The sequence below is a fragment of the Scleropages formosus genome, chromosome 3 (assembly GCF_900964775.1).
Source record: "Scleropages formosus chromosome 3, fSclFor1.1, whole genome shotgun sequence".
Lineage (NCBI taxonomy): Eukaryota > Metazoa > Chordata > Actinopteri > Osteoglossiformes > Osteoglossidae > Scleropages > Scleropages formosus.
In genome coordinates, this window is record NC_041808.1 from 33294391 (window position 1) to 33438569 (window position 144179).

A 144179-nucleotide genomic window follows, 5' to 3' on the forward strand; every position below is an offset into this window, starting at 1 on the left:
CCTTGCGACGGACTGGCGTCCCCTCCTGGGTGTGTCCCCTTCCCCCTCCGGCCTTACGCCCTGTGTTGCCGGGTAGGCTCCGGTTCCCCGTGACCCCGTAAGGGACAAGCGGTTCTGAAAATGTGTGTGTGTGTGTGTGTGTGTGTGTGTGTGTGTGTGTGTTATTGATGTAGTGTTGTTATGCTACGTAAACCCTGTCTCTGGGACATGGCAGTCTAACCTTGACCTGTGGTTACTGATGACAAAAGGATGGAAGTGTTGGTGTGTAACTATTTCTCCTAGTATTTTATACATTGGTTTAACTTTGATTTCATAGTGATTTTTGTTTTACTTTTAGGTTTACATTTCTTTTATTATTCACAACATGGTTTCTATGTCTATGCATTTCATCTGTGTCTGTGAAATCGCCTGCTGCAGAAGTTTCTGGAAGAGAGGGTTTCTGCTACTGGTAAAATTCCACTTGACAGAAATTGGGGAAGGAATGCCTTGGAGGTCTTTGTGTCTCATACAAGGATATAGACAAGCTGAACAGCATGAAAGACACAGGAAAAGACCTGCAGCCACTCCTGCCTATGATGGAGAAAATCTGGTGAAAACTGCAACAAACCAACTTTAAATTTTAAGGTCGTTGTACCTTGTTCTTGGAGAAAAAATGTTTTTGCAGATCCCTTCCTGTATAGGGCCTTGGCGTGGCAGAAGGGCTTGCGTGATCTAGGGGTCTCCAGAGCTATATCGTCGGGAGCAGTATGCTCCTGGTAGGGTCTCCCAAAGCAAACAGGTCTGGAGTGAAGATCCAGACTAACACGATCCAAAAACCTCCATGAAAAAAATTAAACAGAATGCTTAAGGAACTGGTGCGGGAAGTTGAAAGATACCAACTAGATATAGTTGAGCTCACCTCCACTCACAGTGTTGGCTCTGGAACCAAACTCCTCGATAGGGGGTGGTCTCTCTTCTACTCAGGATTTGCACGGGGCGAGAGGCGCTGGGCGGGGGCTGCCATACAGCTGGAGCTTATGCACCAAACAGCAGTTCAGAGTATTCGACCTTCGTGGAGAGGGTTGGTTGGGTTCTGGACAGGGCCCCACCTACGGACTGCATGGTCCTGCTGGGGGACTTCAACGCTCACGTTGGCAACGCCTGAGAAATCTGGAATGGGGTGATTGGGAAAAACGGCTTGCCCTATCTGAACCCGAATGGTGAAATGTTATTGGACTTCCGTGCTAGTCATGGTTTGACCATAAACACCATGTTGAAACACAAGGATGCTCATAAGTATACTTGCTACCAGAGCTCCTTGGGCCAAAGTTGCTTCATCTGACTTGAGGCCACATGTTCTGGACTCTCAGGTGAAGAGAGGTGCTGAGCTGTCAAACGATCACCATCTGGTGGTGAGTTGGATCCACAGATGGCGGGGAAAACTGATGGACAGACTCGGTAGACCCAAGCATTTAGTGAGGGTGTGCTAGGAACGACTGTCGGAGGACCTTGTCCACAGTGATTTTAAGTCGCACCTCTGGGAGAGCTTCTCCCATGTCCTGGAGGAGGTAGGGGACATGGAGTCTGAATGGACCCTGTTCAAAACCTCCACCGTGGAAGCAGCCAGGCACAGCTGTGGCCAAAAGCCCGTTGATGCCAGTCATGGCAGGAACCCAAGAACCTGCTGGTGGACACCGGTGGTGAGGGAAACCGTCAAGCTGAAGGAGGAGGCCTTTAGAGCCTGGTTCGCTCTCGGGACTCCTGACTCAGCTGACAGGTACCAGCAGGCAAAAAAGGTAGCAGTGGCTACGGTTGCAGAAGAAAAATCCAGACCACGGGAGGAGATTGGAAAGGCTATGGAAAATGACTATCGGTCGGCTTCAAAGAGAAGAGGTTCTAGAGAACCATCCGGCGGCTCAGGAGGGGTTGGAGGAGCTTCGCTCAAACTGCGCTCAGCAAGAGTGGAGCAACTGACCTTTAATGAGGACATTGTCAGGAGGTGGAAGGAGCAATTTGAGGAACTCAGACCCGAGAGATATGCCTCCCTTACGGGAGCCAGGGCCAGAGGTTTCTGGGCTTTCGGAATCCATTTCCCTGGTGGAAGTCACTGAGGTAGTTGGTAAGCTCCACGGTGGCAAGGCACCGAGAGTGGATGAGATTCGCCCCAAACTGCTTAAGGCCCTGGATGTTGTGGAATGTTGCAATGTTGCACGGACCTCAGGGACAGTGCCTTTGGATTGGCAAACTGGGGTAGTGGTCCCTATCTGTAAGAAAGGGGACCGGAGAGTGCGTGCCAACTATCGGGGTATCACACTTCTCAGCCTCCCTGGCAAAGTCTATGCCGGAGTGCTGGAAAAGACTTGGCTCTGGCCGATAGCTGAACCTCAGATTGAAGAGGAACAATGCGGATTCCGTCCTGGCCATAGAACAGCGGACCAGCTTTTTTCCCTCTCACAGATAATTGAGGGGGGATGGGAGTTTGCCAATCCAGTCTACATGTTTTGTGGACTTGGAGAAGGCCTTTGACCGTGTTCCCCGAGAAATTCTGTGGGAGGTGCTTAGGGAGTATGGGGTGCCGGGGCCACTACTACTGCGGGCCATTTGGTCTCTGCACATGCGGAGCAAGAGCTGTCCCCGCATACTCTGCATTAAGTCAAGCCCGTTCAATGTGGGTGTTGGACTCCGCCAAGGTTGCACCTTGTCTCCCCTCCTGTTTGTTGTTTTCATGGACTACGTGGGAGTCGGAAGGTGATGTCTCTGCTTTTTGCAGATGATGTCGTCCTTTCGGCACCATCACACGGTTGCCTCCAACCCGCACTGGAATGGTTTGCAGCCGAGTGCGAAGCGGTGGGGATGAGCATCAGCATTTCAAAGTCTGAGTCCATGGTTCTCTCACAGAAAAGAAATTTGCCCTAGGTGGAGGAGTTTAAGTATCTTGGGGTCTTATTCACGAGTGAGGGGAGAAAGGAGCATGAGACTGACTGCAGACTGGGAGCAGCAGCAGCAATGTGATCGCTGTACTGGACTGTAGCAGTGAGCGGGGAGCTGAGCCATAAAGCAAAGCTCTCCATTTACCGGTCATCTGGGAGGAACTCAGAGTAAAGCCGCTACTCCTCCGCATTGAGAGGAGCCAGTTGAGGTGGTTCGGGCATCAGATAAGGATGCCCCCTGGGTGCCTCCCATTGGAGGTATACCAGGCACGGCCAACTGGGACGAGGCCTCGAGGTCGGCCCAGAACCCACTGGAGGGATTATATCTCACAATTGGCCTGGGAACGACTGGGGATCCCCTGGGCTGAACTGGAGGAAGTTGCAGGGGACAGGGGCAGCCGGGCCCCTCTGCTCTCCCTGTTGCCATCGTGACCCTAGTAGGACAAGCAGGAAAGAAAATGAATGGATGTTTTTGCAAAACCCAACCTGTGCGTTTATTTTTAATTTTTCACTGACTGTAGTTTAACGGGAAGAGTGACTTTAAAATTACCAACACTTCTGGTCTCAGTGGTTTGCAAACTGAGGACACAATATAAAAAGCTTTAAAGTAGTTTTACTATTGATTAGCGTGCATTCCGTACTGTGAAATCCAGTTACCATTGTAATGTGAATATAAATATTATTTACATCAATTTGTGTAATTCACATAAAATGTAAACGTACCATTGTTCAGCGGGCAACTCGGGAGAGTTTTAAAAGGTTTCTGTGACTAGAGGGTGGCAAGGCGCTTTTTTGGAGTACGAGAAAACAGAATTTTCTTCCTTTGAGCACGGAAAAGGGAACAAAACAGGTAAATATTGGTAAAATTTAGCTGCTTTGGTCAGTATAAAGAAATAGCGAGCATCAAACGGCTGTTGTTCAGAACTGATATTATTATATAAAGTTTTCATGTCCGCCATTTTCTGTGACGCATCTTAAATAAAACAATATATAAGGCCTCTTTAAAAACGACACATTTAATTGTTATACTGTTTATTTTTTTAAAACATTCTGGTTATTGACTTGTACAAAATACTTCTCTGTTAAGGCAGAATTGTTAAGTTTTAAGTGGTGATGCCTCGTGGCACTAGGCCTAGGGTGTACAGTGGGGGGGTTCAAGGATGGAAAGGTTTCATCTGAGTTCATGAAATAACATCTAATGTTTTTAGCAGTAGAACTCGAGTGGATTATGAATAACCTTGGTTATCAACCTGTAGTTAATGTTATTTCAGAAAACTGGTTGAATGGTTAAAAAATTTATAGTATAATATAGACATGCGTTGCTTAACGACGGGGATACGTTCTGAGAAATGCGTTCGGCGATTTCGTCGAGTGTACTTATACGAACCTCGATGGTATAGCCTCAACGCAGTCAAGAGACACGTAGATGCTGCTGCTGGCATAACCCAGCATACTGTTTTACAGTAAACTCTTTTTATAAGTAGAAAGCGTACACCAAAATAACAATTTAAAAAGTACAGTACTGTAAATAAATCAGTAACATGTTTATCATCAAGTATGTACTGTACATAATTGTGTTTGCTATACTTTGATATGACTGGCAGCACAGTAGGTTTATTTACAGCAGCAGCAGCACAAACATGTAGCGCTACAGCGGCACTGGTTGATAAGAATTTTTCCATTTACATTTATTTAGCAGACGTTTTTGTCAAAAGCAACTTCCAGTGATCTGTATGTAGTGTTAAATTTGTTTTTATAGAGCGCTCTTCTCACACAGTGACACAGAGCGCTTTAACACAGGCATAAGGCAAGAAAAACAAATACATCAGATAGAGAAACAAAGAAGACAGCTGACTAGAAACTATCATAATAGAATGCTTTTATAGAGCTATAAGTATGCCCACTGACCACAGGAAAGGAACAAAAATTACCAACTGAAAATCGAGGTAGAAAAAACGTCTGGGGGTCAAAGGGCCAGTGGTTGCCTACACCTCCTCAGCATTCTAGATTAAATAAGACTTCTCAGCTAGTTAACAAGTAATAACGATGTTGCTGCTATATGGTATCTTGAATCCCCAACTCAGCATGGTACGTCTTTGTCCATCATGGCAGTTGGTCATCATCTTCAGTCAGCATGGGATGTGTTTGTCACCACTGGCCAGCCTCCTCAAGTCTTGCGTAGTGAGACAATGCTCAACAAAAAGACAGAACAGAGTTAGTAATTTGTTAGTAATACATATACAAAGAGGGTAGTATCTATCTCTAAATATTTTTCTGTAAAGCAGTATATGCATGAAGCTCCATGAAGCTGGCCCCGCTGCAAACAGAACAAATGAAGAAGCCTGATGATTCGTTAGTGCTACATTTGTGCCATAAAATTAGAATTTGTGCCGTTGCAGTTTTTGAGATTTTAACGCTCATTTTTTTCCGGAAATGACATCACACAAGCCCCCCTACAACGCTGCAGAAACTTGGATTCGGGCTCATTTGTTTGTGCTACATTTGTGCCGTTTAAACCACGGTTCTGTCTCTTACTTTTGGAGATGATGGGGTTGTTTACATGGCACGTGACGTCACCAGCCCGCCTACAATGCCGCAGACACTCGAATTTGGGCTCATTCATTAATGCTAGATTTGTGCCATTCGAATCGCACTTGTATCTCCTCTGGTTCTGGAGATATACGTGATTGTTTACATGACACGTGACCTCACTCCAGTCCCCCTACAATGCAGGAGCTGCTTCTCTGAGTCCCGTGTTCTATGCTACCATTTAAATGTAGTACCAGGCTCAAATCTCGAAACATGTTACTGTATAACTGTTCCAAAAGAACTTGTGACCTGTTTCAACCATAGCAGACCATTTAACATTGTCATTTTGACAAGTGACAGTGTAGCAAGTCCTTATATGGTGACCTTTCAGTGAGTAGCAGTGCTGCCTCACAACGCCTGGGTGGTGCAAGAGGACATGGGTTTGATCCCCGCTCAGTCTGTGTGGAGTTTGCATGTTCCCCCCCCGTGTCTGTGTGGGTTTCCTCCCAGTCTAAAGACATGCTGTTCAGATTCACCCATAGTGTGCGAGTGAAAAAGAGAAAGTGTTCCACTGATGTGTGGATGAGTGACCCATTGTAAGTAGTGTATCTAGCAGTATAAGTCACCTGCTAATGTAATGTACATGTATTTCAGGTGTTGATTTAGAAGAGTTTGAAGGATTTCTCACCTGAGTAGTCACATTGGTAATCTTAAATCAGGATGAATGTAAAACCGGTCACCAGGATGTGTGTGCATACTATACAGTGTCGGGGACAGCTGGTAGTGTAGTGGTTAGATAGACTGCCTTTGGACCCAAAGGTTGCAGGTTTGAGCCTCACTTCCAGCTGCAGTAACCCTTGAGCAAGTAAAATTACCATGCTGTATAAATGGGTAAGTGTAACCTTAACATTGTAAGTTGCTTTAGAGAAAAGCATCAGCTAAATGAATAAATGTGTCCCAGCAGGAATGTCTTTTGTTCAAGGTTATTTTAAACAAAATATTGCTCTTACATTAAAATTTAAGGGAATTTGATGTCTGCAAACAGACTGTTAATGCAGTGTGATTTAGCCTTCCTGGCTGTAGATGGAAATGTATATGGAACTGCACAAAAAGAACAGACCCTGGTGAAGAGCAGCAAAATTTTCACAGAAAAATCTTGTCCTGTCATTCATGAAAAATAAGCTGCTGACATCTCAACAGGGAGAAAGCTACATAGAAGAGGTTTGTCTCATTTATGACCAAAATCTTAGCCCTTACAGAAGATCGGGCAAAGACAAAATATCACTCACTCTCACACACACACACACTTTCAGAACCGCTTGTCCCATACAGGGTCACGGGGAACCGGAGCCTACCCGGTAACACAGGGCGTAAGGCCGGAGGGGAAGGGAACACACCCAGGACGGGACACCAGTCCATCGCAAGGCACCCCAAGCGGGACTCAAACCCCAGACCCACCAGAGAGCAGGACTGCGGTCCAACCCACTGCGCCACCGCGGACGATGTGGTCCTGTTGGCTTCATCAAGTCAAGACTTGCAGCGTGCACTGGGGAGGTTTGCAGCCGAGTGCGAAGCGGCGGGGATGAGAATCAGCACCTCCAAATCCGAGGCCATGGTTCTCAGTCGGAAAAAGGTGGATTGCCCCCTCCGGGTTAGGGGGGAGTTGCTCCCTCAAGTGGAGGAGTTTAAGTATCTCGGGGTCTTGTTCACGAGTGAGGGAAAAATGGAGCGGCAGGTTCACAGACGGATCGGTGCGGCGTCCGCAGTAAATGCGGTCATTGTACCGGTCTGTTGTGGTGAAGATGGAGCTGAGTCGTAAGGCGAAGCTCTCAATTTACCGGTCGATCTACGTTCCTACCCTCACCTATGGTCATGAACTCTGGATCATGACCGAAAGAATGAGATCGCGGATACAAGCGGCAGAAATGAGTTTCCTCCGCAGAGTGGCTGGGCGCACCCTTAGGGATAGGGTGAGGAGCTCAGTCACCCGGGAGGAGCTCGGAGTAGAGCCGCTGCTCCTCCGCATCGAGAGGAGCCAGTTGAGGTGGCTCGGGCATCTGTTCCGGATGCCTCCTGGATGCCTCCCTGGGGAGGTGTTCCGGGCTTGTCCCACTGGGAGGAGGCCTCGGGGCAGACCCAGGACACGTTGGAGAGACTATGTCTCCCGGCTGGCCTGGGAACGCCTTGGGGTTCCCCCAGAGGAACTGGAGGAGGTGTGCGGGGAGAGGGAAGTCTGGAGGACTCTGCTCGGACTGCTGCCCCCGCGACCCGGCCCCGGATAAAAGCGGAGGAAGATGGATGGATGGATGGATGGATGAAATGTCACATGTTTCCTTTTATGAGCAGATTCTACACATCATTTTCTTCCTTGGCTTAATTAACAAACCAAGGATAGACCCTAAAGATGTTCTGAAAAGAACTTGCCTTAGAGAAGTTAAGGCAAATTTCCAGATGCATTTCAGACTATCCTCACGAGCACCATACTAGAGGTGGCACAGACTAGTCAATTTATCAACTTTACTGCTCTGCAATGATACTTTAAGCTTGACGTCGACTAGTCGCTGATGACGTGATTGACACTAACAACATGGACGCCTCCAAGAAGACAACAGGTGAGGAGCCTGGCGAGTCATGCCTGCAAACCAGCAGCTGTTCTTCGTGTGTGGAAATACTTCAGTAAAGATGAAGCGTGTGCTACTGTGACTTGCAAAATATGCAAGTCTGTCCTGAAGTACAACAAAAGTACAAGTGCAAGAATTGAAGTACAAGAATTTCACTGTCAAATATTAGACCTTTGGCTGCAGTACAGAGATCGTGCGCGAGTTTTGTTTTCCTCCCCAAGTCGGTCCGTGTACGAAGCCTTCATTCTTTAATATGGAAGGCAGAAAAATTAGAAAAATGACTTCTTTTCCTGTGTGCGCTCAGAAACAGACTTGGTTATTTTCTCTTTTTGTTTTATCATACGAAGTGTAGAAGACAAAATCTCACAATACCAAATGATGAAAGTTCTAAAGTGCACACTATTTCTAATCTAAGTAGTAGTCTAAGAGGTATGGTGGCACAGCAAGTAGCACTGTTGTCTCACAGCGCTTGGGTGGTGACATGCTGTTCAGGTGCACCCATAGTGTGCAAGTGAGAGAAAGCGTGTTCCACTGATGCATGCATAAGTGACCCACTGTAAGTAGGGTATCAGTGTAAGTCACCTTGGGGAATAAGGTATGGGGGCTGAAAACACTACACAGAGTTCACTGGAAGTTGGTTTGGACAAAAGCATCTGCTTAAATACATGTAAACTAGCAATTCACAGTGCTTTTAACGCCTGCATTTAATTACTAGTAAGATTCTTTAGTACCTGAAAAATACTGCCGATTTTTGTAGTGGCCATGTGATTGTCCCTTACTGTCACTCTTGCTGCTTTTGAAAAGCACCTAGCAATCCTTATTAACTTATGAATAACTTGGAGCGAGGGCAACATGTTCGATGAAGCCACTGATGGATTATGCGCAATTAGCTTACGTGCGGGTCTCGTTCAAAAATACCACAGAATGAAATAACTCAAAGAAAAAAAAAAAGATGGTAAGAAACTGAGGCATAAATATTTTACATTGAGAAAAAAATTGTGTTTAAACAGATAAATGACAATTTGTTTTTCATTTTTAGAACAAAAACGAACAAAGGCGTCGGAATACGCATTTTGTTTTTCAATTTTGCATCAAAAATGAATGAATGCAATGTACACGGACCCAAGTTTTATACAATTATTTTTTTTTCTTTTTTACATCAGTCATTTTTCTTTTGCATTTAAATGAGTATGCTTATACTACAGCAAGTGTTATGGTTACTGCCGAGTTGCAACCTGTTTGTCGGTTCTAGCAAAGCATTCCCTTCTCCTGTGTTTTTATTCATGTCGTCATCAGCAATTAGTCAATGTCGACTACTTTCACATACAGTAACCGTCAACTAAAAATCTGAAGTTGTGCAACACCTGGCAAAACAAAAAATGAAATCACCATATAACTTTACACTAAATCACATATGTAGTATATACTGTATTTAGTATTTTCTGGTCATCTCTAAACATTGACTAACTGTGTAATCTAAGAATTCATTTTGTAATGTTTACAAAACCATTTATCCCTTTTAAGGTGACTGAAAAAACAGGGGACCAAGATGCGCCTGCTGTCTGAAGCCAGCTCTTGGACTCAAATGCAAAAAAGCACGTGCCTCAATTACGGGAAGATGGAACAGTGTGTGGAAATCATTTCACTTTAGCATCAACCGTTGCGAGCTACTGCTACTTGGACTCACAGCAAACGACCATGAACTATTAGTGTGTCTGTAGCCATTTATTTGATTCTGGAATGGGTTACTTTTAGTCCACTGTACATTGCTTGGGACAAAGGAATAAATAATTCCACAGCTACTGTGCTGTCTCTTAAAGAGAGTCGTTTAGAGTTGATCGAGTTGCGCTGTTTGTTCACGTAGACTTATCGTAGTTGTGCACTGAAGAAAGTTTAGAAGCAGAGCTGTTGTTTTCCACTCCTCGTTCACCTTTTCTTTCCCTGTTGAACTCGAGGGAACATACCTCTGTAAGTAATACTTACTCTTAAAGTTATGTGTCGTGGTTATTTTTAACGATTGCTAAGTGTGTAATAAAGAAAACAGGTGAGGCTAACGGCGCTAGCCTGTCTATGGCATTTTCAATGTTAAGTTAGCATTAAAGTTAATCGCTAATTTGCAGCAGTGGCTAGCGGAAATGTTGGCAGCACATGACATGTTATGTGTTTTTGTGTTGTATAAGATAATTAATGACCGAGTGTTTGTTAATGTAAAAGAAAGAGTTAAATATGTTGTAGGTTGTAACATTTTATTTTTGTTTCTGTGTAGTTTTACACTTTTTAATTTAAATTACAGTGCTTGACAGTAAACATCTTCAACATACTTCTGTCTCTCAGATGAGGAACCTGTTTAGCTATCCGCCAAGCTAGAAATCATCACTACATCCTAGTGAGAGCAGAATAGCTACTGTTTAAATTCTGTATTTTATATGCAACGCCACCCTCTGTTAACCTACGAGGGTGGTGCACCCTGGGTTGTGTTCTAAAGACTGAAATGTTATAACCCAAAACCCAAACAGCGTTGTAACAGAATGAACATCGAATTATCCCAAACTTTGTAAACAGATAGAACAAAATAAGTATTCACCCTGAAGGATTGTGTTGTTCAATACACAAATGTTTACCCAAAGTCCCTTCAGCAGATTACTGAAATAAATGCAAACTAAATCATTAACAAAATAAAAGCCTCCACAACAAGCATTACAAACGGCAAGTAACACCAGTTATACCCTCACATAAAACAGTCTACAAGCTTCTTAGAAAACCATCCCACTCTCAAACACAACAACACTAGTATCTGGAATACTCCGGAGTATTTGAACTTTATGTAAAACACCCTTATACGTTGCAGGCCTGATCGCAGCTTGAGCACGTTGAGACCAAAAATAATGGTCGCTTCACTCTCAAGAGCGGGGGGGGGGGGACCTGAAATTTACTTCATCTGCTGTCCGTGCAAAAATCAAGAATTCAGGATTGTTCATTCGTGTTTCAGGAGCAAATATAAACTCCAAAGAGGCCCGAGGAACTTGGTGCGTTGCCGGTAGCACGAAGCGCTATCGGGTTCTCCTTCTCCGTGGCCGCTCCATGCGACAGGCTGAAAACCCTCAGTTTTCTAAAACAATTGGACTCGTTGGTCACAAAAGAGTACAAAACGGAAACGTATCTTCAGAACACACTACTTGTCTTTACACAATTTAAATAAATATTTTCTTTGGTTGCTTTTGGAGCAACCAGAAAGTATGAACTCCCCAGCGTTCTTCCACGAATCTCTCTCTCGTTTGTGCTGAACTTTGCAGTCCCAAATTGGGTTGTAAGGGTTTTTTTTTTTTTTTTTTTTTTGCACTGCAAACCACATGCAGGCTGCGCACAAAACTCACTCACTCCCTTCACCTCACATCTCGGACACTACGAGAACACTCTTCTTGAGGAAGCATCTCGAAGAGTGCATTCCATCCCTCCTATCTCTAACTGGTTTCCCTGAAACCAAAACCCAAACAGCTTGCAATAAATACAAGACTGACAATTACACAGATTACAGCACATGTTGGCACATCTTAAAAGTGCTGAAATTGTGGAGGGAAAGGGGGAGAAAAGGGAAAAAAAAAAAAAAAAAACTGTAGCACTACAGGACTACTCTCCCCCTTCTAATAGTTTGATGCCCTCATTAAACATATGGTGGCTTTATACAGATTTAACTGTCATCACAAGTTAAATGCGCCACGAAAAGAGCACACTGCCATAGGGCGAGACCACACAGTACGGCCGGAACAGCGCCTGTGATCTCCGTAAACTCCACAACCAACAAGTATTCTCCTCAAAATATCTAGGGGTCAATCAGAAAATTTTTCCAAACTCATCATATGTAAAACGTATCCGCTGGTCTTCTCTCTCTTTTTGACCATTCAGGTTACAAACTCTCCTGTAGCACCTCAAACATCCCAGTTGCCTGCTCCCCCCTTCTAGATCAGTTTCAACTACACAGTCTGAAGCGGGAGACACGTCAATTTCAACAGCGTTCTCTGGACTGGCAGCATCAACCCCTCCCAGCTTCACTTTGCCTGCGACCCCTGCAAATCAAGAATCGCGACCTCCCTTTCCACGGGGGGCCTGGCTCATCCCGGACATACCAGCTAACGGTAACGCATTCTCCCAGTTCTGTCCATCGAATGTAAAAGACTGAGAAACAACCTCAGAATCTGAGTGAGAAAAGGATGACATAGCTGTCCTTGTCATGAGATCGCTTTTTTGCTTGCAAGCCAACTGTGTCTTTGGGAGACTTTGCAGCCTAGTATCTTGTCTCTGCAGAGGATCTGATTCATCCATGTTCCCTGGCAGTCTCACTAAGCACCCAATGGGAAGTCGATGATTACGATGAACTGTCCCAATTTGCCCTGGAACCACACAGGTTTAATTTGGTACACTAGCAGGTTTCCCCTTTTTCCCCACCACAGTATAAGGTAAGAATCTCCACTTATTCTGCAACTAGTGCTTACCCATGACACCAAAACTCCTCTATAGTACACGGTCTCCTTTCTTCAGAATCTGTTCGACTAATTTGTCATGTGCTCTTGTTCCATCCATGACTCTTCTCAGCACCTTCTTTAGCTAACTAAAGAAGCCCTGCTTAGGTGTCCTCTCAATTTTGTGAGGAACCGTTGATACTGCACTTCCTCACCCCAAAACACAGATCTATAGACAGACGAGCTTCCCTGTCAGACATCAGCAAAACAAGGGGAGTAGCCAGTCGCCTCATTTCACATGCAGTTATAGGCATGTACGAGTTGACTGATCTTCTGACTGTTTCTGCTTCTGCCCAGGATCCAATGCTCCCAATGTGGACAGCAGAGTCCTGTTGAATTTCTCTGGTTGGAAATCCCCCTGGGGGTGGCAGGGTGTCGTGGGAGACTTTCTGATCCCCCAACATTCTTAGGAGATTGTGGGTCAGCTTTGACTCACAGTCATGTCGCTGATCAGAGTGAATGTGAGCAGGGAGTCCATAGTGTACAAAGTTCTTCTCAAACAGTACTATGAGGACGGCAGAGGCCTTCTGATCCTTTGTCGGAAAAGCCCGAGCGTAGTGAGCGAAATGGTCAGTCACAACAAGCATGTTCTCAAATCCCTGTGAATCTTGCTCAAGTGATAGGAAGTCAATGCATACCAAATCAAGTGGGCCTTCACTCAATTCTGTTCGACGGAGCAACTCTCTGAGGACGAGTCTTGCGAGTGTAGCCCTGTAAATATATTGCACAATATATTGCACGATTGGCGGATTTGGCATAAATTGGGGGAGGTGATTTTGTGATAGAGAGAAATTATTTTTTCCTGGTTTCTTGGAGTTGATTGACTGGGTCGATCATCCAGTGGGATGAGAGCACAACTGGAAGTCCCGCCTTCCCACGTGGCAGTTTTGTGAGGAGCGCCACTAATTCAGTCTTGTAACTGAACGTCGTGAATAGAGCGCACACGCGAAACTTTTTGACTGAGTGGGATAAAATTTAAGAAATTGAGAAAATCACTCCACTGCTGTTTCCGTTGCACACGGATTTGGTCAGTTTTAATTTTTTTTGGAGCAACAACGAATTTCTACGCGAAGGCGTAGATGGCGAGCCACCCAAAGAACTGAGCCTTGGATTCGGCAGACTAAGGACTCGATTTCCAACCTTCAAGTGAGGAGTTTGGCAAGTTTTGTGTTATAACGAACACTATCACTACTTGATGGACACGATTCCCCCTGTTGGAACTAATTTAAACTTCGGTGACTGAACTGCTGTGTTGAAACTGGAAGCACTGAGAAATTAATATTTCAACTGTAAATACTGATTGTTTTACTAGTGTGTTAAATTTTAATTGTTAAACAAGTGTTAGCTTGGGTATGCCTAATAGTTATAATATTGGGGTGCACCCTTAGTTGCTACAATTTGTATGGTGTGTATTGTGTGTAAGCAAATTATTATTATTTTTTTTTCCCCTTGTTGCTTTAAGTTATCAGAGTTCAGTTTTATGTTATTTAAGGTAATGTTTTACTGAAAATAATGTACATGAGGAATAAGAAAAATATAGTTTTTGGTAAAATTTAATAGTTAATTTTAATAATTGCCAAATCGAGTGGTCCTTTATTTACACCTCCACGGACGAACCTACTGGCCTTAGAACAAAACATTACACCACGTGTTGCACGTGTGTTACACGAGCAATGCATCTGCCACAATTCCCGACATACTCCTCAATATCTGCACCCATCTTCGGCCAATAAAACCGGTCCTCGATGAGTTTTGATGACTTCTCCGATCCTAAATGGCCACAATCATCACGAAGTGACCGGCGTACCATTCGAACATGTATTCTGGGCAAAATAAGCCGCTGTACCCGAGTGCTACCTGGCCTCTACGCTACTCTATAAAGGACCGAATGGCTCACTTTGGAATATTCTTTCTTCTTGATAACGCAGTTGTGGTAACGCACAAACTATTTCCTATGAGATGTATGTCGCTTTGGAGAGAAACATCTGCTAAATAAATAAATGTAATGTAACGCCAGCCGCCTCCTGTCCCTTTTTAGCATGGAGGACAGCCCTTCAGCTTCAGTGAAAACAAATTAGCTCATTCAGCTAATGGACTGCAAGGTCTCCTCAATAAGAGTAATCTCTGTATCTTCAGGGACAATATCAGTCACCAACACAGCGTACTCAGGGTTAATAGCTTCTCCTGTAACCAATTACGGAGTGCAGTCATGTTTCAGTTGTGGTCACTGTGCCTTGCTTGCTATTAAACTTGGTTTAACTGCCAAATTCCAGGAGTTCTAATGGGCCTGTATCAATTATAATTAAGAAACTGTAACAATTTTTCCTTTCTTAACCTCACACTGCAAAGGTTATACATATCCAGCACAAAGGTGAACTGTAGAGTCAATCTAGAAATTACCTAGTTATCCAAAATTAAATTTTATCCCAGCAGTGCCTCCATTTTATGTAGCACCACCACCTGTTAACCTGACCGTGAGGGAAGTGGCCAGGGTTCTGTTCTGAACACTGAAATATAACCCAAAACAAAAAGCTTTGTGCTAGTTTAATCTGTGTGAAATGTTCTCCTCTCTGTACGTGGAAATACTGTATATGGAATTGCACAAGAACACAGACCCTAGTGAAGAGCTGCAAAATTTTCACTGAGAAGTCTTTTGTCTTCATTATATCATTTATGAAAAATGAAAAGCTGACATATCAGCAGGAACAAAGCTACATAGAAGATGTCTGTCTGTCATTTATGACCAAAACCTTATTCCTTAAGGAAGACCAGGTACACAAAGTATCAACCATCATGAAATGTGACATGTCTCCTTTTATGAGCAGATCTGCACAGCATTTTCTTCCTTGGCTTAATTAACAAACCAAGGATAGACCCTAAAGATGTTCTGAATAAAGAACTTGCCTTAAAGACAGAAGTTTCCAGATGCACTTCAGACATACAGAACTAGACTACACTCAAGACCACCATACTCAATCCTGCTAGATGTAGTAAAAGAATGCTCATCTTCAACATGTTGAACTATTTTAAAAACAAATACAAAACATGCAAAACAAAAATAATGAAATGTAAATCACATATACGTATGTATTATATACTGTTTTTAGTATGTTCTGGTCATTTCCGCAGTGTGTGGAAATGATTTCACTTTAGCATCAACTGTTGTGAGCTACTGCTACTTCTCAGACTCACAGCAAACAACCATGAACTATTTTCGTGTGTCTCTACTCTAGCCTGCCAGGGGAGCGTTCAACAACAGACCTTTATTGATCAGGTTTGTATTATGACGTGGAATCGGAACGTGGCGTTCGCTGTGTGTTTGGCCAACAGCAAAAATAAGTAAATGCAACTTCCAAAGTCTGTATTCTGAAGCATTTCATATGCTCAATAACCTACCACAAGGATTGTTCCAATAGACCCACTCAGCAATACTACTCAAAACCTCCTTGTTTCAAAATGCTTAAAAATATTTCTTGCGTTATGCATGTGCTAAAGCGCTGTGTCACTGTGCGAGAAGAGCGCTCTATAAAAATAAATTGAACTGAACTGAATTTCCAAATGTAGTATCCTCACCTCCACCCCAAAATACTGTTGACCCTTGAACAACATGGGTTTGAACGGCACCGAAAAAGGGAAAGCAGCTTTACTGAGAACACTAAAATGATACATTTACAATGAACTTAATACGTTTTTTTATGAAAGTGAATAACCGTGAGAATTACATCACTATTCCATCCACAGTTGCTATGGCGTTTCCAGGGTGTGCAGAGAGGATGCCTCACTAAATGCATGTTTTCATGGGGTATTCCTTAATTTTTTCCGGATCCTGTCTGGCAGTGACGTAGTGGACAATGACCACTACCTCCTCAGCCATTCAACCTTCTTGTTGAATGCTTGCGGCACCTTTGAAAAACTTGCTCCAATTCAGCCAACGACACTCCTCAGACGACCCCATATAACTTCTTGAAAGGTATACTTTAAGCTTTATTTATGTGTTGAAAACATGTTTGTAAAGTTTCATGAAAAACAACCTTGTCCTCTAGATTAAGGCCCCGAAAATTCCAGGCATAAAAGCGTCCTTCTATCATGGCGGCAACAAAAGGTAAGATGGCCGGTCTTTTATAATCCCATTCCTCTGGTTCAGAAGCGGAACCTTCTGAATCTCACGTAGATGAAACTTCCTCAACATGTAGATAATACATGTAGAAAAAATAGACTTGCTATGAAACCTACCGGACTTGCTGTTCCTCAGATTTGTACGTAATCATTGTTTTATTGTAACCATGGTATCTATGGTTTCCATGGCACCGAAAAGCACATGGTGGATTGTTCTTCATTGATGTAAGCACGGTAACCATGAAACAATGACGACGCTCCAATTCTGATAAGCAGTAATTTATTTTGGTTTAACAACAACAACAACAACTCTGTCCTCAATGTATTTCAATTATTTTGCGTATGGTCAACCTGATAGTACAGTCTGATCTGACAATTCTCTAGGAATTCACCTAACTGACTAACATTTATCTCTGCAGCACATGGCTCCTAAGAAAAGACAAAGGGTTGTCATTCCACAGTCACCATCGGGAATGGGAAGACAGCACCTGAATGAGAAGTTCAACACTTCCTTCCACAAGCATTGAGTTGAAAGAAAAAAAAAAACATGTATTGCAGCTGTACATATCTGAAGCTGCGAATAGTCCAACTGAGACAGAGAAGCAAATGAAAACATGTTTTTTGCCTAAGGGCTTCTCCTTCAAGAAATCCTTGATTGGAGATGTAAACAAGCTGATGACAGCAACACTGAAGAAGTTCAGACAACTCACAGACCCAGGACAATTTGCAAAATTTTCTGCAATATGTGGTTTCACCTCTTCCAGTCCGTTGATCCTGAGTTGCCATTTCCTGAAGATCCTGTTTTACCCAGTACGTCACATGAGGAATTACTGTTAAACAGATTTTGCCACAATGATCACAGCACTCCACAGTCACCTTCAAGTTCATTCTGAGCCAGGGACCTCTGCCAGTTCAAGGAGTTGAGGTGACCCACTCACTCCGCGAAAAGCACAGATGAAACGGCAATTGGACTTTGTGCCAACATCCGAGAGAAGACTGAAGAGACAGCAAGAACAGCTGAGGGAATTGAAAGGAAAACTTCAGACCCCAAGGTTAGTATAAACCAAGCTATTCAGAAGCTACAGGTTAGAGTTGAGAAAAAACAGATTTGAAAGCTGAAGAACATGTTGTACGGGAATGCCCTCCACGTTGAATTACAGAAAGAAAAAAGTCTAAACAAAAAACTCACGGACACACGCAGCAAACTTGTTCAGAAGAGGAAGAGCACTGAGACTATCTTTGGAAAAGTATAATGAAGTCATAACAAAGACGAATGAGAAAGACGAGATGATATCGGAACTACAACATGAAAACCTGATTCTCAAGGAAAGAGTTGAAGCCCTTACTTCAAGTGCGGAACACCAAAAGGGGACAAAGGCTGAGGGGAAGACATACTCATCATCAGCCAGGAGACTGAAAGCGTATGACTGCATAGTCAAAGTGCCCACAGCTAATATACCTGTTATATTACAGAGAACAGCTAAACATGACAGCATTGAAGTGAAAAATGTACCCCACAGGAACACTGGGGAGTTGGTGGGCCACAAATTAGGAGTGATTTCTCAACTACAAACAGCTGACATCATACTGTCCAGCAATAATGCGACTTCAGGTTTTGACACTACAACCCAGGAAGGTACTCATATCAACAAAGCCCACTTCACAACTGAAAATCAAAGCGTATCGGCCGCAGTGGATGAGCTGGCAGGAGGAAGAGCAGAAGACTACAGCAATCACATTTGCCACAGTTGACAATTTGGTCCACACTTACTTTTTATTCAATGAAGGAACAAACTTTCAAGAAATTTCAACTGATTAATTGATAAAAGATGTAATACTATGACCAACTGATGTGCAGCCAATCGTGCGGCCATTCGTCTCGTCAGTAGGCAGTAGGGAAAAACACTCAATGAGATGAACTGCCATCTACACCCTCTTGATTCCACAGCAACAGCATGCAAGTTAGTATTCAAGGAAGTGGAAGGCACTGGCGGAAGCATGTACGGTAAGGACTGTATTGCAGCAAATGTCATAGTCGCATTCAACAAGCCTCGTTACAAAGACGGAAAAGGAGACCCGCGTGGTTTCGTGACTTTTTTTTGGACAAGAAGAAACTCCCGAGGGGCATTCTGCCTCTTTACAGAGGCAATAGACTGCACATACTCTTTCATAACGCAGTTGTTCTTGTGGAGCACTATGAGGCATTCACGGAGTTGCTGAAACAGGGCATATCCTTAGGTGGCTTCAGAGGTCGTCCTCAGAAAGATTTCTCAAGTGACACAACAAAAGTAGAACTTCAGGTACTAGGAATACTTGGGAAACACCTAACTGGTCCCTGGATGACAGAATTCTACACTTCAGTTGAGTCAAGACATAAATCATGTTGATGCAATCGAACTGGTCAAGCAGGTCATCGAGAGAGTGAAGAGCATGTTGCAGGATCTACTTCAGATTCTATCATCTATGGAGGACTTTTTTGGTTAAGATACTGTGCTGGACAAGTACATTAGGGAATCTGAGGGCTATGCCTCATCTGTTTGTTCTTATAATGATGTCTTGTCTGGAGGCAACTGTTGAAGTACTTGAGCGCCAGTATGCAAAGTACTTCATGCAAATAACAGAAAGGCTTCAGGAGGAAACCGTTTTATAACATGGACTCGGAGGAGTTAATTGGGATGTTCAGTGCTGCACAGAAGTAGTCACCACATGCCACAGTCACTTTTCTCTTAGCTCAGATGAGAGCCTACAAAAACAAGACAATGGATTACCTGGATAGACTGGACGAAGAAAGGAGGGAACATATGCTGGACAAGGTAGCAAGATTTGGACAAATCTGTAGAGACCAGAAAAGAGTGAGTGAAAAAGAACAGACTGGAATTGATTAGGTGACAGTAGGACAAAGAGCAGGGGAAAAAAAAAATGACACAGAGAGAAAGAAAGCTGAAAAGCTCCTCAAAGAGCAGGGACTAGAGGCAACCAAGAAAGAGTATCCTACCTTGAATTATACACAGCTGGATAGGATTGTGGACATACTGGAAGGACGGGCTGTAGGGAAGCCCATTTGCCACATGTGGGTTGTAGGAAATGAAATCATGCCATACAGTGACATTATTTAAAAAAGTAACACAACGACAAAAGTACAAGACAGCATACTGGACAGAAGAGCAAGGACAGGACAATGCAACAGACTTCCAGATGTCTATATATGCACTGGAAGTGGACTTATATGAAGACCTTGTGTTTTCGGATTAGAAACCGACCTCTACAAACGTCACGAGTATCAGACAGCAGATATGATCTTTTCAGGTAACGGTTTATCGTAAAAGGAATTACACTCAAAAAAATGAATCATGGCATAGTTTATAATTAACTATTTGCATCCTTTTGATTTTATTTAAATAATCATTTTTTCAAAATTTATGTCGTCAGATTGCATGGAATCAATTTAAATCTGATAATTGTGAAAACTATTCAGTTTAATCAGTTAAATAGTATGATTATGGTTTATATATAGCTTAGCTGGAACAAGACAGATCCAGTTAGTTAAATTGTATGAGTTTTTTTGCATACGATTTTCGGGAAATGGAATCGTTTATAAGAGGAAATGATGCCGATCCATACTCCAGTCGTTAGGTGACGATATTGCACATGTTACGTGGATGATATTCACCTGCAAAAAAGCAGCAGCAGAAGAAACAGTGTTCTCCTCGCCACCTTGCTTTGGAGCGGCCTGGATCGTGACTAGTTTGCAAGGTAAATTTGTACTCATCCTATAAAATTTGACAATTTCCAGCATATGTAAATGTGTTATTAATGCTGTTTTTTGTATTACACTAATACAAACCAAATTTTCCTTCAGTCCACTAGCTAGTTAACGTGCACACGGTGGTAATAAATAAAAGCTGACTTTAACTGCTTAGCATTTTTTTCTCGTTGGCCAGTATTATACATATTACTAATTAAAACAAACAGGGATGTGATTTTTCTGTATTTATATAAATTTACAAATTTCCGAACTGCGAAAGACTCCATGAAGTATGACCCACGTGCATTACGTAAACCCGACAGAAAAAAAAAATGGTGTTGGGGTGGGGTAACTGTTTAAAGAGTAACATCGCTAAGGCTACTAAACGAACCACGATTTTAAATACATTTATCTCGTACATGGATCGCTTCTAACAGCACTGCATGAGATCATCTTGTGGCTGTCTGCAGGACAGCCTTAATATTTCAGCCATGGTCCAAAATTTGCAGTCGACAAGCGTCAAATGTGAGTAAAGTTTACGAGTATATGAAACGATGTTACACGTTAATTGGTGTGATTATTAAATTGCAACATCTGTGACGCAGTTTGTCGGGTGTTGCTGTGATGTGTGACCCCCGTCGGTGTTTATTGCCACTGGTCGGCTTTTGTTTTAATGTTTAAAGGCAAAGGAACAAAGACAGTTATGAAGTACTGCGGTCAGTATATAAGAGTACTATCCTTAACAGTTCTCTAAAAATTAATGCTGGCTTTGAGATTTCATCAAAAGTATGCATTTTGTTTCTAATTAGAAACATTTATCTTTTACAGATACTTCAAGCATCCTTTCTTACATTTGTATGGTGGGACAACCTCCTAGACCTTGTATGTATGCTAGAAAGATACTGATTTAAAAAACAAATTCAATACATCAGATTATGAACAATGAATCTCACTTTGAATTTTGGATGATTCAGCATAAAAGGCATAACATTCCTAATACATAGTTAAATACATATCTGCAGTGTTTGATTTATAGGCTATGTCTTCATGCTCTTTTAGCAGGTCAAGAAATAACCCACTAAAATTCATTGTAGTGTCTTGGCTAACAACTGCTTAACACCATAGAAACAACCTTGAATACTCAAGTGACCCCACATGAACAGCCCAATATCATCTTGCAATCAACCATATTTTCTTCAGAAATCCACTTATGTCGTTATTTAAAAGGAAAGTTCATCGAAAAATAATACAATGTTTCCCATACATTGATTTATTTGTGGCGGCCCACCACAACATCAGCGTTGACCGCCACAAATAAAGTGTTAGTCTGTGGGAAACACCAAAATAATCTGTATTTTACTCACTCCCGTGTTGTTCCAAACATGTATGAGATTATTTCTTCTGCTGAACACAAAAGAATATATTCTGAAGAATGTTTGTAACCAAATAGTTTTGGGACCCCATTGACTTCAGTAGTATGAAAAAATAACATGAAAGTCAGTGGGGACGCACAAACATTCTTTTGTGTTCAGCAGAAGAAACTCATACATGTTTGGAACAACACGGGGGTGAGTAAATGGAAAATTTTCATTTTTTGGGTGAACTAGCCTTTAAATAGGTATATAAAATTGAGTTAATATAATTATTATTAGCACTAGTACCAGCAGCAGCTGTATTTTGACTTGCTGTTACAGTAAAAACAAGTATAAATTATATTTTTGTTTATTCTCTAATATTTAGCAGTAACTGGTATTTTTTCTTTTGTCTTTGTTCACAGATATGTGAATGTGGCCATGTAAAGTGCGTGACATCTCAGTATCTTCCCGACAAGTTGCTAAAACATTTTAGGCTGAAACATTTCCACTATGGTCGCAATTGCCGGTATGCCTGTCTATATGCAGATTGCCCCTGCGCATTCACAAGTTGGAAAAACCTTTTGAGCCACACATATCAAACACACAGGAAGTTAACAGCAGCACATGTTCAGTTAACTACATTCTTTTGTCAGTCGTGTGGATGTAAGGAACTGTCAACTGAGAAGGAATACCTTGCTCATGTAAATCAACATCTTAGACAGTATGAAACCATAACTTGTATGTTTGAAGGATGTATGTATGAGACAAACGTATATGGAACATTTAACTCGCATAGAAATCGTAACCATAATCCCCACACTCTAAACAATTTTAAGGCAGGTGTTGTTAAACTCGCTGCTCAGTCTGATAAATATGCTATTCCTGTAGAGGAAAGCCCCTTGTCTGCTCCTCTAAAAGGCTGATAATCTTCCTTTGACCGCCTACTACTTGGGTGTGAAAATAAATTATAACTAAAATCGTAAGAGAAGAACATTTTTAAATGTTAGTTACACTTACTCACACCATCTGAACCACTTGTCCCATACAGGGTCGCGGGGAACTGGAGCCTACCCGGCAACTCAGGGCGTAAGGCCGGAGGGGGAGGGGACACACCCAGGACAGGCAGACAGTATTTGAAATTTACACTGGAGTTGTTGAAATTAATAAAAACAAAAACACTCTTCACTTCTTCATTTGGCGATTTTTTTCAACACTTCCGCTGTCAGAATCCAAAGCCATTATTATTTTTTGGTGAAGATGATGAAAAGCTCCTTGGCGTACAATGGTCTGAACAACAATGACAGATGTCAGCATAACAGTATACTGGGACTGTGTGTTAAAAATTCGATTATGAAAAGATTGTCAGAGCTGTCTCACAGCACGCAGCCGGTGGACTTTCGTACCTTTTTAATGTAGAAAATCATGAGCAGCTTGACGATTTGGGCTGCAGGAAGTAATGGTGAGAACAGAAGACCCAGCCTGAAAGCGGGAGAGGTTCTGCAAGTTGTTATTTTCTCTTATTTATGATCCCAACCTCAGATGCAATCGATGACATTTCAATAACTACCTTGGTTTTAAATTCAAAGGGGTGCGGTGGCGCAGTGGGTTGGACCGCAGTCCTGCTCTCCGGTGGGTCTGGGGTTCGAGTCCCGCTTGGGGTGCCTTGCGACGGACTGGCGTCCCGTCCTGGGTGTGTCCCTTACGCCCTGTGTTGCTGGGTAGGCTCCGGTTCCCCGTGACCCCGTAAGGGACAAGCGGTTCTGAAAATGTGTGTGTGTGTGTGTGTTTTAAATTCAAATAATTTACTGAAATAAATCTGTTCAATGAGTAATTTGTCTTTAAAATATGCATATTTATTTGTTCTACACTGCAGGTAGGGTAGTGGTTAGAGCCACCGACATACATGTCAGTTATAAATAATAAATGAATTTTAATATCATGCTAAAGTCTCACACCATTACACACATATCACTACAGCGTTTGCCTAGGCGATTTATAATACTTAGACAGCTGACGAGGAACAGACTCACAGTCCTTTTGTGATTTTTTTCAAACTTCAATGAACAGACACAAATTCAAAAAAATGTGAAATTTGCATCAGTGAAAAGGCACATGCTTTGTTTGATAAGCTTAACTTTTCTTTAAGCACAGCAACTGAATGAAAGTAGACCACATTTCACACATTTTTATGAAAAGCACAAACAAAAGTGCAATATTCTGTCCGGTTAAAGTGCAAACAAAAAAAGTTCCTTCTCGTTCCTTCTTTTTAGGTCCTCCTCATTTTTTCACTGAGTACTTCCCACTTCTCGTAAGACTGATCAAAAAGGAGCTGAGAGCAGTCAGTTCAGTTCTGCATCAGGCGAGTGATTGAACAACGTAGCAACGCCCAATCACAGTCGGACTCAGGCGGGCGGGGCGGGGCGGGGCTGGGCGGGGCGCAAGCTTCGAGATACTTCTGGAAGAAGGGTGTGGTCTCGTAGCGTCTGAAAGTGTGAGGGGAAGGGAGTTAGTCAGTGAGTTTTGTGCGGTCTGTACGTGGTTCGCGGCAAAAGAAAACCGTTAGTATGCAATTCGGGGCTGTGTAAAGTTCAGTAGAAGGAGAGCGGGAAACTCCGTGACGAAAAGAAAAAAAAAAAAAAAAACGTTGGAAGAAGGCTGGGGTCGTTCATACTTTTTGGTTGCTCGAAAGCAACCAAAGAAAGAGAAAGAAAATATCGTTTTATTTTGATTAAAGACAGGTAGTAGTAGTAGTAGTAGTGTGTTCTGGTGTTTGGAGAGTTGATCTGAAGGTACTGTAGTCGTTTCTGTCCAACGAAGAAGGAGAACCCGAGAGCGCTTCGTGCTACCCGGCAACGCACAAGTTCCCCGGACCTCGCTGGACTTCTCATGATGATGCGCTCCCGAAACGCGAGTGAGACGATCCCGACTCTTCCTGGTTGTTGCATGGACAGCAGACGAGGTAAACTGTGGGTTTTTTTTTCCCCCCCCCCCTTGCTCCTGAGAGTGAAGCGGCTATTATTTTTGGCCTCAACGTGCTCAAGCTCCGATCAGGCCTGCAACGACGTAGGGTTTTAAGTTCAAATTAAATACTCCTATCACAATTGCGTTTAGGTTTAAGAAACTTCCAGACTGTTTTGTGTGAGGTCTTGTGGTGTTACGTTGTGAAGCCGTTTTATTTTGTTACTGTTTTCTTTTTGCATTTATTTCAGTAATCTGTTATTGAAGGGGTTTGGTTTGGGTTAACTTCAGTTTAAACGATATGTCTATTGAACAACAACACAGGGTGAATTAATACTTTTTTTGTTTTTTTTCTATTCTGAAGTTGGTGGTGATTGTTCATTCTCTGTACAAGTTGTACCAAAGCTATGATTTCCATGGGCCTCTCAACATAACAGCCATGGAATTTCTAGCAGGGGAGTGTGAAAACAGGCTGTTCTCATGCAGACAATAGGACAAAAGGAGAAGATGATCTGAGGCTGTGACTGAACAATGCATCCAGATAAGAACAAAGGACAGGATCATGTTAAAGAATGAGAAGCCCCCAGTTTGATCAAGCCTTGGCATTGAAAAGCATAAGTGGATGAAAATGTCTCAACAATGTAGTTTACACATTAGTCAAGTCAAGCTTTATTGTCATTCCACTACATGTGTGGACATACAGTGGGACGAAATGTCGTGTCTCGCAGGACCACGGTGCTGTGTAAAATAAGCATAAATATAAACATGCAATACTAGACCTAAGGACAGCTTTTAGACCTACATAACTAATTTACTAAGTCGATAATCTGAAATTAGTGCAAATATACATATACTATAAACAGTTAACTATACAATACAAGTACTTACATAATAACTGCAGTAGAGGTATTTAAGAAGGAATAGTGCAATATGATTTGTAGTGCATTCACAGTAAACATTTGTTATCTTGTTAAGTCCTTGTAACATCGGAGGTTTTATAAGAAAGTGTCTGGTGCATATAGAGAAAAGAAAAAACAGTTGGTTTGCTTATGGAAAGGAAAAGAGTGTGTTTCCACAGGAGGTATCCAACAGTTTACATGTGGTGCGTGTGATGTGGTGGTTTGGGGGGGGGGGGGGGGGAGAGTGGATCCTGGTTTCAGGAGCTAAGGTTGTGGATGAGGTTTCAGAGGGTGGCAAGGTGATTGCAATTGAGGGCTCTCACAGCCTGGGGGAAAAAGCTGTTGAGCAGTCTGGCAGAGCGGGCTCTGATGCTCCGATACCGTCTTCCTGATGGCAAGAGCTGGAAGAGACTGTGAGAGGGATGTGTGGGGTCTTTCACGATACTGGTGGCCTTTCTGGAGCATCGTGCAAGGAAAATGTCCAGAATGGAGGGGAGAGGGGCACTGATGATCTTTGCAGCTGTGTTCACTGACCGCAATGCAGTTCCCGTACCAGACAGTGATGCAGCTGGTTAGCACACTCTCAATTGTTCCCCTATAGAATGTGGTGAGGATTGGAGGAGGGAGACTTGCTCTTTTAAGTCGGCGCAGGAAGTGGAGCCGCTGTTGCGCCTTCTTGGAGAGTGATGTAGTGTTGGTGGTCCAGGTGAGGTCTTCTGTAATGTGCACTCCCAGAAATTTAGTGCTGCTGACTCTCTCCACAGTCGAGCTGTCGATGGTCAGTGGGGGGTGGTCAACAGAGTACTTCCTGAAGTCCATCACAACCTCCTTTGTCTTACTCACATTGAGGGACAGGTTGTTTGCACCACACCATTCAACTAGTTGTACCACTTCCTCTCTGTAGGGTGTTTCATCATTGTTGCTGATGAGACCTACCACCGTTGTGTCATCAGCAAACTTGATGATGTGGTTGGAGCTGAACTTGGCAGTGCAGTCGTGGGTCAGCAGCGTAAAGAGCAGCGGGCTGAGCACACAGCCTTGTGGGGCACCTGTGCTCATTGTGGTAGTGCTGGAGGTGTTGTGGCCGACACGGACTGACTGAGGTCTTCCGGTTAGAAAGTCCAGGATCCAATTACAGAGGGAGGCATTTAGGCCCAGCAGGTTTAGTTTGCTGATGAGCTGTTGTGGGATTATTGTGTTGAATGCTGAGCTGAAGTCGATGAACAGCAATCTAACATAAGTCTTTGTTTTCCAAATGGGTAAGAGCCAGGTGGAGAGTGGAGGAGATGGCATCGTCCGTAGAGCGGTTTGGACGGTATGCAAATTGGAGCGGGTTAAGTGTGTTGGGGAGGTTGGATTTGATATGGTGCATGACTAACCTCTCAAAGCACTTCATCATGATTGGGGTCAGTGCTATGGGACGATAGTCATTCAGGCAGGACACAGGTGACTTCTTTGGTACTGGGATGATGGTGGTGGACTTGAGACATGTGGGGACAACTGCTTGGCTTAATGAGATGTTAAAGATGTCTGTTAAGACATCAGTCAGCTGTTCAGCACAGTCCCTCAGTACTCGGCCTGGTATGTTGTCAGGACCTGCAGCCTTGCGTGGGTTAACCCTAGATAGGGTCTTCCTAACATCGACTGGAGACAGATGGAGCACCTGGTCATTGGGAGGTGTGGGTAGTTTGTGTGCAGACTTGTCATTCTGCATTTCAAACCGTGCATAGAACTCATTAAGTGCATCTGGGAGGGATGTGTCGTCATCACAGGCCTGTGGCAGGGGCTTGTAGTCTGTGATGGTCTGAATAGCTTGCCACAGACTCCGTGTGTCTTTGCTGTCACTGAAGTGGTTATTGATTTTTAGTGCATATAACCGTTTTGCTTTCTTGATGCCACGGGACAGGTTAGCTCTTGCTGTTTTGAGGACTGCTTTGTCTCCCGATCTGAAAGCGTCATCACGGGTCTTTAGCAGCCCACGGACCTCTGCTGTCATCCATGGCTTCTGGTTGGCACGTGTGGTGATGGTCTTGGTGACTGTCACATCATCAGTGCACTTTTTGATGTAAGCAGTCACTGTTTCAGTGTATTCTTGCAGGTCTGTGTGGTCATGGTAGGTGGCTGCCTCTTTAAACATGTTCCAGTCTGTGTCCTGGAAGCAGTCCTGTAGTGCTGAGGTAGCATCGTCTGGCCATACTGTGATAAGCTTTTGGACTGGTTTGGCAAGTTTGAGAAGTGGTTTGTATGCTGGAATTAGCATAACAGAGATGTGGTCTGAGTACCCGAAATGGGGGCAGGGTGCAGCTTTGTACGCATTTTTTTACTGTTGTATAAACCAAGTCCAATGTGTTGTTTTCTCTTGTTGCAAAGTTCACGTGTTGGTAGAACTTTGGCAAGACTGTCTAAGTTTGCGTGATTAAAGTCACCGGATATTATGAAAAAACCGTCAGGGTTATTTGTCTGTTGCTCGCTGATAGCGCTGTAAAGTTCGCGAAGCGCGTCCTTAGCGTTTGCACAAGGGGGTATGTACACAGCAACGATGACAATGGCTGTGAACTCCCTCGGCAGATAGAAGGGTCGGCACTTGACAATTATAAACTCCACCAGCGACGAGCAGTGTTTTGACACTAACACAGCATTGTTACACCATTCCTTGTTAATATATACACACAAGCCGCCACCGCGAGTCTTACCAGACAGTGCTGTATCTCTGTCCGCTCGGTAGCATGTTAGCCCGTGCAGCTGAATGGCGGAGTCTGGGATGTTGTTGTTTAGCCACGTTTCGGTAAGAACGAACACGCAGCACTCCCTTGTCTCACGCTGTGTAGTCCGGCAGAGTCGAATTAGGTCCAGTTTATTTTCTAGTGAGCGTACATTTGACAGCAAGATTGTTGGAAGAGCTGGTCTTGTGGGGTTAGCCTTTAGCCTAGCTCGTATGCCTCCGCGCTTGCCGCGTTTGCGTCCCCTCTCACACCGCTTGCGGCACCTCCTTGTGCGGGTAGCAGCCTTAGGTGAGTCCGCGGTCTCGGGGTCTGGCTTCCGCAGTAAACAAAGGCCTCTTAGCTTCTCAGTAGTCGTTGGTGATGGATGATGGTTATCTGCATTGCCGATTTCCAAAAGACGCTGGCGATCGTAGACATATTGCAGTATAGCTTTCTGATGTTTCTGTTGTATTTCCTCTGGTTTTGAAGACGAGGGGACAAGACTAACTGACATTAAAACACCGTTTTTAGGACCCGGAGCAGCCGCTGCGTCTGACCGCGCCGCCATCTTGTTTTTCCAACAGTGCAGACCTCAGAACAAGTCCTGTATGCTCATCATCATTTCAATGGTTGTTGTTCAGCAACTAAGAAATTACTTCAGTTATTCATGCGCAGGGCAACATCGCCATTTTGCTGTTTTCTCCCTGCAAAATCCAAAGACACGGATGGAGACAAACTGAATGAACACCAAGAGGCTCAGTACGGTAGAAGTCGTTTTATGAAATTTTAAGTTAACAAAGCTAGAAAAACAAAAACAATGCAAAACACTTCCACAAGTTTAAAGCTAAGCTAAGCCAAGTAAGCCAACTGGCCAGTGTGGAAAGGAACGAAAACTCCTGAGAAAGTCAAAGGAGAAAAAACCTCTGGGGGCCCAAGTGCCAATGGCTGCCCACCCCTCCTGGGCATTCTACATGTAATAACACATCTAAACTACTTGACAACTCTAATTAACACATTGCTGCAGTATGGTCTTCATTTCCCTGTTCAGCACGTCTCGTCCATCATGCCATGGGAGGTGGTCGTCATCTGCATGGGCTGCGTCTGACTGCCGGCCATCCTCCTCAGCTCTTACTCTAGGGACAAAGTGCTCAACAGGAACAAAGTGTTAGTGAATTAAGACTGGAACAAACAAATGCTTTTGTAAAGAGGAAAACGTACTCACACCAAATCCGAAGAACTTTCCATGGTGAAAATCCACACAAACTGGGCTTAATCTGCTGGTCCTTCCTGCCTAGTCAGAGAATTTTAGGTCCTCATACAAAAAGTCGACTGCTACGGCATACGCTGACATTAGAAAGTCCGTTCCATCATCTTGCTCTTGTTCTTCCGTCCAGTAAGTTATTTTGTATTTCTTCGTGCTTCCATATAGTTTTATCATGCCACAGTATGGTACTATTTCGTCGTTGAGCAGCTATAGGTGGCAAATTGTTTTCCCAACCACTCTTCCTTCCAGGATCTCCGAGACGCGGTCCAGGTGGCTATAATTTAATGCGGGGAATACCTTTCTTGTTGCTTCCAGTCCTTGCTGCTTTAGGGTCTTCTCAACTTTCTTCCTCTCTGCGTCGTTTCTCTTTTGTTCTTTATCCCTTTGCCGCTTCATCAGCTCCTGCCTAAGTTCCTTCTCTGTCGCCCTCTTACTGTCCCTCTGCAGTCGTCCCAGTCTTATTGCTTTTTCCAACACATGTTCTCTTCTTTCGTCATCCAGTTCCTCCAAATAATCCACGGTCTTGTTTTTGGATGCTCTCATTCTAGCTGAGAGGAAACTGACCGTGGCATTAAGCGTTTTGCTCTGTAGAGGACTAAACATTCCTATCAACTCCTCGGCATCCATGTTGTGGCATTTCACCGAAGCAGTTTCCTCACGAAGCTTTTCAGTAATATCCATTGAGAAATACCTCTCATATTGCCGCTCAAGGACAGCAACGGTCGCTTGCAAACAGGACGACATCATGGGGACAAACGAATGATGAGAAGGAACAGCCCTCAACTTTTCTGAAGTTCTGTCCAATTGAATCGCCTGGCCAACGAAATCTTCCGTACTGGATAAGATAGTAGTCGGGTCCTTCGAAGTATTCTTCAGTCTGCCAATGACCTGCTTCACAATGTCAATGGCATCGATGTGACTAATGTCTGAATCATGCGCTGTGTAGAATTTAGCCATCCATGGTCCTGTGAGGTGTTTTCCTATGAGCCCTAGTACCTGTAGTTCAATTATAAGTCTATCGCTGGAGAAATCCGTCTGAAGGCTTGCTCTCAGGCCACCAAGCGATGGGCCGTCTTTCAGAAACTCTGAGAAGATGTCATGGTGCTCTATTAGTATTGCCGCATTGTGGAAAAGGATGTGTAGCCTGTTGCCTCGATAGCGAGGTAGAATTCCCCGAGGGAGTTTCTTCCTCTCCAGAAAAGTAACGAAACCCCGTGGATCTCCTTTTCCGTCCTTGTATCTCAGCTTGTTGAAGCTAAGTATTACATTTGCTGCCATGCAGTCCCTCCCATACACATGACCGCCAGTTTCCTCCAGTTTTTTCAGTTCAGACCTGCATGCTGTTGCAACTGTATCGAGAGGGTGTAGGTGACAGGTCATTTCATTTAGGGTTTTTCCCCAACGGCTGCTTAGTAGGCGAATGGTGGCATGATTTGCTGCACACCGGTCTGTCATTGTGTTACTGATGTTTCCGATCAATTTCGCCCTCGTCTCTTGGAAATCCGTGCCCTGTGTGAAGTAAACATAGGTGTGGGCCAAGCTGTCTACAACTTGGCAAATATGATTGCAGTAATCCTCTGCTGTCCCACCTGGCAACTCATCCACTGCAGCAGATACACTTTTGCTTTCAGTGGTGAAATGTATTTCGTTAATGTGGGCCCCTTCCCGTGTGGTAGCATCAAAGCCGAGTGTGACGCTTTTACTGGCCAATATGATTTCTGATGTTTGTAGCTGAGAAATTACTCCTAGTTCCTGTGCCATTAACTCCACAGTACTCCTCTGGGGCACATCGCTGAGGTCGATTCCATCACGTTGAGCTAGTCTCTTTATTACGGTTGGCACATTCATGGTGGGGACTTTATTACTGATGCAATCAAAAACTTTCATCCTCATCGATGAGGAGTATTTCTTACCTGCTTTTGCCTCCTTGGGACCCGCGGTGGCAGAAGTGAGTTCCTCAATTCTTTCCTTAAGTAGTAGGTTCTCGTGTTGAAGTTGCGAAATCCAGTTGTCTCGATCTTTCAATTTGCTAAGGACTTCCTCATGAGTTGCTGCTGAAACAGTCTCCGTGCTTCTAATCTTCCTCAGAAGTTTCCCATGAGAATGCTTCAATTTCCTGTTGCGACTTCATTGTAGAGAGCACTGCCATGTAGCATAGTCTTCAGCTTTTTGATTTCCGTTTTTCTTTTTTCAACTCGTAACTTTTTGCCGCTGGACAGCTTGAGTAAGGCACCTTTTTGGGGTCCGTAGTTGTCCTTTCAATTCGCTCACCTTTTCTTCGTATCTCTGTTTCATCGTCTTGTAGTTTGTAGTGATAACATGTAACCGTTGCTTCATCTTGGCCTTCCGTGGGGTGAGTGGGTCCCCTCGATGACTCCTTGTGCTGGTGGAGGACCCTGGCTCTGATTGAATTTCAGGCTGGCTGACTGGAGTGGTGGGAATTGTGGCAGGCTCTGCTTGAACTGTTATTCCCTTTGATGTGCTGGGTAAAACTGGAGAACCTGGCATCTGGGCCACAGGAGCTGTCAACTCCGGCTCAACAGCCTGAAAGAGGTGGAACTGCTCAGCACATATGGTTGTGAACCTACCAAATTCTTCTGGGTCCGTAAGCTTCCTGAACTTCACCCAGCCATTTGCCACCAGCCTTTTAATATCTGCATTTAAGGAACTGCAGAAAGACGATCCCTCCGATGAGAAATGTGTCTTCAACTGCCTCTCTGTCTCTGTTACACTGCTTCTTGCTTCAGACACGTACAGCCTTAGTACATGTCCGTTTAGCAAGTCGCCACCGACAGAAGGAAGTGTGGAGAAGTTTTCATTCAGGTGTTTTCTTCCTACACCCAGTTGGGCATGTGGACTCTCAACCCTGGCTCTCTTCTTTTGGAGGCATGTTGAGTGCTATAAAAATGAAAAGGTTTGGTATATTAGGAGATTTTCAAGAGAACTATCAGGTTAGAAATCTTGCAGTCCTTACTCTTTTTCCGGTATCATTGCAAGCCTCTGATATTACAGTTACACATGACTAGAAGGAGCTTTTAAACTGTGCAACTTGAATAAATTTGTGGCCGCCCATTGTTCCTTGGCGCTGTCCAAGGTACCAATCTGAATAGCGATTCATTGCCTAAGGCTAGCGCTCCTCCCCATTTGTACAGTCCCGGTCCGAACTAGTGTGTGACGGTGTACATAATGATTGATATGATGAAACTGTTATTCCTTTGTGAGACAGGGTGATTAGTTATAAGCATTGATTCGATTGCTTTTTTTATATTTTTTTAGAAAAATTAACACAAACGAATCAAAGCAAATTTGCATTGATTCGATTGTGTTTTTATAATATTATATCAAATTGTGTTTATAATCTAATGCATTGATTCGATTGTGTCTCTTCTAATACTATTTTTCATTTTTTTATATTTTATTCTTTTTAATATTTTCTTGATATAATATTTTCCTATAAAAATATTTCTTGTAATATTATATCAAATTATAAACACAATCGAATCAATGCAAATTGATCCGATTGTGTTCCTAATATATTTTTTAATTTTATTTCTTATTTTTTAATACAATATTAATTTCTATAAAATTCTTTCTTATAATATTACTATATAAAATTATAAACATAAACGAATCAATGCAAATTGATTCGATTTTCTTTTTAATTTTTAATTAAAAATTATACATTGATTCGATTGTGTCTATTAAATTTTTTTATTCGTCTTTTTATATTAATCTTTTTTCTTTAATTTTTTTAGAGAAAATTATTCCTTTTAATATTTTTATATAAAATTATAAACAGTCAACTCACTGCAAATAATCACCCTGTCTCACAAAGGAATAACACTGTTTCATCATATTCAGATTGATTTGGTACCTTGGACAGCGCCAAGGAACAATGGGCGGCCACGTGCTTGTCGCCGGCATGAATTTTTTTCAAGTTTCACAGTTCAAAAGCTACTTACTAAAACGAAACTTCATCAACATGTAGTTACCACATAAAAATAGTTATATGAACCTCCTAGTATTAACAGAAAGACAGATCACAGTGTTTTGTAAGCATAAACCAGTTTTCGATTGCGCCGGCCGGCCGCGACGCTAGAAGAACAAGAAGCAACTTTCTGCATCTCACAGATATCAAACTTCATCAACATGCATCTAACACATTATTCCACATTCCCACTTAGCTCAGAATAAAGTAGTAAGATCGATCTCACAGTGACAGTGAGTGTCTTCACGTAGTAGAAAATCTCTGACCAAGTTTTTCCGAATGCGCCGCACACGTGGTGAGGTTCTCCCGGAGAAAGTTTGACCAAAATGGATGAACGGACGGAGCGCAGGCAAAGTCATTGGAAGACATCCGGGACATGGTTGTTCTTAACACCTTCGTGAAAAGATTTTCGCACCTTGAGCGTACAGTGAGCCAATCACACGCAGTTGCCATGGTTTCGTCAACAACGGCAGTCGGCCATTTTGGTTCTCGCCGCCATGATGGAAAGGACGCTTTTCGCACCTCATCTCCCGGTGCTAAAAAAAGTACCTCCGGAAATAATGGCTTTCATGAAACTTCACCAGAATGTTCTTGAGACATTAAAGAATACCGCTATCCCTGCCTGTAGAACCGCTATAGCCTCTGAGGAGATCGTCAGCGCGGCAAAATCGAACATGTTTTTATAACGCGTCGTATCCAAGATCAGGAAGGCGACATCTTGAATGGCCGGGACGGGGGGGAGGGGGTATCTGTGCAGAACGTCACTGCCGCCTTGGTTTTACGTTGAGCACACGGAAGTACCATGAAAAACAGTTTTAGTGAGGTAGGGCCTGCACACCCGAAAAAACGCGATGATAACTCCGCGTTCTGGGGGCGTCGTGACGTCACGTGGTTTGTCGCAAGCCTAGCGCCGGCCCGTGTGTTCCGTTCCAGTTTACTGATAGCCTCACATTCCCCACAACTGCCATACCCCCCAGAATGCAGGTTTGCCCTTCGAGTTGACCCTTGAACAACGTGGCGTGGGATAGGGGCGCAGTCGAAAAGCCGTGTATAACTTTTGACTCTCTGAGTGAAAACTTTATTATAGGTTTTCAGTTGCTAAGAGTGTTCACCTGGAATGAGACAGAAGATTAGTAAGATTAAGTAGTACTTTCCCCAGCACATGTTCCCTCTGCTGTTCATCCATGCTCTCATCCTGGCTGAAAGAAAGCCAACAGTGGCATGTGGAAGGTCTGTGGCTGAACTGAGCTCCTCCAGTTTCTCCTCAAGCAGCAGATTCTTGTGCTGAAGTTCTGCAATCAGGGTGTCCTTCTCCTTCAGTTTCCTAACAACCTCTTCATACATCTCTGATGAAACTTTCCCAGGGCTTTGACTTCTCTGTCGAAGTTTCCTGTGTGTGTCCTTTAGCTTACGGTTACGCCTTCTCTCTTTCTGTAACTCGTTGTAAAGGGCATTTTCCTGTAGCATGTCCTTGAGCTTCTTTATCTCTTTATTTTTCCTCTCTGCCTCCGAATAGCTTGATTAATGACACGTCTTGGGGTCCGAAGCTGTCCTTTCAACGCTACCACTTTTCCAACGTATTGCTCCCTCAGTGTTCTGTACCTCGAAGACATGAATTCCAGTCATCGCTTCATCTTTGCCTTTCGAGGAGTGAGTGGGTCACCTCGATGCCCCCTCGAACTGCCAGAGGACCCTGGCTCTGAGTGGACTTCATGGTGGCTGACAGGGGTACTGGTCATCGTGGCAGAATGTAGAAGTGCTAATGTCTCCTTCGATGTGCTGGGTAACACGTCGTCAGGATCTTCAGGAGCTGGTAACTGGGCCACAGGAGCTGTGACCTCAGGATCAACAGCCTGCTGTAAGAGTTGAAACTGCTCCTCACATATTGCTGTGAATTTCGCAAATTCCTGTGGGTTTGTGAGTTGCTGGAACTTTTCCAATGAATTTCTCAATCCTTTTAATATCAGCTGCTAGGGAATTACAGAAAGGCGAGCCCTCGGATGAGAAATGTGCTTTCAGTTGTCTCTGTTTCAGCCCCGCTACTTCTTGCTGCACAGACGTACAATTGCAGAACATGACCATTTTTGAGGTCACTGCTGGTCAAAGGAATTGTTGAGAGATTCTCAATTAGGTACTTCCTCCCCACACCAGGTTCAGCCTGTGGATTCATGACCCTTGCTCTTTTCTTAAGAGGCATGATGATGATGCTGTGTTGTGTTCAAACCGAGTAATCAGCCTAAGGAAATGAGAAGATTGTATTAGCTGACTTCTCCACCATGAATTAAGTTCTAAAGCAATGCACCAACGAGAAACTTCACAACATGCACTAACCACATAACACAGCATTTACAGAGGTTTACACCTGTAGTACATGTCTGTTTTTCAAGTCGCTGCTGGTAGAAGGAAGTGTGGAGAATTGCTTGTTCAGATGCTTTCTTCCCACACCCGGTTGGGCATGTGGATTGACAACCCTGGCTCTTTTTCTGGGAGGCATGATGTGTTATATGAAAGAAGGAAAAGGGTTTGGTGATTTTCAAGAAAACTGTCAGGTTAAAAATGTGGGATCTGGTTGACCTTCAAAATAATGTCCAGATATTGGGGACAGGATTTGAAGCATGATCATTGTTTCATGGTAACCATGGATACATTGTCAAGGAACAGTGACCGGCCATTTGCTTGTCGCTGTCATGAATTGCCGAAGTTCCCAAGTGCGAAAGCTACTGACCAATACAAAACTTCATTAGCATGTAGTTACCACATAAGAATACATTTATATGAACCTTCAAATAAAAAGACCGATCACCGTGTTCTGGTTAGCAGGAGAAGTGGACCAACCAGTTTTCAGATTGCGCCGGCGATGCATTGTCGTGTAACGCCCAAAAGCAACTTTCTGAATCTATGATATCAAACTTGATAAACATCTATTGAACACCATACTACATTCTTTCTTACCCCAGAATAAGTAAGATGACCGATCAGTGTTTTGGTTAGCAGAAGTTGCGCAAGGGACGCATTTTCATGCATAATGCTTGGCTAAAAGGAACTTTCTGAATCTCCCTGATATGAAACTTCATCAACCTGTATTGAACACATAATACTACACGTGTAGAAACCTCACAATGAAGTCCCTGCTTAAAATCCAAGGACATGGATGGAGAAGAACTGAGTGAAAATCAAGAGGTGCAGTATAGTAGTGTTTAATGCAAATCTGAGTCACCAAAGCCAGCAATTAAATAATTTATCAAGTAACGAATAATCAGTTAACAGAGTTTACTGCAAAAAACACAAACTCTGTACAATACTTCAACTTCAAAGCTCAGGTAAGTGCGCCAACTGGCCACAGAGGAGAAGAACGAAAAACTCGTGAAAGTCGATGGGGGGGACCTCTGGGGTTCCGAGTGCCAGTGGCTGCCCACCCCTCCTGGGCATTCTACACGTAACGAGACTTCTAAACTACTTTACAACTGTAGTAATGATATTGGTGCTACATGGTTGCTTCATTTCTCAGTTCGACACATCTCCTCCATCATGATAGTTGGTCATTATCGGCATGGAATGCGCCTGTGACCGCTGGCCATCCTCCTCAGGTCTTACTGTAGGGTGACAATGCTCAGTCAGAAGACAGTGTTAGTAATTCATAACTTTAACAGATAGAGAAACAGGCTGGGAAACATATAGGTGGGGAAAAACAGAAACACTGATCGAGATGAAATATCTGAGTAGTATGCAATTCCTTTTACGATAATCCGTTACCTGAAAAGACCTCATCTGCTGTCTGATACTCATGACATTTGTAAAGGTTGGTTTCTAATCCAAAAACACGTGGTCTTCATATAGTCTACTGCTAGTGCATATATAGACATCCGGAAATCTGTTGCATCATCCTGTCCTTGCTCTTCTGTCCAATATGCTATCTTGTACTTTTGTTGTTGTATTTCTTTTAATAATGCTACTGTATGGCACAATTTCATTTCCTACGATCCACATGTGGCAAATGGGCTTCCCTACAGCCCGTCCTTCCAGTATGTCCACAACCCTATCCAGCTGTGTATAATTCAAGGTAGGATACTCCTTCCTGGTTGTCTCTAGTCCCTGCTCTTTGAGGAGCTTTTTATGTTTCTTTCTCTGTCCCCCCCCCCCCCTTCTCTGCTCTTTGTCCTGCTGTTGCCAAATCAACTCCAATCTCAGTTCCATTTCACTCACCCTTTTCTGGTCTCTACATATTCGTCCAAATCTTGCTACCTTGTCCAGCACAGGTTCCCTCCTTTCTTCGCCCAGTCTATTCAGGTAATTCAGTGTCTTGTTTTTGTAGGCTCTCATCCGAGCTAAGAGAAAAGTGACTGTGGCATGTGGTGACTACTTCTGTGCAGCACTGAACATCCCAATTAACTCCTCCGAGCCCATGTTATGACATCTCATGAAAACGGTTTCCTCCCGAAGCCTTTGTTGTTTGTGCGAAGTACTTTGCATACTGGTGCTCAAGTACTTCAACAGTTGCCTCCAGACGAGATATCATCATAGGAACCAACAGATGATGAGGCATAGCCCTCAGATTCCGTAATGTACTGTGCTGGACAGTACCTTAACCAAAGAAGTTCTCCATGGATGATAGAATCTGAAGTGGATCCTGCAATATGTTCTTCACTCTCTCGATGACCTGCTTCACCAGTTCGATTGCATCAACATGACTTATGTCTTGACTCAACTGAAGTGTAGAATTTTGTCATCCAGGGACCAGTCAGGTGTTTCCCAAATATTTCTAGTACCAGTCTATTGCCTCTGTAGTGAGGCAGAATGCCCCTCGGGAGTTTCTTCTTGTTTAAAAAAAAGTCACGAAACCACGCGGGTCTCCTTTTCTGTCTTTGTAACGAGGCTTGTTGAATGCGACTATGACATTTGCTGCAATACAGTCCTTACCGTACATGCTTCCGCCAGTGCCTTCCACTTTCTTGAATACTAACCTGCATGCTGCTGCTATGGAATCAAGAGGGTGTAGGTGGCAGTTCATCTCATTGAGTGTTTTCCCCCACTGCCTACTGACGAGACGAATGGCCGCATGATTGGCTGCATATCGGTTCGTCATAGTATTACGTATTTTATTAGTTAACCCGTTATGTTTTATTCAATGAAAGATTAAGTGTGGGCCAAATTGTCAACTGTCTGGCAAATGTGATTGCCGTAGTCTTCTGCTCTTCCTCTTGCCAGGTCATCCACTGCGGCCGATACGCTTTCATTTTCAGTTGTGAAGTGGACTTTGATATGAGTACCTTCCTGGGTCGTAGCATCAAAACCTAAAGTGGCATTATTGCTGGACAGTATGATGTCAGCTGTTTGTAGTTGAAAAATCCTAATTTGTGGCCCAACAACTCCCCAGTGCTCTTGTGGGGTACATTTTTCACTTCAATGCTGTCATGTTTAGCTGTTCTCTAATATCCATCCATCCATCCATCTTCCTCCGCTTTATCCGGGGCCGGGTCGCGGGGGCAGCAGTCCGAGCAGAGTCCTCCAGACTTCCCTCTCCCCGCACACCGGCCGGGCACTCGGCCCCGACCACCGCCCAAATCACAATGCACCGGCCCCTTACGGTTTCTCCGGCAGGTGGTGAGCCCACCGAAGAGCGGCTCCACGTCATGGCTTCGGGCTGAGCCCGGCCAGGCCCCGTGGGCGTAGACCTGGCCACCAGGCGCTCGCATGCGAGCCCCGCCCCCCCCCCCAGGCCTGGCTCCTGGGTGGGGCCCCGGTGACCCCATACCGGGCGGGGTAAACGAAAGCCTTGATTTTTCCTTCATAAGGGGTTTTTAGGGGTTTTTGAAAAACCCCCTATGTTCTCTAATATAGCAGGTATATTAGCTGTGGGCACTTTGACTATGCAGTCATACCTTTTCAGTCTCATGGCTGATGAGTATGTCTTCCCCTCAGCCTTTGTCCCCTTTTGGTGTTCCTCACTTGAAGTAAGGGCTTCAACTCTTTCCTAGAGAATCAGGTTTTCATGTTGTAGTTCCAATATCATCTTGTCTTTCTCATTCATCTTTGTTATGACTTCATTATACTTTTCCAAAGAGTCTCAGTGCCCTTCCTCTTCTGAACAAGTTTCAGAATCAGAACAAGCTTTATTGCTATGTTCACACATACAAGGAATTTGTCTTGGTGACAGAAACTTCCACAGCACAGACAGAATGACAGTGATAAGACAGATGAGAAGGTAGAATATGTGGATGAAGGATAAAAAATATATATCAAGATATAAAGTACCCAATGTACAAAAATAGTCACTGGACATTGTATGTATGTACAGGTATGTTCTATACAAATGCAAGGGAGTGTGAGTAAGAGATATGATGTGATAAATAGTTATAAATAGCATTGTGTATTGCACTGGTTTACTCTCTTAAGGGGGATTTAACTGTTCATGAGATAGATGGCCTGAGGAAAGAAACTTTTCTTGTGTCTGGCTGTCCTGGTGCTTAGTGCTCTGTAGTGCCGGTCAGATGGCAATGGTTCGAAGAGGAAGTGGCCTGAATGTGAGGGGTCTAGAATGATTTTGCTAGCCCCTTTACCGACTCTGGACGAGTGCAGTTCTTGGAGAGCTGGGGGAATGTGCCGATGATTCTTCCAGCAGTCCGAACTCTCTGCTGTAATCTTCTGATGTCTGATGTTGTAGCTGAGCCAAACCAGACAGTTATAGAGGTGTAGAGGACAGACTGGATGACTGCAGAGTAGAATTGCATCAGTAGCTCCTGTGGCAGGTTGAACTACTTCAGCTGGCGAAGGAAGTAGAACCTCTGCTGGGCCTTCTTCACAATGGAGTCTATGTGGGGCTCCCACTTCAGGTCCTGTGAGATGGTGGTGCCCAGGAACCTGAATGACTCCACTGTTGCCACAGTGCTGTTCATGATGGTGAGTGGGGATAATGCTGAGGTGTTTCTCCTAAAGTCCACAATCATCTCCACTGTTTTGAGCATGTTCAGCTCCAGGTTGTTATGACTGCACCAGACAGCCAGCTCTTGGACCTCCTGTCTGTAAGCAGACTTGTCACCATCCCGGACGAGGCCAACGAGTGTGGTGTCATCTGCAAACTTCAGGAGTTTGTTGTTGGTGTACAGGGAGAAGAGCAGTGGGGAGAGTACACATCTGGGGGGCGCCAGTACTGATCGTGCGAGTATTGAATGAACATTTTCCCAACCTCACTAGCTGCTGCCTGTCTGTCAGGAAGTTGGTGGTCCACCGACAGATGGAGGTGGACACAGAGAGTTGGGTTAATTTGGACAGGAGGAGATGTGGGATGATGGTGTTGAAGGCCGAGCTGAAGTCCACGAACAGGATCCTCACATAAGTTCCTGGTTTGTCCAGATGTTGCAGGATGTAATGCAGTCCCATGTTGACTGCATCATCCACATTCCTGTGTGTCTCCCTGAGTTTTTTTAAGAGTTTTTTTTTTTTTTTTTTTTCTCTCCCCCCCCCCTTCCCTCCACAATTTTAACCCTTTTAAGATGTGCCAACATGTGCTGTAATCTGAAATTGTCAGTCTTCTATTTATTGCAAGCTGTTTGGGTTTTGGTTTCAGGGAAACCAATTGGAGATAGGAGAGATGGAATGCATGCTCTGAGATGCTTCTGCAAGAGAAATGTGTTCTTGTAGTGCCCAAGGTGTGAGGTGAAGGGAGTGAGTTTTGTGTGCAGCCTGCATGTGGTTTGTGGCACAAAAAAAAAATACCCGTTATGACCCAATTTGGGACTGCAAAGTTCAGCACAAACGAGAGAGAGATTTGTGGAAGAACGCTGGGGAGTTCATACTTTCTGGTTGCTCCGAAAGCAACCAAAGAGAATATTTCTTTAAATTGTGTAAAGACAAGTAGTGTGTTCTGTTTGGAGAGTTGAAAATGTTTCCGTTTTGTACTCTTTTGTGTCCGAGTCCAATTGTTTTTGAAAACCCTCAGTTTTCAATCTGTCACATGGGGAGCGGCCACGGAGAAGGAGAACCCGATAGCGCTTCGTGCTACCGGCAACGCACCAAGTTCCTCGGGCCTCGCTGGAGTTCTCATTCGCTCCTGAAATGCGAATGGACGAGCCTGACTTCTTGATTTTTGCATGGACAGCGGACGAGGTAAACTGCAGGTCCCCCCCCTTGCTCTTGAGAGTGAAGCGGCCATTATAGTTTTGGTCTCAACGTGCTCAAGCTGCGATCAGGCCTGCAACGTATAAGGGTGTTTTGCATAAAGTTCAAATACTCCGGACTATTCCAGATACTAGTTGTTGTTGTTGTTGTTGTTTGAGAGTGGGATGGTTTTCTAAGAAGCTTGTAGACTGTTTTACGTGAGGGTAAAACTGTGGTGTTACTTGTTGTTTGTGATACTTGTTGTGGAGGTTTTTTTGTTAATGTTTTAGTTTGCATTTATTTCCGTAATCTGCTGAAGGGACTTTAGGTACACATTTGTGTATTGAACAACACAATCCTTCAGGGTGAATACTTATTTTGTTCCATCTGTTTACAGAGTTTGGGATAATTGGATGTTCATTCTGTTGCAACGCTGTTTTGGGTTATAACATTTAAGTCTTTAGAACACAACCCAGGGCACCGCCCTCAATGGTTAACAGAGGGTGGCGTTACATATAAAATGCACAATTTAAATGGTAGTTTTGGAATTATTTATTCCTCTGTCCCAAGCAATGTATAGTGGACTAAAAGTAACCTATTCCAGATTCAAATAAACGACAATTGAAAGTTCCTTGTAGATTGAGCTGTTTGTTTTGCATTACAGTACCAGTACACAGTTAAAATAATGTAGTAAAGATGAATGAAATGCTAAAATGCTCAGTACATCATTAAGAATGAAACTGCTGTTGAAATATACCTGTCAAAAATCACATGGGGTTTTCTGCAGATTTCGATTTTTATGTAGTAATTCCTTAGAAGTAGGTACAGTGGGGTCAAACTCTACTCTTGTCATTGACCCAGCTCTCTGCATTCAACAGTTTCCAGATTGCCTCACATTCTGCACAATTGCCATATTCCCGGAATGCAGGTTTACGATTCTTTTGGGGCAGAGGTGAGAATACTACATTTGGGAATATTTTTAACAAGTAGGTTTTGGAATAGTACTGCTGAATGGGTCTATTGGAGCAATCAGTGGTCACCTGTGGTAGGTTATTGAGCATATGAAATGCTTCAGAATATACAGACTTTGGAAGTTGCATTGAATTTTTTTTTCTTTGCTGACGGCGGAACGCACAGCAAACTACCACGTTCCCATTCCATGTCATAATACAAGGCTCATGAATAAAGATCTGTCGAACTCTCCCCTTGCAGGCTACAGACGCACTGAAATAATTTGTGGCTGTTTACTGAGAGTCGAAGTAGCAGTAGGTCGCAACGGTTCACGCTGAAGTGTTCCATCTTCCCGTAATTGAAGCATGTGTGGTTTTGGGCAGCAGGTGCATCTTGGTCCCCCTGTTTTTTTTTTTTTTTTTTTTTTCCTCCCCCCTCTAGTCACCTTAAAAGGGATAAATGGGTTTGTAAATATTACAAAATGAATTCTTAGATTACATAATTAGTCAGTGTTTAGAGATGACCAGGAAATACTGAATACGGTATATACTACATATATGTGATTTACAGTATAGACAGTTATAGGGTGATTTCCATTTTCTTTTTTTGTTTTGCATGTTTTGTATTTGTTTCAAATAGTTTAACATGTTGAAGATGAGAATTCTTTCACCACATCCAGCACAATTGGGCATGGTGTAGGGGTTGCCCGACTTCATATTTTTTAGTCGACGGTTACGTGAACAAAGTCGAGTCGGTTGACTAATTGCTGATGACATGAATAAAAACACAGAAGGGAATGCTTTGCAAGAACCGACATTCTATATTCTCAAACTGAATGCATATGCTGACAAGTCAGCTCACGTAGGCATGTACTGTATATACCTATATATAATTTAAAAAACGGGTTGCATTTCAGCAGCATCAATAACACTTGTATGCAACCATAACGAAATTGCTGAGCAGCACATTTCTCAGCACGTATCCCTGTTAACGCATGTCTGTATTATGAATTTTTGAACCATTCAACCAATTTTCTGAAATAACATTAACTACAGGTTAATAACCAAGCTTGTTGTTCAAAATCCACTCATTCTACTGCTAAAAACATTACACGTTATTTCATGAACTCGAATGCAATCTTTGCATCCTTGAACCCCCCCCCCACTGTACACCCTAGGCCTAGTGCCACGAGGCGTCACCGTTTAAAACTTTATTACAATTCTGCCTTAACAGAAGTATTTTGTGGAAGTCAATAATCAGAATGTTCAAAAAATAAGCAGTAAAACAATTAAATATGAAGTTAACAGGCCTTTATATACTGTCTTGCTTAAAATGCATCGCACAAAACAGCAGACATCAAAACTTTAATATCAGTTCTGAACAACAGCAGTTTGATACTCACCATTTCTTTATATTGACCAAAGCAGCTAAAATTGACACGTTTATCTGTTGCTCCCTTTTCCGTACTCAACGGATGCCAATTCTCTATTTTCTGGGACTCCGAAAAAGTGCCCCGCCCTCCTCTAGTCACGGAAGCCTTTCAGAACTCTCCTGAGTTGCCTGCTGAACAATGATACATTTACATTGTATGCAAATTGACATTCACATTACAACGGTAACTCAATTTTACAGTACATGCTAACCACACTAATCAATCATAAAACTACTTTAGTAGTCTTCATCTACAATTTCTCAATCTTAAGCGGTGATGCATAAGGTGAGACATGATTTCCGCCTAACTTGATGTAACATATTTCCATCATCTTCACATTTGCGTGTTTTTGAGTCCCAGGATGACTATTTGCCAAAGGAGTGGGCCACTTTGGTTGTGCCCATCGCTGTGTCTGTCGTGAGCGTGCTGCTGCCCAGCTTCAGCATTCTGGCCTGTTTGGAGTGGTCCGACTCTCCCAGTTGGCATACCTGTGTCACCATCTTTAGGTGAGTTCCAGAAATCCCTCCTCCCCACTGATCGTCAACACTTGCGCTCCACAGGGAAGCGTCCTGAGCCCAGTGCTGTATTCCTTGTTCACACGTGACTGTGTAGCCAGTCACAGCTCAAACACCATCATAAAGTTTGCTGACGATACCACCGTTGTGGGTTTGATCACCAATGATGAGAAGGTGAGGCTCCTGGCAGAGTGGTGCCAGGACAGCAACCTATCTCTCAATGTCAGTAAAACTTAAGGAGCTGGTGATTGACTTCAGGAAACAGGATATGGTTCATGCACCCATCTACATAAGAGAGGACATTGTAAAGAGGGTCAACAGCTTCAGATGCCTAGGGGTCACCCTCACTACTAAACTCACATGGACTGAGCACACATCAACCATCGAAAAGGCCCATCAATGTCTCCACTTCCTCAGGTGTCTGAAGGAAGCCAGGGTGTCAACTACAGTCCTCACCACTTTCTACAGGTGTGCTGTGGAGTTCGCCCTCACAGGGTGTATTACATCCTGGTGTGGCAGCTGCTCCATACAGGACAAGAAAGCCCTGCAGAGGGTGGTCAAAACAGCTCAGGAAATCATTGGCACACAACTACCAGCAGTCCAGGACATCTACACTGCACATTGCCTCAGAAAGACAGTGCACATCATGGAAGATCAGTCACCCCGCACGGGCACTTTCCTCTTTTCTGCAGTCTGGAAAGCGACTCAGGTCTATTCGAACCCGCACTGCTAGGTACAGGAACAGCTCATTGCTGTAAGAGTATACAACACTCAGCAATGTGCCATCTTTTTCAACTAGAGTTGGAACTGGTTAATCTAGAACGGAGTAATCCACCTTCCATAATCACACCCATTAGTGGAATGCCCAACGGTAAGCAAACCTATGCACACCCATTACCAGCAGCATCCTAGAAACAATACGCTTACAAAAATTTGATTCGAATGAGGAAGTTACAGCTTCACTTCCTGTAAACAAAAAAGATGGACTGTCAGCAACATGTATGCTTTAAATAAAATTATCTGTTAATGTTAGTATGTCAAACCAAATAGTTAGCAAAAATAGCTGTGCAAACTGGTACCACGCATGGTGCTGCATACATCTGGTCTCACTGGGAACCAGTGTTGTTTTTCTAGTTTTCACTTCTGATGTAGCCTAAATGGCAACTTATGGAGGATGAATAGCTGGAGGACTGTAATCAGCTGTGCCCTAATGCCAGGACAGTTTCCTCCATGCACAATGGTAGCTCATGAGCCCATGAAGAGCAGCTTTATATAAAGGCTGATGGAAAGGGGCATGGTGGATTCTCACAGCCAGTACTGTGGTGATTCAGGTATTGTCTGGTTTCTACCCCATCCTTCTATGTTCTGATAGATGCGCTGTTTGCCTGGGTTATGAACATTTCAGTTAATTTTCAAAGACGTTAATGTTTTTGTTCATTTTTAAACAAATTTGATTCACCCTTCCATCTTTAATTTGTTGCAGTATGAAAATTATGTGCATTTCCGAATGCTACTCTTAGCTGGTGGCCAAACACACCCAGACAGAATATAAACAATAGGAGTATGGGGGCCATCTTCATTCCACATGCATCTGCAATTTTTACATGGTATACAGTAGCTGAGTGTCACTGATTAGTAAAGTGAAAGAATCAGTTAATACTTGGCATTTAATAAGGATCTGTGGAGAATATGTATTTTTATTTTCAGATTTTTAAATTAGTTCTAATTTTAAAGCAGCACAAAGTTAATTCAACTTTTAAATAGTGTTACAAAGCATTTTTAATTCACCTAAATTTAACAGACCCTAACGCTTAAATAAATCAATAGGCTTCTGTTAAGAGTTTGTAAAATATACTCATGAAGGAATTGACAGTGACCTGAAACAGACAAATGTCAGTGTGGCCATAGAGAGGTTTGGGAGTTTTGCCAGTGGGCTGCTGAGGTACACAGTACTGACAAAGCAGATTGCAAGGTACTGGCTGCTATGGGTGGGGGTGGGGGAAACTTAATGAAAATGTGCAAAAGTGCCCCAAAATAACTGATATGTTATGAGTTAGACACAGGAGGTGAGCACCATAGCCTTATCTAAAATAATTCTGCAAATATTGTTACCTCGTGGTCATTTATGCAACGTCTTACATTCAGCTTCATTTTTCTTGCTGGGACGGCAACGGAAGTGATCTACAATAAAAATAACCTTAAGTAAGAACGGAAAACCCAACTGTGCCACCTCTGGACAGACATGAACATGTGATTAAGGACACAGACATGAGACTTAAGGTACATGTTGGAGAAAGGGTCCTGCTGCTGAATGTGGTGCTTCACCTTAAAGCTACTGCAGTGTGCGCACACATGGGCAGAACTGAAAATAAATAGCAATGCTAAATATAACACTCTTCCTAAATAGTTCTAGATATTAAAACAGCCACTAAAGAGTTTGTTTTTTTTTTTTTTTTTTTTTAAATGAAGGCTGAAAGCTCTGAATACCATTGTTTTACCACAGTATTGCAATTTTGTTCAATACACTTTTTCCTCTCACTTATTCTCTCCATTATTTATATACTTTCTCCTCTCACTTCTTCTCTCCATTATTTATTCCCTCCCAAATGAACCCGTGTATATATGTATGTTTATATGTGTGTATACGTATGTTGTGTTTTGTTTTTAATCTATGCCGCACTATGAGCCATTGAGAACGGAAGCCATATTCCTTGTTTGTGTGTGCATACTTGGCCAAATAAATCGGATTCTGAGTCTGATCCTTTATTCTACAGCAGGGTTTTTACATACCGGTTTTTGCATATTGTAACTAAATGTTGCTCAAACTGCAATAATATCAAATAAAAAATTGTGACTGTGGAAGAAGAGATTATAATAATATGTATATGTACATAGCTGTTTGGTATGAAAAATAACAGAAGAGCGAAAATTATGTCTGTAAAGAGACCACTTGTCTCATGTTGGGGCTCAAAAATATTGGCAATTTAAGGCAGGAGTTATAAAAATATTGGAGGGACACAACCCTCTGGCCCACCATGGCGCGGATAAGTTGTAAAAAGATGTAGTGAAGGCTAAAGTTGGGCTACAGTTAAGCTATAATGCACTACGATGCATTAACAAATTAATTCGTGGTCAATTTTTTGAAAACAAAAACCGTGGTCACTTATTCATAGTATGACTATAAACAATATTGCAGTGACTCCTACTAGCACAGAACCGCTCTATGGATGACTCCCAAAGGTCTGGGGTTTATTAACGTACTAAACAGTGAGACGGTCTGTTGCCTCCTCCGCAACCGGTGACATGAACGCTTTTAAGAACAACTCTAACAGATCACGTGCACAATTCCAACCTCCACACAGCTCCTCTCCAGTCTCCTCACACTCTCCCATACATGCTCACTTCCACACCTCTCACGTCACACGCATTCTCTGAACCGCGCCCTAAGAACAGAATAAAACACAAACATGACAACTATTTACAATGAAATAAATACCGCAAGTTCTTACAATATTTTATCGTTATCTACAATAAAGATGAAGACGAATACTAATACATCGCACGATAAAAAATCAGGTACAATGCCTCTCTATTAAATCGACAGCAAAAACAGCTCAGGATTTTTTTTGTTCACGAAAGAGTAAAGGAAAAGGGAGATCGGTCCACCACATCCATACCGTGTCTCCTCAGTGGTTTATGAAGTGTGAAGTTTCCCCTCCAAACTGGAGATTAATCCCACTGAGAATGATCCATAACATGTTTGATCTCATCCTTTAAATGTCATCTTACTAACTAAATTAGTATTAGCATTCCCCATGGAGCTACTTACTGTAGACAGGCTCAGGAGTCAGTGTTTCAGGGAAATGGTCTTTATTGATCGTGTACATGTCTTTTCATTAGCAGTCAGACAGTACAAAATAATCTACGAACACTGGAGAGTTCCCCCAGGTCACTCGAAGCCCTCCAACTACACGCAATGGTTACGAGGTCACTCCTTGAACCCCCCAGAATTCCCCCGTGGCTAACTAAGAATAAGCGACATAACAGCCAATCGAAACATGAAACACAGAACTATGTACAAGAATAGACATAAACTATTTACATAATCTACATCGGCCCTCCTCAGCGCCATTACATTGTCCATCCTGGTGTCTGTTGATCCCATCAGCACAAAGTCCCTAAGGCACTGAGACAACTTGCGCTCCCTGCTGGGTCTGCGTGCAGGCAGTGAGCCTGCTGGACCTGGCAGACTCGCGATGGGAGGCTACAGTAAGGGCTCCTTGGGGCGGAGCTGGAGACGATGTCTGACAGCCAGTCCAGGATGATGCGGGGTGCCTCCCAGCTGTCAAAGAGCTTGGGGCAGAGCCTGCATTTCCGCCAGGGGCTGTAGACCCACACTCGATCCGCGGGAGCCAGGGGACGCCCGCGACACTTGTGTGTCATATGCGTGTTTCTGCCGCCCCTGCCTTCGTCAGATGGTGCCTGGCGAAACATTTTGCGGAATCCAGGCACTGCCGCATCTGCTGAAAGTATTCCAGCCCCGGTTCCCCACCTGCTTTGGGCTCTGGCAGGCTGCCGAAAGCCAAGTCCACCGGTGTTCCCAGCTCGCGCCCAAGCATAAACAGGGTGGGGGCGCAGCCAGTGGACTCCTGGATGGCGAAATGGCACGCCCACAGGACCAGAGGTAGGTGTCTGTCCCAGTCGTGCTGGTGTTGGGAAGTGAGGTCGAAGAGTTGTGTGGTGAGCGTGCAATTAAAACGCTCGACAAGACCGTCACTCTGCAGGTAGAGCGGCATGGTGTGCATCTTCCACACCCCCAGCCGGTCGCACACTTCTCTCATGACCTGCGACTCGAAGTTCCTGCCACGGTGACTGTGCAGCTCCTCCGGTACCCCGAAGCAGCAAAACATATCCTACACTAACCACTCCACCATAGCAGCGGTGCTCTGGTCCGGTACTGCACCGCACATGCCTCGGGCCACTGGGTGAAGTAGTCCATCATCACCACAAGGTTTCTCTGATCAGTTCTGGGGAAGGGTCCCAGGATGTCCACGCCCACGCACTCCATCGGGGAGCCCAACTGAAGCCGTTGTAAGTGACTTGGGCCCTTACGTGCTGTGCAGGTGTCGCAGCGGTACACAAACAACTCCACATCTTTACGGCATCCCACCTAGTGGAACTGCTGGCGTAACCGGTGCAGCGTCGTCGCCGTGCTGAAGTTCCCAAATGCGGTCGGTGCACACACCGCAACACATCTTCTCTAAGGCTGCAGGAGACGAGGAGCTGCAACCTTCCCACCACCAATAAGTTAGCCACCCTCATTGGGTGAGGCTATCCTTCTGCGAGCGGTACGACTTGATGGTGGGTCCGTGGGTCCCTCTGGGTCGGCCTCCTGGGCCTGGCGAAACAATTCTGCGTCGTCAGCGGACAAGCCAGCGCTCGCTGTCTCCACCGCAGCGCAGGTCTTGGCCATGATCCCCCGCCGCTCCTCCAGCCGGTTGCAGTGCCTGCACGAGTCTGCACGGCAGGGGCACCTGAGGAGTGCATCAATGTTGGCATGCAGGTGTCCCAGCTGGTGTTGGACCTCGAAGTCGTACTCCTGCAGCAGTTCCAACCACCAAGTTATCTGTCGCTCCTGCTCCTTGAAGTTCAGGAGCTACGTGAGCGAGGCGTGGTCAGTCTGCGGCAGAAACCTGGTCAAATAGAGGTAGGGGCAAAGATGTTTAATACAAATGACCACAGCTAGGAACTCCCACCAGGTGATGGAGTAATTCCATTCCAGGCAGCTCAGCCAGCACACTCAGAGATCCACTTGAACAGGGTCCCCTTAGTGGTGAGGAGGTGCAACATACATACATACATACATACATACATACATAGTCAGAACCACATGTCCCATACGGGGTCAGAAGGAACCGGAGCCTACCCGGTAACACAAGGCATAAGGCCGGAGGGGGAGGGGACACACCCAGGACGGGACGCCAGTCCGTCGCAAGGCACCCGAAGCGGGACTCGGAACCCCAGACCCACCGCAGAGCAGGACCCGGGCCAACCCACTGTGCCACCGCACCCCCCTGGAGGTGCAACAATGTCAGCAAAACCACATACAAAGTGACGGTAGTAGGATGCCAGCCCCAGAAAGCTCTGCAAGTCCGACACGTCCTGTGGGGTGGGCCAGCCACGCACCTGCTGTATTTGGTCGGGGTCTGTGGACACTCCATTCATGTCTATGACATGAACCAGGAACTTCACCTGCTACTGGAAGAAGTTGCACTTTGCAGGGTGCAGCCTCAGTCCGGCTGCACAGATATTAGCAGCAAACACCACCTTTACGTTTGCCAGGGCGGACTCGAAGGAGGAGGCAGGGACCAGCAGGTCGTTCAGATAAACAATGCACCGACTCTTGGGCACATCTGACAGGACCCACTCCGTCGGAGGAGGCAGGGACCAGCAGGTCGTTCACGTAAACAATGCACCGACTCTTGGGCACATCTGACAGGACCCACTCCGTCAGCCTCTCGAAGGTGGTGGCCACATTACAGACACCGAAAGGCATGACCGTAAGCTGCCAGAGGCCCCGCCCCAAGGGGAACGCCGCCTTCTTGTGGGCCTCCGCTGCCAAAGCAACCTGCCAGTAGCCGCTCCACAGATCCAGGGAGCTGAACCACTGTGATCCTGCGATGCAGCCCAGCACGTCATCAATGCACAGCGGTGGATACTGCTTGGTCACGGCATTTAGGTGACAACAGTCTGCACAAAAGCGCCAGCTGCCATCCTTTTTTCGTACCAGGACCACCGGTGCTGACCAGAAGGTTCGATGATGCCTGCTGCAATCATCTCCTTAACTTTTTCCTCCGCAATCTGCCTTTTTTTGCCAGCGCCAGGCGATGCGGTCATAAATGGATGGCGGTCACGTCGCCTGTTTCGATGTGGTGCTGCACCAGATCTGTTTCGGTGCAGTCCTCATCCCTGGCCACAAAGATTTCCGTGAAAGGCTCCAGGAATTCCCTTAATTGCTTTCATTGACCCTCCTCCAATCCTGCTGCGCTGCCACAGCATCTGCACCGCTTTGCGAATTTCTGCAGTGGGCTCTGGGTCCCGTGCTACGCCTGCGGTGTCCTCGCTGCGCCGTCCAAGTTTTGCCTCACCTGTATGCCCGAGTCTCTCCTTCCACCGCCTCACCGCGCGCAGCCCCAGTCTCTTTCCACTCACGAATCAGAGATGAGCAGTTGTGGGGGGGGGGGAGAGGGGTGTGAGGCTGATGCATGCTCCTGGTCTGCCTACATGAACCCTGTTCCTTCCCGCTTCTGACACCAATGAAGCGTCCCCCCATGGAGCTTCTGGCGACAGGCTCAGGCGTCAAGGTTTCAGGGAAATGCTCTTCACTGACCGCGTACATGTGGGTTGGTTAACCCCTCCCTAGATGACCTTTCGCTTTGGGGTGTAGGGTGCTCTGGATAGGGATCACACCTTTGTTCTTCGACAGTTGCATCCTGACTAACTCTGCATCGTTGGGCACATGAACTTCCACGATGAAGTCACCGGCCAGGGCGGAAAGGACCCATAGAGGTCTCAATGGTCAAGTGATTCCAACCAGGGCGTGCCACCAGTTAACTGTGGATTGCAACTGTGGCCTATCAGCTATGGTTGAAATAGCGAGGGAGGCAGACCTTTTTAGCTTTGGTCAGAAGTCTGCCTAGGAGAAGGAAACTCCCGACATAAAACCTACTGCCTGAGGACCTTGTTCGTAATCACCGTCCCAGTTAGCTAGGCCATGGCAGACGAACCTCGGGTTTAAAGGGTGGGATCAGTTCTGCGCACACTGCATTCCACCAAAAAGCTCCCTTGCGCAGGCTTTGGGATATGTCCACAACCTCCATTCAAGTCCTCAAAGTCCATTCAAGTCCTGCAAGTCCTGTAGCGATGGAAAAAGGGGCACCAGCTGGCTTACTCTGGTCAACGGGCATATTAAACTGCAGTCGAAATACAACAAAGAAAAATCATATCCTACTCAGAGGAGGAAAGGGCCTCAAGCTCGCCTGTTGGAACATCAGAACCATGGTGGACTCGAAAGACGGCAATTGCCCCGAACGTTGTTCCGCCTTAGTTGCACTCAAACTTGCCAGGCTGGATGTAGACATAGCTGCTCTCAGTGAAGTCCGCCTCTCCAAGAAAGGTCGTGTACAAGAGCACGGCACAGGCTACTGGTCAGGAAAACTGGAAGCGGAAAAATGTCTGTCTGGTGTTGGCTTAATGATCAGGAACTACATTATTATTATTATTTTATTTTTTATAGAGCGCTCTTCTCACGCAGTGACACAGAGCACTTTAACACAGACATAAGGGAAGAAAAACAGATACAAACAAAGAAGACGGTCAACTAATGGCTACCATAATGAAGAACTTATTATAGAGCTATAAGTATACCTACTGGCCACCGGGGAAAGGAACAAAAACTCCCAACTGTAAGTTGAGGGAGAAAAAAACCTCTGGGGGTCCACGGGCCAGTGGTAGCCCACCCCTCCTGGGCATTCTAAAAAATAACAGGTTTGTAAGCTAGTGTTTAACAAGTAATTATAATGTTGGTGAATGGCATCTTGGATCCCCGACTCGGCATGGAATGTCTCGATTGTCACGGCAGATGGACATCATCCTCCGTCAGCATGGGATTCGTCTGTTACCACTGGCCAGCCTCCTCAGGTCTTATGTAGCGAGGTAGTGCTCAACGAGAAGATAGGACAGAGTTAGTAATTTGTTACTTAAGTAAATTTAAAATGCATTTTTGTAAAGGTGATAAAATAAATAACCAAGGCAGGTTGAATTACATTACGAGGTGGAATGCCTGAGTGAACATATAAGTCTTAAGTCGGGATTTGAAAACAGAAATAGACGGGGCATTTCTGACAGTAACTAAAGGCGCGACCTCCTACTGAGGTCTTATTGATCACAGGTACTTTAAGGTAACCTGCATCTAATGAACGGAGATATCGTCCTGGGATATAAAGATTAATGATCTCACAAAGGTAAGCCGGAGCAATGCCATGTATTGCCTTATAGGTCAAAAGTAGGATTTTATAATCAACTCTATAAGAGACCGGAAGCCAATGCAAGGATTTAAGTACCGGTGTTATATGGTCATACTTCCTAGTTCTAGTAACAATTCTCGCAGCAGCATTTTGTACCAACTGTAGCCTGGATACAGTCTGGCACGGACAACCTGACAATAAAGCATTACAGTAATCCAGCCTGCAGGAAACCAAAAGCATGAACCAGTTTCTCAGAATCCCGTCTACAAAGGAATCGCCGCATTTTAGCTATGCTTCTTAACTGAAGGAAGCACGACTTAGTCAAAGCATTTACATGCGATACAAATGACAGCTTTCCATCCAGCAGGACACCCAAATCCTTGACACAATCGGTACGCTTGAAGATAATACCATTAGTTGTAAAGATTGACGTGATTGTGTCGAGAGTTTTAGCATCACCACCCACCACAAGTACCTCTGTTTTACTGGCATTTAGAGATAAAAAAATTATTACTCATCCATAATTTTATACTGGTAAAACAATTAGTTAACGACACCACATGTGATGGATCATCAGGCTTGAACGATACATAAAGCTGTGTGTCATCAGCATACGAATGGAAATTAACATTGTGGTTGCCAATAATATCACCCAGTGGTAACATATAAAGTGAGAAAAGTAATGGACCCAACACGGAGCCCTGCGGCACACCATACTGAACCGTAGTAGAGATGGACGGGGTGCTGTCGTCGGATTTCAATACAAATTGTTCACGGTTTGCTAAATACGATTCAAACCACTTCAGAACAGTACCTCTTAGTCCAACCAGGTTTCCAAGTCTACTCAGTAAGATACTATGGTCAACGGTATCAAACGCAGCACTCAAGTTAAGTAACATAAGGATAGAGATCTGACCAGCATCAGAAGAAATGAGAATATCATTAACAACACGTGTAAGTGCCGTTTCAGTGCTGTGACCAGTGCGGAAACCAGACTGAAATTTTTTAAATATATTATGGTGATTAAGATATTTTACAATTTGAGACGCTAGGATTTTTTCTAGAATTTTGGATAAAAACGGTAAATTGGAGATCGGTCTATAATTACATGGGTTATTACAGTCTAGATCCGATTTCTTTAGTAGGGGTCTAATAACGGTGATTTTAAGAGCTTTTGGAACACTGCCATTTAGTAACGACGTATTAATAATATTAGCAATAGGTTCTGCAAACACAGAAACTGCAGCTTTCAGTAATTTAGTGGGGATTGGGTCTAAAGGACAGGTAGTACTTTTCATGGAGCGAATTAGCACGGTAATTTCTTCTAGTTATTACGTCGAAGTTACTGAGATACATCACCACAAAGCTTACAAACCTGCCATCTGGTCACTCAAAACATCTCATCTCCATGTGACTTCCACTCGGAAACCAGTAGCACGTCACCATCTTCAGTGTATATGCACTAACTCTTCAGGCATTCTGTGCAGAAAAAGACAGGTTCTATGACTACTTGCACAGTATGCTACGGAAAGTCCCTGCCAGTGACAAAGTCGTCATCCTTGGTGACTTCAATGGCAGAGTGGGCCGCGACTCTGAAGCCTGGAAAGGCGTGCTTGCTAAACGTGTTGTAGGTAACTGTAATGATGATGGGCACCTACTTCCTGAATTCTGTGCTGAACAACAGCTCACCATCACTAACACCATTTTCCAGCAGCTGGACAGACTGAAGACCACATTGATTGATTCTCGGTCAAAACACTGGCACTTGATAGACTATATCCTAGTGCGCCAACGCGACCTGAAAGATGTCCGACACGCCAGAGTGATGCCCAGTGCAGAGCGTCATACAGACCACCGACTTGTCCGCTGCAAGCTTGGGTTTCATTTTAAGCCGAAGCCAAGGAAAGGCAGCATTCAAAGGAAAAAACAAAGTAAACTGCCTCAAGACTGCTGAAGTCAAGGCACAGTTTCAGGAGAGCCTGCAATTCAGACTCAAAGACTCAAGCTGCGCAGACTCCTCCTCTCCGGAAACTTTTTGGAACCACATCAAGTCTGCCATTTTGCAGACTTCCGAGGAAGTACTTGGCTACCGCACGAACAAAAGCAGAGACTTGTTTGACGAAAATCACCAAGAGGTTCAAGCACTGTTGGCAAAGAACAGGTCGGCACATCAGGCCCATCTTTCGAATCCATCCTGCTCGGAGAAAAAGATGGCCTTCTCTCTTGCATGCGGCACCCTTCAGCAGAACCTTAGCGACATTCAAAGCGTGCAGTGGACAAACTTCGCAGCCAAAACCGAGCTTTGCACTGAGACTGGTGACTGGCTTCTACGAGGCCTTGAAAGTGGTCTACAGACCATCCTATCAGATACAGAGTCTGCTGCGAAGTGTTGAAGAGAAAGAGCTGCTGACAAGAAATCTATACTCAAATCTTTCACACCCGCTTGAGCACCAATCGCATAGTGCAAGATTCAGCTGATGGAAATATGCAATTGGCTGCATCAAGTTACGGAAACCATGTCTCACCTTATGCATCGCCATCGTAGACTCTGAGAAATTGTGGACAAAGACTAAGCAGGCCACCGCACTGCCCATGGACATAACCCACACCAGCATATGCAGTCCTGTCCGTAGCAATGTTTCCAGCACACCTGCACCAGTGTTATTGCAGGTGTCTTTGGGCTGAAGCTCCTGCAGGCACTATTACGGTTATTCTCAGACTATTCCTCAAAACATCAGGAGATGAATCAATTTATGAGAGCAAGTCATACTCAGACATAGCATTATTTTGTATATACAGGTAGTTCTTTTAAAATGCATTTCGCAGCTCACGTGTGATTAGTAAATGGGAATGATGTCAGTAAGACATGGAAGTCACGCTAGCTCGTGCACAATTTCTCCCAGTGTGTTCAGAAAGAACAAAACCAAAGCAAGTTGCGTTGCTCTTGAAAAGGAGGTGAGATTTAAAAAAGCTAAGAGGATGCTGAGAAGCTGCTGCAGCCATGTGCAGAGGACCTTTCTACAGAAGATTCGAGAGAACTTCTTGCTGAGAGGCAAGTTGAAGGTGGAGAAAATACCCAACAAGCTTCCCTCACTTGTTAGCAGCTGCAGTGGGTGGAAGGTAACGCTTAAGATGCAGAACGCAGCAGGATTGCAATTCGTGCCGTAAGGTCCTACTTGGCACCACACCAGCAAGAAGGAATGAAAGAAGAAAGATGCACCTGCAATTTGAGATGATGACGTCTCTCTGCCCTTGTTTCCGTAACTCCTACACAACAGCCTCAACCCTTCTTTACACCCACTTCCATCAAGTTACCTTCACTATTTAGTGCCCTTTAGTATTTTTGCCATTTGCTAGGAATTGAACTATTTTTTTAAAAAAAAAAAAAACTGTGCTAGTAGTTTTAGCTTTTCAGAGGTCTGCTCCTAATTCCATTTTCCCCAATTTCTTTGTGTTACAAACACTTGAGTTCTTTTTAGCATCTTTTTCAGCAAATATAGAAACATTTCCCCATTTTTTACTTGAATTCTATGTTCTAAAATTGAGGGGGCGCAGTGGGTTGGACCAGGTCCTGCTCTCTGGTGGGCCTGGGGTTCGAGTCCCACTTGGGGTGCCTTGCGACAGACTGGCGTCCCGTCCTGGGTGTGTCCCCTCCCATCCGGCCTTATGCCCCGTGTTGCCGGGTTAGGCTCCGGCTCCCCGCGACCCCGTATGGGACAAGTGGTTCAGACTGTGTGTGTGTGTTCTAAAATTCTGTCAATGAAAATTAAAGGTTTCCATACACAGCTTTCGTATGGCAGCAAAATGTGCTCAGACAAATTAGAAACAAAAAACTGGAACTGCCTTTATTCCACATGCTTCTGCAGTACTTAAGTATTTTACAGCTGGTGTCTGGTGTTCCTGAGTGTAGCTGATCAATAAAAAGATGAGAGACATTGAATGTACCTGTGAAATGTATCAATGAGCAGTTGTTACTCCATAGAGGTTTGTGAGGAGTCTGTATTTTTACATACTGCTACATACAGCTCTTTAAATTAGTTTTTAATGTAACTTGAAGTTAGTGTTTACAAGAAAACTATTGGAAAGTGTTCTTATTTAATATAAAAATATGAAAGATTACCTATTCTTGGCCATACATAAATTATAGGATAATGTGTTTCATTTAACTTTTATTTATTCTGTAGATTAAGCTGAAAGTGGCCTAAAGATGATAAACTTCAGAAGTGTTTATAGGATTAAGTAGTTGTGGAGATTGTTTTTTTCAATGTTCAGTAATTGTATGTGAATGTTTAATTTTAAGAAGGGGGTGCGGTGGCGCAGTGGGTTGGACCGCAGTCCTGCTCTCTGGTGGGTCTGGGGTTTGAGTCCTGCTTGGGGTGCCTTGCGACGGACTGGCGTCCCCTCCTGGGTGTGTCCCCTTCCCCCTCCGGCCTTACGCCCTGTGTTGCCGGGTAGGCTCCGGTTCCCCGTGATCCCGTAAGGGACAAGCGGTTCTGAAAATGTGTGTGTGTGTGTGTGTGTGTGTGTGTGTGTGTGTGTGTGTGTTATTGATGTAGTGTTGTTATGCTACGTAAACCCTGTCTCTGGGACATGGCAGTCTAACCTTGACCTGTGGTTACTGATGACAAAAGGATGGAAGTGTTGGTGTGTAACTATTTCTCCTAGTATTTTATACATTGGTTTAACTTTGATTTCATAGTGATTTTTGTTTTACTTTTAGGTTTACATTTCTTTTATTATTCACAACATGGTTTCTATGTCTATGCATTTCATCTGTGTCTGTGAAATCGCCTGCTGCAGAAGTTTCTGGAAGAGAGGGTTTCTGCTACTGGTAAAATTCCACTTGACAGAAATTGGAGGAGGAATGCCTTGGAGGTCTTTGTGTCTCATACAAGGATATAGACAAGCTGAACAGCATGAAAGACACAGGAAAAGACCTGCAGCCACTCCTGCCTATGATGGAGAAAATCTGGTGAAAACTGCAACAAACCAACTTTAAATTTTAAGGTCGTTGTACCTTGTTCTTGGAGAAAAAATGTTTTTGCAGATCCCTTCCTGTATAGGGCCTTGGCGTGGCAGAAGGGCTTGCGTGATCTAGGGATCTCCAGAGCTATATCGTCGGGAGCAGTATGCTCCTGGTAGGGTCTCCCAAAGCAAACAGGTCTGGAGTGAAGATCCAGACTAACACGATCCAAAAACCTCCATGAAAAAAATTAAACAGAATGCTTAAGGAACTGGTGCGGGAAGTTGAAAGATACCAACTAGATATAGTTGAGCTCACCTCCACTCACAGTGTTGGCTCTGGAACCAAACTCCTCGATAGGGGGTGGTCTCTCTTCTACTCAGGATTTGCACGGGGTGAGAGGCGCTGGGCGGGGGCTGCCATACAGCTGGAGCTTATGCACCAAACAGCAGTTCAGAGTATTCGACCTTCGTGGAGAGGGTTGGTTGGGTTCTGGACAGGGCCCCACCTACGGACTGCATGGTCCTGCTGGGGGACTTCAACGCTCACGTTGGCAACGCCTGAGAAATCTGGAATGGGGTGATTGGGAAAAACGGCTTGCCTTATCTGAACCTGAATGGTGAAATGTTATTGGACTTCCGTGCTAGTCATGGTTTGACCATAAACACCATGTTGAAACACAAGGATGCTCATAAGTATACTTGCTACCAGAGCTCCTTGGGCCAAAGTTGCTTCATCTGACTTGAGGCCACATGTTCTGGACTCTCAGGTGAAGAGAGGTGCTGAGCTGTCAAACGATCACCATCTGGTGGTGAGTTGGATCCACAGATGGCGGGGAAAACTGATGGACAGACTCGGTAGACCCAAGCATTTAGTGAGGGTGTGCTAGGAACGACTGTCGGAGGACCCTGTCCACAGTGATTTTAAGTCGCACCTCTGGGAGAGCTTCTCCCATGTTCTGGAGGAGGTAGGGGACATGGAGTCTGAATGGACCCTGTTCAAAACCTCCACTGTGGAAGCAGCCAGGCACAGCTGTGGCCAAAAGCCCGTTGATGCCAGTCATGGCAGGAACCCAAGAACCTGCTGGTGGACACCGGTGGTGAGGGAAACCGTCAAGCTGAAGGAGGAGGCCTTTAGAGCCTGGTTCGCTCTCGGGACTCCTGACTCAGCTGACAGATACCAGCAGGCAAAAAAGGTAGCAGTGGCTACGGTTGCAGAAGAAAAATCCAGACCACGGGAGGAGATTGGAAAGGCTATGGAAAATGACTATCGGTCGGCTTCAAAGAGAAGAGGTTCTAGAGAACCATCCGGCGGCTCAGGAGGGGTTGGAGGAGCTTCGCTCAAACTGCGCTCAGCAAGAGTGGAGCGACTGACCTTTAATGAGGACATTGTCAGGAGGTGGAAGGAGCAATTTGAGGAACTCAGACCCGAGAGATATGCCTCCCTTACGGGAGCCAGGGCCAGAGGTTTCTGGGCTTTCGGAGTCCATTTCCCTGGTGGAAGTCACTGAGGCAGTTGGTAAGCGCCACGGTGGCAAGGCACTGAGGGTGGATGAGGTTCTCCCCGAACTGCTTAAGGCCCTGGATGTTGTGGAATGTTGCAATGTTGCATGGACCTCGGGGACAGTGCCTTCGGATTGGCAAACTGGGGTAGTGGTCCCTATCTGTAAGAAAGGGGACCGGAGAGTGCGTGCCAACTATCGGGGTATCACACTTCTCAGCCTCCCTGGGAAAGTCTATGCCGGGGTGCTGGAAAAGAGGCTCTGGCCGATAGCTGAACTTCAGATTGAAGAGGAACAATGCGGATTCCGTCCTGGCCATAGAACGGCGGACCAGCTTTTTTCCCTCTCACATATAATTGAGGGGGAATAGGAGTTTGCCAATCCAGTCTACATGTTTTGTGGACTTGGAGAAGGCCTATGACCGTGTTCCCCGAGAAATTCTGTGGGAGGTGCTTAGGGAGTATGGGGTGCCGGGGCCACTACTACTGCGGGCCATTTGGTCTCTGCACATGCGGAGCAAGAGCTGTCCCCGCATACTCTGCATTAAGTCAAGCCCGTTCAATGTGGGTGTTGGACTCCGCCAAGGTTGCACCTTGTCTCCCCTCCTGTTTGTTGTTTTCATGGACAGGATATCAAGGCGCAGCCGAGGACAGGAGGGCATTCTACGTGGGAGTTGGAAGGTGATGTCTCTGCTTTTTGCAGATGATGTTGTCCTTTCGGCACCATCACACGGTTGCCTCCAACCCGCACTGGAATGGTTTGCAGCCGAGTGCGAAGCGGTGGGGATGAGCATCAGCATCTCAAAGTCTGAGTCCATGGTTCTCTCACAGAAAAGAAATTTGCCCTAGGTGGAGGAGTTTAAGTATCTTGGGGTCTTATTCACGAGTGAGGGGAGAAAGGAGCATGAGACTGACTGCAGACTGGGAGCAGCAGCAGCAATGCGATCGCTGTACTGGACTGTAGCAGTGAGCGGGGAGCTGAGCCATAAAGCAAAGCTCTCCATTTACCGGTCATCTGGGAGGAACTCAAGAGTAAAGCCGCTACTCCTCCGCATTGAGAGGAGCCAGTTGAGGTGGTTCGGGCATCAGATAAGGATGCCCCCTGGGTGCCTCCCATTGGAGGTATACCAGGCACGGCCAACTGGGACGAGGCCTCGAGGTCGGCCCAGAACCCACTGGAGGGATTATATCTCACAATTGGCCTGGGAACGACTGGGGATCCCCTGGGCTGAACTGGAGGAAGTTGCAGGGGACAGGGGCAGCCGGGCCCCTCTGCTCTCCCTGTTGCCATCGTGACCCTAGTAGGACAAGCAGGAAAGAAAATGAATGGATGTTTTTGCAAAACCCAACCTGTGCGTTTATTTTTAATTTTTCACTGACTGTAGTTTAACGGGAAGAGTGACTAAAATTACCAACGCTTCTGGTCTCAGTGGTTTGCAAACTGAGGACACAATATAAAAAGCTTTAAAGTAGTTTTACTATTGATTAGCGTGCATTCTGTACTGTGAAATCGAGTTACCATTGTAATGTGAATATAAATATTATTTACATCAATTTGTGTAATTTACATAAAATGTAAACGTGCCATTGTTCAGCGGGCAACTCGGGAGAGTTTTGAAAGGTTTCTGTGACTAGAGGGTGGCAAGGCGCTTTTTTGGAGTACGAGAAAACAGAATTTTCTTCCTTTGAGCACGGAAAAGGGAACAAAACAGGTAAATACTGGTAAAATTTAGCTGCTTTGGTCAGTATAAAGAAATAGCGAGCATCAAACGGCTGTTGTTCAGAACTGATATTATTATATAAAGTTTTCATGTCCGCCATTTTCTGTGACGCATCTTAAATAAAACAATATATAAGGCCTCTTTAAAAACGACACATTTAATTGTTATACTGTTTATTTTTTTAAAACATTCTGGTTATTGACTTGTACAAAATACTTCTCTGTTAAGGCAGAATTGTTAAGTTTTAAGTGGTGATGCCTCGTGGCACTAGGCCTAGGGTGTACAGTGGGGGAGTTCAAGGATGGAAAGGTTTCATCTGAGTTCATGAAATAACATCTAATGTTTTTAGCAGTAGAACTCGAGTGGATTATGAATAACCTTGGTTATCAACCTGTAGTTAATGTTATTTCAGAAAACTGGTTGAATGGTTAAAAAATTTATAGTATAATATAGACATGCGTTGCTTAACGACGGGGATACGTTCTGAGAAATGCGTTCGGCGATTTCGTCGAGTGTACTTATACGAACCTCGATGGTATAGCCTCAACGCAGTCAAGAGACACGTAGATGCTGCTGCTGGCATAACCCAGCATACTGTTTTACAGTAAACTCTTTTTATAAGTAGAAAGCGTACACCAAAATAACAATTTAAAAAGTACAGTACTGTAAATAAATCAGTAACATGTTTATCATCAAGTATGTACTGTACATAACTGTGTTTGCTATACTTTGATATGACTGGCAGCACAGTAGGTTTATTTACAGCAGCAGCAGCACAAACATGTAGCGCTACAGCGGCACTGGTTGATAAGAATTTTTCCATTTACATTTATTTAGCAGACGTTTTTGTCAAAAGCAACTTCCAGTGATCTGTATGTAGTGTTAAATTTGTTTTTATAGAGCGCTCTTCCCACACAGTGACACAGAGCGCTTTAACACAGGCATAAGGCAAGAAAAACAAATACATCAGATAGAGAAACAAAGAAGACAGCTGACTAGAAACTATCATAATAGAATGCTTTTATAGAGCTATAAGTATGCCCACTGACCACAGGAAAGGAACAAAAATTACCAACTGAAAATCGAGGTAGAAAAAACGTCTGGGGGTCAAAGGGCCAGTGGTTGCCTACACCTCCTCAGCATTCTAGATTAAATAAGACTTCTCAGCTAGTTAACAAGTAATAACGATGTTGCTGCTATATGGTATCTTGAATCCCCAACTCAGCATGGTACGTCTTTGTCCATCATGGCAGTTGGTCATCATCTTCAGTCAGCATGGGATGTGTTTGTCACCACTGGCCAGCCTCCTCAAGTCTTACGTAGTGAGACAATGCTCAACAAAAAGACAGAACAGAGTTAGTAATTTGTTAGTAATACATATACAAAGAGGGTAGTATCTATCTCTAAATATTTTTCTGTAAAGCAGTATATGCATGAAGCTCCATGAAGCTGGCCCCGCTGCAAACAGAACAAATGAAGAAGCCTGATGATTCGTTAGTGCTACATTTGTGCCGTAAAATTAGAATTTGTGCCGTTGCAGTTTTTGAGATTTTAACGCTCATTTTTTTCCGGAAATGACATCACACAAGCCCCCCTACAACGCTGCAGAAACTTGGATTCGGGCTCATTTGTTTGTGCTACATTTGTGCCGTTTAAACCACGGTTCTGTCTCTTACTTTTGGAGATGATGGGGTTGTTTACATGGCACGTGACGTCACCAGCCCGCCTACAATGCTGCAGACACTCGAATTTGGGCTCATTCATTAATGCTGGATTTGTGCCATTCGAATCGCACTTGTATCTCCTCTGGTTCTGGAGATATACGTGATTGTTTACATGACACGTGACCTCACTCCAGTCCCCCTACAATGCAGGAGCTGCTTCTCTGAGTCCCGTGTTCTATGCTACCATTTAAATGTAGTACCAGGCTCAAATCTCGAAACATGTTACTGTATAACTGTTCCAAAAGAACTTGTGACCTGTTTCAACCATAGCAGACCATTTAACATTGTCATTTTGACAAGTGACAGTGTAGCAAGTCCTTATATGGTGACCTTTCAGTGAGTAGCAGTGCTGCCTCACAACGCCTGGGTGGTGCAAGAGGACATGGGTTTGATCCCCGCTCAGTCTGTGTGGAGTTTGCATGTTCCCCCCCATGTCTGTGTGGGTTTCCTCCCAGTCTAAAGACATGCTGTTCAGATTCACCCATAGTGTGCGAGTGAAAAAGAGAAAGTGTTCCACTGATGTGTGGATGAGTGACCCATTGTAAGTAGTGTATCTAGCAGTATAAGTCACCTGCTAATGTAATGTACATGTATTTCAGGTCTTGATTTAGAAGAGTTTGAAGGATTTCTCACCTGAGTAGTCACATTGGTAATCTTAAATCAGGATGAATGTAAAACCGGTCACCAGGATGTGTGTGCATACTATACAGTGTCGGGGACAGCTGGTAGTGTAGTGGTTAGAGAGACTGCCTTTAGACCCAAAGGTTGCAGGTTTGAGCCTCACTTCCAGCTGCAGTAACCCTTGAGCAAGTAAAATTACCATGCTGTATAAATGGGTAAGTGTAACCTTAACATTGTAAGTTGCTTTAGAGAAAAGCATCAGCTAAATGAATAAATGTGTCCCAGCAGGAATGTCTTTTGTTCAAGGTTATTTTAAACAAAATATTGCTCTTACATTAAAATTTAAGGGAATTTGATGTCTGCAAACAGACTGTTAATGCAGTGTGATTTAGCCTTCCTGGCTGTAGATGGAAATGTATATGGAACTGCACAAAAAAAACAGACCCTGGTGAAGAGCAGCAAAATTTTCACAGAAAAATCTTGTCCTGTCATTCATGAAAAATAAGCTGCTGACATCTCAACAGGGAGAAAGCTACATAGAAGAGGTTTGTCTCATTTATGACCAAAATCTTAGCCCTTACAGAAGATCGGGCAAAGACAAAATATCACTCACTCTCACACACACACACACACACTTTCAGAACCGCTTGTCCCATACAGGGTCACGGGGAACCGGAGCCTACCCGGTAACACAGGGCGTAAGGCCGGAGGGGAAGGGAACACACCCAGGACGGGACACCAGTCCGTCGCAAGGCACCCCAAGCGGGACTCAAACCCCAGACCCACCAGAGAGCAGGACTGCGGTCCAACCCACTGCGCCACCGCGGACGATGTGGTCCTGTTGGCTTCATCAAGTCAAGACTTGCAGCGTGCACTGGGGAGGTTTGCAGCCGAGTGCGAAGCGGCGGGGATGAGAATCAGCACCTCCAAATCCGAGGCCATGGTTCTCAGTCGGAAAAAGGTGGATTGCCCCCTCCGGGTTAGGGGGGAGTTGCTCCCTCAAGTGGAGGAGTTTAAGTATCTCGGGGTCTTGTTCACGAGTGAGGGAAAAACGGAGCGGCAGGTTCACAGACGGATCGGTGCGGCGTCCGCAGTAAATGCGGTCATTGTACCGGTCTGTTGTGGTGAAGAGGGAGCTGAGTCGTAAGGCGAAGCTCTCAATTTACCGGTCGATCTACGTTCCTACCCTCACCTATGGTCATGAACTCTGGATCATGACCGAAAGAATGAGATCGCGGATACAAGCGGCAGAAATGAGTTTCCTCCGCAGAGTGGCTGGGCGCACCCTTAGGGATAGGGTGAGGAGCTCAGTCACCCGGGAGGAGCTCGGAGTAGAGCCGCTGCTCCTCCGCATCGAGAGGAGCCAGTTGAGGTGGCTCGGGCATCTGTTCCGGATGCCTCCTGGATGCCTCCCTGGGGAGGTGTTCCGGGCTTGTCCCACTGGGAGGAGGCCTCGGGGCAGACCCAGGACACGTTGGAGAGACTATGTCTCCCGGCTGGCCTGGGAACGCCTTGGGGTTCCCCCAGAGGAACTGGAGGAGGTGTGCGGGGAGAGGGAAGTCTGGAGGACTCTGCTCGGACTGCTGCCCCCGCGACCCGGCCCCGGATAAAAGCGGAGGAAGATGGATGGATGGATGGATGGATGAAATGTCACATGTTTCCTTTTATGAGCAGATTCTACACATCATTTTCTTCCTTGGCTTAATTAACAAACCAAGGATAGACCCTAAAGATGTTCTGAAAAGAACTTGCCTTAGAGAAGTTAAGGCAAATTTCCAGATGCATTTCAGACTATCCTCACGAGCACCATACTAGAGGTGGCACAGACTAGTCAATTTATCAACTTTACTGCTCTGCAATGATACTTTAAGCTTGACGTCGACTAGTCGCTGATGACGTGATTGACACTAACAACATGGACGCCTCCAAGAAGACAACAGGTGAGGAGCCTGGCGAGTCATGCCTGCAAACCAGCAGCTGTTCTTCGTGTGTGGAAATACTTCAGTAAAGATGAAGCGTGTGCTACTGTGACTTGCAAAATATGCAAGTCTGTCCTGAAGTACAACAAAAGTACAAGTGCAAGAATTGAAGTACAAGAATTTCACTGTCAAATATTAGACCTTTGGCTGCAGTACAGAGATCGTGCGCGAGTTTTGTTTTCCTCCCCAAGTCGGTCCGTGTACGAAGCCTTCATTCTTTAATATGGAAGGCAGAAAAATTAGAAAAATGACTTCTTTTCCTGTGTGCGCTCAGAAACAGACTTGGTTATGTTCTCTTTTTGTTTTATCATACGAAGTGTAGAAGACAAAATCTCACAATACCAAATGATGAAAGTTCTAAAGTGCACACTATTTCTAATCTAAGTAGTAGTCTAAGAGGTATGGTGGCACAGCAAGTAGCACTGTTGTCTCACAGCGCTTGGGTGGTGACATGCTGTTCAGGTGCACCCATAGTGTGCAAGTGAGAGAAAGCGTGTTCCACTGATGCATGCATAAGTGACCCATTGTAAGTAGGGTATCAGTGTAAGTCACCTTGGGGAATAAGGTATGGGGGCTGAAAACACTACATAGAGTTCACTGGAAGTTGGTTTGGACAAAAGCATCTGCTTAAATACATGTAAACTAGCAATTCACAGTGCTTTTAACGCCTGCATTTAATTACTAGTAAGATTCTTTAGTACCTGAAAAATACTGCCGATTTTTGTAGTGGCCATGTGATTGTCCCTTACTGTCACTCTTGCTGCTTTTGAAAAGCACCTAGCAATCCTTATTAACTTATGAATAACTTGGAGCGAGGGCAGCATGTTCGATGAAGCCACTGATGGATTATGCGCAATTAGCTTACGTGCGGGTCTCGTTCAAAAATACCACAGAACGAAATAACTCAAAGAAAAAAAAAAAGATGGTAAGAAACTGAGGCATAAATATTTTACATTGAGAAAAAAATTGTGTTTAAACAGATAAATGACAATTTGTTTTTCATTTTTAAAACAAAAACGAACAAAGGCGTCGGAATTCGCATTTTGTTTTTCAATTTTGCATCAAAAATGAATGAATGCAATGTACACGGACCCAAGTTTTATACCATTATTTTTTTTTCTTTTTACATCAGTCATTTTTCTTTTGCATTTAAATGAGTATGCTTATACTACAGCAAGTGTTATGGTTACTGCCGAGTTGCAACCTGTTTGTCGGTTCTAGCAAAGCATTCCCTTCTCCTGTGTTTTTATTCATGTCGTCATCAGCAATTAGTCAATGTCGACTACTTTCACATACAGTAACCGTCAACTAAAAATCTGAAGTTGTGCAACACCTGGCAAAACAAAAAATGAAATCACAATATAACTTTACACTAAATCACATATGTAGTATATACTGTATTTAGTATTTTCTGGTCATCTCTAAACATTGACTAACTGTGTAATCTAAGAATTCATTTTGTAATGTTTACAAAACCATTTATCCCTTTTAAGGTGACTGAAAAAACAGGGGACCAAGATGCGCCTGCTGTCTGAAGCCAGCTCTTGGACTCAAATGCAAAAAAGCACGTGCCTCAATTACGGGAAGATGGAACAGTGTGTGGAAATCATTTCACTTTAGCATCAACCGTTGCGAGCTACTGCTACTTGGACTCACAGCAAACGACCATGAACTATTAGTGTGTCTGTAGCCATTTATTTGATTCTGGAATGGGTTACTTTTAGTCCACTGTACATTGCTTGGGACAAAGGAATAAATAATTCCACAGCTACTGTGCTGTCTCTTAAAGAGAGTCGTTTAGAGTTGATCGAGTTGCGCTGTTTGTTCACGTAGACTTACCGTAGTTGTGCACTGAAGAAAGTTTAGAAGCAGAGCTGTTGTTTTCCACTCCTCGTTCACCTTTTCTTTCCCTGTTGAACTCGAGGGAACATACCTCTGTAAGTAATACTTACTCTTAAAGTTATGTGTCGTGGTTATTTTTAACGATTGCTAAGTGTGTAATAAAGAAAACAGGTGAGGCTAACGGCGCTAGCCTGTCTATGGCATTTTCAATGTTAAGTTAGCATTAAAGTTAATCGCTAATTTGCAGCAGTGGCTAGCGGAAATGTTGGCAGCACATGACATGTTATGTGTTTTTGTGTTGTATAAGATAATTAATGACCGAGTGTTTGTTAATGTAAAAGAAAGAGTTAAATATGTTGTAGGTTGTAACATTTTATTTTTGTTTCTGTGTAGTTTTACACTTTTTAATTTAAATTACAGTGCTTGACAGTAAACATCTTCAACATACTTCTGTCTCTCAGATGAGGAACCTGTTTAGCTATCCGCCAAGCTAGAAATCATCACTACATCCTAGTGAGAGCAGAATAGCTACTGTTTAAATTCTGTATTTTATATGCAACGCCACCCTCTGTTAACCTACGAGGGTGGTGCACCCTGGGTTGTGTTCTAAAGACTGAAATGTTATAACCCAAAACCCAAACAGCGTTGTAACAGAATGAACATCGAATTATCCCAAACTTTGTAAACAGATAGAACAAAATAAGTATTCACCCTGAAGGATTGTGCTGTTCAATACACAAATGTTTACCCAAAGTCCCTTCAGCAGATTACTGAAATAAATGCAAACTAAATCATTAACAAAATAAAAGCCTCCACAACAAGCATTACAAACGGCAAGTAACACCAGTTATACCCTCACATAAAACAGTCTACAAGCTTCTTAGAAAACCATCCCACTCTCAAACACAACAACACTAGTATCTGGAATACTCCGGAGTATTTGAACTTTATGTAAAACACCCTTATACGTTGCAGGCCTGATCGCAGCTTGAGCACGTTGAGACCAAAAATAATGGTCGCTTCACTCTCAAGAGCGGGGGGGGGGGGACCTGAAATTTACTTCATCTGCTGTCCGTGCAAAAATCAAGAATTCAGGATTGTTCATTCGTGTTTCAGGAGCAAATATAAACTCCAAAGAGGCCCGAGGAACTTGGTGCGTTGCCGGTAGCACGAAGCGCTATCGGGTTCTCCTTCTCCGTGGCCGCTCCATGCGACAGGCTGAAAACCCTCAGTTTTCTAAAACAATTGGACTCGTTGGTCACAAAAGAGTACAAAACGGAAACGTATCTTCAGAACACACTACTTGTCTTTACACAATTTAAATAAATATTTTCTTTGGTTGCTTTTGGAGCAACCAGAAAGTATGAACTCCCCAGCGTTCTTCCACAAATCTCTCTCTCGTTTGTGCTGAACTTTGCAGTCCCAAATTGGGTTCTAAGGGTTTTTTTTTTTTTTGCACTACAAACCACATGCAGGCTGCGCACAAAACTCACTCACTCCCTTCACCTCACATCTCGGACACTACGAGAACACTCTTCTTGAGGAAGCATCTCGAAGAGTGCATTCCATCCCTCCTATCTCTAACTGGTTTCCCTAAAACCAAAACCCAAACAGCTTGCAATAAATACAAGACTGACAATTACACAGATTACAGCACATGTTGGCACATCTTAAAAGTGCTGAAATTGTGGAGGGAAGGGTGGAGAAAAGAAAAAAAAAAAAAAAAAAAACTGTAGCACTACAGGACTACTCTCCCCCTTCTAATAGTTTGATGCCCTCATTAAACATATGGTGGCTTTATACAGATTTAACTGTCATCACAAGTTAAATGCGCCACGAAAAGAGCACGCTGCCATAGGGCGAGACCACACAGTACGGCCGGAACAGCGCCTGTGATCTCTGTAAACTCCACAACCAACAAGTATTCTCCTCAAAATATCTAGGGGTCAATCAGAAAATTTTTCCAAGCTCATCATATGTAAAACGTATCCGCTGGTCTTCTCTCTCTTTTTGACCATTCAGGTTACACACTCTCCTGTAGCACCACACAAACATCCTGGCTGCCTGCTCCCCCTTCTAGATCAGTTTCAACCACAGAGTCTGAAGCGGGGGACACGTCAATTTCAACAGCGTTCTCTGGACTGGCAGCATCAACCCCTCCCAGCTTCACTTTGCCTGCGACCCCTACAAATCAAGAATCGCGACCTCCCTTTCCACAGGGGGCCTGGCTCATCCCGGACATACCAGCTAACGGTAACGCATTCTCCCAGTTCTGTCCATCGAATGTAAAAGACTGAGAAACAACCTCAGAATCTGAGTGAGAAAAGGATGACATAGCTGTCCTTGTCATGAGATCGCTCTTTTGCCTGCAAGCTAACTGTGTCTTTGGGAGACGTTGCAGCCTAGTATCTTGTCTCTGCAGAGGATCTGATTCATCCATGTTCCCTGGCAGTCTCACTAAGCACCCAATGGGAAGTCGATGATTACGATGAACTGTTCCAATTTGCCCTGGAACCACTCATGCTTAATTTGGTATACTAGCAGGTTTTCCATTTTTCCCACCACAATATAAGGTAAGAATCTCCACTTATTCTGCAACTAGTGCTTACCCATGACACCAAAACTCCTCTATAGTACACGGTCTCCTTTCTTCAGAATCTGTTCGACTAATTTCTCATGTGCTCTCTTGTTCCATCCATGACTCTTCTCAGCACCTTCTTTAGCTAACTAAAGAAGCCCTGCTTAGGTGTCCTCTCAATTTTGTGAGGAACCGTTGATACTGCACTTCCTCACCCCAAAACACAGATCTATAGGCAGACGAGCTTCCCTGCCAGACATCAGCAAAACAAGGGGAGTAGCCAGTCGCCTCATTTCACATGCAGTTATAGACATGTACGAGTTGACTGATCTTCTGACTGTTTCTGCTTCTGCCCAGGATCCAATGCTCCCAATGTGGACAGCAGAGTCCTGTTGAATTTCTCTGGTTGGAAATCCCCCTGGGGGGTGGCAGGGTGTCGTGGGAGACTTTCTGATCCCCCAACATTCTTAGGAGATTGTGGATCAGCTTTGACTCACAGTCATATCGCTGATCAGAGTGAATGTGAGCAGGGGAGTCCATAGTGTACAAAGTTCTTCTCAAACAGTACTATGAGGACGGCAGAGGCCTTCTTATCCTTTGTCGGAAAAGCCCGAGCGTAGTGAGCGAAATGGTCAGTCACAACAAGCATGTTCTCAAATCCCTGTGAATCTTGCTCGAGTGATAGGAAGTCAATGCATACCAAATCAAGTGGGCCTTCACTCAATTCTGTTCGACGGAGCAGCTCTCTGAGGACGAGTCTTGCGAGTGTAGCCCTGTAAATATATTGCACAATATATTGCACGATTGGCGGATTTGGCATAAATTGGGGGAGGTGATTTTGTGATAGAGAGAAATTATTTTTATTTTTTCCTGGTTTCTTGGAGTTGATTGACTGGGTCGATCATCCAGTGGGATGAGAGCACAACTGGAAGTCCCGCCTTCCCACGTGGCAGTTCTGTGAGGAGCGCCACTGATTCAGTCTTGTAACTGAACGTCGTGAAAAGAGCGCACACGCAAAACTTTTTGACTGAGTGGGATAAAATTTAAGAAATTGAGAAAATCACTCCACTGCTGTTTCCGTTGCACACGGATTTGGTCAGTTTTAATTTTTTTTTGGAGCAACAACGAATTTCTACGCGAAGGCGTAGATGGCGAGCCACCCAAAGAACTGAGCCTTGGATTCGGAAGACTAAGGACTCGATTTCCAACCTTCAAGTGAGGAGTTTGGCAAGTTTTGTTGTATAACGAACACTATCACTACTTGATGGACACGATTCCCCCTGTTGGAACTAATTTAAACTTCGGTGACTGAACTGCTGTGTTGAAACTGGAAGCACTGAGAAATTAATATTTCAACTGTAAATACTGATTGTTTTACTAGTGTGTTAAATTTTAATTGTTAAACAAGTGTTAGCTTGGGTATGCCTAATAGTTATAATATTGGGGTGCACCCTTAGTTGCTACAATTTGTATGGTGTGTATTGTGTGTAAGCAAATTATTATTATTTTTTTTTCCCCTTGTTGCTTTAAGTTATCAGAGTTCAGTTTTATGTTATTTAAGGTAATGTTTTACTGAAAATAATGTACATGAGGAATAAGAAAAATATAGTTTTTGGTAAAGTTTAATAGTTAATTTTAATAATTGCCAAATCGAGTGGTCCTTTATTTACACCTCCACGGACGAACCTACTGGCCTTAGAACAAAACATTACACCACGTGTTGCACGTGTGTTACACGAGCAATGCATCTGCCACAATTCCCGACATACTCCTCAATATCTGCACCCATCTTCGGCCAATAAAACCGGTCCTCGATGAGTTTTGATGACTTCTCCGATCCTAAATGGCCACAATCATCACGAAGTGACCGGCGTACCATTCGAACATGTATTCTGGGCAAAATAAGCCGCTGTACCCGAGTGCTACCTGGCCTCTACGCTACTCTACAAAGGACCGAATGGCTCACTTTGGAATATTCTTTCTTCTTGATAACGCAGTTGTGGTAACGCACAAACTATTTCCTATGAGATGTATGTCGCTTTGGAGAGAAACAGCTGCTAAATAAATAAATGTAATGTAACGCCAGCCGCCTCCTGTCCCTTTTTAGCATGGAGGACAGCCCTTCAGCTTCAGTGAAAACAAATTAGCTCATTCAGCTAATGGACTGCAAGGTCTCCTCAATAAGAGTAATCTCTGTATCTTCAGGGACAATATCAGTCACCAACACAGCGTACTCAGGGTTAATAGCTTCTCCTGTAACCAATTACGGAGTGCAGTCATGTTTCAGTTGTGGTCACTGTGCCTTGCTTGCTATTAAACTTGGTTTAACTGCCAAATTCCAGGAGTTCTAATGGGCCTGTATCAATTATAATTAAGAAACTGTAACAATTTTTCCTTTCTTAACCTCACACTGCAAAGGTTATACATATCCAGCACAAAGGTGAACTGTAGAGTCAATCTAGAAATTACCTAGTTATCCAAAATTAAATTTTATCCCAGCAGTGCCTCCATTTTATGTAGCACCACCACCTGTTAACCTGACCGTGAGGGAAGTGGCCAGGGTTCTGTTCTGAACACTGAAATATAACCCAAAACAAAAAGCTTTGTGCTAGTTTAATCTGTGTGAAATGTTCTCCTCTCTGTACGTGGAAATACTGTATATGGAATTGCACAAGAACACAGACCCTAGTGAAGAGCTGCAAAATTTTCACTGAGAAGTCTTTTGTCTTCATTATATCATTTATGAAAAATGAAAAGCTGACATATCAGCAGGAACAAAGCTACATAGAAGAGGTCTGTCTGTCATTTATGACCAAAACCTTATTCCTTAAGGAAGACCAGGTACATGAAGACAAAGTATCAACCATCATGAAATGTGACGTGTTTCCTTTTATGAGCAGATCTGCACAGCATTTTCTTCCTTGGCTTAATTAACAAACCAAGGATAGACCCTAAAGATGTTCTGAATAAAGAACTTGCCTTAAAGACAGAAGTTTCCAGATGCAGTTCAGACATACAGAACTAGACTACACTCAAGACCACCATACTCAATCCTGCTAGATGTAGTAAAAGAATGCTCATCTTCAACATGTTGAACTATTTTAAAAACAAATACAAAACATGCAAAACAAAAATGATGAAATGTAAATCACATATACGTATGTATTATATACTGTTTTTAGTATGTTCTGGTCATTTCCGCAGTGTGTGGAAATGATTTCACTTTAGCATCAACTGTTGTGAGCTACTGCTACTTCTCAGACTCACAGCAAACAACCATGAACTATTTTCGTGTGTCTCTACTCTAGCCTGCCAGGGGAGCGTTCAACAACAGACCTTTATTGATCAGGTTTGTATTATGACGTGGAATCGGAACGTGGCGTTCGCTGTGTGTTTGGCCAACAGCAAAAATAAGTAAATGCAACTTCCAAAGTCTGTATTCTGAAGCATTTCATATGCTCAATAACCTACCACAAGGATTGTTCCAATAGACCCACTCAGCAATACTACTCAAAACCTCCTTGTTTCAAAATGCTTAAAAATATTTCTTGCGTTATGCATGTGCTAAAGCGCTGTGTCACTGTGCGAGAAGAGCGCTCTATAAAAATAAATTGAACTGAACTGAATTTCCAAATGTAGTATCCTCACCTCCACCCCAAAATACTGTTGACCCTTGAACAACATGGGTTTGAACGGCACCGAAAAAGGGAAAGCAGCTTTACTGAGAACACTAAAATGATACATTTACAATGAACTTAATACGTTTTTTTATGAAAGTGAATAACCGTGAGAATTACATCACTATTCCATCCACAGTTGCTATGGCGTTTCCAGGGTGTGCAGAGAGGATGCCTCACTAAATGCATGTTTTCACGGGGTATTCCTTAATTTTTTCCGGATCCTGTCTGGCAGTGACGTAGTGGACAATGACCACTACCTCCTCAGCCATTCAACCTTCTTGTTGAATGCTTGCGGCACCTTTGAAAAACTTGCTCCAATTCAGCCAACGACACTCCTCAGACGACCCCATATAACTTCTTGAAAGGTATACTTTAAGCTTTATTTATGTGTTGAAAACATGTTTGTAAAGTTTCATGAAAAACAACCTTGTCCTCTAGATTAAGGCCCCGAAAATTCCAGGCGTAAAAGCGTCCTTCTATCATGGCGGCAACAAAAGGTAAGATGGCCGGTCTTTTATAATCCCATTCCTCTGGTTCAGAAGCGGAACCTTCTGAATCTCACGTAGATGAAACTTCCTCAACATGTAGATAATACATGTAGAAAAAATAGACTTGCTATGAAACCTACCGGACTTGCTGTTCCTCAGATTTGTACGTAATCATTGTTTTATTGTAACCATGCTATCTATGGTTTCCATGGCACCGAAAAGCACATGGTGGATTGTTCTTCACTGATGTAAGCATGGTAACCATGAAACAATGACGACGCTCCAATTCTGATAAGCAGTAATTTATTTTGGTTTAACAACAACAACTCTGTCCTCAATGTATTTCAATTATTTTGCGTATGGTCAACCTGATAGTACAGTCTGATCTGACAATTCTCTAGGAATTCACCTAACTGACTAACATTTATCTCTGCAGCATATGGCTCCTAAGAAAAGACAAAGGGTTGTCATTCCACAGTCACCATCGGGAATGGGAAGACAGCACCTGAATGAGAAGTTCAACACTTCCTTCCACAAGCATTGAGTTGAAAGAAAAAAAAAAAACATGTATTGCAGCTGTACATATCTGAAGCTGCGAATAGTCCAACTGAGACAGACAAGCAAATGAAAACACGTTTTTCGCCTAAGGGCTTCTCCTTCAAGAAATCCTTGATTGGAGATGTAAACAAGCTGATGACAGCAACACTGAAGAAGTTCAGACAACTCACAGACCCAGGACAATTTGCAAAATTTTCTGCAATATGTGGTTTCACCTCTTCCAGTCCGTTGATCCTGAGTTGCCATTTCCTGAAGATCCTGTTTTACCCAGTACGTCACATGAGGAATTACTGTTAAACAGATTTTGCCACAATGATCACAGCACTCCACAGTCACCTTCAAGTTCATTCTGAGCCAGGGACCTCTGCCAGTTCAAGGAGTTGAGGTGACCCACTCACTCCGCGAAAAGCACAGATGAAACGGCAATTGGACTTTGTGCCAACATCCGAGAGAAGACTGAAGAGACAGCAAGAACAGCTGACGGAATTGAAAGGAAAACTTCAGACCCCAAGGTTAGTATAAACCAAGCTATTCAGAAGCTACAGGTTAGAGTTGAGAAAAAACAGATTTGAAAGCTGAAGAACATGTTGTACGGGAATGCCCTCCACGTTGAATTACAGAAAGAAAAAAGTCTAAACAAAAAACTCACGGACACACGCAGCAAACTTGTTCAGAAGAGGAAGAGCACTGAGACTATCTTTGGAAATGTATAATGAAGTCATAACAAAGACGAATGAGAAAGACGAGATGATATCGGAACTACAACATGAAAACCTGATTCTCAAGGAAAGAGTTGAAGCCCTTACTTCAAGTGCGGAACACCAAAAGGGGACAAAGGCTGAGGGGAAGACATACTCATCATCAGCCACGAGACTGAAAGCGTATGACTGCATAGTCAAAGTGCCCACAGCTAATATACCTGTTATATTACAGAGAACAGCTAAACATGACAGCATTGAAGTGAAAAATGTACCCCACAGGAACACTGGGGAGTTGGTGGGCCACAAATTAGGAGTGATTTCTCAACTACAAACAGCTGACATCATACTGTCCAGCAATAATGCGACTTCAGGTTTTGACACTACAACCCAGGAAGGTACTCATATCAACAAAGCCCACTTCACAACTGAAAATCAAAGCGTATCGGCCGCAGTGGATGAGCTGGCAGGAGGAAGAGCAGAAGACTACAGCAATCACATTTGCCACAGTTGACAATTTGGTCCACACTTACTTTTTATTCAATGAAGGAACAAACTTTCAAGAAATTTCAACTGATTAATTGATAAAAGATGTAATACTATGACCAACTGATGTGCAGCCAATCGTGCGGCCATTCGTCTCGTCAGTAGGGAAAAACATTCAATGAGATGAACTGCCATCTACACCCTCTTGATTCCACAGCAACAGCATGCAGGTTAGTATTCAAGGAAGTGGAAGGCACTGGCGGAAGCATGTACGGTAAGGACTGTATTGCAGCAAATGTCATAGTCGCATTCAACAAGCCTCGTTACAAAGACAGAAAAGGAGACCCACGTGGTTTCGTGACTTTTTTTGGACAAGAAGAAACTCCCCAGGGGCATTCTGCCTCGCTACAGAGGCAAGAGACTGCACATACTCTTTCATAAGGCAGTTGTTCTTGTTGAGCACTATGAGGCATTCACAGAGTTGCTGAAACAGGGCACATCCTTAGGTGGCTTCAGAGATAGTCTTCAGAAAGATTTCTCAAGTGACACAACAAAAGTAGAACGTTCAGGTACTAGGAATACTTGGGAAACACCTAACTGGTCCCTGGATGACAAAATTCAACACTTCAGTTGAGTCAAGACATAAATCATGTTGATGCAATCGAACTGGTCAAGCAGGTCATCGAGAGAGCGAAGTGCATGTTGCAGGATCCACTTCAGATTCTATCATCCATGGAGGACTTTTTTGGTTAAGATACTGTGCTGGACAAGTACGTTAAGGAATCTGAGGGCTATGCCTCATCATCCGTTTGTTCCTATGATGATGTCTTGTCTGGAGGCAACTGCTGAAGTACTTGAGCGCCAGTATGCAAAGTACTTCACGCAAATAACAGAAAGGCTTCAGGAGGAAACCGTTTTATAACATGGACTCGGAGGAGTTAATTGGGATGTTCAGTGCTGCACAGAAGTAGTCACCACATGCCACAGTCACTTTTCTCTCAGCCCAGATGAGAGCCTACAAAAACAAGACAATGGATTACCTGGATAGACTAGACCAGGGGTGTCCAAAGTTTTTTGGTGAGGGCCAAATACAGAAAAATAAGCAAAGGCCCGGGCCACACACAAGAGGTGACATATTGACACATGATTACTGTGTGTATTTCTAACTCACCTATAATGTGAAGAACATTGCTCTCAGTGGGAGCAGTGATGCTGTCCTTTGGATTGAAGGATGGCTGGGATGTCAGGAGAAAGTTTGGTGGTTGAGACACGAAGGACTTCACAGAGATGGCTATCAGTCATTATACTCTCGTCTCATAGTGCCGACGGACATTATACTCTTTCATCACGGCAACATCTTCATTGCAAATCAAACAGACACACTTTCCGTTGATTTCTTTAAAGAAATATTCATTTTCCCACCGTGTTTGAAATCTTCTACACTCACTTGCTATCTTGCGTTTCTTCGGTGCTGCCATTTCTGGTGACTCGTGGTAAATATTTTTCTTTGCTTAATTTTGTTTAGTGGAGAAGCACCTTTTCTGTGACTGGCTCCATCTAGTGTTGAAACTGAGAAGTGCAACAGAGTTGAGCTCAAGCGCCATGTGCGGGCCATATTCAATTATATTTTCAGAATTTGCTGCGGGCCAATAAAAACTGACCCGTGGGCCGCAGTTGGCCCGCGGGCCGTAGTTTGGACACCCCTGGACTAGACGAAGAAAGGAGGGAACATATGCTGGACAAGGTAGCAAGATTTGGACAAATCTGTAGAGACCAGAAAAGAGTGAGTGAAAAAGAACATACTGGAATTGATTAGGCGACAGTAGGACAAAGAGCAGGGGAAAAAAAAAATGACACCGAGAGAAAGAAACCTGAAAAGCTCCTCAAAGAGCAGGGACTAGAGGCAACCAAGAAAGAGTATCCTACCTTGAATTATACACAGCTGGATAGGATTGTGGACATACTGGAAGGACGGGCTGTAGGGAAGCCCATTTGCCACATGTGGGTTGTAGGAAATGAAATCATGCCATACAGTGACATTATTTAAAAAAGTAACACAACGACAAAAGTACAAGACAGCATACTGGACAGAAGAGCAAGGACAGGACAATGTAACAGACTTCCAGATGTCTATATATGCACTGGCAGTGGACTTATATGAAGACCTTGTGTTTTCGGATTAGAAACCGACCTCTACAAACGTCACGAGTATCAGACAGCAGATATGATCTTTTCAGGTAACGGTTTATCGTAAAAGGAATTACACTCAAAAAAATGAATCATGGCATAGTTTATAATTAACTATTTGCATCCTTTTGATTTTATTTAAAAAATCATTTTTTCAAAATTTATTGTAGTCAGATTGCATGGAATCAATTTAAATCTGATAATTGTGAAAACTATTCAATTTAATCAGTTAAATAGTATGATTATGGTTTATATATAGCTTAGCTGGAACAAGACAGATCCAGTTAGTTAAATTGTACGAGTTTTTTTGCATACGATTTTCGGGAAATGGAATCGTTTATAAGAGGAAATGATGCCGATCCATACTCCAGTCGTTAGGTGACGATATTGCACATGTTACGTGGATGATATTCACCTGCAAAAAAGCAGCAGCAGAAGAAACAGTGTTCTCCTCGCCACCTTGCTTTGGAGCGGCCTGGATCGTGACTAGTTTGCAAGGTAAATTTGTACTCATCCTATAAAATTTGACAATTTCCAGCATATGTAAATGTGTTATTAATGCTGTTTTTTGTATTACACTAATACAAACCAAATTTTCCTTCAGTCCACTAGCTAGTTAACGTGCACACGGTGGTAATAAATAAAAGCTGACTAACTGCTTAGCATTTTTTTCTCGTTGGCCAGTATTATACATATTACTAATTAAAACAAACAGGGATGTGATTTTTCTGTATTTATATAAATTTACAAATTTCCGAACTGCGAAAGACTCCATGAAGTATGACCCACGTGCATTACGTAAACCCGACAGAAAAAAAAAATGGTGTTGGGGTGGGGTAACTGTTTAAAGAGTAACATCGCTAAGGCTACTAAACGAACCACGATTTTAAATACATTTATCTCGTACATGGATCGCTTCTAACAGCACTGCATGAGATCATCTTGTGGCTGTCTGCAGGACAGCCTTAATATTTCAGCCATGGTCCAAAATTTGCAGTCGACAAGCGTCAAATGTGAGTAAAGTTTACGAGTATATGAAACGATGTTACACGTTAGTTGGTGTGATTATTAAATTGCAACATCTGTGACGCAGTTCGTCGGGTGTTGCTGTGATGTGTGACCCCGTCGGTGTTTATTGCCATTGGTCGGCTTTTGTTTTAATGTTTAAAGGCAAAGGAACAAAGACAGTTATGAAGTACTGCGGTCAGTATATAAGAGTACTATCCTTAACAGTTCTCTAAAAATTAATGCTGACTTTGAGATTTCATCAAAAGTATGCATTTTGTTTCTAACTAGAAACATTTATCTTTTACAGATACTTCAAGCATCCTTTCTTACATGTGTATGGTGGGACAACCTCCTAGACCTTGTATGTATGCTAGAAAGATACTGATTTAAAAAACAAATTCAATACATCAGATTATGAACAATGAATCTCACTTTGAATTTTGGATGATTCAGCATAAAAGGCATAACATTCCTAATACATAGTTAAATACATATCTGCAGTGTTTGATTTATAGGCTATTTCTTCATGCTCTTTTAGCAGGTCAAGAAATAACCCACTAAAATTCATTGTAGTGTCTTGGCTAACAACTGCTTAACACCATAGAAACAACCTTGAATACTCAAGTGACCACACATGAACAGCCCAATATCATCTTGCAATCAACCATATTTTCTTCAGAAATGCACTTATGTCATTATTTAAAAGGAAATGACATCGAAAAATAATACAGTGTTTCCCATACATTGATTTATTTGTGGCGGCCCACCACAATATCAGCATTGACCGCCACAAATAAAGTGTTAGTCTGTGGGAAACACCAAAATAATCTGTATTTTACTCACTCCCGTGTTGTTCCAAACATGTATGAGATTATTTCTTCTGCTGAACACAAAAGAAGATATTCTGAAGAATGTTTGTAACCAAATAGTTTTGGGACCCCATTGACTTCAGTAGTATGAAAAAATAACATGGAAGTCAGTGGGGACGCACAAACATTCTTTTGTGTTCAGCAGAAGAAATAATCTCATACATGTTTGGAACAACACGGGGGTGAGTAAATGGAAAATTTTCATTTTTTGGGTGAACTAGCCTTTTAATAGTAATATAAAATTGAGTTAATATAATTATTATTAGCACTAGTACCAGCAGCAGCTGTATTTTGACTTGCTGTTACAGTAAAAACAAGTATAAATTATATTTTTGTTTATTCTCTAATATTTAGCAGTAACTGGTATTTTTTCTTTTGTCTTTGTTCACAGATATGTGAATGTGGCCATGTAAAGTGTGTGACATCTCAGTATCTTCCCGACAAGTTGCTAAAACATTTTAGGCTGAAACATTTCTACTATGGTCGCAATTGCTGGTATGCCTGTCTATATGCAGATTGCCCCTGCGCATTCACAAGTTGGAAAAACCTTTTGAGCCACACATATCAAACACACAGGAAGTTAACAGCAGCACATGTTCAGTTAACTACATTCTTTTGTCAGTCGTGTGGATGTAAGGAACTGTCAACTGAGAAGGAATACTTTGCTCATGTAAATCAACATCTTAGACAATATGAAAGCATAACTTGTATGTTTGAAGGATGTATGTATGAGACAAACGTATATGGAACATTTAACCCGCATGAAAATCGTAACCCCCCTCCGTGAAACGCCACCTTACCGTGGTGGAGGGGTTTCAGTGCCTGAGTGACTCCAGGAGCTATGTTGCCTGGGGCTATATGCCCCTGGTAGGGTCTCCCATGGCAAACAGGTCCTGAATGACAGACGAGAAAGTGCGGTTCAAAACCCCCTTATGAAGAAACTAAAACCAAGGGTTTCGTTTACCCCACCCGGTATGGGGTCACCAGGACCCCAGCCTGGAGCCAGGCCTGGGGGGGGGGGGCTCCCATGCGAGCGCCTGGTGGCCAGGTCTATGCCCACAGGGCCTGGCCAGGCTCAGCCCGAAGCCATGACATGGAGCCGCTCTTCGGTGGGCTCACCACCTGCCGGAGAGACCGTAAGGGGCCGGTGCATTGCGATTTGGGCGGTGGTTGGGGCCGAGTGCCTGGCCGACCCAAACCTCGGGCGCCAACTCTGGTTTTTGGGACTTGGAATGTCACCTCACTGGCAGGGAAGGAGCCTGAGCTGGTGCGGGAGGTTGAGAGATACAGTCTAGATATAGTCGGGCTCACTTCCACTCACAGCTTGGGTTCTGGAACCACTCTTCTCGACCAAGGGTGGACTCTCCACTATTCTGGCGTTGCCCAGGGTGAGAGGCGGTGGGCGAGTGTACGCTTATTAATAGCCCTCCAGTTCAGCCGCCATGTATTGGAGTCTACCCCGGTGAATGAGAAGGTCATCTCCCTGCGCCTTCGGGTCAGGGAACGGTCTCTCACTGTCGTTTGTGCTTATGCGCCTAGCTGCAATGTAGAGTACCCGGCCTTCTTGGAGTCCCTGGAGAGCGTGCTGGAGGAGCGTGATTGGGAGGAACGGCCTCCCTGATCTGAACCCGAGCGGTGAGTTGTTATTGGATTTCTGCGCTAGTCACGGTTTGTCCATGACAAACACCATGTTCATGCATAAGGGTGTCCATCAGTGAACTTGTCACCAGGACACCCTAGGTCGGAGGTCGATGATCGACTTTGTAGTCGTTTCTTCTGATCTTTGGCCATATGTCTTGGACACTCGGTTGAAGAGAGGGGCTGAGCTGTCAACTGATCACCACCTGGTGGCGAGTTGGATTCGATGGCGGGGGAAAAAGCTAGACAGACCTGGCAGGCTCAAACGCATAGTGAGGGTCTGTTGCGAACATATGGCGGAGGCCCCTGTCAGAGAGGTCTTCAACTCCCACCTCCGACAGAGCTTCAACCAGGTCCCGAGGGAGACTGGGGATATTAAGTCCGAATGGACTATTTTCCACACCTCCATTGTCGGAGCAGCGGTTCGGAGCTGCGGCCATAAAGTCTCCAGCGCCTGTCGCGGCGGCAATCCCCGAACACGGTGGTGGACACCGGAGATAAGGGATGCCGTCAAGCTGAAAAAGGAGTTCTATCGGGCCTGGCTGGCTCATGGGACTCTCCTGAAGCAGCTGACGGGTACCGGCGGGCCCGACGGAATGCGGCTCTGGCACTCGCCGTGACAAAAACTCAGGCCTGGGGGGAGTTCGGTGAAGCCATGGAGGAAGACTTTCGGTCAGCCTCAAAGAGATTCTGGCAAACCGTCCGGCGACTCAGAAGGTGGAAGCGGTGTTCCGCCAACACTGTTTACACTGGAAGTGGCGCGCTGCTGACCTCAACTGAGGATGTCCTCGGGCTGTGGAAGGAGTACTTTGAGGATCTCTCAATCCCTCCGACACGCCTTCCGTAGAGGAAGCTGAGGCTGGGAACTTGGGGGGGGGACTCGTCCATTACTCTGGCTGAAGTTGCTGAGGTAGTCAAAAAAAACTCCTCGGTGGCAAGGCTCTGGGGGTGAATGAGATCTGCCCCGAGTTTCTTTCTCAAGTCTCTGGATGTTGTGGGGCTGTCTTGATTGACACGTCTCTGCAGAATTGCGTGGAGCTCGGGAACGCTGCCTCTGGACTGGAAGACCGGGGTGGTGGTCCCTCTTTTTAAGAAGGGGGACCGGAGATTGTGTTCCAACTACAGGGGGATCACACTCCTTAGCCTCCCTGGGAAAGTCTATGCTGGGGTACTGGAGAGAAGAATCCGACCAATAGTCGAACCTCGGATTCAGGAGGAGCAATGCGGTTTTCGCCCTGGCCGTGGGAGCACTGGACCAGCTCTATACCCTCACTAGGGTGTTGGAGAGTTCGTGGGAGTTTGCCCAACCAGTCCATATGTGTTTTGTGGACCTGGAGAAGGCATTCGACCGTGGCCCTCGTGGCATCCTGTGGGAGGTACTTCGGGATTATGGGGTTCGGGGCTCGCTGCTACGGGCTGTTCGTTCCCTGTATGAACAGAGCAGGAGCTTGGTTCGCATTGCCGGCAGTAAGTCAGACCTGTTCCCGGTGCACGTTGGACTCCACCAGGGCTGCCCTTTGTCACCCATTCTGTTCATTATCTTCATGAACAGAATTTCTAGGCGCAGCCAGGGAACGGAGGGTGTCCGTTTTGGTGGCCGCAGAATTTCGTCTCTGCTTTTTGCGGATGATGTGGTCCTGTTGGCTTCATCGAATCAAGACGTGCAGCGTGCACTGGAGAGGTTTGCAGCCGAGTGTGAAGCGGTGGGAATGAGAATCAGCACCTCGAAATCCAAGGCCATGGTGCTCAGCTGGAAAAAGTTGGATTGCCCCCTCCGGGTTAGGGGGGAGTTGCTCCCTCAAGTGGAGGAATTTAAGTATCTGAAAACTGGTTGGTTCACTTCTCCTGCTAACCAGAACACCGTCATCCGTCTTTTTATTTGGAGGTTCATATAGATGTATTTTTATGTGGTAACTACATGTTGATGAAGTTTTGTATTGGTCAGTAGCTTTCGCACTTGGGAACTTTGGCAATTCATGGCAGCGACAAGCAAATGGCCGGTCATTGTTCCTTGACCAGGTATCCATCGTTACCATGAAACAATGATCATGCTTCAATCTGAATAGCAATTCACTGCCTTTACAGCAATCCTGTCCCCAATATCTGTTCATTATTTTGAAGGTCAGCCAGATCCTACATTTTTAACCTGACAGTTTTCTTGAAAATCACCAAACCCTTTTCCTTCTTTCATAGAACACAACATCATGCCTCCAAGAAGAAGAGCCAGGGTTGTCAATCCACATGCCCAACCAGGTATGGGAAGAAAGTACCTGAACAAGCAGTTCTCCACACTTCCTTCTACCAGCAGTGACTTGAAAAACGGACATGTGCTACAGGTGTAAACCTCTGAAGCAGCAAATGGTGTAATTGAGACAGCGGCAGTTAAAAACATTTTTCGTCTGAGGGTTGGTCTTTCCATTAATTGACTACAGATGTTAAAAGGCTTGTAGCAAATACATGGAAAAGGTTCACGAAACTCACAGACCCACAAGAACTTGGAAAGTTCTCAACGATATGTGATGAGCGGTTTCACCTCTTTCAGGCTGTTGATCCAGAGTTAACAGCTCCTGTGGCCCAGCTGCCAGTTCCTCCTGTTTCACCCAGCGCATCAAAGGAAACATTAACTGCGGAAACAGACACTACCACAATGACCAGCACTCCAGACAGCCACCATCAAGTTCATTCAGAGCCAGGGTCCTCCGCCAGTTCAATGAGTCGTCGAGGTGACCCACTCACTCCTTGGAAAGCAAAGATGAAGCAGTGATTGGACTTTGTCTCAACAAACTACTAAACAATGAAGAAGCAATATGGAGAAAAACTGGGAGAATTAAAAGGACAGCTTCAGACCCCAAGGAGGTGTGTAAACCAATATATTCAGCGACAAAAGACAGAGTTGGGAAAAAAGATCAAAAAGCTGAAAGATATGTTATATGGGAATGGCCTCTACAACGAGTTACAGAAAGAAGTCACAACAGAAAACTGAAGCACTCACACAGAAAACTTCAAGAAAAGTAAGAGCAGAGCGTTTCAGCAGCAAAGTATAAGGAAAATGGAAAAAGACAACTTAATATCACACATTCAAACATGAAAACCTGCTTCTTCAGAAATAAGTCCAAGACTTCACTTCAGCCACAGAACATCCCGAGGGACCAAAAGTTGACGGGGGTGGGGGGACTCTCCATCCATGACAATCAAATTGTTTGACTGCATAACAAGTGCCCACCGCAAATGTGCCAACTGTCATACAGAGAACGGCGTAACGTGACGGAATAGAACTCAGCAGGGTACCCCAGAGGAGTACTGCTGAGTTGATGGCCCAGGATTTAAGAGTACTTTCACAGTTGCAGACTACTCAAATCATATTGGCTAGTAGAAATGTCACTCTGGGATTTGATGCGACTACCCAGGAAGGAACACACACAAATGAAACCCATTTCACTACTGAAACTATCTGCTGCAGTGGATGAGCTGCCAGGAGGAACAGCTGAAGACTACTGCAACCATATTTGCCAAACTGCAGACAGTTTGGCCCACACTTACATTTTCTTCACTGAAGGGACAAACTTCCAGGATACAAGGGCAAAACTGATAGATAAAACATCAAATACAATGACAGACCAATGTGCAGCCAATCTTGCCACCATCCGTCTTATAGGCAGCCAGTGGGGAAAAACACTGAATGAACTGAACTGCCACTTGCACTCTCTGGATTCAATAGCAAGAGCGTGTAGGTCTGCATTGAAGAAACAGGCCGTATGGGAGGGACTGTATGGCAGCCAATGTCATACTATCCTTTAATAAGGTTCGTTATAAGGACGGCACACAGCTACCAGCAGTCCTGGATACCTACACCACACGCTGCCTCAGAAAGACAATGCGCATCATGGAAGATCAGTCACCCCGCACGGGCACTCTTCTCTGCCATCTGCAAAGCGGCTCAGGCCTGCTCGAACCCGCACTGCTAGGTACAGGAACACCTTTTACCCCAGTGCTCTAAGAGTATACACTGCTCACCAATGGACACCATTATTTATTGTTATTGCTATTTGGATTACTCACTGTCATTGCCATAATTTTGTTTTGTGCAGTGTTTCTATCGTCTTTGTCCATAGTCTGTGGATAAGCATTCAAAAAAAAGAATTCCACGATACTTGTACATGGTACTTGTACTTATGACAAACCTGAAACTTGGAAGGTAGAGCCACATGGTTTGTCACTTTTCTGGATCGGAAGACTCTCCCAAGGGACATTCTACCTCATTAGAAGCAATAGACTTCACATACTTTTTCACAATGCAGCTGTACTTATTGAGCACCAAAAGGCTTTTTCAGAGTTCTTGAAAGACTGCAATTCCATAAGTGGCCTGAGAGGAAGCCTTCGGAAGGATTTCTCAAGCGACATAACTCTAGCTGAACTACAGGTGCTAAGAACCAATGGGAAACACTTGACAGGTCCCTGGATGACTAGACTGAACACTGCGGTGGATTCCGAGATTAGTCACGTTGATGCCATTGAACTGGTCAAGCAGGTCACTGGCAGACTGAAGGACATGTAGGAGGACTCCAGTCAGATTCTAGCAAGCGCTGAGAATTTTTTCCTGTCACGAGACTGTGTTGAGCAGTACATTAGCAAAGTTGAGGGCTATTCCTCATCATCCGTTTGCTACAGTGTCGTCATCCTGTCTTCGGTCGACTATTGCGGTCCTTGAGCGGCAATATGAGAAGTACTTCACACTGGAAGTAACTGAAAAGCTTTGTGACGAAACCATCTCAGTGAAATGTCATAATATGGATGCAGAAGAATTCTCTGCTTTGCAGAGAAAGACGCTTAACGCCATGGTCAGTTTCCTCTCAGCCCGGGTGAGAGCCTCCAATAACAAGACTGTGGATTACCTGGAAGGACTAGCGGAGGAAAGGAGGGAACATGTGGTAGAAAAGGCAGGAAGATTTGGACGACTGCATTGGGACAAGAAAAGGGTGACTGAAAAAGAACTTTGACAGGAGTTGAAGCGGCAGAGAGACAAAGAACAAAAGAGAAATGACACTGAGAGAAAGAAAGTTGAGAAGATCTCAAATAACGACTATGATGAAAATGACAAGGACTGTCTAGAAGACATTATTAGTTCATTTTTGGGGTTTGGAACGTTTTCCTTTGTCGATAAAGTTCATTCAAAATTGAGCGCATCACTTCCGGTTGTCAGACCAGGAAAGGCAAGGAAGCCACATGGCCAGCAGCACATGGATCTGATTGCATCCACAGCTAAGGACTGAGAAATCAATGTCGTAAGTGACTGGAATTTATTATTTAGAGTTTAAAGATAGGATATTAAGAATTATTTTATAAAAATATAGAATAATTTACATTCTAAGAATATTTTTACAAACACGTACATGTAAGCTGTATGGTTATGTTGATGTTTGCCACATGTATATAATGTTTTGTTATGTAAAATAATGATATAGATTATTTTTATAAATTGATTTGTCATTTTTTTGTATTTCGGTTATAGTTTTCACTCCATGTCTTGGTGAAGGAGTCATCAGTAAAGTCTCAAAAAATACAATGACGACTCGTCTCTTTATCTTGAATGGAGTTTAGCTTGGTGTTCAGTCTGCGGTTGTTACACCTTGACAAGAACACTAACAAGGACCATTCAGAAGCACTCATTGCCTTCTCTTCCAAATGTCATTAAACTCTCTCGAGGTTAAAGGACATTATGGTGATTTTCTTATTTCATGAAATTTTCGATCACAATTTTCTCTGTGTTAAACAGAAAAAGCTTAGGAAAAAAAAATGCTCTTCATTCAGAGAAATTCATAACTTTGTCACTTCTTAACCAACTAAGACAATCTTGATGTCATTCTGTTCCTTTCTTCAAACCGCTCCATCCATTAAAATAAAAAATAAAAAAAAAAAAAAAACAACTTATTAATCTTCTGTCTCATTCCACAGCATGGCGACCACATGAAATGATGCTCCAATTCAGAACAGAGGTTTTTTTTTTTTTGGTTTAAACAACTGTATCCTCACTGTGTTTCAATAACTTTTTGTATGGTCAACCTGATAGTGCAATCTGATCTGACAATTCTCCAGAAATTCACCTAGTTAACTTTGCCATTTATCTCTCTGCAGCACATGGCTCCTAAAAAGAAACAAAGGGTTGTCTTTCCACAGTCCCAACTGGGAACAGGAAGACAGCACTTGAACGAGAAGTATTTGACACTTCCTTCAAGAAGCTATGAGTCAAAAAAAAAAAAAAAAAGGACGTTTTGCAGCTTTACATTTCTCAAGCTGCAAGTAGTCCAACAGAAACAAAGAGACAATTGAAAACTAATTTTTTGTCCGAGGGCTTTTCCTTCAAGAGGTCCTTGATTGCTGATGTGAACAAGCTGGTGACAGGAACACTGAAGAAATTCAGGCAACTCACGGACCCAGGACAGTATGCAAAATTTTCTGCAATCTGCGAAGAGCTGTTTTACCTCTTCCAGTCCATGGATCCTGAGTCGCCAGTTCCTCAAGATCCTGTTCCCAGTACGTCACATCAAGAATTAACTGTTGCACAAGCTGATTCTGCGACAATGACCAGCAGTCCACAGAGCTCTCTTCATTCTCAGCCAGGAACCTCTGCCAGTGCAAGAAGTCATAGAAGTGACCCACTCGCCACGGAAAGTGCAGATGAAGCGGCGATTGGACTTTCTGTCAGCAACCAAGAGAGAACTAAAGAAGAGACAGCAGGAACAAGTCAGGAAATTGAAAAGGAAACTTAAGACCCCAGCGAGGATTACAAACCAAACAATAAAGAGACTACTGGCAACACTAGACAGGAAAAACAAGGAGATTCGAAAGCTGAAAAACATGCTGTACGGCAACGCCCTCTATGTTGAATTGCAGAGAGAAAGAAGTCTAAACAGAAAAAAAAAAAAAAAAAAAAAGTTAAGAGACACACATCGGAAACTACTTCTGAAGAGGAAACGTACCAATACCGTCTCTTTGGAAACATACAATGACGTCGCCGCAGCGCTGAAAGAGAAGGACAACTTCATATTGGAGTTACAGCATGAAAACTTGACTCTTAAGGAAAGAGTTGAAGACCTCACTTCAAGTGCGCACCACCAGAAGAGGACGAAGAAGACTCAGGGGAAGACGTACTCATCATCTGTGAGGCTCCAAGTTTATGACTGCATAGTTAATAAAGTGCCCACGGCTAATGTACTGCTTACATTACAGGGATTGGCAAGGCGTGACGGCATTGAAGTTAAAAATGTACCGCACAGAAATACGGTGGAGTTGATGGGCCATGAATTGGGGATTGCTTTCTCAACTGCAAACAGTTGAGAGCATACTTTCTACAAAAAATGTGACCTTAGGTTTTGATGCGACAACCCAGGAAGGAACTCATATCGACGAAGTCCACTTTACAACGGAAAAAGAAAGTCTATCGGCGGCAGTGGACGAGCTCCCAGGCGGTCAAGCTGAAGACTACAGTAATCATATTTGTCAGACGGTCGACAACTTGGCCCAGACATACGTTTGGTTTAACGAAGAAGCAAACTTTCAGGGAATAAGAGCAAAATTACTTGAAAACATATGTAATACAATGACCGACCGGTGTGCGGCAAATCACGCGGCCATTCGTCTAGTCAGCAGGCACTGGGGGAAGACGCTCAATGAGATGCATTGCCACCTACATCCCCTTGATTCAGTGGCAACTGCATGCAGGTATGTATTGAAAAAAGTTGAAACCACTAGCGGAAACGTGTACGGTAAGGATTGTATAGCCGCCAATGTCGTTGTCGCATTCAACAAGCTTAGGTATAAATAAAGACGGGAAAGGAGACCCACGTGGCTTCGTTACTTTCTTAGACATGAGGAAACTCCCAAGAGGCATTCTGCCTCGTTATAGAGGAAATAGACTCCACATTCTCCTTCATAATGCTGGTATTTTTATCGAGCATTATGAGGCTTTCATGGAGTTGCTCAAGCAGGGCACTTCTTTAGGTGGCTTGAGAGCTAGCCTGCTGAAAGACTTCTCTAGTGATATTGCGAAGGTTGAATTGCAGGTACTAGGCCAGGGGTCGGCAACCCGCGGCTCCGGAGCCGCAAGTGGCCCTTTCATCCCTCTGCTGCGGCTCCCTGTAGATTTGGAAAATAAATAATAAATATTTAAATTTAAATTTTATTAGTTAGTTTTTTAAAAAAATGTAATTCTAAATTCTAAGATTATGATGCTCTTGTAACATTAAAATAAACCGTGTTTAATTGTCGCTCAAAATATGCATCATAACTGCCGACTTGCGAAATCCGCCGGCGCGAAATTGAAAATTCCATTCAATTCAGATCAAGCTTTTCAACCCCAGGTAGGCAAACATGGATAAATGCAAGAAAAGAAAAGTTTCTGAAGAAAACAGAACATTTAATGAGATGTGGACAGATTCATTTGCTTTTACTGCTGGCGAGAGTGGCCTCCCAGTATGCCAAATATGTGGTGAAAAATTCACGAACAACAAAAAGTCAAATGTTGCTAGACATTTCCACAATAAACACACAGCCTTTGCTGAAAAATATCCGGATGGAGATCAGAGAAAAAAAGCCGTTCCGGAACTGTTGCGGAAGGTTGATCTGAGCAAAAATTATTTCAAGAAGTGGATGCAGTCTGGAAGTTCAACTACATATGCTAGTTTTGTGGCTGTTCAGGAAATAGTCAGGCACGGGAAGCCGTTCACAGATGGAAAATATATAAAAGAATCATTCATTAAGATTTTAGAACATCTATTCACGGACTTCAAAAACAAGAGTGAAATTGTGCAGAAAATCAGAGATATGCCTCTCTCTGCTAAGACTGTCAAAGACAGAACCATAAAAATGGCAGAAAACATCACCAGGAAGCAAATTAAAGACATCAATTCAGCTGTGGCGTACTCAATCGCCTGTGATGAGTCCAAAGACAAAAGTGATATTGAACAAATAGCGCTGTTCTGCCGATATGTGAACTCCGCTGGGCCACAGGAAGAAATGATTGAGTTGATACCACTAAAAGGCCAGACACGGGGGGAGGACATATGTGAGGCTGTCTTGGATTGTTTAAGAGTCAAAGAAATAAACACCACCCACCTGGTGTCAGTGGCTACTGATGGGGCACCGAACATGACAGGAGCGCAGAAGGGCTTTGTGGCTTTACTGCAGAAGTCGCTGGATAGAAAGTTGCTGACATTTCACTGCATCCTGCACCAAGAGGCCTTGTGCGCTCAAACATTTCCTCCGGAATGTACAGAAGTAATGAATGTTGTCATTCAGATTGTCAATAAAATATTGGCAAAAGGTTTAAATCACCGTCAGTTCCGTCAGTTACTGGACAAAGCGGAAAGCACGTACTCTGATCTCCTGCTGCATAACAAAGTCCGGTGGCTGTCCAGAGGGGAGGTGCTGAAACGCTTTGTCGCATGTCTGGAAGAGGTGAAAACCTTCCTGGGCAGCAAAGGGCTCACCTTTCCTGAGCTGGAACAGCCTGAGTGGCTGGAAAAGCTACACTTCATGGTAGACATGACGGCGCACCTAAACACGCTGAACACAACTCTTCAGGGGAAAGGAGGCACAGCTCTGCACATGCTGGAGGAGGTTTTGGCATTTGAGCGCAAGTTGACAGTGTTTGCCAGAGATTTACAGAGAGGTACACTGTCTCACTTCCCCTCTTTGAGAGTATTGAAACAAGCTCACAATATGATCAATTCGGAGTATTTGCAGTCTACAATCACCGCAATGCAAACATCGTTTGGGAAACGATTCTGAGAGTTCAGAGAGGAGGAGGAAAAAAGAAGAAAAAAAAAAAAAACACACTGTCCTTCCCTGTCACTCCCCTCACCATCGATCCATCCCTACTCAACATGACTGCATTTGCAGGTGTAAGTCAACCCGATCTTGAGATGGAACTGGCCGACATAGCCGACAAAGATATATGGGTGTCCAAGTTCAATCTCCTGACAGCTGAACTTGAAGATGTTGCCCGTCAGAAGGCCATTCTTGCTCAGAATCACAAATGGAGTGATACTGAAAACCTTCCCAAGCCGGACAAACTTGTGTTTGAAATGTGGAATGCCATCCCCGACACTTACACAAACATGAAAAAGTACGCATTTGGAGTCTTGTCGATCTTCGGATCCACATACATATGTGAGCAGGTCTTCTCCAACATGAACTACATTAAAAACAAACACCGTTCACGCCTTACAGACGAAACCTTACAGTCCTGTGTGAAGATGAAGGTGACGTCATACAGCCCTGATGTGGAGACGCTGTGCGCTGAGGTTCAGGAGCAAAAGTCACATTAAGCAAGTAAATTTAATATTTTAATTGGCTATTATTTTGCAAATATATATTTTACATTGTTCAGTGAAATAGTGTTTTTTTATTCAGGTTGACAACTGACTGCACGCTCCAGTACGCGATTAAATGATGACGACACACAGAAGCAGACGGCATTTTTGGATTGCTGCAGCCGGCAAGTTAAAATTTTGATGTCATGAATACGAAGAGGACTCAATTAGACATTGAACATTTTATTTGAAAGTAACCTTCAACCCAGCGTCTTTTTTGTTAAGTTTAGTTCAAACTGTTCAAAATGTTTTTGTTTGCCTGCAGAAATAAAATTTCGTTTTTTCGGTAGCAGTTCATTGATTTCATAAATGCAACACACTACAGTTTTTTCTATACTTTCCATAAAGGTAAAAAACGATATATGCAGTGTTATCTTCATTTTAGATGTCAAAAGGGTTTTGTGGCTCCCTGTGTTTTTTTTTCTGTGGGAAACGGGTCCAAATGGCTCTTTGAGTGTTTAAGGTTGCCGACCCCTGTACTAGGCATTCTTGGGAAGCACCTAACCGGTCCATGGATGAGGAAGTTTTACACATCTGCAGAGTCAGACATTAGTCATGTCGATGCCATTGAGATGATGAAGCTGGTCATCAAGAGACTGAAGAACAGGTTGCGGGATCCACTCCAGATGCTGTCATCCATGGAAGACTTCTTCGGTGAAGATACTGCATTTGACAGTACGCTAAGGAAGCTGAGGGCTGTGCCTCTTCATCAGCAGTTCGTTCCAATGATGACGTCTTGTATGGTAGGCTACTATGGATGTACTAGAGCGCCAGTATAGGAAGTACTTCACTGAAGTAACAGAAAGGCTTAGGGAGAAAACAGTATCTGTACGGTGTCACAACATGGATTCCGAGGAATTAATTGGGATGTTTAGTGCTGCACAGAAGGCAGCACCGAATGCCACAGTCGGTTTTCTTTCAGCCAGAATGCGAGCGGACAAAAACAAAACGATGGATTACCTCGACAAATTGGATGAAGACAGGAGGGAACACGTGCTGGAGAAGGTGATCAGATTTGCACGAATGTTTAGAAACCAAAAGAGGATCGGTGAAAAGGAACTTAGGGCCGAGTTGATCAGACGACAGAGGGACAAAGAGCAGAGAAGAAATGACACGGAGAGGAAGAAAGTTGAGAAGCTCCTCAAAGAGCAAGAAATTGAGGCAATAAAGAAGGAGTACCCTAACCTAAATTATACACAAATCGAGAGGGTTATGGACATATTGAATGGATGGACAGTAGGAAAGCAAATTTGCCATATGTGGGTCGTTGGAAGTCAAACCGTGCCGTACAGCGGAATTATGAAAAAAAACTTAACACGGCGACGAAGAAGTACAAGATAGCTTATTGGACGGAGGACCAAGAACCGGACGATGCAACGGATTTCCAAATGTCTGCATGTGCACTGGCAGTCGACGTTCTGTATGAAGACCTCGTTTTTTCAGATTAGAAGCTGGCAACAGTTTTTTTGAAGCAAGTTTCTTGTAAAAGGAATCGCATACCACTCGGACAAGTTTCATCTCTGTTCCTGTTTTCCGCCCTATGCGTTTCCTTGCATGTTTCTGTATTAAAGTTATCAATTACTGACACATTCCTCTTGTTGAGCATCGTTTCCTTGCAGGGCGACCGGAGGAGGATGGCAGGCGGTCACAGATGCAGTCCGTGCTGATGATGACCACCTGCCGTGACAGAGGAGACTTGCTGAATAGGGGAATGATTGCTTATCTCACTTGCATGTTTCTGTATTATTACTTACTAACCCTTTCTTCTTTTTGAGCATTGTCTCCCTGCAGCATGACTGGAGGAGGATGGCCGGTGGTCACAGACGCACTCCATGCCGATGATGACCACCTGCCATGACGGAGGCGACGTGCTGCAAGCATGTAGCAGGAATGGTTGTTAAGTAGTTCAGAAGTCTCATTACGTGTAAAATGCCCAGGAGGGGCGGGCAGCCACTGGCACTTGGAACCCCAGAGGTTTTTTTTTTCCCTCCATCGACTTTCAGAAGTTTTTCATTCCTTTCCTCTGCAGTAAATGTAGTGTGTTAACTCATTATTAGTTACTTGATACATTAATTGCTGGTTTTGGTGACTTGGATTTGCATTAAACACTATCGTACTGCACCTCTTGGTTTTCATTCAGTTCTTCTCCACCCGTGTCCTTGGATTTTAAGCAGGGACTTCATTGTGAGGTTTCTACAAGTGTAGTACTATGTGTTAAATACAGGCTGATATCCCTCCTCTAACCGTCACCTTAACGTGGTGGAGGAGTTTGAGTGCCTGAAGGAGCTATGTTGCCTGGGGCTATATGCCCCTAGTAGGGTCTCCCACGGCAAACAGGTCCTGGGTGACAGAAGACAAAGCGCAGTTTAAAACCCCCTTATGATTACCATTAAATCAAGGTTCTCATTTACCCTGCCTGGTATGGGGTGACCGGGGCCCCACCCAGGAGCCAGGCCTCAGGGGGGGGAGCTCGCATGCGAGCGCCTGGTGGCCAGGTCTATGCCCACAGGGCCTGGCCAGGCTCAGCCCGAAGCCAAGACGTGGAGTCACTCTTCGGTGGGCTCACCACCTGCCAGAGAGGCTGTAAGGGGCCGGTGCATTGTGATTTGGGCGGTGGTCGGGGCAGAGTGCCCAGCCGACCCAAACCTCGGGCGCCAACTCTAGCTTTTGGGACTTGGAATGTCACCTCACTGGCGGGGAAGGAGCCTGAGCTAGTGCAGGAGGTTGAGAGATACCGTCTAGATATAGGTCGGGCTCACTTCCACTCACAGCTTGGGTTCTGGAACCACTCTTCTCGACCAAGGGTGGACTCTCCACTATTCTGGCGTTGCCCAGGGTGAGAGGCGGTGGGCGAGTGTAGGCTTATTAATAGCCCCCCAGTTCAGCCGCCATGTGTTGGCGTCAACCGCGGTGAACGAGAGGGTCGTCTCCCTGCGCCTTCGTGCCAGGGAACGGTCTCTCACTGTCGTTTGTGCTTATGCGCCTAGTGGCAGTGCAGAGTACCCGGCCTTCTTAGAGTCCCTGGGGCGCGTGCTGGAAAGCATTGGATAAGAAAAGGGTGACTGAAAAAGAACTTTGACGGGAGTTGAAGCGGCAAAGAGACAAAGAACAAAAGAGAAATAACACCGAGAAAGAAAGTTGAGAAGATCTCAAATAACGACTACGGTGAAAATGACAAGGACCATTCAGAAGCACTCATTGCCTTCTCTTCCAAATGTCATTAAACTCTGTCGAGGTTAAAGGACGTTATGGTGATTTTCTCATTTTATGAAATTTTCGATCACAATTTTCTCTGTGTTAAACAGAGAAAGCTTGGGAAAAAAATATGCTCTTTCTTCAGAGCCAAATTCATAACTTCGTCACTTCTTAACCGACTAAGACAATCTTGGTGTCATTCTGTTCCTTTCTTCAAGCCACTCCATCCATTAAAATAAAAATAAAAAAAATAAAAAAACCTTAATCTTCTGCCTCATTCCAGGTAAACACTCTTAGCAACTGAAAACCCATAATAAAGTTTTCAGAGAGTCAAAAGATATACACGGCTTTTCGACTGCACCCCTATCCCCGCGTTGTTCAAGGTTCAACTCGAAGGGCAAACCTGCATTCTGGGGGTATGGCAGTTGTGTGGAATGTGAGGCTATCAGTAAACTGATGAATACACAGAACACACAGCTTAGAACAGAGAATGAACATCCAATTATCACCAACTTGGGAACAGAAAAAACCAAATAAGTATTAATTCACCCTGTGTTGTTCAATACACATAACCTTTCAACTGAAATAAGAGCGCGCACACATTTTCAGAACCGCTTGTCCCACGGGGTCGCGGGGAACCAGAGCCTACCCGGCAACTCAGGGCGTAAGGCCGGAGGGGGTGGGGACACACCCAGGATGGGACGCCAGTCCGCCGCAAGGCACCCCAAGCGAGACTCGAATCCCAGACCCACCAGAGAGGAGGACCCGGGCCAACCCACTGCGCCACCGCAAATACAAAAAGAACTAAAACAGTATGAGTAACAAAATAAAAATGCTTCACAACAACTTGTATTACAAAAGTAACACCATAGTAAATCCTCACGCAAAACAATCCAGAAGTTTCTTAAACCTTAAAGTTAAACGCAATTGTAACAATAACAATCTAATACTCCGGAGTATTTGAACTTAAAACCCCTACGTTGCAGCCCTGATCGGAGCTTGAGCACATGGAGACCAAAAATAATCGCCGCTTCACTCTCAGGAGCAAGGGGGAAAAAAAAACCTGCAGTTTACCTCGTCTGCTGTCTGCCAACAACCAGGAAGAGGCGGGATCGTCCACTCGCGTTTCAGGAGCGCATCATGAGAAGTCCAGCGAGACCCGGGGAACTTGGTGCGTTGCCGGTAGCACGAAGCGCCATCAGGTTCTTCTTCGTGGTCGCTCGACTCGACGACGTGATGGGCTGAAGTGAAAACCCTCCTCTTTTCTAAAACAATTTGAGTCGTTGGACAGAAACGACTACAAAACAGAAACCCAGTATCTTCAAATCAACTCTCCAAACACAAACACTCTTAGCAACTGAAAACCTGTAATAAAGTTTTCTGAGAGTCAGAAGTTATACACAGGTTCGACTGCGCGAGGGGTCGGCGCCCGCGTTGTTCAAGGATCAACTCGAAGGGCAAACCTGCAGCATTCTGGGGGTATGGCAGTTGTGTGCAATGTGAAGCTATCAGTAAACTGATGAATGCACAGAACATCATTACAGGTGGGCAGATTGATCCTAATATCAATAGTATCGATACCAACGTTGGTATTAGATCAATACTAGCCTGATGAGATCGATACTTTAGTTTAAGTTTCTCTCCTCTATGCTCAGTACATTGCTCCCGTTTCATCAAAGAGCAGACATATCTGTGTGTGCATACGCCGCTCCTTTAACATCTTGTGTGCACACGTTGCTCCACCTCCCCTGCTCCGCTGTGTTTTGTTGTCTTGCTATCACGTGACTCAGTGGCACCAATTCCAAGCAGACAGTTGTGGCTGCACTGAGTGAGAGATGGCATGGCAGAAAGAAGGAGTGTCGTGCGGAGTTATTTTACAGCTGTAAATGAAAACATTGCAAACTGTGATGTGTGTAGGAAGGCTATTCGCTGCTGTGGCAACACCACCAATTTATACAAAGACATTAAAAAACACAAAAAAAGAACTCCGAGCTGCAAAAGAAACGAAGAGGAGGGAAATCCTTCAGAAAGACCTCCGGCAGTGCCATCACTGAGACGGAAGTCACTGGCAGAGTCCTTTCAGAGAAGCAAAGAATATCCAGGTAGCTATAGTGGTGAAAGTAATATTTTAGTCATAGATCTTTGGCATTAGTTAATGCTAATTTTCAATGTGTAATTGGTCATCATAGTTGTTATTTTAGCAGTCTGAATAAATATATACTATGTTCAGATATTAAAATAATATAATCTAAATTATTTTATTGAAATTGAAAAATATTTCAAACCTGAAATATGAAAATGGCTGAGTATCTCTTTTGTGTTAACTGTGAAAGGGACACTATAGGATTCCTATATTTAGGCTACATGTAGATAGGCTATAGGCTAAACTTGTTTTCTTACTTCACCTAGATGACTCCCCAAGAGCTATGGATATTACAAGGAGCCTTGCTGAAATGACTGCAAAGGACCTGCAACCTCTCTCCATGGCTGAAGATGAGGGTTTTAGGAATTTTGTCAGGACACTCGATCCACGCTGCAGAATTCCAAGTAGGAAAAATTTAATGGAAGGGAAAATACCAATGCTGTATGAAGAGTGCTGCTCAATAGTGAAAGAATCTCTAGATGGTGCAAACAGTGATGTACTCACAACAGACATGTGGACATCAAGAGCCACAGAGTCTTATTTAACCATCTCATGCCACATTATTGATGAGAACTGGCAAATGCAAACATATGTCCTAGAAACCTGTAGTTTTTTTAGGACAACACAGCGCTGACAACATTTGCTCAGAATTAAAAGAGTCACTGATGAGAATGGGGCATAACAGACAAAGTTCAGGCTGTAATCACAGATAATGGTGCCAATATGGTTGCTACTGTGCGCAAAGCAGGTTGGGCACATTATCCATGTTTTGCACACACCCTAAATTTAGTAGTAAAAGACTCCATTAAGGCTCTCCCTGATCTTCTTGACATCCAGCAGAGATGCAGTGCTAGATGATGCAGATGATGCTAGAGATACAGTAGCTTTCTTTCACCACAGCACAAGAGCAGCAGAGAGGCTCAAAGAAGTTCAGAAACTGAAGTTTCCAGAACACAAACTGATACAATCAGTTGAAAGAAGGTGGAACTCTGCTATATATGTTGGATAGACTATTTGAGCAAAAGGAAGCTGTTACCACGGTCTTCTGTCTTCTTGGAAAGACCCCCACTGTGCTTAAGTGAGGAAGATTGGTCCACAATCAGTCTCCCCATTGATGCCCTGAGACCATCTGAAGAAGTAAGAGAGAGATATCAACTGAAAAACATGTTTCAGTTTCAAAAGTGATTCCCTTGGTGTCACTACTTCTGAGATCAACTGCATCTTTTGAGTGCCAAGGTAGCAAGCTAGCTGCTGAGCTGTCAGCACAATGCCAGCGTCGTTTCAGAGGTATTGAAACCTTTTTTATGGTCTTGCTGTCAGTACCTACCTGGATGTAAGATTTAAAAACTTGGGTTCTGTGACATGGCAAATGTTGAACCTCTGAAAGGGGCAACTCATCACTAAAATTCAGTTAATGAACCAAACCTTAGCCTCTTCACTGACAGCTCCTGAACCAAGCTCAACCTCGGCCACCAGGTCTACCTTAACAATGGCTACTGCGACTACGTCAAGCTCCCCTGCAGGGGCAGCTGCTTCTCCACCTGCAGCAAAAGGTGGGATACGGACAGAGTTTGACTCAAGTCCTTGCATCCCAGCAGCATCGCACGACTGGCACTGATGCCTTAATTGAAATGCGCCGGGACTCAGAAGAGATGCCAATTACACAGGATCAAGACCCACTACTTTGGTGGAAAAAGAATGTGCCAACATTCCCCTCTCTTAGCAAGCTTGCAAAGAAACACCTGGGAGTAACTGCATCATCTGTACCCGCAGAAAGGATTTTCTCAAAGACAGGACAGTTAATAAGCCAGAGAAGAAGTGCAATAAGAGGGAAACATGTAAACATGTTATTGTTTCTGAACAAAAACCTTTAACTCCGTAGTTCAGGCTGAAAGGGGGTCCAAGGGAATATTTCCTTAGACACAGGAGGGCTTTTCGGGGTAAAAAGCAAAAGACTGAAAACTAGAGCCAATAGTAATTTGTGCTTTTGTTGAGTTATTTGCACTTTATTTTTCACAAATAATTGTGTGCACTTTGCTTATAAAATAAGGCAGAGAGGTGTAATGAAAGGGATACATTTAATTTATATTACTGTGTCTAAACAAAAAACTGAAAAATAATAAATTTTAAAGCATTTTGTTCTCCAGCAATAATTCTGTGCGCTTCATTTTTTGAAGCCAGAGAAGTTGTTCTATGAAAGGGAGAAATTGTGTTTTGTTATTACATTGTTTCTGAACAAATCCTCAGATTGAAGGAAAGAAAAATGTTTTAAAACATTCACTGCTCTCTAATAATAATAACCTTGACTTGTGCAAATTTCATGTTTGCAGTAATGAAAACGGGGTTTTTTTGGGCTTAAAAGTGCTTAAAATATCATGTCCTGGGTTTTAACATACACATGACTAAACAGCAGGCGCGCCGAGAGCAGAAATCAATCACAAAATCTCAGTGGTAAATGTCACAAAAATGAATTGTGACAATAACACTAGTCTAGTACTCCGGAGTATTTGAACTAGTATGAACATATGTAAAAACTTACGTACGTTGCAGAACTGAGATCGGAGCTTGAGCACATTCAGACCAAAAATAATCGCCGCTTCACTCTCAGGAGCAAGGGGGGGAAAAAAAACCCCCAGTTTACCTCGTCTGCTGTCCATGCAACAACCAGGAAGAGTCGGGATCGTCTCACTCGCGTTTCGGGAGCGCATCATCATGAGAAGTCCAGCGAGGTCCGGGGAACTTGTGCGTTGCCGGGTAGCACGAAGCGCTCTCGGGTTCTCCTTCTTCGTGGCCGCTCGACTCGACGACGTGACGGGCTGAAAACCCTCCGTTTTCTAAAACAATTTGAGTCGTTGGACAGAAACGACTACAGTACCTTCAAATCAACTCTCCAAACAGAACACACTACTACTACTACTACTACTACTACTACTACTACTACTACTACAACAACAACTACTACTACTACTACTACTACTACTACTATCTGTCTTTAAGCAAAATAAAACGATATTTTCTTTCTCTTTCTTTGGTTGCTCTCGAGCTTCGAGCAACCAAAAAGTATTAACCCCCCAGCCTTCTTCCAACATTTTTTTTTTCTTTTCGTCACGGAGTTTCCCGCTCTCCTTCTACTGAACTTTACAGCCCCAAATTGTATACTAACGATTTTCTTTTGCCACGAACCACGTAGAGGCTGTACACAAAACTTCACCTCACACCTCAGACGCTACGAGACCACACCCTTCTTCCAGAAGTATCGCGAAGCTTGCGCCCCGCCCCGCCCCGTGTGAGTCCGACTGTGATTGGGCGTTGCTACGTTGTTCAATCACTCGTCTGATGCAGAACTGAACTGACTGCTCGCAACTCCTTTTTTGATAAATCTTACGAGAAGTGAGAAGTACTCACTGAAAATATGAGGAAGGCCTAAAAAGAAGGAAAGAGAAGGAACTGTTTTTTTTTTTTTTGCACTTTAACCGGACAGAATATTGCACTTTTGTTTGTGCTGTTAGTAAAAATCTGTGAAATGCGGTCTACTTTCATTCAATCCCAGTCGGACTCAGACGGGGCGGGGCGGGGCGCAAGCTTCGAGATGTTTCTGGAAGAAGGGTGTGGTCTCGTAGCGTCTGAAAGTGTGAGGGGAAGGGAGTTAGTCAGTGAGTTTTGTGCAGTCTGTACGTGGTTTGCGGCAAAAGAAAACTGTTAGTATGCAATTTGGGGCTGTAAAGTTCAGTAGAAGGAGAGTGGGAAACTCCGTGACGAAAAGAAAAAAAAACATTGGAAGAAGGCTGGGGAGTTCATACTGTTTGGTTAAAGAAAGAAAGAAAGAGAAAATAAAACGATATTTTCTTTGATTAAAGACAGGTATGATGCACTCCCGAAACGCGAGTGGGACGATCCCTACTCTTCCTGGTTGTTGCATGGACAGCAGATGAGGTAAACTGCGAGGGTTTTTTTTTTCCTTGCTCCTGAGAGTGAAGCGGCTATTATTTTTGGTCTCAACGTGCTCAAGCTCCGATCATCAGGCCTGCAACGTAGGGGTTTTAAGTTCAAATACTCCGGAGTATTAGATTGTTAATGTCACAATTGCGTTAGGTTTAAGAAACTTCTAGGGATTGTTTTCTGTGAGGTCTTACTGTGCGGTGTTACTTGTGTTAGTTGTTGTGAAGCTTTTTTTATTTTGTTACTGTTTTAGTTCTTTATGCATTTGCGGTGGTGCAGTGGGTTGGCCCGGGTCCTCCTTTCTTGTGGGTCTGGGGTTCGAGTCCCGCTTGGGGTTCCTTGCGGCGGACTGGTGTCCCGTCCTGGGTGTGTCCCCTCCCCCTCCGGCCTTGCGCCCGGGTAGGCTCTGGTTCCCTGTGACCCCGAATGGGACAAGCGGTTCTGAAAATGTGCGTGTGTGTGTATTTCAGTTGAAAGGTTGTTGTGTATTGTGGCGCGCAGCGCCGTGGGTTTGGATGGGGCGAAGGAGGACGCGGAGGCAGTGTTCATAACGAACGATTTATTCGAACACCAGCACAAGGAAAATAATGCTCTCGGTCCGAGGACCCCTTTTTCTCCAGGACCTGCGCTTACAGCTAGCCTGCCTTAGCACCCCTACGCTCTCCCCGACACACTGGGAGACACGGTCAACCCACCATTTCCCCCCGAAGTAGCCCCAGCGGTTATGGACTTTATTTACAGATTTCCCATAATGCAACTACTTACATTGAATCAGTAACGCGGGTCGTTATTGAACAACACAGGGTGAATTAATACTTACTTGGTTTTTTATGTTCCCAAGTTGGTGATTATTGGATGTTCATTCTCTGTTCTAAGCTGTGTGTTCTGTCCATTCATCAGTTTACTGATAGCTTCACATTGCACACAACTGCCATACCCCCAGAATGCAGGTTTGCCCTTCGAGTTGACCCTTGAACAACGTGGCGTGGGATGGGAAGAGACAAAACGGCGTTCTTCGTCAGTTTGCCGCGACAGTTACGTAGTAGACAGATGCCACTACCCCCACCGTCGCGGCAGTATGACTTGTCACCCCGGCGATTGACCTTACGACGCGTTTGAAAAACACGGTCCACTTTGCCAGGCTACCGTTTTTTTCCTAGGCTATAGCCACTCTAGTGACACATATAGACATATTCTCTAGAGTCTTAAGAAAATGTGTATGAAATTTCATAGAAATCGTATGTTCGCAAGACAGCTTTCTTAGACCCGAATTATATGAATGGGAAAAGCGTCCTGCCGGCAAGATGGCTGACTTGTTTACATGGCCATGGAAACGGATGACGTAGTGCAGTGTCCCGGATGTCTTCCAGTGACTTTCACAGAGCTGCGACCGTTCATCCTGTTTGATCACAGCTCTCCAGAGAGAAACTTCGATACGCCGGCGCATTTGGAAAAACTTGGTCAGCTTTCTGAGAACGGAAAACACTCCAGTCGGTCTTACTGCACTATCTGGGGTAAGTAGGAATTAAGTTTTTTGTGTGAAATAGATGATGTCTCATTTTTTTGGAAAGCAGAAATTTGATTTTATCACCGTCTTTGACTTTGCGCATGAAAAAAAAAACAAAAAAATTGCAAAACTTGTGACGAAAAAATTTTTCATTTTTTAGAAAAAATTTCTAATTTTCCTAATCTTATTTAAAAAAAAAGCATTTAATTTATTTACAGGTTTATTTATTCTTAGGTTGTTTTTCTTAAATTATTGTATTCATTTTGAGGTTTTTTCAATTTTTTTTTTCCCAATTAACTTAGTTTTATTTTTTTCATGGTGTTTTTCTTTATTTGGTTCTTTAGAGGTTCATGTATGAGGTTCATCATGTATAATTTTTCATGTAAATGCTGTGTTATTATGTGGTTTGTGCATGTTGTGAAGTTTCTCGTTGGTGCATTGCTTTAGAACTTAAGAAATTCATGGTGGAGAAGTCAGCTAATACAATCTTCTCATTTTCTTAGGCTGATTACTCGGTTTGAACACAACACAGCATCATCATACCTCCTAAGAAAAGAGCAAGGGTCGTGAATCCACAGGCTGAACCTGGTGTGGGGAGGAAGTACCTAATTGAGAATTTCTCAACACTTCCTTCGACCAGCGGTGACCTCAAAAATGGTCATGTTCTGCAATTGTACGTCTGTGCAGCAAGAAGTAGTGGGACTGAAACAGAGAGACAATTGAAAGCACGTTTTTCATCCGAGGGCTCGTCTTTCTGTAATTCCCTAGCAGCTGATATTAAAAGGATTGTGAGAAATTCATTGGAAAAGTTCCAGCAACTCACAAACCCACAGGAATTTGCAAAATTCACAGCAATATGTGAGGAGCAGTTTCAACTCTTACAGCAGGCTGTTGATCCTGAGGTCACAGCTCCTGTGGCCCAGTTACCAGCTCCTGAAGATCCTGACGACGTGTCACCCAGCACATCGAAGGAGACATTAGCACTTTCACATTCTGCCACGATGACCAGTACCCCTGTCAGCCACCGTGAAGTCCACTCAGAGCCAGGGTCCTCTGGCAGTTCGAGGGGGCATCGAGGTGACCCACTCACTCCTCGAAAGGCGAAGATGAAGCGACGACTGGAATTCATGTCTTCGAGGTACAGAACACTGAGGGAGCGATACGTTGGAAAAGTGGTAGCGTTGAAAGGACAGCTTCGGACCCCAAGACGTGTCATTAATCAAGCTATTCGGAGGCAGAGAGAGAGAGCAGAGAGGAAAAATAAAGAGATAAAGAAGCTCAAGGACATGTTACAGGAAAATGCCCTTTACAACGAGTTACAGAAAGAGAGAAGGCGTAACCGTAAGCTAAAGGACACACACAGGAAACTTCGACAGAGAAGTCAAAGCCCCGGGAAAGTTTCATCAGAGATGTATGAAGAGATTGTTAGGAAACTGAAGGAGAAGGACACCCTGATTGCAGAACTTCAGCACAAGAATCTGCTGCTTGAGGAGAAACTGGAGGAGCTCAGTTCAGCCACGGACCTTTCACATGCCACTGTTGGTTTTCTTTCAGCCAGGATGAGAGCATGCAAGAACAAGACAATGGATTACCTAGAGAGAATGGATGAACAGCGGAGAGAACATGTGCTGGGGAAAGTAAGATTTTTAAGTAGTAATCTTCTGTCTCATTCTAGGTAAACACTCTTAGCAACTGAAAACCTATAATAAAAAGTTTTCACTCAGAGAGTCAAAAGTTATACACGGCTTTTCGACTGCGCCCCTATGATGATTAGGCATTGCCCTCAGCTTCCCTAACGTACTGTCCAGTGCAATTTCTTCGCCGAATAAGTCCTCCATGGATGATGGCATCAGAAGGGGATCCTGTGACATGATCTTCAGTCTCTTGATGACCTGTTTCACCATTTCAGTGGCGTCAACATGAGTAATGTCCGACTCCGCTGCTGTGTAGAATTTCCGCATCCGAGGACCGGTAAGGTGTTTTCCAAGAATTCCTAATACCTGCAGTTCTACCTTGGCTATGTCACTGGAGATGTCTTTTTGGAGACTACCTCTCAAGCCACCTAAAGACGTGCCCTGTTTTAGCAATTCCATAAATGCCTCGTAATGTTCAATAAGAATACCCGCCTTATGAAACAGAATGCGGAGTCTGTTTCTCCGATGTCTTCTCTGGAGGCTTGTGTCAAAGTTCTGGAGTGCCAGTATGGAAAGTACTTCACAGAAGTTACAGAAAGGCTTCACGAGGAAACAGTTTCTGTACGGTGTCATAACATGGATTCAGAGGAATTAATAGGGATGTTCAGTGCTGCGCAGAAGAAAGCACCACATGCATGCAGTCGCAATGGAATTGAGAGGATGTAGGTGGCAATGCACCTCATTCAACGTCTTCCCCCAATGCCTGCTGACAAGTCGAATAGCTGCATGATTGGCAGCACGCCGGTCAGTCGTCGTATTACGTATTTTATCAATTATCTTTGCCCTAATTTCCTGAAAGTCTGCTCCTTCATTTAAATAAATGTAAGTTTGGGCCACACTATTAACTGTCTGGCAAACGTGGTTGCTGTTATCCTCTGCTCTTCCTCTTGGTAGTGCGTCCACTGCGGCCGATAGACTTTTATTTTCCGTCGTGATGTGGACTTCGTTGATATGGGTTCCTTCTTGCGGTAGCATCAAAACCTAACGTAACATTATTGCTCGATAGTATGATCTCAGCTGTTTGCAACAGAGAAATCAATCCTAATTCATGGCCCATTAACTCGACAGTGCTCCTGTGGGGCACATCCTTCACTTCAAGGCCATCACGCTTAGCCATCCCCTGTAAAATAGCAGGTACATTAGCTGTGGGGACTTCATTAACTATGCAGTCATATACCTTCAGCCTTGTGGATGATGAGTATGTCTTTCTACCAGCTTCCACCCCCTTCTGGTGTTCCACACTTGAACTAAGTTCTTCAACTCTTTCTTTGTCAGGTTTTCATGCTGCAGTTCCAGTATCGTCCTGTCCTTCTCTTGCATCTCTGCTGTGACTTAATTATATTTCTCCACAGATATGGACGGTATCAATGCTCCTCCTTTTCTGAAGAAGCTTCCTATGTGTGTCCATGAGTTTCCTGTTTCAATTTTTTTTTTTTTTCCCTCCTTCCTTTCCCTCCTCTCAGCAATTCAACATGGAGGGCATTGCCATGCAACATATTCTTCAGCTTTCGAATTTTTTTTCTGTTAAGTGTAACCTGTAGCCTTTTAATAGTTTGGTTTGTTATCCTTCTTGGGGTCTTCAGTTTTACCTGAGGCATTCCTGCTGTCTCTTCTTTAGTGTTCTTAGTTGTTGACAGGAAGTCCAACTGCTGTTTCATTTGCGCTTTCCGCGGTGTGAGTGGGTCACCTCGATGACGACTTGCACTGGCAGAGGTTCCTGGCTCAGAATGAAGATAACTCTCTGGACTGCTGGTGATTGTGGATGAATCTGTTGGTTCAAAAGTTAGTTCCTGATGTGAAGTGCCTGGTAAAACGGGATCTTCAGAAACTGGCAACTCAGGATCAACGGCATGGAAAAGGTCAAACGGCTCATCGCGGAAAATCTCGCAAATTGTTGTGTGTCCGTGAGCTGTTTGAATTTCTGAAATGTGGTCACCAGCCTGTTTACATGTGCAGGCAAGGACTTTTTGAACGAGAAGCCCTCAGACGAAAAACGCGTTTCCAACACCTTCCATGTCTCAAATGGACTTCTTGCAGCTGCAGACAAGTATAGCTGCAATACATGTCCTTTTTTTTAACTCGCTGCTGGGGAAGTGTTGGAAACTTCTTGTTTAGATGCTGTCTTCCTGTTCTCGATGAGGACTCTGGAATGACAAGTCTTCGTCTTTTAGGAGCCGTGCTCTGCAGAGATAAATGGTAAAGTCAATTAGGTGAATTCCTGGAGAAATGTCAGAGTTGTTGTAAGACAGAAATAAATAGCTGTTTATCAGATTTGAAGTGTCATTTCATGGTTATCATGTAGGAACAACAATCAGCCATGTGCTTTTCAGCAGCATCAAACCAGAGACCATGCTTACAATGAAACAGTTTCGTACAAATCTGATGAATAGCAAGTCAAGTAGGTTTCAAAGCAAGTCTATGTCGACTATTTTTAATTTTTTCTCTGACGTCAGCCTAATTGTTGTTCATTTTTCACCTCGCCAGCAGGTGCAATCTGAACGTTGCCCACTTCGTGATCCGGCTTACCTGCTTTATTGGAGGTTTGCACAGATGTTGTGTTATGTCTTAACTACGTGCTGACTGACTTTACCATCGGTGAAATTAAGAAAGTTGCTTAGAAATTGTAAAAATTGAGCGTTAAATGCGTTGTCGCCAGCGCAATATTTAAATCCTCTACTTCTGATCAAAACACTTGATCCAGCATACATGCTTTATTTACAGGTTTGTATAAATGATATATTTTATCTACATGTTGAGGAAGTTTCGCGTATGTGAGATCAGAAATTTGCTGCTGAACCAGGGAAGGATAAATAAAGACCGTCATCTTGCTTTCTTTCGCCGCCATAATGGAAGGACGCTTTAGCATAGAATTTCTCTGGGGGGTCTAGGCCCTGTGGGCATAGACCTGGCCACCAGGCGCTTGCATGCAAGCCCCTCCCACAGGCCTGGCTCCAGGGTGGGGCCCCGGTGACCCCATACCGGGCAGGGTGAACAAGAGCCTTGATTTCATACTCGTAAGGAGGTTTTGAACCGCGCTTTGTCTTGTCTGTCACCCAGGACCTGTTTGCCATGGGAGACCCTACCAGGGGCATATAGCCCCAGGCAACTTAGCTCCTGAGGTCATTCAGGCACTCAAACCCCTCCACCACGTTAAGGTGGCGGTTCGCGGAGGGGAACGTGGATATATTCATGCTTTAAACTCTGACGAAATGTCAAGTTATCTACATTCCATCAAATTGTGCTCTCTGATGGTTAAGTGGTGAAACTCTTTATAATGCAAATATATCACACATATATCATGTTCGGTCTTGTGTTTAAAATGGCGTGCAAATTAAGAGTATTCAAAATAATTAAAGCGAGTAGTGAACTTACCGTGCTGGCGGGGCATCCGTTACACCTGGATGTCGCCTTTTCAGGTGCTTATAGCATTGCAGATGTTTTTGTTATTTAAGTTGGTTCTTGCACAGACTGCAGACAACCTGAAGTGTTCCCACACCGTTGACATTTTTTGCCGTTTTTTGCACGGACCCTCGTCTGTGCACTACTGCCTTTCCGCCATTTTGCCGAGTACTCGACACGGCGAATTGTACTTGGATTTTTTTAAACCGGGTACTCGAAATTGAGTAATCATGACAGCCCTAGAGGAAACTGACCGTGGCATTAAAACGCCTTTCTCTGCAAAGCACTGAACATTCCCATTAATTCTTCTGCATCCATATTGTGACATTTCACTGAGATGGTTTCTTCGCAAAGCTTTTCAGTTATTTCCAGTGTGAAGTACTTCTCAAACTGCCTCTCAAGGACAGCAATAGTCGACTGAAAACAAGATGACATCATTGTAGCAAACAGACGATGAGGAATAGCCCTCAACTTCGCTAATGTACTGCTCAACACAGTCTCTTGACTGAAAAAATCCTCAGTGCTTGCTAGAATCTGACTCGGGTCCTCCTACATGTCCTTCAGTCTGCCAGTGATCTGCTTGACCAGTTCAATGGCATCAACGTGACTAATCTCGGAATCCACCGCAGTGTACCGTCCAGTCATCCAGGGACTTGTCAAGTGTTTCCCATTGATTCTTAGCACCTGCAGTTCAACTAGAGTTATGTCCTTTTGAGAAATCCTTCTGAAGGCTTCTTCTCAGGCCTCTTAGTTTCAAGAACTCTGAAAAAGCCTTTTGGTGCACAATAAGTACAGCTGCAGTGTGGAAAAAGTATGTGAAGTCTATTGCCTTTTAACGAGGTAGAATGTCTCTCGGGAGTTTCTTCCAATCCAGAAAAGTCACAAAACTATGTGGCTCTCCCTTTCCAAGTTTCGGGTTTGTCATAGGTACAAGTATCATGAAATTCTTGAGTACTTCTCCACAGACTATGGACAAAGACGATAGAAATACTGCCCAAAACAAAATTGTGGCAATGACAGTGAGTAATGCAAATAACAATAAATTAGCGGTAACAGCAATAACAATCAAGTCAAGTCAAGCTTTATTGTCATTCCACTACATGTGTGGACATACAGTGGGACAAAATGTCGTGTCTCGCAGGACCACGGTGCTGTGTAAAATAAGCATAACTATAAACATGCAACACTAGACCTAAGGACAGCTTTTAGACCTACATAACTAATTTACTAAGTCGATAATCTGAAATTAGTGCAAATATACATATACTATAAACAGTTAACTATACAATACAAGTACTTACATAATAACTGTGCAGTAGAGGTATTTAAGAAGGAATAGTGCAATATGATTTGTAGTGCATTCACAAGTAAACATTTGTGTTATCTTAAGTCCTTGTAACATTGGAGGTTTTATAAGAAAGTGTCTGGTGCATATAGAGAAAAGAAAAAACAGTTGGTTTGCATATGGAAAGGAAAAGAGTGTGTTTCCACAGGAGGTATCCAACAGTTTACATGTGGTGCGTGTGATGTGGTGGGTTGGGGGGGGAGAGTGGATCCTGGTTTCAGGAGCTAAGGTTGTGGATGAGGTTTCAGAGGGTGGCAAGGTGATTGCAATTGAGGGCTCTCACAGCCTGGGGGAAAAAGCTGTTGAGCAGTCTGGCAGAGCGGGCTCTGATGCTCCGATACCGTCTTCCTGATGGCAAGAGCTGGAAGAGACTGTGAGAGGGATGAGTGGGGTCTTTCACGATACTGGTGGCCTTTCTGGAGCATCGTGCAAGGAAAATGTCCAGAATGGAGGGGAGAGGGGCACCGATGATCTTTGCAGCTGTGTTCACTGTCCGCTGTAGGGTCTTGCGGTCTGCTGCAGTGCAGTTCCCGTACCAGACAGTGATGCAGCTGGTTAGCACACTCTCAATTGTTCCCCTATAGAATGTGGTGAGGATTGGAGGAGGGAGACTTGCTCTTAAGTCGGCGCAGGAAGTGGAGCCGCTGTTGCGCCTTCTTGGAGAGTGATGTAGTGTTGGTGGTCCAGGTGAGGTCTTCTGTAATGTGCACTCCCAGGAATTTAGTGCTGCTGACTCTCTCCACAGTCGAGCTGTCTGGTCAGTGGGGGGTGGTCAACAGAGTTCTTCCTGAAGTCCATCACAACCTCCTTTGTCTTACTCACATTGAGGGATAGGTTGTTTGGACCACACCATTCAACCAGTTGTGCCACTTTGTCTCTGTAGGGTGTTTCATCATTGTTGCTGATGAGACCTACCACCGTTGTCATCAGCAAACTTGATGATGTGGTTGGAGCTGAACTTGGCAGTGCAGTCGTGGGTCAGCAGCGTAAAGAGCAGCGGGCTGAGCACACAGCCTTGTGGGGCACCTGTGCTCATTGTGGTAGTGCTGGAGGTGTTGTGGCCGACACGGACTGACTGAGGTCTTCCGGTTAGAAAGTCCAGGATCCAATTACAGAGGGAGGCATTTAGGCCCAGCAGGTTTAGTTTGCTGATGAGCTGTTGTGGGATTATTGTGTTGAATGCTGAGCTGAAGTCGATGAACAGCAATCTAACATAAGTCTTTGTTTTCCAAATGGGTAAGAGCCAGGTGGAGAGTGGAGGAGATGGCATCGTCCGTAGAGCGGTTTGGACGGTATGCAAATTGGAGCGGGTCAAGTGTGTTGGGGAGGTTGGATTTGATATGGTGCATGACTAACCTCTCAAAGCACTTCATCATGATTGGGGTCAGTGCTATGGGACGATAGTCATTCAGGCAGGACACAGGTGACTTCTTTGGTACTGGGATGATGGTGGTGGACTTGAGACATGTGGGGACAACTGCTTGGCTTAATGAGATGTTAAAGATGTCTGTTAAGACATCAGTCAGCTGTTCAGCACAGCCCCTCGGTACTCGGCCTGGTATGTTGTCAGGACCTGCAGCCTTGCGTGGGTTAACCCTAGATAGGGTCTTCCTAACATCGACTGGAGACAGAGCACCTGGTCATTGGGAGGTGTGGGTAGTTTGTGTGCAGACTTGTCATTCTGCATTTCAAACCGTGCATAGAACTCATTAAGTGTATCTGGGAGGGATGTGTCATCACAGGCCTGTGGCAGGGGCTTGTAGTCTGTGATGGTCTGAATAGCTTGCCACAGACTCCGTGTGTCTTTGCTGTCACTGAAGTGGTTATTGATTTTTAGTGCATATAACCGTTTTGCTTTCTTGATGCCACGGGACAGGTTAGCTCTTGCTGTTTTGAGGACTGCTTTGTCTCCCGATCTGAAAGCGTCATCACGGGTCTTTAGCAGCCCACGGACCTCTGCTGTCATCCATGGCTTCTGGTTGGCACGTGTGGTGATGGTCTTGGTGACTGTCACATCATCAATGCACTTTTTGATGTAAGCAATCACTGTTTCAGTGTATTCTTGCAGGTCTGTGTGGTCATGGTAGGTGGCTCCCTCTTTAAACATGTTCCAGTCTGTGTCCTGGAAGCAGTCCTGTAGTGCTGAGGTAGCATCGTCTGGCCATACTGTGATAAGCTTTTGGACTGGTTTGGCAAGTTTGAGAAGTGGTTTGTATGCTGGAATTAGCATAACAGAGATGTGGTCTGAGTACCCGAAATGGGGGCGGGGTGCAGCTTTGTACGCATTTTTTACTGTTGTATAAACCAAGTCCAATGTGTTGTTTTCTCTTGTTGCAAAGTTCACGTGTTGGTAGAACTTTGGCAAGACTGTCTTTAAGTTTGCGTGATTAAAGTCACCGGATATTATGAAAAAGCCGTCAGGGTTATTTGTCTGTTGCTCGCTGATAGCGCTGTAAAGTTCGCGAAGCGCGTCCTTAGCGTTTGCACAAGGGGGTATGTACACAGCAACGATGACAATGGCTGTGAACTCCCTCGGCAGATAGAAGGGTCGGCACTTGACAATTATAAACTCCACCAGCGACGAGCAGTGTTTTGACACTAACACAGCATTGTTGCACCATTCCTTGTTAATATATACACACAAACCGCCACCGCGAGTCTTACCAGACAGTGCTGTATCTCTGTCCGCTCGGTAGCATGTTAGCCCGTGCAGCTGAATGGCGGAGTCTGGGATGTTGTTGTTTAGCCACGTTTCGGTAAGAACAAACACGCAGCACTCCCTTGTCTCACGCTGTGTAGTCCGGCAGAGTCGAATTAGGTCCAGTTTATTTTCTAGTGAGCGTACATTTGACAGCAAGATTGTTGGAAGAGCTGGTCTTGTGGGGTTAGCCTTTAGCCTAGCTCGTATGCCTCCGCGCTTGCCGCGTTTGCGTCCCCCCTCACACCGCTTGCGGCACCTCCTTGTGCGGGTAGCAGCCTTAGGCGAGTCCGCGGTCTCGGGGTCTGGCTTCCGCAGTAAACAAAGGCCTCTTAGCTTCTCAGTAGTCGTTGGTGATGGATGATGGTTACCTGCATTGCCGATTTCCAGAAGACGCTGGCGATCGTAGACATATTGCAGTGTAGCTTTCTGATGTTTCTGTTGTATTTTCTCTGGTTTCGAAGACGAGGGGACAAGACTAACTGACATTAAAACACCGTTTTTAGGACCCGGAGCAGCCGCTGCGTCTGACCGCGCCGCCATCTTGGTTAATCTTTGATCAATAATACTAGTAGACAGAGAACTCATTGTATAAAGTGACTATGTGATGTACCAGTGTGCTTGGGTGGAGCAGTCCAACTCTAGTTACTAAAGGTGGCACATTGGTGAGTGTTGTATACTCTTACAGCACTGGGGTAAAAGCTGTTCCTGTAACCTAGCAGTGCGGCTTCGAACAGACCTGAGCCACTTTGCAGATGAGTGCCCGTGCGGGATGACTGATGCGCATTGTCTTTCTGAGGCAGTGTGTAGTGTAGGTGTCCTGGACTGCTGGTAGCTGTGTGCCGTCCTTATAACGAACCTTATTAAAGGGCAGTATGACATTGGCTGCTATACAGTTCCTCCTATAAACAGAACGGCCAGTTTCTTCAATGCAGATCTACACGCTGTTGCTATTGAATCCAGAGGGTGCAAGTGGCAGTTATTTTCATTCAGTGTTTTTGCCCACTGGTTGCTTACAAGACAGATGGTGGCAAGATTGGCTGCACGTCGGCCTGTCATTGTATTTGATGTTTTGCCCTTGTATCCTGGAAGTTTGTCCCTTCAGTGAAGAAAATGTAAGTGTGGGCCAAACTGTCGGCAGTTTGGCAAATATGGTTGCAGTAGTCTTCAGCTGTTCCTCCTGGCAGCTCATCCACTGCAGCAGATAGTTTCAGTAGTGAAATGGGTTTCATTTATGCGTGTCCCTTCCTGGGTAGTCGCATCAAATCCCAGAGTGACGTTTCTACTAGCCAATATGATTTGAGTAGTCTGCGACTGAGAAAGTACTCTTAAATCCTGGGCCATCAACTCCTCTGGGGTACACTGCTGAGCTCTATTCCGTCACGTTACGCCGTTCTCTGTATGACAGTTGGCACATTTGCGGTGGGCACTTGTTATGCAGTCAAACAATTTGATTGTCATGGATGGAGAGTCCCCCCACCCCCGTCAACTTTTGGTCCCTCGGGATGTTCTGTGGCTGAAGTGAGGTCTTGGACTTATTTCTGAAGAAGCAGGTTTTCATGTTTGAATGTGTGATATCAAGTTCTCTTTCTCCATTTTCCTGATAATTGCTGCTGAAACACTCAGTGCTTTACTTTTTTGAAGTTTCCTGTGCAATGCTTCAGTTTTCTGTTGTGACTTCTTTCTGTAACTCACTGTAGAGGGCATTCCCATATAACATATCTTTCAGCTTTTTGATCTTTTTTCCCAACTATCTTTTTGTCGCTGAATATATTGGTTTACACACCTCCTTGGGGTCTGAAGCTGTCCTTTTAATTCTCCCAGTTTTTCTCCATATTGCTTCTTCATTGTTTAGTAGTTTGTTGAGACAAAGTCCAATCACTGCTTCATCTTTGCTTTCCAAGGAGTGAGTGGGTCACCTCGACGACTCATTGAACTGGCGGAGGACCCTGGCTCTGAATGAACTTGATGGTGGCTGTCTGGAGTGCTGGTCATTGTGGTAGTGTCTGTTTCCGCAGTTAATGTTTCCTTTGATGCGCTGGGTGAAACAGGAGGAACTGGCAGCTGGGCCACAGGAGCTGTTAACTCTGGATCAACAGCCTGAAAGAGGTGAAACCGCTCATCACATATCGTTGAGAACTTTCCAAGTTCTTGTGGGTCTGTGAGTTTCGTGAACCTTTTCCATGTATTTGCTACAAGCCTTTTAACATCTGTAGTCAATTAATGGAAAGACCAACCCTCAGACGAAAAATGTTTTTAACTGCCGCTGTCTCAATTACACCATTTGCTGCTTCAGAGGTTTACACCTGTAGTACATTTCTGTTTTTCAAGTCACTGCTGGTAGAAGGAAGTGTGGAGAACTGCTTGTTCAGGTACTTTCTTCCCATACCTGGTTGGGCATGTGGATTGAAAACCCTGGCTCTTCTTCTTGGAGGCATGATGTTGTGTTCTATGAAAGAAGGAAAAGGGTTTGGTGATTTTCAAGAAAACTGTCAGGTTAAAAATGTAGGATCTGGCTGACCTTCAAAATAATGAACAGATATTGGGGACAGGATTGCTGTAAAGGCAGTGAATTGCTATTCAGATTGAAGCATGATCGTTGTTTCATGGTAACGATGGATACCTGGTCAAGGAACAATGACCGGCCATTTGCTTGTCGCTGCCATGAATTGCCAAAGTTCCCAAGTGCGAAAGCTACTGACCAATACAAAACTTCATCAACATGTAGTTACCACATAAAAATACATCTATATGAACCTCCAAATAAAAAGACGGATGACGGTGTTCTGGTTAGCAGGAGAAGTGGACCAACCAGTTTTCAGATTGCGCTGGAAGTGAATTGTTGTAACGCTCAAAAGCAACTTTCTGAATCTCACAGATATCAAACTTGATAAACATCTATTGGACACAATACTACATTCTTACTTGCTTCAGAATAAGTAAGATGACCGATCAGTGTTTTGGTTAGCAGAAGTTGCGCAAGTTTTCTGATTGCGCAAGGGACGCATTTTCATGCGCAGTGCTTGGCTAAAAGGAACTTTCTGAATCTCACTGATATGAAACTTCATCAAGCTGTATTTAACACACAATACTACACGTGTAGAAACCTCATAATGCAGTCCCTGCTTAAAATCTAAGGACATGGATGAAGAACTGAATGAAAACCAAGAGGTGCAGTACAGTAGTGTTTAATGCAAATCGAAGCCAGCAATTAATTTATCAAGTAACAGTCAACACTCTAAGTTTACTGCAAAAAACACAAACTCTGTACAATATACTTCAACTTCAAAGCTCAGGTAAGTGCACCAACTGGCCACAGAGGAGAAGAACGAAAAATTCCTGAAAGTCGATGGGGGGGACCTCTGGGGTTCCGAGTGCCAGTGGCTGCCCACCCCTCCTGGGCATTCTACACGTAACGAGACTTCTAAACTACTTTACAACTGTAGTAATGATAGTGGTGCTACATGGTTGCTTCATTTCTCAGTTCAAGCACATCTCTTCCATCATGATAGTTGGTCATCACCGGCATGGAGTGCGCCTGTGACCGTCGGCCATCCTCCTCAGGTCTTACTGTAGGGTGACTGCTCAATCAGAAGAAAGTGTTAGTAATTCATAACTTTAACAGATAGAGAAACAGGCTGGGAAACATATAGGTGGGGAAAAACAGAAACGCTGATCGAGATGAAATATCTGAGTAGTATGTAATTCCTTTTACGATAATCCGTTACCTGAGAAGACTACATCTGCTGTCTGATAGTCATGACATTTGTAAAGGTTGGTTTCTAATCCGAAAACACGTGGTCTTCATATAATTAGTCTACTGCCAGTGCATATATAGACATCTGGAAATCTGTTGCATCATCCTGTCCTTGCTCTTCTGTCCAATATGCTATCTTGTACTTTTGTTGTTATATTTCTTTTAATAATGCTACTGTATGGCACAATTTCATTTCCTACGATTCACATGTGGCAAATGGGCTTCCCTACAGCCCGTCCTTCCAGTATGTCCACAACCCTATCCAGCTGTGTATAATTCAAGGTAGGATACTCCTTCCTGGTTGTCTCTAGTCCCTGCTCTTTGAGGAGCTTTTTATGTTTCTTTCTCTGTCTCCCCCCCCTTCTCTGCTCTTTGTCCTGCTGTTGCCAAATCAACTCCAATCTCAGTTCCATTTCACTCACCCTTTTCTGGTCTCTACATATTCATCCAAATCTTGCTACCTTGTCCAGCACAGGTTCCCTCCTTTCTTCGCCCAGTCTATCCAGGTAATCCAGTGTCTTGTTTTTGTAGGCTCTCATCTGAGCTAAGAGAAAAGTGACTGTGGCATGTGGTGACTACTTCTGTGCAGCACTGAACATCCCAATTAACTCCTCCGAGTCCATGTTATGACATCCGGAGGAGCTGCACAGTCACCATGGCAGGAACTTCCGAGTCGCAGGTCATGAGAGAAGTGTGCGACCGGCTGGGGGTGTGGAAGATGCACACCATGCCGCTCTACCTGCAGAGTGACGGTCTTGTCGAGCGTTTTAATTGCACGCTCACCACACAACTCTTCGACCTCACTTCCCAACACCAGCACGACTGGGACAGACACCTACCTCTGGTCCTGTGGGCGTGCCATTTCGCCATCCAGGAGTCCACTGGCTGCGCCCCCACCCTGTTTATGCTTGGGCGCGAGCTGGGAACACCGGTGGACTTGGCTTTCGGCAGCCTGCCAGAGCCCAAAGTGGGTGGGGAACCGGGGCTGGAATACTTTCAGCAGATGCGGCAGTGCCTGGATTCCGCAAAATGTTTCGCCAGGCACCATCTGACGAAGGCAGGGGCGGCAGAAACGCGCATATGACACAGTGTCGCGGGCGTCCCCTGGCTCCCGGGGATCGAGTGTGGGTCTACAGCCCCTGGCGGAAATGCGGGCTCTGCCCCAAGCTCTTTGACAGCTGGGTGGCACCCCGCATCATCCTGGACCGGCTGTCAGACATCGTCTCCAGGGTGCAGATGGGAGCCAAGCATCAGCCGGTGGTTCTGCCCTGGGACAGGCTTGCCCATTACCGCCCCAAGGAGCCCTTACTGTAGCCTCCCATCGCGAGTCTGCCAGGTCCAGCAGGCTCACTGCCTGCACGCAGACCCAGCAGGGAGCGCAGGTTGCCTCAGTGCCTTAGGGACTTTGTGCTGATGGGATCAACAGACACCAGGATGGACAATGTAATGGCGCTGAGGAGGGCCGATGTAGATTATGTAAATAGTTTATGTCTATTCTTGTACATAGTTCTGTGTTTCATGTTTCGATTGGCTGTTATGTCGCTTATTCTTAGTTAGCCACGGGGGAATTCTGGGGGGTTCAAGGAGTGACCTCGTAACCATTGCGTGTAGTTGGAGGGCTTCGAGTGACCTGGGGGAACTCTCCAGTGTTCGTAGATTATTTTGTACTGTCTGACTGCTAATGAAAAGACATGTACACGATCAATAAAGACCATTTCCCTGAAACACTGACTCCTGAGCCTGTCTACAGTAAGTAGCTCCATGGGGAATGCTAATACTAATTTAGTTAGTAAGATGACATTTAAAGGATGAGATCAAACATGTTATGGATCATTCTCAGTGGGATTAATTTCCAGTTTGGAGGGGAAACCTCACACTTCATAAACCACTGAGGAGACACAGTATGGATGTGGTGGACCGATCTCCCTTTTCCTTTACTCTTTCATGAAAAAAAAATCCTGAGCTGTTTTTGCTGTCGATTCAGTAGAGAGGCATTGTACCTTATTTTTTTACTGTGCGATATATTAGCATTCGCCTTCCTCTTTATTGTAGATCATGATAAAATATTGTAATAACTTGCAGTATTATTTATTTCATTGTAAATAGTTGTCATGTTTGTGTTTTATTCTGTTCTTAGGGCGTGGTTCAGAGAATGCGTGTGACGTGAGAGGTGTGGAAGTGAGCATGTATGAGAGAGTGTGAGGAGACTGGAGGGGAGCTGTGTGGAGGTTGGAATTGTGCACGTGATCTGTTGGAGTTGTTCTTAAAAGCGTTCATGTCACCGGTTGCGGAGGAGGCAACAGACCGTCTCACTGTTTAGTACGTTAATAAACCCCAGACCTTTGGGAGTCATCCAAAGTGCGGTTCTGTGCTTGTATGGGTCATTGCAATATTCGTTTATAGTCATACTGTCAATAAGTGACCACGGTTTTTGTTCTCAAAAAATTGACCACAAATTAATTTGTTAATGCATCGTAGTGCATTATAGCTTAACTTTAGCCCAACTTTAGCCTTCACTACATCTTTTTACAACTTATCCGCACCATGGTGGGCCAGAGGGTTGTGTCCCTCCAATATTTTTATAACTCCTGCCTTAAATTGCCAATGTTTTTGAGCCCCAACATGAGACAAGTGGTCTCTTTACAGATATAATTTTTGCTCTTCTGTTATTTTTCATACCAAACTGGTATGTACATATTATTATAATCTCTTCTTCCACAATCACAATTTTTTATTTTATATTATTGCAGTTTGAGCAACATTTAGTTACAATATGCAAAAACTGGTACGTAAAAACCCTGCTGTAGAATAAAGGATCAGACTCGGAATCCGATTTATTTGGCCAAGTATGCACACACAAACAAGGAATATGGCTTCCGTTCTCAATGGCTCATAGTGTGGCATAGATTAAAAACAAGACACAACATATGTATACACACATATAAACATACATATATACACGGGTTCATTTTGGGGGGAATAAATAATGAAGGAGGGAAGAAGTGAGAGGAGAAAGTATATAAATAATGGAGAGAATAAGGAGGTGCAACATACATACATACATACATACATACATAGTCAGAACCACATGTCCCATTCGGGGTCAGAAGGAACCGGAGCCTACCCGGTAACACAAGGCATAAGGCCGGAGGGGGAGGGGACGCACCCAGGACGGGACGCCAGTCCGTCGCAAGGCACCCGAAGCGGGACTCGGAACCCCAGACCCACCGCAGAGCAGGACCCGGGCCAACCCACTGCGCCACCCCACCCCCCTGGAGGTGCAACAATGTCAGCAAAACCACATACAAAGTGGCGGTAGTAGGATGCCAGCCCCAGAAAGCTCTGCAAGTCCGACACGTCCTGTGGGGTGGGCCAGCCACGCAGCTGCTGTATTTGGTCGGGGTCTGTGGACACTCCATTCATGTCTATGACATGAACCAGGAACTTCACCTGCTACTGGAAGAAGGTTGCACTTTCGCAGGGTGCAGCCTCAGTCCGGCTGCACAGATATTAGCAGCAAACACCACCTTTACGTTTGCCAGGGCGGACTCGAAGGAGGAGGCAGGGACCAGCAGGTCGTTCAGATAAACAATGCACCGACTCTTGGGCACATCTGACAGGACCCACTCCGTCAGCCTCTCGAAGGTGGTGGCCACATTACAGACACCGAAAGGCATGACCGTAAGCTGCCAGAGGCCCCGCCCCAAGGGGAACGCCGCCTTCTTGTGGGCCTCCGCTGCCAAAGCAACCTGCCAGTAGCCGCTCCACAGGTCCAGGGAGCTGAACCACTGTGATCCTGCGATGCAGCCCAGCACGTCATCAATGCACAGCGGTGGATACTGCTTGGTCACGGCATTTAGGTGACAACAGTCTACACAAAAGCGCCAGCTGCCATCCTTTTTTCGTACCAGGACCACCGGTGCTGACCAGAAGGTTCGATGATGCCTGCTGCAATCATCTCCTTAACTTTTTCCTCCGCAATCTGCCTTTTTTTGCCAGCGCCAGGCGATGCGGTCATAAATGGATGGCGGTCACGTCGCCTGTTTCGATGTGGTGCTGCACCAGATCTGTTTCGGTGCAGTCCTCATCCCTGGCCACAAAGATTTCCGTGAAAGGCTCCAGGAATTCCCTTAATTGCTTTCATTGACCCTCCTCCAATCCTGCTGCGCTGCCACAGCATCTGCACCGCTTTGCGAATTTCTGCAGTGGGCTCTGGGTCCCGTTCTACGCCTGCGGTGTCCTCGCTGCGCCGTCCAAGTTTTGCCTCACTGTATGCCCGAGTCTCTCCTTCCACCGCCTCACCGCGCGCAGCCCCAGTCTCTTTCCACTCACGAATCAGAGATGAGCAGTTGTGGGGGGGGGGAGAGGGGTGTGAGGCTGATGCATGCTCCTGGTCTGCCTACATGAACCCTGTTCCTTCCCGCTTCTGACACCAATGAAGCGTCCCCCCATGGAGCTTCTGGCGACAGGCTCAGGCGTCAAGGTTTCAGGGAAATGCTCTTCACTGACCGCGTACATGTGGGTTGGTTAACCCCTCCCTAGATGACCTTTCGCTTTGGGGTGTAGGGTGCTCTGGATAGGGATCACACCTTTGTTCTTCGACAGTTGCATCCTGACTAACTCTGCATCGTTGGGCACATGAACTTCCACGATGAAGTCACCGGCCAGGGCGGAAAGGACCCATAGAGGTCTCAATGGTCAAGTGATTCCAACCAGGGCGTGCCACCAGTTAACTGTGGATTGCAACTGTGGCCTATCAGCTATGGTTGAAATAGCGAGGGAGGCAGACCTTTTTAGCTTTGGTCAGAAGTCTGCCTAGGAGAAGGAAACTCCCGACATAAAACCTACTGCCTGAGGACCTTGTTCGTAATCACCGTCCCAGTTAGCTAGGCCATGGCAGACGAACCTCGGGTTTAAAGGGTGGGATCAGTTCTGCGCACACTGCATTCCACCAAAAAGCTCCCTTGCGCAGGCTTTGGGATATGTCCACAACCTCCATTCAAGTCCTCAAAGTCCATTCAAGTCCTGCAAGTCCTGTAGCGATGGAAAAAGGGGCACCAGCTGGCTTACTCTGGTCAACGGGCATATTAAACTGCAGTCGAAATACAACAAAGAAAAATCATATCCTACTCAGAGGAGGAAAGGGCCTCAAGCTCGCCTGCTGGAACATCAGAACCATGGTGGACTCGAAAGACGGCAATTGCCCCGAACGTTGTTCCGCCTTAGTTGCACTCAAACTTGCCAGGCTGGATGTAGACATAGCTGCTCTCAGTGAAGTCCGCCTCTCCAAGAAAGGTCGTGTACAAGAGCACGGCACAGGCTACTGGTCAGGAAAACTGGAAGCGGAAAAATGTCTGTCTGGTGTTGGCTTAATGATCAGGAACTACATTATTATTATTATTTTATTTTTTATAGAGCGCTCTTCTCACGCAGTGACACAGAGCACTTTAACACAGACATAAGGGAAGAAAAACAGATACAAACAAAGAAGACGGTCAACTAATGGCTACCATAATGAAGAACTTATTATAGAGCTATAAGTATACCTACTGGCCACCGGGGAAAGGAACAAAAACTCCCAACTGTAAGTTGAGGGAGAAAAAAACCTCTGGGGGTCCACGGGCCAGTGGTAGCCCACCCCTCCTGGGCATTCTAAAAAATAACGGTTTGTAAGCTAGTGTTTAACAAGTAATTATAATGTTGGTGAATGGCATCTTGGATCCCCGACTCGGCATGGAATGTCTCAATTGTCACGGCAGATGGACATCATCCTCCGTCAGCATGGGATTCGTCTGTTACCACTGGCCAGCCTCCTCAGGTCTTATGTAGCGAGGTAGTGCTCAACGAGAAGATAGGACAGAGTTAGTAATTTGTTACTTAAGTAAATTTAAAATGCATTTTTGTAAAGGTGATAAAATAAATAACCAAGGCAGGTTGAATTACATTACGAGGTGGAATGCCTGAGTGAACATATAAGTCTTAAGTCGGGATTTGAAAACAGAAATAGACGGGGCATTTCTGACAGTAACTAAAGGCGCGACCTCCTACTGAGGTCTTATTGATCACAGGTACTTTAAGGTAACCTGCATCTAATGAACGGAGATATCGTCCTGGGATATAAAGATTAATGATCTCACAAAGGTAAGCCGGAGCAATGCCATGTATTGCCTTATAGGTCAAAAGTAGGATTTTATAATCAACTCTATAAGAGACCGGAAGCCAATGCAAGGATTTAAGTACCGGTGTTATATGGTCATACTTCCTAGTTCTAGTAACAATTCTCGCAGCAGCATTTTGTACCAACTGTAGCCTGGATACAGTCTGGCACGGACAACCTGACAATAAAGCATTACAGTAATCCAGCCTGCAGGAAGCCAAAAGCATGAACCAGTTTCTCAGAATCCCGTCTACAAAGGAATCGCCGCATTTTAGCTATGCTTCTTAACTGAAGGAAGCACGACTTAGTCAAAGCATTTACATGCAATACAAATGACAGCTTTCCATCCAGCAGGACACCCAAATCCTTGACACAATCGGTACGCTTGAAGATAATACCATTAGTTGTAAAGATTGACGTGATTGTGTCAAGAGTTTTAGCATCACCACCCACCACAAGTACCTCTGTTTTACTGGCATTTAGAGATAAAAAAATTATTACTCATCCATAATTTTATACTGGTAAAACAATTAGTTAACGACACCACATGTGATGGATCATCAGGCTTGAACGATACATAAAGCTGTGTGTCATCAGCATACGAATGGAAATTAACATTGTGGTTGCCAATAATATCACCCAGTGGTAACATATAAAGTGAGAAAAGTAATGGACCCAACACGGAGCCCTGCGGCACACCATACTGAACCGTAGTAGAGATGGACGGGGTGCTGTCGTCGGATTTCAATACAAATTGTTCACGGTTTGCTAAATACGATTCAAACCACTTCAGAACAGTACCTCTTAGTCCAACCAGGTTTCCAAGTCTACTCAGTAAGATACTATGGTCAACGGTATCAAACGCAGCACTCAAGTTAAGTAACATAAGGATAGAGATCTGACCAGCATCAGAAGAAATGAGAATATCATTAACAACACGTGTAAGTGCCGTTTCAGTGCTGTGACCAGTGCGGAAACCAGACTGAAATTTTTTAAATATATTATGGTGATTAAGATATTTTACAATTTGAGACGCTAGGATTTTTTCTAGAATTTTGGATAAAAACGGTAAATTGGAGATCGGTCTATAATTACATGGGTTATTACAGTCTAGATCCGATTTCTTTAGCAGGGGTCTCATAACGGTGATTTTAAGAGCTTTTGGAACACTGCCATTTAGTAACGACGTATTAATAATATTAGCAATAGGTTCTGCAAACACAGAAACTGCAGCTTTCAGTAATTTAGTGGGGATTGGGTCTAAAGGACAGGTAGTACTTTTCATGGAGCGAATTAGCACGGTAATTTCTTCTAGTTATTACGTCGAAGTTGCTGAGATACATCACCACAAAGCTTACAAACCTGCCATCTGGTCACTCAAAACATCTCATCTCCATGTGACTTCCACTCGGAAACCAGTAGCACGTCACCATCTTCAGTGTATATGCACTAACTCTTCAGGCATTCTGTGCAGAAAAAGACAGGTTCTATGACTACTTGCACAGTATGCTACGGAAAGTCCCTGCCAGTGACAAAGTCGTCATCCTTGGTGACTTCAATGGCAGAGTGGGCCGCGACTCTGAAGCCTGGAAAGGCGTGCTTGCTAAACGTGTTGTAGGTAACTGTAATGATGATGGGCACCTACTTCCTGAATTCTGTGCTGAACAACAGCTCACCATCACTAACACCATTTTCCAGCAGCTGGACAGACTGAAGACCACGTTGATTGATTCTCGGTCAAAACACTGGCACTTGATAGACTATATCCTAGTGCGCCAACGCGACCTGAAAGATGTCCGACACGCCAGAGTGATGCCCAGTGCAGAGCGTCATACAGACCACCGACTTGTCCGCTGCAAGCTTGGGTTTCATTTTAAGCCGAAGCCAAGGAAAGGCAGCATTCAAAGGAAAAAACAAAGTAAACTGCCTCAAGACTGCTGAAGTCAAGGCACAGTTTCAGGAGAGCCTGCAATTCAGACTCAAAGACTCAAGCTGCGCAGACTCCTCCTCTCCGGAAACTTTTTGGAACCACATCAAGTCTGCCATTTTGCAGACTTCCGAGGAAGTACTTGGCTACCGCACGAACAAAAGCAGAGACTTGTTTGACGAAAATCACCAAGAGGTTCAAGCACTGTTGGCAAAGAACAGGTCGGCACATCAGGCCCATCTTTCGAATCTATCCTGCTCGGAGAAAAAGATGGCCTTCTCTCTTGCATGCGGCACCCTTCAGCAGAACCTTAGCGACATTCAAAGCGTGCAGTGGACAAACTTTGCAGCCAAAACCGAGCTTTGCACTGAGACTGGTGACTGGCTTCTACGAGGCCTTGAAAGTGGTCTACAGACCATCCTATCAGATACAGAGTCTGCTGCGAAGTGTTGAAGAGAAAGAGCTGCTGACAAGAAATCTATACTCAAATCTTTCACACCCGCTTGAGCACCAATCGCATAGTGCAAGATTCAGCAATGGAAATATGCAATTGGCTGGAAATATGCAATTGGCTGCATCAAGTTACGGAAACCATGTCTCACCTTATGCATCGCCATCGTAGACTCTGAGAAATTGTGGACAAAGACTAAGCAGGCCACTGCACTGCCCATGGACATAACCCACACCAGCATATGCAGTCCTGTCCGTAGCAATGTTTCCAGCACACCTGCACCAGTGTTATTGCAGGTGTCTTTGGGCTGAAGCTCCTGCAGGCACTATTACGGTTATTCTCAGACTATTCCTCAAAACATCAGGAGATGAATCAATTTATGAGAGCAAGTCATACTCAGACATAGCATTATTTTGTATATACAGGTAGTTCTTTTAAAATGCATTTTGCAGCTCACGTGTGATTAGTAAATGGGAATGATGTCAGTAAGACATGGAAGTCACGCTAGCTCGTGCACAATTTCTCCCAGTGTGTTCAGAAAGAACAAAACCAAAGCAAGTTGCGTTGCTCTTGAAAAGGAGATGAGATTTAAAAAAGCTAAGAGGATGCTGAGAAGCTGCTGCAGCCATGTGCAGAGGACCTTTCTACAGAAGATTCGAGAGAACTTCTTGCTGAGAGGCAAGTTGAAGGTGGAGAAAATACCCAACAAGCTTCCCTCACTTGTTAGCAGCTGCAGTGGGTGGAAGGTAACACTTAAGATGCAGAACGCAGCAGGATTGCAATTCGTGCCGTAAGGTCCTACTTGGCACCACACCAGCAAGAAGGAATGAAAGAAGAAAGATGCACCTGCAATTTGAGATGATGACGTCTCTCTGCCCTTGTTTCCGTAACTCCTACACAACAGCCTCAACCCTTCTTTACACCCACTTCCATCAAGTTACCTTCACTATTTAGTGCCCTTCAGTATTTTGCCATTTGCTAGGAATTGAACTATTTTTTTTTTTTTAAAAAAACTGTGCTAGTAGTTTTAGCTTTTCAGAGGTCTGCTCCTAATTCCATTTTCCCCAATTTCTTTGTGTTACAAACACTTGAGTTCTTTTTAGCATCTTTTTCAGCAAATATAGAAACATTTCCCCATTTTTTACTTGAATTCTATGTTCTAAAATTGAGGGGGCGCAGTGGGTTGGACCAGGTCCTGCTCTCTGGTGGGCCTGGGGTTCGAGTCCCGCTTGGGGTGCCTTGCGACAGACTGGCGTCCCGTCCTGGGTGTGTCCCCTCCCATCCGGCCTTATGCCCCGTGTTGCCGGGTTAGGCTCCGGCTCCCCGCGACCCCGTATGGGACAAGTGGTTCAGACTGTGTGTGTGTGTTCTAAAATTCTGTCAATGAAAATTAAAGGTTTCCATACACAGCTTTCGTATGGCAGCAAAATGTGCTCAGACAAATTAGAAACAAAAAACTGGAACTGCCTTTATTCCACATGCTTCTGCAGTACTTAAGTATTTTACAGCTGGTGTCTGGTGTTCCTGAGTGTAGCTGATCAATAAAAAGATGAGAGACATTGAATGTACCTGTGAAATGTATCAATGAGCAGTTGTTACTCCATAGAGGTTTGTGAGGAGTCTGTATTTTTACATACTGCTACATACAGCTCTTTAAATTAGTTTTTAATGTAACTTGAAGTTAGTGTTTACAAGAAAACTATTGGAAAGTGTTCTTATTTAATATAAAAATATGAAAGATTACCTATTCTTGGCCATACATAAATTACAGGATAATGTGTTTCATTTAACTTTTATTTATTCTGTAGATTAAGTTGAAAGTAGCCTAAAGATGATAAACTTCAGAAGTGTTTATAGGATTAAGTAGTTGTGGAGATTGTTTTTTTCAATGTTCAGTAATTGTATGTGAATGTTTAATTTTAAGAAGGGGGTGCGGTGGCGCAGTGGGTTGGACCGCAGTCCTGCCCTCTGGTGGGTCTGGGGTTTGAGTCCTGCTTGGGGTGCCTTGCGACGGACTGGCGTCCCCTCCTGGGTGTGTCCCCTTCCCCCTCCGGCCTTACGCCCTGTGTTGCCGGGTAGGCTCCGGTTCCCCGTGACCCCGTAAGGGACAAGCGGTTCTGAAAATGTGTGTGTGTGTGTGTGTGTGTGTGTGTGTGTGTGTTATTGATGTAGTGTTGTTATGCTACGTAAACCCTGTCTCTGGGACATGGCAGTCTAACCTTGACCTGTGGTTACTGATGACAAAAGGATGGAAGTGTTGGTGTGTAACTATTTCTCCTAGTATTTTATACATTGGTTTAACTTTGATTTCATAGTGATTTTTGTTTTACTTTTAGGTTTACATTTCTTTTATTATTCACAACATGGTTTCTATGTCTATGCATTTCATCTGTGTCTGTGAAATCGCCTGCTGCAGAAGTTTCTGGAAGAGAGGGTTTCTGCTACTGGTAAAATTCCACTTGACAGAAATTGGAGGAGGAATGCCTTGGAGGTCTTTGTATCTCACACAAGGATATAGACAAGCTGAACAGCATGAAAGACACAGGAAAAGACCTGCAGCCACTCCTGCCTATGATGGAGAAAATCTGGTGAAAACTGCAACAAACCAACTTTAAATTTTAAGGTCGTTGTACCTTGTTCTTGGAGAAAAAAAAAAACTCCAAAGAACCTCAATGGATAAAATATCTGGGTACTTTTTTTTTTTTATTAAAACATGTTTTTGCAGATCCCTTCCTGTATAGGGCCTTGGCGTGGCAGAAGGGCTTGCGTGATCTAGGGATCTCCAGAGCTATATCGTCGGGAGCAGTATGCTCCTGGTAGGGTCTCCCAAAGCAAACAGGTCTGGAGTGAAGATCCAGACTAACACGATCCAAAAACCTCCATGAAAAAAATTAAACATGAGAACGCTTACCCTGCCTGGAATAGGGTCACCGGGACCTACCCCTGGAGCCAGGCCTGGGGGTAGTGTTCCTAGGTGAGCGGCTGGTGGCCGGGCAGCCCGCACAACCCGGCCAGGCTGAGCCCAAAAAGGCAATGTGGGGGGGGGGCATGTGGTCCCACCACCCGCAAGATCCAACATGGGGGTTGGATGCGATGCGTATCAGGTGGCTGGAGCGGGTGGTGTGGCACGTGACATCGTGGCTCCTCACAACAGAAACTGGCTCTTGGCACGTGAGGGCGGAACTGGTGCGGGAAGCTGAAAGATACCAACTAGATATAGTTGAGCTCACCTCCACTCACAGTGTTGGCTCTGGAACCAAACTCCTCGATAGGGGATGGTCTCTCTTCTACTCAGGATTTGCACTGGGCGAGAGGCGCTGGGCGGGGGCTGCCATACAGCTGGAGCTTATGCACCAAACAGCAGTTCAGAGTATTCGACCTTCGTGGAGAGGGTTGGTTGGGTTCTGGACAGGGCCCCACCTACGGACTGCATGGTCCTGCTGGGGGACTTCAACGCTCACGTTGGCAACGCCTGAGAAATCTGGAATGGGGTGACTGGGAAAAACGGCTTGCCCTATCTGAACCCGAATGGTGAAATGTTATTGGACTTCCGTGCTAGTCATGGTTTGACCATAAACACCATGTTGAAACACAAGGATGCTCATAAGTATACTTGCTACCAGAGCTCCTTGGGCCAAAGTTGCTTCATCTGACTTGAGGCCACATGTTCTGGACTCTCAGGTGAAGAGAGGTGCTGAGCTATCAACCGATCACCATCTGGTGGTGAGTTGGATCCACAGATGGCAGGGAAAACTGATGGACAGACTCGGTAGACCCAAGCATTTAGTGAGGGTGTGCTAGGAACGACTGTCGGAGGACCTTGTCCACAGTGATTTTAAGTCGCACCTCTGGGAGAGCTTCTCCCATGTCCTGGAGGAGGTAGGGGACATGGAGTCTGAATGGACCCTGTTCAAAACCTCCACTGTGGAAGCAGCCAGGCACAGCTGTGGCCAAAAGCCCGTTGATGCCAGTCATGGCAGGAACCCAAGAACCTGCTGGTGGACACCGGTGGTGAGGGAAACCGTCAAGCTGAAGGAGGAGGCCTTCAGAGCCTGGTTCGCTCTCGGGACTCCTGACTCAGCTGACAGGTACCAGCAGGCAAAAAAGGTAGCAGTGGCTACGGTTGCAGAAGAAAAATCCAGACCACGGGAGGAGATTGGAAAGGCTATGGAAAATGACTATCGGTTGGCTTCAAAGAGAAGAGGTTCTAGAGAACCATCCGGCGGCTCAGGAGGGGTTGGAGGAGCTTCGCTCAAACTGCGCTCAGCAAGAGTGGAGCAACTGACCTTTAATGAGGACATTGTCAGGAGGTGGAAGGAGCAATTTGAGGAACTCAGACCCGAGAGATATGCCTCCCTTACGGGAGCCAGGGCCAGAGGTTTCTGGGCTTTCGGAGTCCATTTCCCTGGTGGAAGTCACTGAGGCAGTTGGTAAGCGCCACGGTGGCAAGGCACTGAGGGTGGATGAGGTTCTCCCCGAACTGCTTAAGGCCCTGGATGTTGTGGAATGTTGCAATGTTGCATGGACCTCGGGGACAGTGCCTTCGGATTGGCAAACTGGGGTAGTGGTCCCTATCTGTAAGAAAGGGGACCGGAGAGTGCGTGCCAACTATCGGGGTATCACACTTCTCAGCCTCCCTGGGAAAGTCTATGCCGGGGTGCTGGAAAAGAGGCTCTGGCCGATAGCTGAACTTCAGATTGAAGAGGAACAATGCGGATTCCGTCCTGGCCATAGAACGGCGGACCAGCTTTTTTCCCTCTCACAGATAATTGAGGGGGGATGGGAGTTTGCCAATCCAGTCTACATGTTTTGTGGACTTGGAGAAGGCCTATGACCGTGTTCCCCGAGAAATTCTGTGGGAGGTGCTTAGGGAGTATGGGGTGCCGGGGCCACTACTACTGCGGGCCATTTGGTCTCTGCACATGCGGAGCAAGAGCTGTCCCCGCATACTCTGCATTAAGTCAAGCCCGTTCAATGTGGGTGTTGGACTCCGCCAAGGTTGCACCTTGTCTCCCCTCCTGTTTGTTGTTTTCATGGACTACGTGGGAGTCGGAAGGTGATGTCTCTGCTTTTTGCAGATGATGTCGTCCTTTCGGCACCATCACACGGTTGCCTCCAACCCGCACTGGAATGGTTTGCAGCCGAGTGCGAAGCGGTGGGGATGAGCATCAGCATTTCAAAGTCTGAGTCCATGGTTCTCTCACAGAAAAGAAATTTGCCCTAGGTGGAGGAGTTTAAGTATCTTGGGGTCTTATTCACGAGTGAGGGGAGAAAGGAGCATGAGACTGACTGCAGACTGGGAGCAGCAGCAGCAACGTGATCGCTGTACTGGACTGTAGCAGTGAGGGGGGAGCTGAGCCATAAAGCAAAGCTCTCCATTTACCGGTCATCTGGGAGGAACTCAGAGTAAAGCCGCTACTCCTCCGCATTGAGAGGAGCCAGTTGAGGTGGTTCGGGCATCAGATAAGGATGCCCCCTGGGTGCCTCCCATTGGAGGTATACCAGGCACGGCCAACTGGGACAAGGCCTCGAGGTCGGCCCGGAACCCACTGGAGGGATTATATCTCACAATTGGCCTGGGAACGACTGGGGATCCCCTGGGCTGAACTGGAGGAAGTTGCAGGGGACAGGGGCAGCCGGGCCCCTCTGCTCTCCCTGTTGCCATCGTGACCCTAGTAGGACAAGCAGGAAAGAAAATGAATGGATGTTTTTGCAAAACCCAACCTGTGCGTTTATTTTTAATTTTTCACTGACTGTAGTTTAACGGGAAGAGTGACTAAAATTACCAACGCTTCTGGTCTCAGTGGTTTGCAAACTGAGGACACAATATAAAAAGCTTTAAAGTAGTTTTACTATTGATTAGTGTGCATTCTGTACTGTGAAATCGAGTTACCATTGTAATGTGAATATAAATATTATTTACATCAATTTGTGTAATTTACATAAAATGTAAACGTACCATTGTTCAGCGGGCAACTCGGGAGAGTTTTGAAAGGTTTCTGTGACTAGAGGGTGGCAAGGCGCTTTTTTGGAGTACGAGAAAACAGAATTTTCTTCCTTTGAGCACGGAAAAGGGAACAAAACAGGTAAATACTGGTAAAATTTAGCTGCTTTGGTCAGTATAAAGAAATAGCGAGCATCAAACGGCTGTTGTTCAGAACTGATATTATTATATAAAGTTTTCATGTCTGCCATTTTCTGTGACGCATCTTAAATAAAACAATATATAAGGCCTCTTTAAAAACAACACATTTAATTGTTATACTGTTTATTTTTTTAAAACATTCTGGTTATTGACTTGTACAAAATACTTCTCTGTTAAGGCAGAATTGTTAAGTTTTAAGTGGTGATGCCTCGTGGCACTAGGCCTAGGGTGTACAGTGGGGGGGGTTCAAGGATGGAAAGGTTTCATCTGAGTTCATGAAATAACATCTAATGTTTTTAGCAGTAGAACTCGAGTGGATTATGAATAACCTTGGTTATCAACCTGTAGTTAATGTTATTTCAGAAAACTGGTTGAATGGTTAAAAAATTTATAGTATAATATAGACATGCGTTGCTTAACGACGGGGATACGTTCTGAGAAATGCGTTCGGCGATTTCGTCGAGTGTACTTATACGAACCTCGATGGTATAGCCTCAACGCAGTCAAGAGACACGTAGATGCTGCTGCTGGCATAACCCAGCATACTGTTTTACAGTAAACTCTTTTTATAAGTAGAAAGCGTACACCAAAATAACAATTTAAAAAGTACAGTACTGTAAATAAATCAGTAACATGTTTATCATCAAGTATGTACTGTACATAACTGTGTTTGCTATACTTTGATATGACTGGCAGCACAGTAGGTTTATTTACAGCAGCAGCAGCACAAACATGTAGCGCTACAGCGGCACTGGTTGATAAGAATTTTTCCATTTACATTTATTTAGCAGACGTTTTTGTCAAAAGCAACTTCCAGTGATCTGTATGTAGTGTTAAATTTGTTTTTATAGAGCGCTCTTCTCACACAGTGACACAGAGCGCTTTAACACAGGCATAAGGCAAGAAAAACAAATACATCAGATAGAGAAACAAAGAAGACAGCTGACTAGAAACTATCATAATAGAATGCTTTTATAGAGCTATAAGTATGCCCACTGACCACAGGAAAGGAACAAAAATTACCAACTGAAAATCGAGGTAGAAAAAACGTCTGGGGGTCAAAGGGCCAGTGGTTGCCTACACCTCCTCAGCATTCTAGATTAAATAAGACTTCTCAGCTAGTTAACAAGTAATAACGATGTTGCTGTTATATGGTATCTTGAATCCCCAACTCAGCATGGTACGTCTTTGTCCATCATGGCAGTTGGTCATCATCTTCAGTCAGCATGGGATGTGTTTGTCACCACTGGCCAGCCTCCTCAAGTCTTACGTAGTGAGACAATGCTCAACAAAAAGACAGAACAGAGTTAGTAATTTGTTAGTAATACATATACAAAGAGGGTAGTATCTATCTCTAAATATTTTTCTGTAAAGCAGTATATGCATGAAGCTCCATGAAGCTGGCCCCGCTGCAAACAGAACAAATGAAGAAGCCTGATGATTCGTTAGTGCTACATTTGTGCCGTTGCAGTTTTTGAGATTTTAACGCTCATTTTTTTCCGGAAATGACATCACACAAGCCCCCCTACAACGCTGCAGAAACTTGGATTCGGGCTCATTTGTTTGTGCTACATTTGTGCCGTTTAAACCACGGTTCTGTCTCTTACTTTTGGAGATGATGGGGTTGTTTACATGGCACGTGACGTCACCAGCCCGCCTACAATGCCGCAGACACTCGAATTTGGGCTCATTCATTAATGCTAGATTTGTGCCATTCGAATCGCACTTGTATCTCCTCTGGTTCTGGAGATATACGTGATTGTTTACATGACACGTGACCTCACTCCAGTCCCCCTACAATGCAGGAGCTGCTTCTCTGAGTCCCGTGTTCTATGCTACCATTTAAATGTAGTACCAGGCTCAAATCTCGAAACATGTTACTGTATAACTGTTCCAAAAGAACTTGTGACCTGTTTCAACCATAGCAGACCATTTAACATTGTCATTTTGACAAGTGACAGTGTAGCAAGTCCTTATATGGTGACCTTTCAGTGAGTAGCAGTGCTGCCTCACAACGCCTGGGTGGTGCAAGAGGACATGGGTTTGATCCCCGCTCAGTCTGTGTGGAGTTTGCATGTTCCCCCCCGTGTCTGTGTGGGTTTCCTCCCAGTCTAAAGACATGCTGTTCAGATTCACCCATAGTGTGCGAGTGAAAAAGAGAAAGTGTTCCACTGATGCGTGGATGAGTGACCCATTGTAAGTAGTGTATCTAGCAGTATAAGTCACCTGCTAATGTAATGTACATGTATTTCAGGTCTTGATTTAGAAGAGTTTGAAGGATTTCTCACCTGAGTAGTCACATTGGTAATCTTAAATCAGGATGAATGTAAAACCGGTCACCAGGATGTGTGTGCATACTATACAGTGTCGGGGACAGCTGGTAGTGTAGTGGTTAGAGAGACTGCCTTTAGACCCAAAGGTTGCAGGTTTGAGCCTCACTTCCAGCTGCAGTAACCCTTGAGCAAGTAAAATTACCATGCTGTATAAATGGGTAAGTGTAACCTTAACATTGTAAGTTGCTTTAGAGAAAAGCATCAGCTAAATGAATAAATGTGTCCCAGCAGGAATGTCTTTTGTTCAAGGTTATTTTAAACAAAATATTGCTCTTACATTAAAATTTAAGGGAATTTGATGTCTGCAAACAGACTGTTAATGCAGTGTGATTTAGCCTTCCTGGCTGTAGATGGAAATGTATATGGAACTGCACAAAAAAAACAGACCCTGGTGAAGAGCAGCAAAATTTTCACAGAAAAATCTTGTCCTGTCATTCATGAAAAATAAGCTGCTAACATCTCAACAGGGAGAAAGCTACATAGAAGAGGTTTGTCTCATTTATGACCAAAATCTTAGCCCTTACAGAAGATCGGGCAAAGACAAAATATCACTCACTCTCACACACACACACACACACACTTTCAGAACCGCTTGTCCCATACAGGGTCACAGGGAACCGGAGCCTACCCGGTAACACAGGGCGTAAGGCCGGAGGGGAAGGGAACACACCCAGGACGGGACACCAGTCCATCGCAAGGCACCCCAAGCGGGACTCAAACCCCAGACCCACCAGAGAGCAGGACTGCGGTCCAACCCACTGCGCCACCGCGGACGATGTGGTCCTGTTGGCTTCATCAAGTCAAGACTTGCAGCGTGCACTGGGGAGGTTTGCAGCCGAGTGCGAAGCGGCGGGGATGAGAATCAGCACCTCCAAATCCGAGGCCATGGTTCTCAGTCGGAAAAAGGTGGATTGCCCCCTCCGGGTTAGGGGGGAGTTGCTCCCTCAAGTGGAGGAGTTTAAGTATCTCGGGGTCTTGTTCACGAGTGAGGGAAAAATGGAGCGGCAGGTCGACGGACGGATCGGTGCAGCGTCCGCAGTAATGCGGTCATTGTACCGGTCTGTTGTGGTGAAGAGGGAGCTGAGTCGTAAGGCGAAGCTCTCAATTTACCGGTCGATCTACGTTCCTACCCTCACCTATGGTCATGAACTCTGGATCATGACCGAAAGAATGAGATCGCGGATACAAGCGGCAGAAATGAGTTTCCTCCGCAGAGTGGCTGGGCGCACCCTTAGGGATAGGGTGAGGAGCTCAGTCACCCGGGAGGAGCTCGGAGTAGAGCCGCTGCTCCTCCGCATCGAGAGGAGCCAGTTGAGGTGGCTCGGGCATCTGTTCCGGATGCCTCCTGGACGCCTCCCTGGGGAGGTGTTCCGGGCTTGTCCCACTGGGAGGAGGCCTCGGGGCAGACCCAGGACACGTTGGAGAGACTATGTCTCCCGGCTGGCCTGGGAACGCCTTGGGGTTCCCCCAGAGGAACTGGAGGAGGTGTGCGGGGAGAGGGAAGTCTGGAGGACTCTGCTCGGACTGCTGCCCCCGCGACCCGGCCCCGGATAAAAGCGGAGGAAGATGGATGGATGGATGGATGGATGAAATGTCACATGTTTCCTTTTATGAGCAGATTCTACACATCATTTTCTTCCTTGGCTTAATTAACAAACCAAGGATAGACCCTAAAGATGTTCTGAAAAGAACTTGCCTTAGAGAAGTTAAGGCAAATTTCCAGATGCATTTCAGACTATCCTCACGAGCACCATACTAGAGGTGGCACAGACTAGTCAATTTATCAACTTTACTGCTCTGCAATGATACTTTAAGCTTGACGTCGACTAGTCGCTGATGACGTGATTGACACTAACAACATGGACGCCTCCAAGAAGACAACAGGTGAGGAGCCTGGCGAGTCATGCCTGCAAACCAGCAGCTGTTCTTCGTGTGTGGAAATACTTCAGTAAAGATGAAGCGTGTGCTACTGTGACTTGCAAAATATGCAAGTCTGTCCTGAAGTACAACAAAAGTACAAGTGCAAGAATTGAAGTACAAGAATTTCACTGTCAAATATTAGACCTTTGGCTGCAGTACAGAGATCGTGCGCGAGTTTTGTTTTCCTCCCCAAGTCGGTCCGTGTACGAAGCCTTCATTCTTTAATATGGAAGGCAGAAAAATTAGAAAAATGACTTCTTTTCCTGTGTGCGCTCAGAAACAGACTTGGTTATTTTCTCTTTTTGTTTTATCATACGAAGTGTAGAAGACAAAATCTCACAATACCAAATGATGAAAGTTCTAAAGTGCACACTATTTCTAATCTAAGTAGTAGTCTAAGAGGTATGGTGGCACAGCAAGTAGCACTGTTGTCTCACAGCGCTTGGGTGGTGACATGCTGTTCAGGTGCACCCATAGTGTGCAAGTGAGAGAAAGCGTGTTCCACTGATGCATGCATAAGTGACCCATTGTAAGTAGGGTATCAGTGTAAGTCACCTTGGGGAATAAGGTATGGGGGCTGAAAACACTACATAGAGTTCACTGGAAGTTGGTTTGGACAAAAGCATCTGCTTAAATACATGTAAACTAGCAATTCACAGTGCTTTTAACACCTGCATTTAATTACTAGTAAGATTCTTTAGTACCTGAAAAATACTGCCGATTTTTGTAGTGGCCATGTGATTGTCCCTTACTGTCACTCTTGCTGCTTTTGAAAAGCACCTAGCAATCCTTATTAACTTATGAATAACTTGGAGCGAGGGCAGCATGTTCGATGAAGCCACTGATGGATTATGCGCAATTAGCTTACGTGCGGGTCTCGTTCAAAAATACCACAGAACGAAATAACTCAAAGAAAAAAAAAAAGATGGTAAGAAACTGAGGCATAAATATTTTACATTGAGAAAAAAATTGTGTTTAAACAGGTAAATGACAATTTGTTTTTCATTTTTAAAACAAAAACGAACAAAGGCGTCGGAATTCGCATTTTGTTTTTCAATTTTGCATCAAAAATGAATGAATGCAATGTACACGGACCCAAGTTTTATACCATTATTTTTTTTTCTTTTTTACATCAGTCATTTTTCTTTTGCATTTAAATGAGTATGCTTATACTACAGCAAGTGTCATGGTTACTGCCGAGTTGCAACCTGTTTGTCGGTTCTAGCAAAGCATTCCCTTCTCCTGTGTTTTTATTCATGTCGTCATCAGCAATTAGTCAATGTCGACTACTTTCACATACAGTAACCGTCAACTAAAAATCTGAAGTTGTGCAACACCTGGCAAAACAAAAAATGAAATCACAATATAACTTTACACTAAATCACATATGTAGTATATACTGTATTTAGTATTTTCTGGTCATCTCTAAACATTGACTAACTGTGTAATCTAAGAATTCATTTTGTAATGTTTACAAAACCATTTATCCCTTTTAAGGTGACTGAAAAAACAGGGGACCAAGATGCGCCTGCTGTCTGAAGCCAGCTCTTGGACTCAAATGCAAAAAAGCACGTGCCTCAATTACGGGAAGATGGAACAGTGTGTGGAAATCATTTCACTTTAGCATCAACCGTTGCGAGCTACTGCTACTTGGACTCACAGCAAACGACCATGAACTATTAGTGTGTCTGTAGCCATTTATTTGATCCTGGAATGGGTTACTTTTAGTCCACTGTATATTGCTTGGGACAAAGGAATAAATAATTCCACAGCTACTGTGCTGTCTCTTAAAGAGAGTCGTTTAGAGTTGATCGAGTTGCGCTGTTTGTTCACGTAGACTTATCGTAGTTGTGCACTGAAGAAAGTTTAGAAGCAGAGCTGTTGTTTTCCACTCCTCGTTCACCTTTTCTTTCCCTGTTGAACTCGAGGGAACATACCTCTGTAAGTAATACTTACTCTTAAAGTTATGTGTCGTGGTTATTTTTAACGATTGCTAAGTGTGTAATAAAGAAAACAGGTGAGGCTAACGGCGCTAGCCTGTCTATGGCATTTTCAATGTTAAGTTAGCATTAAAGTTAATCGCTAATTTGCAGCAGTGGCTAGCGGAAATGTTGGCAGCACATGACATGTTATGTGTTTTTGTGTTGTATAAGATAATTAATGACCGAGTGTTTGTTAATGTAAAAGAAAGAGTTAAATATGTTGTAGGTTGTAACATTTTATTTTTGTTTCTGTGTAGTTTTACACTTTTTAATTTAAATTACAGTGCTTGACAGTAAACATCTTCAACATACTTCTGTCTCTCAGATGAGGAACCTGTTTAGCTATCCGCCAAGCTAGAAATCATCACTACATCCTAGTGAGAGCAGAATAGCTACTGTTTAAATTCTGTATTTTATATGCAACGCCACCCTCTGTTAACCTACGAGGGTGGTGCACCCTGGGTTGTGTTCTAAAGACTGAAATGTTATAACCCAAAACCCAAACAGCGTTGTAACAGAATGAACATCGAATTATCCCAAACTTTGTAAACAGATAGAACAAAATAAGTATTCACCCTGAAGGATTGTGTTGTTCAATACACAAATGTTTACCCAAAGTCCCTTCAGCAGATTACTGAAATAAATGCAAACTAAATCATTAACAAAATAAAAGCCTCCACAACAAGCATTACAAACGGCAAGTAACACCAGTTATACCCTCACATAAAACAGTCTAGAAGTTTCTTAGAAAACCATCCCACTCTCAAACACAACAACACTAGTATCTGGAATAGTCCGGAGTATTTGAACTTTATGTAAAACACCCTTATACGTTGCAGGCCTGATCGCAGCTTGAGCACGTTGAGACCAAAAATAATGGTCGCTTCACTCTCAAGAGCGGGGGGGGGGGGGGGGGGACCTGCAGTTTACTTCATCTGCTGTCCGTGCAAAAATCAAGAATTCAGGATTGTTCATTCGTGTTTCAGGAGCAAATATAAACTCCAAAGAGGCCCGAGGAACTTGGTGCGTTGCCGGTAGCACGAAGCGCTATCGGGTTCTCCTTCTCCGTGGCCGCTCCATGCGACAGGCTGAAAACCCTCAGTTTTCTAAAACAATTGGACTCGTTGGTCACAAAAGAGTACAAAACGGAAACGTATCTTCAGAACACACTACTTGTCTTTACACAATTTAAATAAATATTTTCTTTGGTTGCTTTTGGAGCAACCAGAAAGTATGAACTCCCCAGCGTTCTTCCACGAATCTCTCTCTCGTTTGTGCTGAACTTTGCAGTCCCAAATTGGGTTGTAAGGGTTTTTTTTTTTTTTTTCTTGCACTACAAACCACATGCAGGCTGCGCACAAAACTCACTCACTCCCTTCACCTCACATCTCGGACACTACGAGAACACTCTTCTTGAGGAAGCATCTCGAAGAGTGCATTCCATCCCTCCTATCTCTAACTGGTTTCCCTGAAACCAAAACCCAAACAGCTTGCAATAAATACAAGACTGACAATTACACAGATTACAGCACATGTTGGCACATCTTAAAAGTGCTGAAATTGTGGAGGGAAGGGGGGAGAAAAGAAAAAAAAAAAAAACTGTAGCACTACAGGACTACTCTCCCCCTTCTAATAGTTTGATGCCCTCATTAAACATATGGTGGCTTTATACAGATTTAACTGTCATCACAAGTTAAATGCGCCACGAAAAGAGCACACTGCCATAGGGCGAGACCACACAGTACGGCCGGAACAGCGCCTGTGATCTCCGTAAACTCCACAACCAACAAGTACTCTGCTCAAAATATCTAGGGGTCGATCAGAAAAGTTTTCCAAGCTCATCATGTAAAACGTATCCGCTGCTCTACTCTCTCTTTTTGACCATACAGGTTACAAACTCTCCTGTAGCACCTCAAACATCCCAGTTGCCTGCTCCCCCCTTCTAGATCAGTTTCAACCACAGAGTCTGAAGCGGGAGACACGTCAATTTCAACAGCGTTCTCTGGACTGGCAGCATCAACCCCTCCCAGCTTCACTTTGCCTGCGACCCCTGCAAATCAAGAATCGCGACCTCCCTTTCCACAGGGGGCCTGGCTCATCCCGGACATACCAGCTAACGGTAACGCATTCTCCCAGTTCTGTCCATCATGAATGTAAAAGACTGAGAAACAACCTCAGAATCTGAGTGAGAAAAGGATGACATAGCTGTCCTTGTCATGAGATCGCTCTTTTGCCTGCAAGCCAACTGTCTCTTTGGGAGACTTTGCAGCCTAGTATCTTGTCTCTGCAGAGGATCTGATTCATCCATGTTCCCTGGCGGTCTCACTAAGCACCCAATGGGAAGTCGATGATTACGATGAACTGTTCCAATTTTCCCTGGAACCACACAGGTTTAATTTGGTACACTAGCAGGTTTCCCCTTTTTCCCCACCACAGTATAAGGTAAGAATCTCCACTTATTCTGCAACTAGTGCTTACCCATGACACCAAAACTCCTCTATAGTACACGGTCTCCTTTCTTCAGAATCTGTTCGACTAATTTCTCATGTGCTCTCTTGTTCCATCCATGACTCTTCTCAGCACCTTCTTTAGCTAACTAAAGAAGCCCTGCTTAGGTGTCCTCTCAATTTTGTGAGGAACCGTTGATACTGCACTTCCTCACCCCAAAACACAGATCTATAGGCAGACGAGCTTCCCTGTCAGACATCAGCAAAACAAGGGGAGTAGCCAGTCGCCTCATTTCACATGCAGTTATAGGCATGTACGAGTTGACTGATCTTCTGACCGTTTCTGCTTCTGCCCAGGATCCAATGCTCCCAATGTGGACAGCAGAGTCCTGTTGAATTTCTCTGGTTTGAAATCCCCCTGGGGGTGGCAGGGTGTCGTGGGAGACTTTCTGATCCCCAACATTCTTAGGAGATTGTGGGTCAGCTTTGACTCACAGTCATGTCGCTGATCAGAGTGAATGTGAGCAGGGAGTCCATAGTGTACAAAGTTCTTCTCAAACAGTACTATGAGGACGGCAGAGGCCTTCTGATCCTTTGTCGGAAACGCCCGAGCGTAGCGAGCGTGTAGCGTCCGGACGGGAGTCCGACACAGACGCGCGTTGCTATTACGTCCAAACACAGACGCGCGTTGCTATTACGTCCAAACACAGACGAAATATATAATGACTTCACGTGCAGTGTGAGGTTAGAAGTGTACGGTGAGTATTGTAAGACACTCGGTGGAAGTGAAACAAGAAACACGAGACCAGGAAACACACACGGTGTTGGAACTACGGTGAACAGTGAAACGCTAATCTGTGAGTATGACCGCAACCCTGAGACGTGACGAAATACCGGACAGGAACGATGGACCAGGACTGAAGAACAAGAGGCAGGAACTGACGGGACGGGCACTCGGGACTGGAACATGCACACCTAGGAAACAGACTGAGGGAACAAGAGATTACCAATCGCCAAGGAAGCACAAGAGAACTGCTGATTATGAATCCGCAATTAGTTCTGCTCCGCTGGCTCCTTTTATACCTCCATGTCCTACGAGACTGTGAGGTGATAGGTAAGCGTTAACTAGCGGCACTGAGTGGCGCCGCCTCTGACCAGGAGGGGCAGTGACCCCGTGGGATGTGACAGAGCGAAATGGTCAGTCACAACAAGCATGTTCTCAAATCCCTGTGAATCTTGCTCAAGTGATAGGAAGTCAATGCATACCAAATCAAGTGGGCCTTCACTCAATTTTGTTCGACGGAGCAGCTCTCTGAGGACGAGTCTTGCGAGTGTAGCCCTGTAAATATATTGCACAATATATTGCACGATTGGCGGATTTGGCATAAATTGGGGGAGGTGATTTTGTGATAGAGAGAAATTATTTTTTATTTTTTCCTGGTTCTTGGAGTTGATTGACTGGGTCGATCATCCAGTGGGATAAGAGCACAACTGGAAGTCCCGCCTTCCCACGTGGCAGTTCTGTGAGGAGCGCCACTGATTCAGTCTTGTAACTGAACGTCGTGAATAGAGCGCACACGCGAAACTTTTTGACTGAGTGGGATAAAATTTAAGAAATTGAGAAAATCACTCCACTGCTGTTTCCGTTGCACACGGATTTGGTCAGTTTTAATTTTTTTTGGAGCAACAACGAATTTCTACGCGAAGGCGTAGATGGCGAGCCACCCAAAGAACTGAGCCTTGGATTCGGAAGACTAAGGACTCGATTTCCAACCTTCAAGTGAGGAGTTTGGCAAGTTTTGTGTTATAACAAACACTATCACTACTTGATGGACACGATTCCCCCTGTTGGAACTAATTTAAACTTCGGTGACTGAACTTGCTGTGTTGAAACTGGAAGCACTGAGAAATTAATATTTCAACTGTAAATACTGATTGTTTTACTAGTGTGTTAAATTTTAATTGTTAAACAAGTGTTAGCTTGGGTATGCCTAATAGTTATAATATTGGGGTGCACCCTTAGTTGCTACAATTTGTATGGTGTGTATTGTGTGTAAGCAAATTATTATTTTTTTTTTCCTTGTTGCTTTAAGTTATCAGAGTTCAGTTTTATGTTATTTAAGGTAATGTTTTACTGAAAATAATGTACATGAGGAATAAGAAAAATACAGTTTTTGGTAAAGTTTAATAGTTAATCTTAATAATTGCCAAATCGAGTGGTCCTTTATTTACACCTCCACGGACGAACCTATTGGCCTTAGAACAAAACATTACACCACGTGTTGCACGTGTGTTACACGAGCAATGCATCTGCCACAATTCCCGACATACTCCTCAATATCTGCACCCATCTTCGGCCAATAAAACCGGTCCTCGATGAGTTTTGATGACTTCTCCGATCCTAAATGGCCACAATCATCACGAAGTGACCGGCGTACCATTCGAACATGTATTCTGGGCAAAATAAGCCGCTGTACCCGAGTGCTACCTGGCCTCTACGCTACTCTACAAAGGACCGAATGGCTCACTTTGGAATATTCTTTCTTCTTGATAACGCAGTTGTGGTAACGCACAAACTATTTCCTATGAGATGTATGTCGCTTTGGAGAGAAACATCTGCTAAATAAATAAATGTAATGTAACGCCAGCCGCCTCCTGTCCCTTTTTAGCATGGAGGACAGCCCTTCAGCTTCAGTGAAAACAAATTAGCTCATTCAGCTAATGGACTGCAAGGTCTCCTCAATAAGAGTAATCTCTGTATCTTCAGGGACAATATCAGTCACCAACACAGCGTACTCAGGGTTAATAGCTTCTCCTGTAGCCAATTATGGAGTGCAGTCATGTTTCAGTTGTGGTCACTGTGCCTTGCTTACTATTAAACTTGGTTTAACTGCCAAATTCCAGGAGTTCTAATGGGCCTGTATCAATTATAATTAAGAAACTGTAACAATTTTTCCTTTCTTAACCTCACACTGCAAAGGTTATACATATCCAGCACAAAGGTGAACTGTAGAGTCAATCTAGAAATTACCTAGTTATCCAAAATTAAATTTTATCCCAGCAGTGCCTCCATTTTATGTAGCACCACCACCTGTTAACCTGACCGTGAGGGAAGTGGCCAGGGTTCTGTTCTGAACACTGAAATATAACCCAAAACAAAAAGCTTTGTGCTAGTTTAATCTGTGTGAAATGTTCTCCTCTCTGTACGTGGAAATACTGTATATGGAATTGCACAAGAACACAGACCCTAGTGAAGAGCTGCAAAATTTTCACTGAGAAGTCTTTTGTCTTCATTATATCATTTATGAAAAATGAAAAGCTGACATATCAGCAGGAACAAAGCTACATAGAAGAGGTCTGTCTGTCATTTATGACCAAAACCTTATTCCTTAAGGAAGACCAGGTACATGAAGACAAAGTATCAACCATCATGAAATGTGACGTGTTTCCTTTTATGAGCAGATCTGCACAGCATTTTCTTCCTTGGCTTAATTAACAAACCAAGGATAGACCCTAAAGATGTTCTGAATAAAGAACTTGCCTTAAAGACAGAAGTTTCCAGATGCACTTCAGACATACAGAACTAGACTACACTCAAGACCACCATACTCAATCCTGGTAGATGTAGTAAAAGAATGCTCATCTTCAACATGTTGAACTATTTTAAAAACAAATACAAAACATGCAAAACAAAAATGATGAAATGTAAATCACATATACGTATGTATTATATACTGTTTTTAGTATGTTCTGGTCATTTCCGCAGTGTGTGGAAATGATTTCACTTTAGCATCAACTGTTGTGAGCTACTGCTACTTCTCAGACTCACAGCAAACAACCATGAACTATTTTCGTGTGTCTCTACTCTAGCCTGCCAGGGGAGCGTTCAACAACAGACCTTTATCGATCAGGCTTGTATTATGACGTGGAATCGGAACGTGGCGTTCGCTGTGTGTTTGGCCAACAGCAAAAATAAGTAAATGCAACTTCCAAAGTCTGTATTCTGAAGCATTTCATATGCTCAATAACCTACCACAAGGATTGTTCCAATAGACCCACTCAGCAATACTACTCAAAACCTCCTTGTTTCAAAATGCTTAAAAATATTTCTTGCGTTATGCATGTGCTAAAGCGCTGTGTCACTGTGCGAGAAGAGCGCTCTATAAAAATAAATTGAACTGAACTGAATTTCCAAATGTAGTATCCTCACCTCCACCCCAAAATACTGTAGACCCTTGAACAACATGGGTTTGAACGGCACCGAAAAAGGGAAAGCAGCTTTACTGAGAACACTAAAATGATACATTTACAATGAACTTAATACGTTTTTTATGAAAGTGAATAACCGTGAGAATTACATCACTATTCCATCCACAGTTGCTATGGCGTTTCCAGGGTGTGCAGAGAGGATGCCTCATTAAATGCATGTTTTCACGGGGTATTCCTTAATTTTTTCCGGATCCTGTCTGGCAGTGACGTAGTGGACAATGACCACTACCTCCTCAGCCATTCAACCTTCTTGTTGAATGCTTGCGGCACCTTTGAAAAACTTGCTCCAATTCAGCCAACGACACTCCTCAGACAACCCCGTATAACTTCTTGAAAGGTA

General features: G+C 44.4%; 1 long non-coding RNA gene across 1 annotated transcript; it reads left to right on the forward strand.

Annotated features, from left to right (window-relative positions):
- The first annotated feature begins 103251 nt into the window (after nt 1-103251).
- On the forward strand, nt 103252-104557 carry LOC114910259 (uncharacterized). Its single transcript, XR_003797575.1, has 2 exons — nt 103252-103322; nt 103819-104557. It is a non-coding gene; the product is annotated as an uncharacterized LOC114910259 (long non-coding RNA).
- The last annotated feature ends 39622 nt before the right edge of the window (nt 104558-144179 follow it).